Raw genomic sequence first — 138,730 nt, 5'->3', positions numbered from 1 at the left:
CACCAGCTGAGCCACCCAGTGCACGAGTGCCAGCTGGGCACTGCTGGTTGTGGGGCTGCAGGGCCAACATGCGGGGTGGTTGATTGGTGGAGAGGGCACTTTGCATCAAGCCCTAGCTAGATTTGTGGAAGCAGGTTTAGGTGGATCCAGGGGTGAGAGGGAATATGAGCTGGGCACATCGTGCCACCTCTGCCCGATGAGAGAGAAGTGGCTCACCTGAGGATGCTCCAGGCTGATAGCCTCGTCATCCTCTCAAGTGCTGCTGAGTGTGAGATGTCAGATGAGCACTTCTGGGTGTCTGGTGAGAGCTGATTATGCAGAGCCAGGCTAATATTAGCAGTCAGACAAGCTCTTTGGTCTGGAAAGGAATAGGCAAAAAGCAGACTGGAAAAACTAACCTGATCATAAATCACTCCCAAAGAAGCTGATGTCTCCAGTGATCCATCCACAAGAATAAACCCAGGGACACCCCCTGGACCATGATCAGCCAGGCTGGATCTGCAGGTTACAACAGCAAGGGCTGAATGTGTCAACGGGATGGGACAGACTGAGCCACTGGCTTATTTCTCTTCTTTGTCTCTGCACAGGGAAAATTTACTGCAGCTCAAATAACAACACGGCAATTAATTCTTCCTGCCTTCTCTATTTGGCAGTCACTGCAGCAGGGAACTGATAGCAACATTTCTGAAGGTTAGGAGCAGTGCTCAGGAGGTCACAAGCCTGGCAATCCATGAATCCTGAACAGAACTACACCATCACCTCTTCTGGATGTTATCATGTCTTGTTTTCTTTTTACTCATGAGAAACTTGTTCCTCTAACATGTGCTGCTAACTCCTCAAAGACTTTGAGATGTTCTGGGATCAGCACCAGCTGGCTGGTGGCTGGAGGGACCACAGAATCCTCCAACGGCTCCTACCTGCTTGGTGCTGAGGGTGTGAGTGCTGGAGCTACTCTGGTCTCACCACATTTTTTGGTCAGCTGGGGAAATCAGTACTGTTCACTGTCAGCAAATGGCGCCCCTGGGGAGATGCTCCTGGAGGACCTGAGACGAGCAAATCGCTTCAGAGATAACTGAAGCAGCTGTGACTGCTGCTCCAAGCCCATTGCAAGAGACAGCGGTGGGGACAGAAAGACAAAAAACCATCAGTTTTTTAAGTCAGTCAGCTGGTTAAATCAGAGGCCAATTCAGCAGCCAACAATTATTTGGACAGAAGAAGTCCAAAGAGATCTCCAGAGTTTGGGGAGACCCCAAACACTCTAATACAAAGGGCCCAGTCCCAGATGGAGAAAAGCCTTTGGTGGCAAAGGGATGTGAAGAAAACCCTTAATTATCCCTGGGAGGAGAGAGCTCATGTTTGCCAGCTGACTGTCACATTTCTCTTAGCTTGCACAGCCAACACCTCTCTTTTCTGTGGTTGTATGGCACTGTGGACCATGAAGTTGCAGCCCATGCCTGGTCTTCCAGCATGCTGCCACATCCAGGGAACCCAGAGGGAGCACAGGCAAGGTGTGCAACTGCGAATTCTTTTGCACTAGTGCCCATCTCTAAAGTGGCCCAGTCCTGCAATGTGGGCTGCGGTGGAACGGAGCCCAGTGGGATGGGGCAGCACGGAGTCTGGTTGCTGCTGGCCCAGTTCCCTTGTGCCTCCAGGAGGACTCAGGGAGGGAGGCGAACTGCTTGCAAATGGGGCACTGTCAGGTCAGACAATCTATTTTCTGTCCCCTCCCAGCAACTCTGGCATTATTAGAAGGTGCTGATGTCTCCAGATTGATAAACAGGAGCAGAGGAGCTGCAAGGGAAGGTCACTGGTAATCACACGCCAGACAGCCTGATTGCTTTTTCATATTGCCAAGTGAGGCATTCTGCCTGTGAAGTGTCACCCTCTGGGCTGAACTTTGCACACACAGGGACACCTCATCCCAGAGAGGGCACACGATATGTGGGGTCCAGGCCACTTTCTGACTTGCCTTCCCACAGCTCTCCCTGCCCTGGTGTGGGAGCGCCAGGCTGAAATGCAGCCACTCCACTCCAGCGCCTGTGTTGCCTAAACAAAATCAGCTTTTCTTTCCCACAGTCCCTGCGCAATCCCACAGCTTAGAGTGTCTTCACTTCTAATGCCATCACTTCTCATCCTGCACGCTCTTTCTCTCCTTACGTTCCTGTATCTGCCTGCCTGTTCCCACCCGCGCAGTGTGTTTCACACAGGGACTATAAGCCAGGGCTGCACCAAGGTCTGGCCTTTTTTAAGTGCGTTCTGGGAGACTGGACTTGCTGTAAGGACTTGAAGGCTCAGATTCAGCTGGCCGAGTTGCCCCTAGATCGCTTATTAGCTGCTCAAGGCTTCATTCCCCAGGACCACTCCGCAGAGGTGGAGAACAAGCCATTCAAGCAGCTTCCAGAAGTGGTTCGCAGGTCAGTTCCCTGATGAAGATACCAGCGTCATTAACAGTGCTCTGTCTCTGCCCTGGTAACCAGGCCTTTCTTGGGGCTCTCGCGGTGACCACCGATGCGAAGCCCTGATTGAGGGGACTGTGGGTATCTGGCTCCAAGGCTCAGCCTGCTTATGTCAGCTCCCTGCTGGAGCAGGACAAGATGCTGGAGGCAGTGGGACAGTCCCTGCACAGCACCCACCCCACCACAGATACAACATGTGGTGAGGTCACCGTAGCCCCACCAAGAGCCTTTCAAGGTCCTCTGTGCTGTCTCATGGCAGATCTCAGCTCTACACCCAGCTTCAGCCAAAACCCACCGATCTGCCGCCCGCAGCCCCAAGGAGCCTGGGCAAGCTCTGTGCTGCTGTACATGGGTACCACCAAGGTGCCAGGAGTGTCCTCAGCTCCGATGTCTTCATAGCACATGGGAAATGCTACAGGCATGGCTGATAACCCAGTTTTTATTTTTCTGGAACAATGGATGCATTTTAGATTTTACTGGGGGGGGGGGGGGGGGGGAATAATTAGCTTATTAAATGACTCCCAAACAAACTTTTACCTAGGTTTGTACAGTGTACACTAAACCATTCTTATAAACAGGCTTGTCAGCAAGGCAGCAAGTCATTAGAAAAGGGTAAAATTAAGCCATGAATGACAATATTCTTATAAGAAAATCTGTAATGCCTTCAAAGTGAAAGCAAACTAAAAAACCATCAAATCAGTAAAATCTGGGGAGAGGAAAACTAATGAACTATTCTTACAGAGGTTACCCATCCTTGAAAAATCCACAAACACACCAATTTCCTATTCTGTGCCACCTAAAAGGTACAAAAATGTTCTTGTTTCAGTAGCACCTTCCATCCCAGGCTCTGTAAGCACAACACAAGACTGTCCAATTGTGCAAGCAGTTACCTGCACCACAGTCATTCTTCTGTTTAGTTGTGTGTGGCATTAAGTACCTCTCTCTCGCACACATGGCATAAGCCAGAGATGTTTCACTGGATTTACCAGGTTAATTCTGAAGTCTGGTCACATAAAGCTGTGGCAGAGAAAAATAAACTCCAGACATCTTAATTCAAAGCCCAGAGATATAACCTTCATGGAAAGTACTTTGCACTGCTGAGAATAAATCTATATCTCTGCTCATGTATAAATATCCAAGAATAAATTATTTGATAATGTTTATCCTTGCAACATGTGTGAAAGTCTTATATCATTCATTAGATGTTTGGCTTTCAGGATCAGCAGATGAGCACTGGCTGCTGCTCTCTTGACTTGATAGAAATTCAGAGCAAAATAATTATTTTCCCCTCCTAGGACAGTAAAGGGCCATTGCCTAAAAGCCATGGCCAAGCTCAGCCCTGCTCCCGTGTGGCAGGATGCCCCCGTTTGCCCACCAGCCCTGTCCTGGAGGGGTGGCACCACCCCATCCACCACCATCGCATCTCCTGCCTGCTCTTCCCCAACACCTCTGCTCTGTTCACTGGATCTCCTGGGGCTCTTCCATCCGTCTCCAGAGCCTCTGACAGCTGGGTCCAACCCTCCTGCTTGGCTTCATCATAGTGCTCCGGCTGCAAACCTTGCCAGCATCCCAAGGACAGCCTCTCCCTCAGCAAGCCAGCGCAGCCTGGCAGACTGAAGGGCATGTGCCCAACCCCACATGCCACCAGTTCCATGACAGCTGCACTAGCAGGTCGGGCATTTTGCTGTCAAGCCTTAGCTCTCCACTTCCTTCCAGAAGCATTTTATTCATGATCTCCCTGTTGCAAACCCTGCTCCTTCACTGTGGTTTGGAAGGAGCTCTGACAGGTTGCTTCTCATGGAGAGATCATCTCATTGAATTTCCAGCCCATAAGGGTTTAGGTTTTATTAACACTGTTGGGAGTGGGATTTTTAATGCTAAATAAGTTTCAGCCTGAGCCAAGGAGGCCAAGTATCAAGGGAAGCATAGAGAAGGAATCATTGATGTTAAAGAGGGTTGTTTTTTTAAAAAAAAATGAAAAAAAAGAGCTGTGATTAATCTGCTTAATGCAAAGAGCATTTTCTGTGACATCGGTTTAATGAGTCAACACTTTTGCCACCGCGCTGCAAAGTCCCTCCACTCATTCAGCTCCTGGAGTCCATAGAATTTCTGCTTTCTATTCAGAACAAAAATTGTTGAACGCCAGGGGGAGGGAGAATAGCTGGAGAAGGGGATAAAAGCCCCCTAGGATGGCGTGCAAAGAGACTTGGCAAATCACCACCCTCACACCAGACTTGAGGTTTCGGAGCCCCATCCCCACCCACCTCCCAGCCACTGCCTACAGCAGGCTCTTCCCACCCCCTACCCCAAGACCCCCCATGCCAGCAGCCACCCTTGTCCCTGCAGTGTGGTCGGAGGGCTGGGAGGGCAGGACACGAGCCTCCATGGGACGGGGACACAGGCACTGCCTGCGGGGACAGCCAGGGCTGGCCGCGGGCAGACCCTGCCTCTGTGGCAGTGGCCAGGCTGTGGTAGCCACCCTGGCCACGGCCCCCCAGGCGGCACCAGCAGCGCTGGGGACGAGCGAGCGGGTGCTGAGCAGGGCGTTCCGGCGGGCTCCATGCGCTGTGCTCCACAGAGCCATCCCGCAGCCACACACTTCTGCAAGGCCTGACACGAACCCAGAGCAGATCGACAGAGGCTGGAAAGCAGATGGAGAGAAGGAAATTTGGATGCAATTTGAAGGCCCCAAAGTGTCTTGTTAGAAAAACACATGCCACAGGCAGCTGCTGAGCAGCAGAGCAGCCTGCAGCCAGCCACGAAGGCAAAGGTGGAAAGGGGAGGATGCGAGAGGAGGCAAAGCACCGCCACCACTCATGAGCAAGTCACGACCTGCTCCAGCCACCAGCAGGCTCGAAGGACAGCCAGGGCTCAGAGCAGTACCACGCACCTCACCTCAAGCTTGCTGGCTGGACCCGGCAGGGACACAGGCAGCAGCTTTTCCCAGCCCTTGCAGGCGTCCAGCCCACACGCTCCAAGCAAACCAAGCCAGGAAAGGCTGCGACCTCTGCCAGCCCCTGAAACAGGCTGCTTCGCCCCCGGCAGCAGCAGAGCACCCCTGGGGGTTTCCTTTAGCTCATCATGCCCCGTGGTCAGGCCTTGGAGCAGGCTGCCCAGGGAGGCGGTGTGATTGCCGTCCCTGCAGGTGTTTGAAAAAAACAGATGCGGTGCTTAGGGGCAGGGTTTAGTGATGGACTTGGCAGTGCCGGGTTCGCAGTCGGACTTGATGATCTGAAAAGCCTTTTCCAACCTAAATGATTCTATGAATCTGTGCTCTTGGCCAGAAACCCCCGTGCTGGCCAGCGCCAGGCCAGCGCCTGGTCCATGCTGCCTGCGGCATGGAGTGATGGGCACAGTGCTGTGCCCGCAGCGGGGCAGGGGTCTGGGCCACTGCACCGCCAGCTCCTGGGTAGCTTGGTGGGCTTCTTCTCACCTCCTCCATCACCCCCACCCCTGCCGCCCCTCTCCGCAGGGTCGGGGCGGCAGCCGGGCCCCTCTTAGCTTGGTTTCTACACCCCTCTGCTGGGCACGTCATTTATCGCTAAATAACGTGGCAGAGAATCGCAGCGGTGGGCAGGAGTGAGGGCTGGCAGGGAAGGAAAGAACACCCGACAGAAGACATGTTTTCAAAATGGAAATGTCCCTGAAAGAAAAGTAACCTCAGCAAAACTTCCCAGGATGGAAGGTCTCCACCGGCCCTACGGGCAGACGAAGTTGGGGTCCGCACCGACAGCCCCCAGCCCAGGTCTGCCTGGGGCCGGGACAGGATCAGATGGGAAATTTTCATCAGAATCACTGAAACAAAAATAAGCTGGAAATCCTTGCCCTGCTCCTCTAGATACCTGCATGTAAGAGCTGGATAGCAGGCATATAGAAAAAAAATCATCACTCGTCTTTATATTCTTGTAAGGCAGCACAGGCTGGGGATTCAGGCTTGAATACACCCCAGATGGGAGGGGGTTCAGCCCAAGTTCAGCCCAAGGTGTCCTGGCATCCTGTGGCACCTGTGCGGTGGTTTAACCCCGGTCGGTAGATCAGCCCCCCACGGCCACTCCTCGTGAAGAAAAAGCCACGTGCAAGCCAAGCCCGGCAAGGCGTTCATTCTGCACTGCCCGTCGCGGGGCGGTGCTCAGCCACCCCCGGGACAGCCGGGCTCCATCCTGTGTAACGGGGACCTGGGGGACCAACAGCGTCACTCCGAGTGTCACCCCAGTTTATGCGCTGTGTGATGCCACATGGTTGGGGTGTCCCTGGGGTCAGTGGGGGTCAGCTGTCCCGGCCGTGCCCCCTCCCAGCTCCTGGTGCCCCCAGCCTGCTGGCTGTGGGGTGGGCGAGGAGCAGCAAAGCCCTTGGCCCTGTGCGAGCTCTGCTCAGCCCTGAGGAAAACGCCCCCCTGCTATCAGCGCTGTTCTCAGCACAATTCCAAATCACAGCCCATCCCGGCTGCCACGAAGAAAATTAACTCTACCCCAGCCAAAACCAGCACAACATGTTATAAACCAGCAGTGTGCCAGCTGTATCTAGGCTCCCCATACAGACAGATCAAGTGGTTTTACATAAATATACATAGGATGAGCTGAAATATTCAGTCTCCAAATTGAATAATACAATAAATTTGGGTTCAACATGTAATTAGTGCTTTGTCTGGGCACAGAATGGATGGCATTCTTCCTGTGTCCTTCCTCAGGGGCACACAGAACCTCCACCTGGAACGGAGCAAGAACTTTTGCTGAAGTCTATGACCATGTGGGAGATGCAATCACCCACATAACATCAGCCACTGGTACTGGAGAGAAGAAAAAAATGCTTTCACAGCCCAAGGGTATCCATTTCTCCCTGTATGTGTAAGTTGTAGCTGTATAAACACTCATTCAGACCCACTCTGGGTGCCCCTGCTCAGATGGAGGGTCCATGGGGGAATGAAACCCATTTACAGAAGAGAGAACAACAGACTGAAAGCCATGAAAGCCCACATGCATCTACACTTGGCTGCTGTCCTAACAAGGTGCTTCAAAGACTGTGCCTATAGGGGACCTGCAGCATATATAAGGGCATTCACTCACATATTGCAAAAAAAAGCAGTAGGAAAAAGTCACATCCTAGCAACTCATGCACAGAACCAGCCATGGTCAGCTCAGCAGCTCTCTACGTGTGTGTCAGGAGGTCTCAGTCCAGTCCAAAGCCCAGACTGATGCTCATGAGTCATTGGCTGGGCTGACCTAGTGTGGTGGCTCCAAAGGAGCTGCTAAGGCAGATAACGAGCTGCTTGAGCAACAGCTCTGGGCAGCTGTTAATATCTCCCATGCCTCGGCTCCCTTGGAGACACTTTTTATTTTGTACTGTGACTCGATGATGACAGCTTTTGGAGCTATTATGTTTTAACAGGTTGGTGCAGCTGGAGGACTAAAAATCCATACAAAAACATCCATTTCAAGCACGCTGATTTGCAGTGACCTGTCTCTGAGACAGCACTGCTTTGTCAGTTTGCTTTCTTCCCGCCATCCCATGGAAGAGACCTTTATACCCTCCAATGCTGCCTGACCCTGAACTTTGGGGAGGAGGACCCATGTGTGAGAAGAAGGGACCCTTGCAGGCACAGCCTGCTGCACAGCCAGGGGGGGGACCTCATGCCCTCTGGTCTCCCTAAGCCTCCCTTCCTCACAAACAAATGAAGGTGCAGGTACGTCCGCAGAGAAATACCCAGTGATCATAATACCTGAATACACCTGTCAAAGACCTGAACTGAATTGCCCATGTTTCGCGTGTGAATCCCGACTTGCTCTCCAGGGTCAGTGTCTATGGGATTCACAGCAAGGAGCCACAGGGAAACATGAGGAAGCCAGCCAGCCTGCCAGCCTGCCCATCCACTCTGCCTCCTGAGCAGCACCCATGTTCTGAACCGGGTTCTCCATCAGAGATGTGACAAGGATGAGGTGATGGGAGAGGGAAGTGTAACACTTGACAGCAGCATGCCGAGACACCAGTCTTGGCAACAAACAGCTGGTGCGTGACAAATTCATGATATGCATATTTTATACTGTTTTCATGAAACGCTCACATACGGCCATACCCACTGCTGGCAAGACTGGAGAAAGAGCATGAATTTCACACCAAGGGCTCCTCTAACAACAGATTATAAGAAATAATCACTAGACAAATATTAGTCCTCAACAAGACAGACAAATTACGAGTGATACTTTTTATTGGACTAGCAATAAAAGAAGCATAAAAGGTGACCAGAGCTCTGTTTCATATCTCACAGATTATGATTAATCACAGACCTCAAACCTTTGTACCAAGAGATTAGAGCCTTTTGCCCTTAGGAGGAAAAAAGATTAATTGTAGTTTCTTCTTATGACCCTCCTCTCACCTTCCACTGTGGAAGTGGCATGAAAAGGTTGTAAAGCTTATCTTTCTGCATTTCTCTCTTTGTCTTAAGGGCCCAGGAAAAACCACCAACAGTTTGAACTACAGAGCTGCGGTTTCCAGTTCTGCAGTGTGGGTTGATTTGATGGATCAGGCCACAAAACTAATGCATTGGAGACATTTATCCGGGCCTCCCAGGGGTCAAGAACACACGTTCCTCTGTGCGTGAGAAAGGCTATTGATTCAGAGGCTGAACCTGCTGCTGTGCATGCTCGGGTACGTCAGGAATATGACTGTTAAGTCAAGGGCGTGAAAATAATTGGACACAACAGAGAGAGGTCAGGGAAATGGCCTGGGCCCACTGATCCAGAAGGATGAAGAAGATAATTGGATCTTATCTGCATCTCCTTTGAGCAACATCCACCAGCCTGCCTGGACTGCGTAAGAGGTGAGGCTCATCTCTGTTCACTGTGTCACTGCTTTACAGCCACTTCTTTCTGTTCAGGGTTACCAACAGACCATAAGAGAAGGCACAAGAGAGCACAGGGCTGAGGCCATTCTAATTAGAGCCAAGGCTGGTCCATAAATGGCCTTGGAATAGGAGGAGGTTTTGTCATTCTCCTACTGGGCACCAGGCTGGTCCTAACACAGCCATCAAGCTCCCCAAGGTGGGAGAAGGCTAGAGGAAGAAGAAACGATGGTGAAAGCCAGATAACTGATTACGTGGGACAAACAGTGAACAAAGGGCAGGGGTGTGAGAATCAAGGATTCAGAAATGGCTTGAGGGGGCACTGGAGCGGGACACGGAGCATGGCACCCAGTGAGGTGGCACCTAGAACGCCCTTTATTCCTCCTCAAGTATAGGAACAGAAAAGCAAAACAAGTCTGCAACATCCTAACATGAATCCTCCCTCCCTTCTTCCATGTGGCCTCAGCAAATCTCTCTCTTTTGCCACCTGCCAAGAGCTTTGAGATGTCCTCCCAGAGAGAACCATCATGTAATGGGGGCCCTTGGAAGCCTGACATACCAGCCAGCAGCAGTGTATCAGTATCGCATGGAACATGGGACTTCACATCCTATGTGGTCACATCCTCTGTATGCTTACCAAAAGTATATGGGGCACAGGCAATGATACTCCTCTGGAGTAACAGGCACCGGACACGTGGAGGTACCCGCACCGCTCCTTTGTCACTGCATGTGCTTAGCACGTGTATGATGGAGGGCCACCCTGCATGTGTGCTTTACTGGTCCAGAACTGGGGAGGCACCCAGTGCCTCAGGCCCAGGCAGCTCTGCTCACCTCGTCAGCAGGATGTGTTGCTTGTGGTAACGAGCTAGGCCAAGGGGAGACGGAATCAGGCAGCTGTCTCTTCCTTCCCTCCCTAGACACTCCCCTACCTAGCAAATGCATTCCTAGTGCCACTTGTCCCTTTCACGGTCTCTCACTCTTCTGCACTTCTCCATTGATTACTTGGGTTTTTTCCAATCAATGTTGCTTTTAGAGTGGGTTTGTCTGACTGTCTCACTACAGGAGGACTGTCTCACTCCTGTGCTTCTGTTTCCTACTGCTCAACATTCCAGCACTCGGGATGGGCAGGTCCCAAGCTCTGTCCTTTGCACACATAAAATGAGGCCAGAAAGTGCCGGGACTGTCTGTGCTCACTCATGTTCCATATGGCCCTGCACTGAACAGAATGGTTTTCATCCATTTCTAGGGCATTGTGTGGGGATGTTCTCCCCAGAAAAGACAGTGATATAAACACCAGCTGAAGGCTTAGAGGATGCATGGACAGTGCTTTTGTCATGAAGAATTTATTTTTCCCTCTTGGAAGGGGGAAAGAAATTTCTTATACTAAGAGGCAGAGACATTGAAATGGCCATCATCACCTATGAGACAGCAGCTTTTATGGGCTGTGAGGAAAGTGCAGATCTTTCAGGAAAGGCAGTTATTTAAGGCTCTGATCCTGAGGAGCATCCATTTGTAGGGACACCCCTAAAAGCAGGCTTAGCTTTCCTTCTTATCCTGGTACTTCAGTGCAGGCTTACACGTTATCTTCAACCAAGCACAGGATGTTTTAGCAAGAACTATCTAATTGTGTCGTTCCCAGTGAGTCTTAGCACACAGCTCTCCTACTTCATAGGTGCCAGCACAGACAATTTCAGATGAATGCTCATATCCAAGGTTTTTAAAAGTTGAGACAGCGAATCATTATCCTCTTAGGAGCAGGAGTGGAAAATAACAGAACATAGCTGTAGTGGGGAAAGGACGTTTATGATCAGATATTATAACCTGCAGCTATCTCAAAGAAGACACAAATGACTGAAACTAATGGATTTTTTTATATTCTGAGTTTTTAGTAGGAGCAGCCATCCTTCAGTCCTGTACATAGAGCGCTCCATGCAGTGGTATTGCTGTCCATGGGAGAGGCTCAGAGATACTATTACATTTTAGCAATCAATAGCTGTGATGCTTTTCCCACTTCCCTGTTTCAGAACTTGTGCTTCAGAACTTTTCTCTAAACAAAACAGCTGAAAGACCATGAGTGTGAGATACATCCCAGCTCTTCCAGGAGAGCTTTTATTTCAGTAGGCTTAGGGTAAGGTACAGCATGTCTTGTGCTGTTCCCTTCTTGGCTGGGCTATTCAGGGCTAAAAAAAAGCCTTTTGAATTGTGTACACAGAGCTGACAAATGCTACGGCCTGGCTAATGGTTAAATTTACCCACAAGTCAAAGTATCTCTTGGTGATATTTTATAGCAGGCCCATAAATTAGTAACTTATCTGCATAAGACTTTCTAAAGCAGACCAAAACCAATGAACTCGTGAAACCTGCCAAGCGCTGTCCACTATAGCGGAAGAGGTCATTCATTGCCTGTTGTATTGGACAAACCAAGTTTTTATTAAGGGGGAGGGAGAAAAAGAAAAGAAAAAAAAAATAGAAGAGACTCTCGAGTGAAAGTCAAGAGATTTCCCCCCACTTCTTTAACCCAAACTTGGCATTTGCTTTATTACAGATTAACACAGGTAACATCCTGGAAACCGAAAGCAATCGTGGTGTCTTTGGGGGGCTGCATTACTGACTAACCCAGATGCCCACAGTACTGAAGCATTAGGCAAACATGAGCTGCTTCTCATGCAGCTGGGAGAAATCCAGTAGTAAATGCAGCCTTTCCACCTTAAAAAAATTGTGTAGTGTACGTTAAAAAGATATAAAATAGTGTATATGTAAAATAGTGTTATCTGTAAAAATGTTACATGTTATTATAACATAATCTACACTTACAGTTTCTATCAAATAAACAAATCCTAGTATACGCCATGAGATAGCATTACAATGCACAGCCCAGCAGACTGAGACAGTGGTTTCAGTACTGCAAAAGAAATTAACTAATGCTGAAGGCGAGCCCGGACACAGAAGTTGTAACCTCGGGCGAGTACTGGGGACCACGATTAGGGTCCCACGTAGCCGTGTCTACACAGCAACTGCACCAACAAGAGGCCCCCGGGCTGCCCCCGCCTGAGGGGCCCCCCGAGGGCCCCGGACCTTCGGGCGGGCCACCCTCCCCGGCACCAGCCCCGGCTGAAGCGGGCCCGCTCGGAGACGACTGCCGGGCCGCAGCAGCGGGAGGCACCGGCCTGCGACCTCCTCCGCTGCGCTGGGAGGTGCAGCCCCCCGCCCCCTGCCCCCTGCCCCCCCGCAGTGCAGCCGCCACCGCGCAGGCCCACAACGGCGCGGCCGCAGCCTCAGCCCCACCCGGCGCCAGGCGCATGCGCACCGCTGCCCCCTCGCCGCCGGCGCGCGGCGGCGTGATGACGTCCACGCTGCGTCCCGCTTCCATCCGGGCCTGCGCCGTAACGTCCGCCCCGGCCCCGCCCCTCCTATAAAAGCGGCGGCGGGCGGCGGGCGCCATTGTGCTGCGGAGCAGGCCGCGGCTGTGGTGCGTACGGGCCTGCAGCGCTGGTCCCCGCGCCCCTCTCGCCGCCTCTCGCGCTCTCTCTCTCCCCCTCCCTCCCCTCCTTTCTTTTTCTCTCTCTCTCTCTCTCTCTCTCTCTTCTTCTCCTCCCTCTCCTCCCTCTCCTCCTCCTCCTCCTCCTCCTCTCCCTCCCCTTCCCCCCGCCGCGGACATGCCGCGCGTCTACATCGGCCGCCTGAGCTACCACGTCCGGGAGAAGGACATCCAGCGCTTCTTCAGCGGCTATGGCCGCCTGCTCGAGGTTGACCTCAAAAACGGGTGAGCTGCGCCCCGCGGCCCCAGGGCCGGCCCCGCCCGGCCCACACACACACACGCACGCACGCACCCCGCCGTCCCCTCCGGCCCGGCCGGGCCCTCCCCGCCGCCCCCATGTCGCGGCCGTTCCCGCCCGCGCTGCCGCGTGGCGCCCGGCGCAAGATGGCGGCGGCGCGGGGGGAGCGGGGGCGCTGCGGCGGGGCCGGCCCCATTGTCCTGCCGCGGGCGGGCGGCTCACCGGGCCGTTCTCCCATCTCCTAGTTACGGCTTCGTGGAGTTCGAGGACTCCCGCGACGCCGACGATGCCGTTTACGAGCTGAACGGCAAGGATCTGTGCGGGGAGCGCGTGATCGTGGAGCACGCCCGCGGCCCCCGCCGCGACAGGGACGGGTACAGCTACAGCAGCCGCAGTGAGTACGGGCCCGTCTTCCTGCGTGGTTCAGAGGCCGCTTCGGGCGGGGGGGCGCGGGGGGCGGCTCGGCCGTTGGCGGGGGGGGTGCCTGGTGCAGCGCCGGAGCCCGCTGGCTGCGCGCCCGGCCCCGCGCTGCACGCAGGTACCCCCGGCGGCGAGCGGGCGAGTGGCGTGAGGCAGCGGTGGCCGCAGCGCTGTGGCCGGTGGCGAGGGTCTGTGGTGTGTTGGGAGCGGCCTCTGCCCAGTGCAGGGCTCCGGCATTCTCGGGAGCGTTTAGCTGATACGGTGATGTTGCATCACTGACGTTAATGAATACCGTTGCATAATTGGGGTGGAAGCAATCAGCTGTGAACTTTCATGTGAATGTTTCAGTTGAATAAATATATATATGGAAGGGGTGGGGGGAGGTTTTCGAGCAGGAATCTGTTGTGCTAAGTGGGGGATATTGTAAATATGTTCAGCTAACTTGTATAGCTCCTTGAGCTGAGCCGTATAAGAACCTAGCTGGCCTAGTACTGTAAGTAAAAGTACTAAGGTCCATCTTTTGGTAGTCTGTAGAAGCTTGGTGTTGGGGGGGTGGGTATCTTGTCTTTTTAAAAAGAATCAAATGTATGTTGTTTAAAATTGTTGCATGTTCAATTCAAACTTTTTAACAAGTCCTTGATGTTTCAATTTAAAAGTGACCAGTGGGGCTGAGGCTGTGTCCACTGAGGCTAAGATGACTGCCTTTCCTGATTGGCCATGGCTTTTCCATACATTGTGTGACCCTTGCCCTATGACCCTTTGGCTGACCTTACCGGAAGCCATGACGACAGCAGCCTTTTGCCATTAGACGCAGGGTGATGGTGAGGATTCCAAGGGTTAGACAAAACTGGTTAAACTGAACTAGGTGACTGTTACCTTGCGTGTTTTGTGGCCAAACCACCACCAAAAACCTCATACTGTGATGTAAGTACTTAGTGTAACTAGTAAACGTTTTTGTAAAATGTAGAAATGCATGTAATCAGTTAAGTTTTATATTTTACAATGTTCTGTAAAATAAAACTTAGCAAGGTGAATCTAATAAGGAGCAGTCACTCTCTAACAGATCTTAGGAGCGCAGACTTGTAGGATTTTAGTCTGTTTGATTTGCCATTAATATAGATTATGGCAAAATTGCAAAGTTTATTGGAGGCTTAGAGAAATAAAGTCCTACTCCAGTAAATATAACTGTTTAACTAACTTTTTCAGAACATTTTATTTTTCCTCATGCTAGGAGACGACCTAACTTTATTTCTTTGTACAATAAAGGTGGGGGTGGTGGCGGATATAGCAGTCGGAGACAATCTGGAAGAGATAAATACGGACCGCCTGTTCGTACAGAGTACAGACTGATTGTTGAAAACCTTTCCAGTCGCTGTAGTTGGCAGGATTTGAAAGTACGTATTAACGTTCTATCATGGAGCCTGTTGTGACTAGCAGGAAGCAATAACTTCCTTTAATATCAATGTTCATTTTGATTTAGGTAGAAGTAATTGAGAAGTATTTGTGCATGAATGTCTACGTGCAATTAATGCTTCTTTCATTTGCTCAGACTTGTCTTAAGTTAACATAGAGTATAAGCATGTGGAATGGTTAAGTAATTTTTCATCTACTCCCTGAAGGATTTCATGAGGCAAGCTGGTGAGGTAACCTATGCAGATGCTCACAAAGAGCGTACAAATGAAGGAGTGATTGAGTTCCGATCTTACTCGGACATGAAGCGTGCCCTGGACAAACTGGATGGCACAGAGATAAATGGAAGGAAGATCAGACTGGTTGAAGACAAGCCACGGTCAAGCCACAGGCGATCTTACTCTGGCAGCAGGTCAAGGTAATGTTCTGGGACGAGCCAGTCTCTGCATCAAGACTACATACACTAAGAATGGGTCTAGGTTAGCTCTGTCTGCACTAGTTACCTTTGGCTGGTATTTTGGGGATAGGAAGATGTCTTAGAATGTAGAAGGTATTACTTTAGGTAATACAGCAAAGCCAGTTTGGAGAGTTTTTCGTCTGTGAAACATCAGATGTCATTCGTTGACAGTATATCGACTGGGTGGATGAATAGTACGTCTTGGTGTGGCCATACCTGTTTTTGAGAAGTTCTTTAGCAGCTTTCCTCTGTTAGGTAGGATAGCAGGGCATGCCAGACGAAGAATAAGGGGCAAATTGCATTTTAAATGTTTGTAGGTCGCGATCTAGAAGACGATCTAGAAGCAGAAGTCGTAGAAGTAGGAGCAGCCGCAGCAGATCCCGTAGTGTCTCCAAAAGCCGTTCACGGTAAGTGATACGTTGCTTTCTGTTGGTACAGGAATTTCTACTTGCTGATTGATAGGTATTATACAGCTGCTGTAAGTACACTTCAGTTCATGCAGAATAAACTCTTGTCTCTTTTTGAAAGATCTAAATCCAGGTCACGAAGCAAAGACCGTTCACGTTCCAGATCTAAAAGCAGGAAGTCTAGATCAAAGAGCAAATCGAAACCCAAGTCTGACAGGGGTTCACGCTCTCACAGCAGATCCAAGGAGAAGTCTGAGAAGTCTCGGTCCAGATCCAGGTCCAGGTCTCGATCTCCCAAAGAAAATGGTAAAGGAGATGCTAAGTCTAAGTCCAGGTCAAGGAGTAGGTCTCGTTCCAATTCTCCGCAGCAGCAGCAATCTGCCAAGGCTCGTTCAGAGTCGCCACCCAAAAGAGCTGCTTCGAGGTCCCGCTCCAGATCTCGTTCAAAATCTCGTTCACGATCAAGATCTAGTTCAAGAGATTAAGACTAGAACTCTCCTCTTACATTGCACACTATTACGGAACATTTTCCTACTTGTCAGGCCATTAGTGTTACGTTAGTACTTCAGAAGTTGGTTTTTTCTCTTGCAGGAGTGAATGGCCTAAGAACTAAGTAATGAGGCATAAAGGTTTCATTTGTATCCCAAATTTGAAAATACAAGATCGGATGGTGGTACAAAGCAGGAAAAGTCCCCCTTTTGTAGAAGTTCAGCTAAAAGTTTGATTTTATAGCATTTCTGCAGGAGTAACTTAACTACTCTTAAGTGCAAAGTGGTTTTTATATTAAAAATAAACTGAATATAAACAGGCTTAAATCTGGGCTTTTTTGAAAGTATCACTTTTTCCTATTTTTTTCATGGTTTTCGAACTATGGGTATCATTAGCTTAATAGGTTACAGCTTGCTACCAAAGGCAGGATTGCCTTGCTGGGCAGATCAGATAATTCTCTGGTTTATCTTAATTTGTGGAAGCAGGCTGCAAACTGTATAAACTGGTAACAATACTACAAAGATGTTAGACCAGCAATAAACTCAATTTGGAGCATTTGTATTGTATCTTAACTTGCCAAAAGAACATTCCCCCCCCCCCCGTACTGTGACTGTATTAAAGGTAATAAAGGTACTCCGGAACCTGTATCATACAGTATTGCTGAAAAATCCTAAGTTTCAAACTTGAAAGAACGAAAGCGCTTTTTTTTTTTTTTTTCTTCTCTCGAATATCAAGTGTCACTGTTGTCAGACACTTAATGTGTCTCTTGGATGTGGTCCAAGTCACTAGTATGTTGTATGGTTTGTCAGCCTCTGAATACCTATTGGTTATGAAAACTAAGTGAATAAAACTGTCTTCCCTCCCTTTTGACTCATTTATGTTAACATTTTGCTTCAGACTAGGAGAACTATAATACTGTTGTGTGTAAGTCTGAACTTTATTGGAAATGTAATCTCTTTGAGCTAGAGTTCTAGTCTTAACAAAGGCTTTGCTAAACCACAGTTGCCAATTCACTTAAATTGTGGAATAGGACTCATCCCAAAAATTCCCCTTTATAGCTAAATTGATTTTTTTTGTAACATGCAATAGCAAACATTAGAACTGCCTTGTACTCTTTATACAATGTGTAGTTTGACTTGTATAAAATTAAATTGGTGACTCAAACTCTTGTGTTTATTGCAGTGTAATGGGATTCTTTTTCTGCCTCATGCTGGGGAAATCACAATTTATCCTACTTGCCTCTTTTGCTGGAGTAACTTACTTGTTTTAGTAAGAGACTTGGGAGTTCTTGAAATGCCCTTGGGTTTGTGGTTGAGACCAGCTAGTGAACCAAGCACTGTTTCTCCCAATACATTGTCCTTTCTTCAAGCGTGACTGGATGTGAAAGCAACACCGCTGACCAACCAGTCAAAAATTTTACACATCTGCTCAGATGAATTGGATCTGGCACAAGGAGCACATCAAGCGCATGTTCAAATGCGACTTGATACCAGCTTTTCTTTCATGGAATTACTTTGATCTACACAGTTTTCTTGAAGAGTAACACTCAGTTTCCATTTCCTGATCACATCTAGAAAGTTTGAGCTTTTGCCTGTTGCACAGGAGTAGCCACACTAGTACGAGAAGGGATCCCAGGATGAGTGAAGTTAGTTTTGCCCAATAAACTCAAGTTCTTAGTGGAACCTGAACAGAAGTGATTACATGGCTTGTCTTGCCATCAGATCGGGCTGCTGTTGCTTTTATGTTGTGTACCTCTGCATGCCTTTTCTATCCCAGGGGTGGAAAAGCAGCTGTATTTGAGCTGCCAAGTCAAGTTTCCCCACAATTGTTCATAAAGCCGTGGAGTCTTAGAAATATTTCTGGCATGACTAAATCCACACTTGTGCAGAGTGCATTTAGTGCTAGAGTTTTATTCTCTGCACCTGGAATGGGGTGACTCCTGTGTTTCATTTGTTGTAAGGGGTTTTTGTTGTTTTAATTGAGGCATTTCAGTTAAGGTCTATCTTAGCATAATGATTAGAAAAAATAGTTGCTGTGGTTCTGATCACTGCAGGTAGTACCTTCTCCACATTGGATTTTTAAGTGGGGGGTTAGTACTGGGGACTTCCTACAGAAGCCAGACTGCACAAGAACAGCTTAATGCAGGTTTACAGCCCTAAGCTACGCTTGTGGAAATACTTGCCTCCCTTAAACTTGACACAAGCATTATCCCCTCTTGATTTTTATTTCTGCCGACCATGGAGTAGGTCAGACTTACTTCATGGAAAATTGCTCTCTGATTAGCCTCCGGGGGTCTTCAGTATAATACAGGTCACACTTAAAACAGGAATAGAGCTCGGTAGATGAGAAGGTATATATGCATATTTCCAATAGCTCTGTGTCTTTCCAGTAATAAGATGTTGGCCATTAGTTTTTTGCATATGCTCGTAGCTGTTAGTTTGTTTCTAAAACTGATTTCTAGTGCCAGCATGAGAACGTCTTGGGCTTATAGTAGCCGATCGCACCCCAGTCTTGGTTAGCGATGCATAACAGTGGCTTTTTACCAACTATATTCTTAGCTTTCTGAAGTGAGGTGGTTATGACAGTGGTTATGTTTGAAGTCGTCTTTATTCATGAGGTACTGGGAGGGCTTAGATGGGGTTTAACCAACATGGGGTAACTCCGATATTTAAAGGGAACTCCCTTAGACACTGAAGATTTCTTTTACCGGAGCCACCTTCGATGTCTCCCTTGGCTGCTATGCGAACGAGAAAGGCCCCTTTACTGTGAAAATGAAGGAGGAATTCCTTGGCATAACTTGTATCCTTCTGGATTAGTTTCCTCTGGAAAGCTAGTAGAATTTCAGCAGTGCCAGATACAGAGCCAGTGCAGTTAAGTGCAAGGCTTGTGATAACTAAAGAATCCACCAACAAACCCCAAACACTGTAATCCCTTTACCTCTGTCAGCACCATTTTTTGTAGGAGTGGAAGACTCAATCTGGTATGTATTTGTGACCACAAGTATTTGAGATCTCTTGTAGGTGTTACAAAAGTGTGATTTGGGTAAGTGTCTTGAATCTCATGGAAGAGTAAAAGGCTGTGGAAGACTTGCAAGCTTGCTGCATTTTGCAGACGTAGCATGTGCTTTGCTTTGGCCTGCAGTTATAGCAATAGTTGACAAAAGCAATTTGGCATTGCTCATCTTGGTTTTTAAACTAACTGGAGCCATCTTTTCAGAGATGTGCTTTAGTATTGGGCATCCAAACTCTCCTGGGTTTTTTTCTGCGCTTGGTATAACCAATATAAATTTGTTCTTAAAAAGACAGAAGAGAAACATGCCTTCTCACCAAATGTGGAGTGCAGGACTGACTTAAAATGTTTGTGTCCTGTAGTGAATTGTGAAGGAGAAATCAACACTACTGTTTAAAAAAAAAAAAAGTGAAACTTAGACTGCGACTGCATTTGGAGTCTGTTGCTAGCCTTTTCCTGTATTTAGGAAAGCATCCCTCCCTGTATTTTGGTGTTGGATGTAAATGCAAGTTCCATCCTTAAATCAGTGATTTATGTGATGTAAAATACCTGCTTTAAAGTCAGATGATGAAAATAGCGCTTCCCTTTAGTGTGTCTCACTTAAACAAGGGCAGACGGTAGGAACGTGTTTCTGCTTTGTGTAGGTCGTGGGTGGGAGTGCGCCTCGTGATGCCACGTGTGTGGCCTTGGAAGCGATCACAGTCTTTGCACCGTTTCCCTTGGACAGCAGTGATGCCAGCTATTGCACACAAATGGGAAATTCTGGTATTAAATCAAACTCATGCCTGCTCAGAGTTTCTGGGTGCCCCATCAGTTGTGTGCTTTGAGCTTAATCTCCGTTGTGTGCTTTGAGCTTAATCTCCTTGGTGGCCCACGTCAGGAGGTCACGGAAGAGGATTCTTTTGCCCAGTTCAAAAAAGGATTTTTTTCCATGCTTTGGCTTCCAGCTCAGTGCTTTGATGGAGAAGGGAACAAATCCCTAATGCACGTGGTCTGGTGAGGAAGCAAGCTGCAAAATGTGATTACTCCTGATCTGGGTAGGTGACTGACTCATCCTGAAGCATGAAATGTGGTCGTGCTTTAGGTTTTGGTGACTACAGTGAGCATCTTGGCTGGCAAGGAAGGTAATTTGGTTGTCCCCAGAGCCAGCAAAGGGGGCGGATGAATAGAGATGCTTAATTCCTCTTAAATGCCAAGGCCCAGCAAGGCTCACCTTAGCCTTTGCATCCACAACACGTGATTTTCAGAAGCTGGTAACTACTGTTCGAGTCCATGCAACTGATCCTGCTTCAGTGAGTACCTGTCCACCACAAGTAAGAATGCAGCATGCTTTATTGGGCATACGGGCTTGTTCCGTGCAAAGCATTCAGAAATCATTGCTTAAAAAAGAGCAGGAAATGGACTAAGAATGAGAGGATTTAAAATGTGCTGTCACAAACCATACCCTTTGAAATGGCCATTTGTATTGCATTGCTAAGAGAAAACGGGTACGGTATGTTGGCTTGCTGTAAGGAAGAGCACAGCTTTTGTGTTTAATGCACATGGAAATAAGTATCTCGCCTAGCAATATTGCCGTGCTTAGAGTGAAACTGAGTGACTAGAATAGGTGACACTCCTTTTTCCTGCTCTAACATTTCTACCTCTAAATTTTGCAATTTTAAAGTCCGTTTACAACTGGGAAATGACTGTGTCCCAAATGAGACTGTAACCATCTTTGCACGGGCAACAGGAGGGGCATTTAAAACATGATTGTTGGATTTATTATTCACAGATGGAATAACCTGAACTGTTTCCAGCTCCTACTTCAATCTAGTTCAGGTTGGTGTTGTAACAGCCACATGGCACCCACAGAGCAAATACGTAAGTCAAAGAGCAAAAGCTGGCAAAGTAGGAGTTGGGCTCAGGAGCCTGGAAATCCTGAAAATTTAGCTGAGCTGATGTTCGGGATGTCCTTGAGAGATGATGCAAAATGCTGTGATCACTTGAAAGATGCACAGTTCAGATGTTGCTCAGGAGGTGAAGTTCCTGCCACACAATGAGCAGATCTTGGCTGTGTTTCCTGCATGTGTTGTAATGGCTATTTCATGAGAATGGGAATGCATTACTTCAAAAGGGGAGAAGCAAAACTAATACAACTACTGCTTTGCGTAGTGGCAGCTATTAATGGTTCAAGAATTTTAACTATCTGTTCTTGGGATCATAATGGTATCTGTCAGCATTGTGGTCAGCCCTTTCCCCCCATCTTTTGTTTTGTGGTTAGGTGGAAAAAAATCAAAAAGCAGAATGTGGGCTCTTGACTCTCAAAGCTTCTTCACACATTATTATTTTGCTAAATGTGTATGTAAATGTCAGAGGGGAAGTTTCAGTTGTCTCATAATCCAATAAAAAATTGAAATAAACAAACTACTCTGAAGTGGCTCATAAACTTCTCCCCTTTTAGCTACATCTGTCACTAAAATGTGAGCTAGCTGGATGAATGCGGGTGCGCTCCTGGATGAGCAGCAATGGCTCACAGCAGCTGGTATGATCCATGCCACTGACAACGTACTGGCAATAGGAAGATGTCTACAGCTAACGCGTGCTTTGGGGTGTGCTTCACAACAGTTCATACCAATACTCATGTTTTGGGCAAGATTCTGGGGGATTCTCTGACTCAAAGCCTACATCCTCTTGTTCACAGAAAGTGGCTTCTGCAGGGCGGTCTCATTTAGAATGTCTCAAATACTCATTTTTTAATATCAGTATTTTTACTCATTTTAAAAGCAAAAGCTTAAGTTTTGCTCCAAAGTTTTGCCTTTCAGCAATAACTGAATACAGTGATTTCAGTCCCAAATACTGATAATGGTGGAGGAAAAGCTTGGTGGTTGACGCTGGGGTTGGAGGTGGCTGGAAGGTGCAGCCTGTGCTGTCATGTGGATGGAGTTGTGGGGGGAATGACTTGGGCAAAGTCATCAGTGGTGTCTGCAGCTCCTGGAACAGGGTTCTCCTGTAAATATGAGTAAGGAAAGTTGGTGCCATTAAGTCAGCAGGTGTTTTGAACAGGTCACACCTGACCTTGGAGTAATCACAATGTACAGTTGCACCCGGTTGATCTGCTAGCCAAAGAGCAGTGTTTCTCCCCGAAATGGGTAAAGAGCAACAAGCTTCCCCTGCGCAGCGTGTGTATTCCTTGTTCTGCTCCGTGCTGACTGTCTGCATCCTTGCTCAGCACCAACACAAGAGGAAAATGATACGGCAGATGGTCTCTCCTAAGCACGGTAGCGCAACAGTGATGCTGTACAGTTAACCTAGGGGTAGCGATGGAGTGCAACAGCTGCCCTGGGGTGGCATCTCCTGTTCTGCTGGGCTCTCTGGTACAGGCGTGTCACTAGGTGTGGAGTAAGTACCGACAGTAACTGGGGAAACAGGAGAAAATGTTCTGAAAGAGCCCCTCCACTTACCCCGTCTGGGTCTGTTTGCTGACAAAAACTGTTGCTCTGCGAGCTGAAAGTACAGTCCACCATTTGTCATAATTTCGGTGTCATCTAAGTACATCTGATAGCCCAGAGGAGATGTGTTTTGTAGTTCTCTGTATGCGAAGGCCCCCTAGAGCGTGTGAAACTGAGGCACAGAATGGCAGTGACTTGCCCAGTGGCAATAAAAGTCGTGGATGTCAGTTTGTACTTCAGGCTTGCTCCTATTGTTTCATGTTCCATAAGGTGTTTGTCAGGGTTTTGGGTCGGATGGGCATGGGATGTAACTGGGGGGGAGGACGGGAGTGGTGGGCATGGCCACCCGCAGGCGCTGCCTTCCTGTGAACTGCAGTGCATGGGGATGGGTCCTGGCTGAACCCATCCCAGAGCATCTCTGGGAGATGCTGCAGCCTGCACTGGTTGGGTCCAGTGGCATTAATGGCATAGTGGAGTCTGAGAAGCCACATCTGAATAAATAAAATAATAAACCCATTAGTAAAAGCTAAGTTTAAATAAACAAAAGCTCACAGAACCACAGAGTATCCTCAAGTTGGAGGGACCCCATCAGGATGGTGGAGCTCCCTGCTCCTCGCGGGGCTGCCTGGAACTTGGCTGGTGACTAAGGGGGTATCTGCGGACAGGGGGCACGGCCAGCCCTCGGGCTGCTGGGGCACGCTGCCCACCTGCCCAGACCCTGGAGCTCTTCCCATGGGGCTGCTCACCAGCCCCTTGTCCCACCGTTCATACATGAAGGAAGGTGCTTTACAAGGGGTGGCGGAGGTGGGAGCTGAGGCACTGGGGCGTATTGCGGAGCTGGAGGGCTCCTGAGGGAGCCGGGGGTGCCGCCTCTGCTCGGCCCGAAGCAGCCGTGTCCTGGGAATCCATCACTCTGAATTCCCGATTTTTATGGCACAGCCAGGAGCAGGGAGCAATGGGAGAAGGCGAATGCCGAGCTGCTTTTCGAGTGCCTTGAGTTTCACTCTGCTCCCGGTCTGAACCTCCCACTACAGCACTAAAGGACTGATAAGGGAAGATGTTCCGTACTGTGTCCCCGAGGGCTGAGGCGAGACGGGGGCGAAGGCAGCGGCACCGAAGGACGCACCCGTCCCCTGCACCCCCATTTTCAGGATCGCTTCATTGGAGTCTGACTTCATCTGTACTGCGTGATCGGTTGTGGGGTGCAGACCCAAGCTGATCGCAGCTGTCAGACACTGACCCCAGAAACAAAGTGCTGGCCCCTGTGCTCCATCGGGCGAGTGGGGGGCTGCAGGGGCCACTGCCTCCCCCCACTCCCCCTCGTGTGGCTCTTGGCACCCCTCCGTGCGTGGATGGTCCTCGTGCTCCCCTGCTCCCACCCGCGGGCCCGGGGCAGCTGCCAGAGCCCCCCACCGTGGGCAGCCGGAGCCGAGGGACAGCGACCCGCGTTTTGAGCAGGGCCATGGGGAAGCGCCGCGCGGGGCGCCCCCCCCCCAGACCGCGCCGCAGCACCCTGTGTCCCCCCGGGCCGCTGGGGGCTTCGTGCGGACGCCCCCCGGTTGCTGTCCGAGGCTGCGGTGCGGGCGCTGGGGGGGCTGTCAGCCCGGGGGTCCCGGGGGCCGCGTGCCGCAGCCCGGTTGCTGGCTGGGGAGGCACACACGGCACAGGCCAATGTCAGTGACTGGAGGCAGCTGCTGGCGGCCAGTCCCTCGCCCCACGAGGGGCAGGGGGGGCACGCAGCGGCACGTCGCCCCCCGCCCCGCGCAGGGTGGGGATCCGCGGCAGCCCCTCGGGGCGGGGGGAAACGGGGGGCGCCCGGCCTGGCCGGAGCTGGGCGGGGGGGGGGGGGGGGGGGGGATGCTCGGCGTTGCCATGGCGACCCCCCGCCGGCCCCATCCCCGAACCCCTGCGGCGGAGCGAGCGCGGGCGCTGCGGCGCGGCGGCACACGCGGGTTGCCATGGCGACGGCGCTCATTAAGCGCCTGCGAGTCAGCCTCCCAATTACCGCCCCTCCCGCCGCCCCGGCCCCCCCCGCTCCGCGCCCCTCCCGCCGCCCGCGCCCCCCCCCCCCCGGCCGGCGCGGCCCCGCTCGCAGCCCCGCTGGCAGCCCGGGCCGGGCCGTGCGGGCGCGGCGGCCCAGCCGTAGGGCGGCTCCGCGCAGCGCACGCCGGGCCGGGCAGCCCCCGCCGCGGCTGGCAGCGAGCGCCCGGGCCGGGCCGCGGCCGCCGGGCCCCGCCGTGGAGGTAAGGAGCGCGCCGGCCGCTGCCTGCCCCGGGCCCCCCCGCGGGCCGGGCCCCGGGCCGAGCGCGGCTGGGGGCCGCGTCACGCTCCGCGCCGCCCCCCGCAGCCGGGGCGGCCCCGGGCCTGCCGGGGGGGATCGCTCCGCCACGGCCGCCGCTCGTCAGAGGCCCCGGTGGTGGCGGGGCCGGGGGCGGCGGGGAGGGACGGGCCGGGGGCTGCCTGCCTCGTGCCCCCGGGGGGGCTGCGGAGCCGCCGCGGGTCGTTCTGCGGCTGTAACGTCCATGTGCAGGGAGGTATTTTTTTTCTCGAGGCACTACGCCCAACAGCAGGGATGTGTGAGCAAAAAATAATAATAAAAAATAAATAAAAAAAGAGTACGTGCATGTGCATGTGCTTATCTTAACAAAATTAAAAAAAAAAAAAAGTACGTGCAGGTGCTTATCTTAACAGAAAAAAAAAAAAAAGTATGTGCAAGTTCTGGTCTTGCTAAAAAAAATTTAAAAGAAAAAAGTACATGCAGGTGCTTGTCTTACCAAAAAATTAAAATAAGTCTGTGTGGGTGCTTGCCCGCTTTGGACAAGTTCTGTGCTGGTGGGCGGTGGGTCTCACTGGGCAGACTGGTCCCAGCTGGGCGCATGTGGTGCCAGGCGCTGCCCGGGGTGGCCCAGCGGTGTGGGACGGCTCTGCTCTGGCTCTCCCGAGGGATCCTCTCCGGGAGACACGAGGTGGGAAGCCCCTCGCAGGGGGGGCGCTTGGCCGTCTTCAGGCACCGCAGGAGCACAGGCTATCCTGGAGCCCAAAGGTGACACCGCTGTGGCCCTCGAAAGGGCCCTGCAGCACCGGGGGCATCAGCCCAGCCGAGGGGGGCACCCAGCAAACAGTCCAGGCTATGGGGTGGGGGCTTTGGACCTGCTGGGACACGTTCTGGGTTTGTTTCTTTAGGAGTTGTAAAAGACTGCACGTCTTGAAACATTTCGGGATCGTGTATCAATCCTCTTTGGATGTTTCCGCCTGCTTGTAAGTGTCGCTTGCAGAAAACCACCCTGTGTTGAGCCCTGACGCTGGCAGGGTGGGATGCTGCAGCCCAGCTGGTGCTGCCGCCGGGAGCGGCTTATGGCAGCAGAGTGGAAGGTGGGACGTGGGTGCCCCCTTTGTGCCCCTCCAGTGTTGGCTGAGGGTCTGCGCCCAGTCGGAGCTGCCCAAGCTCCCTTCCAGCCTCAGCACTGAGCATGGATGGTGTCACCTTGAGCCCACTGGGGTGGCATGTGAGGTTGCTGGTGGCTGCTCCTTCTCTCCCCCTGTGGCTCTGAGCAGATCCACAGGCCCAAGAGCTAGTCCCAGTGGCAGTGACGCCCCTGGGAACAGCAGGTGATGCCCAGCCCAAGTGTCACCACTTTGTTAGCTGTGCCTGAACCTGAAGCTGAAGGTACCTTGCCACTGTCTTGCCCTTCTTCCTCTGATTTCTTACTTTCACAGAATCTATTAGCTATTTTGAAATGTACAACACGAACGGCATCTTCCTGCATGGAAGGATGCTTCATCCTGCTTTGAGGTGTTAGTAAATACCATGGTCTGTTCCAAACCTTACCCCATGCTGCAGCAGAATTAGGAGGACTCTGTGGCCCCTGGCTCCAGGGGAGGCGTCGCCTCCTGGGTTTGGAGCAGCAGTCAGATTTGGAAGGGAAGAAGCCGGTGTGTTTGCCTTTCTCTGCTGAGCCGCTTGCCTGTGCAAAGGGTGTTACTGACTGTGCTTCTTTGTATATGGAGCAAACACTTTCTGCAGTGCCGTTGGTCTCTTAAACGCCTGCCCTGGGCAATGTCAGAAGATGGGAAGATCCAAGGGAGCAGCTCCCAGCCCACCATGTCTCTGCAGTGCTCTGGTGTACCACTCGTGGTTTTAGCATGATCCCAGCTGGTGCATTTTCTTAAAGGCTCGATGTTGCCACAGGAGGTAATTAATAATCCATACCTCACCCATTGGTAAGGATGGGGAAGCTCTTTGTTGTGGCTGAGGAAATTCCTGAAAAAGTAATTCGCAGATTCACGGGCTGATTGAGGTTGGAGGCACCTCTGGAAGTCACCTTGTCTAGCCCCCCGGGCCATCGGGGCCACCCAGAGCTGGCTGCCCAGGACTGTGTCCAGGTGGCTTTTGAGTATCTCCACAGATGGAGGCTCTACCACCTTCCTGGGCAGCCTGTGACAGTGCTTGGCCACCCTCACAGGGTTCAGAGGGACCCTCCTGTGTCTCAGTTTGTGCCCATGGCCTCTGGTCCTGTCCCCTCTGCCCCCTCCCTCCAGGTGTTTGTACACATCAGTGAGATCCCCCGGCGCCTGCCCTGCTCCAGGCTGAGCAGCCCCAGCTCTCAGCCTTTCCTCACAGCAGAGATGCTCCCATCCCCTCCTCATCTTCACAGCACTTTGCTGGGCTCTCTCCGGCCTGTCCCTGTCTTCCTTGTACTGGGGAGCCCAGTGCTCCAGCAGCGGCCTCCTGGGTGCAGAGCGGAGGGGAAGGGTCCCCCCCTCCACCTGCTGTGATGCTTCTCCTGGTGCAGCCCGGACACCGCTCGCCACCTTCGCTGCAAGGGCACGTTCCTGGCTCGTGGGCAGCCCGGTGTCCCCCAGGCCCCCGGGTCCTCTGTCGGCTTTAGCTTCCCAGCTGGGGACCCCCCAGCACATACCAGTGCAGATTTCAGGAATATTTAAAAAACTCGGAAGCCGCAATAAACATGTTAATATATTTTGAAATATGGTAATTTTAAGGCAATTTTGTGATGAAAAGAAACACTTATTTTGACCAGACTGTGCTTTATGAAGTGCTGACGGGGCTGTACAGTGTCTCTGTGCTGGGAGCTGCTTTTCTCTGAGCTCCTCTGTGGCCTGTTGCGTGCAGTGTATCCCTCCTCTTTCCAAACGGAGGGGCGGCCCCTGGCTGTGCTGTGGCTTTGTGAGAGGGTGGGTGTGAGGCTGTGGCGGAGTCAGAGACTCTGGTGTATAGCAGCCGCAGAAACGCTTGCTTTGCAAGCCCCTGTGTCACCAGTCCGGAGCGCTGCTATGCCAGCACCCAGCGTTGCTGGTTTGATGAACTAGAAACTCTGAGCAGCAGGACCAGTGAATCTGGTGGCCCTAAAACGCGTGTTTGGTGGCCAGTTTCCCCTGTGTGTGTGCACAGATCAGCTGTCCCCAGGCGCACTCTGGTGCTCAGGAGGTTCAGCCCATGTTTCATGCTGACGCCCTCCCCTGCAAGGTGGGGTGCAATGTGGAGACCCTCTTCTCTGTGCAGGTGCTAGGTTTCCCAGACTTGAAGGTTTTACTCTGACAGAGACCACCGTTACAGGGACGTCTAATCTTGCTGTCAGAGCTGGTTGAAATAGGCTGGCGAAGTCTGACTGCAGACAGATGGCTGTATGCACGTACATACTTGTACATGGAGAACGTGGTTGCAAGAACCACTTTACCAGAGCAAAGCAGGCCAGGAAAGAGAGCGCTTCTGTGTGGAAGTTGTCTTGAAAAATTCCTCCTTCCAGCCAGCGTGCTGTGGCAGTCTCTGGAGAGACCACAGGTCAGCGTGTATGCATGGCCAGGCTTCCCTAGGGTGGCTTTTCTTCTTCCTGGCTTCTCCAGAGTGGGAGCCCGAGGTCCTTGGCCGCCCCTCGGCAGAAGGCAGCGGAGAGCAGTGGGTGTGCAGGCTGAAGAGCAGGCTTGTTGGGGCGTGGGGCTGACCTACACTCTACAGAGTCACGCTCAGTACCAGGAAAAATGGAGAACTTGGGGCCTCGCTGATAAGTTCAAAATAGCTTTCGCGTCTACAATTGCTTGCTATTTTAAAATCTGGATGGTGGGATTTTTGAAAGCTGCGAAGTGTTGGCCTAATTATGGTCCTGTCGGCGCAGGTGGAGATTCTTCAGATGTCACTGGGGCATGTGTAGGCCAAAAGCTTTTTAAGATCCCACTAAATGAAAAATTGAGAAAATAAGTAAACCTTCTCTTTATCGTCTGGAGCAGTCACCAGAAAGGGAATGTGTTAGGTAGTTTTGCTAATCGTTGTGCTAATTTGTAGGGAACGTGCTTTCCAAGCTGGGAGGTTTTCAAGACCAGACTGGATAAATCCCTGAGCAACCTGGTCTGATCCCATAGCTGACCCTGCTGTGGGCAGGAGGTTGGACTAGAGACCTCCTGAGGCTCTTCCCAGGCTGAGTTATCCTGCCGTCCTTAACGGGCCATACCGTGGCTTGTAGGGGGCCCCTTGAAGTGTTCTCTGGGGTGGTGGGACCTGCCCAGGCTCTGGCTCCATGCACTGAAACAACCAGGCCTGTCTCAGCTGCAGGCATCTTCTCCCTGACATCTGTCAGAGGTTCTGCTCTTGGGCACCAGGGTTGTCCAAAGTGACGTGTGCCAGTGCCTTTTCCCTGCTGTGGCAGTGGTGCTAGGGCAGGTCATAGCTGTGGCTGTGCTGCCTTACAGAGATGCTTGTCCTTTTCTCCCCTTTTCCTCATATGCTGCTTCTGACCTGAGATGCCTCACAGCAGGTTGGGCTTCCAGGTTTTTTTCTGCCAGCGTTTTGAAAACTGTGAACTGCAAACAATGTCTCCAAACCTGATTCTCACTCCTCCAGGTTGGGGATTGAGCTCTGCAGCTCAGGTGTCGTGTCATGCCCACACCCACCCCAGCATCGAGGCTCCGGGGCAGTGCTCTGGGGCTTGGTACTGCTTCTGCAGGGGTTATCTCAGAAATTCCAAGTTAAAAGTTTGCATGTGCTATGGTTGATGTGAGCAGTGTTGGTAGTAAATTGTTGTCTAACACCATGGAAGCCCTTGACAAGAGGTGGGAGAGCCCTGGGAATCCCTAGGATTCAGCTGTGGCAATGATGTGCTTACAAGTTCACGCCAGCGGTGTTCTTGCTGCTCGTGTGTGGCCTTGGAATAGCTTTGGGCCTGTCAGCCCCCACATATCTTAAAATGAGAGAAATGTGGCTTGAGATGTCTGTAAGCATAAGGGTTTGTGGTGTCTAGGACCTCAAAGCCTTTGTTCCCTGTGGGATGGAGCAGGACACGTGCTGGGGGAATTGTTTGCAGAACCTGTGCTCCACACGTGCTGGAAGGGCAGGAGCTGGGGCAAGGTGTTAGGGAAAGGTTTCTGCCAACAAGAAAGAGGTGCTCTGGCCAGAGGTGCTGCAGGAAGCTTGGGCATGGCTGCTGAGGGGCAGAGAGGAGCAGGAGTGACGGTTTGTTGTAGGGCAGGGCTGTGGGCTGGATGGGCTCCTCTGCCTCCCTCAAGCTCCTTGGAGGGCTCTTTACCCTCTGAGCTGGGCTGCTCAGCAGCAGTGGGGGGGACGGACGTGCCCTTTGCTGCCGTGAGGCCTTTCCCAGGAGTCCTAAATCTCAGTTATTTAGTTCTTCCAGTTTAAGGAATAGCACCACAGTCTATAATCCAAATGAATTCTGTTCCCCCTGACCTCACAAGGCACAGGAGAACCAGTCTCAACAGCATTTGCAGGCAAGCCCTACAAGGATTTGGAGAGTGACACGTGATAATTACTGCTGATTATTTCCTGTGCAATTATTGTTCACATTATGGACTGCTCTACAGAGATGAGTTTGAGCATCACCCAGCTTGGGCACTGGATCTAGTTATTTCTTTTCCTTTCTAGGCATTTCCAGTCCCAAGTTCTCTTTAAATAAATAATTAAAAAAAAAGCCAACAGCTCACACAGAACAAGGAGTTGTCCTTGGAACGTTTGACCCATGTGATGAATCAAGAATAAATAACAGATTTAAGTACCTAAGGACGCAAAGAAGTTCCTAGTGGATATTGGGAAGCACCAAGACAGGTTGGCTGCCATATTCATTTTGACTTTCAGTTGGAGTCCGGTGTCAAGCTGAGTTACCCAGTTCCTTTGGTTCTCCTGAGACTTAACAGTCCTTTTCTGGTGCTGCACCTGGAGGGCCTTAAAGATCCGTATCATCTGCCAGCTGAACATCAGGTATTTCTGATCACAAACCTGGCAGGACTGTGAGAGAGAAGTAGTAGTAGATCTTCCCCCTGACGTGAGCACACCGTCCCACTCTTTACCCTCTGGTTGTAACGCCTTTCTCTTAATGCCTCAGGTTTTAAAATTTCAGACTGCCCTTTGTTGCCAAATTCTTATTTAACTGTGCTTCACAGAAATGGTCATCCTGTTTTCCACGTGGCTGTCTTCTCTTTCAAATCCAGGTTGCATTGAAAGCAACCAAGACACAAGCACAGTCCCCTGCTTAGCCCCATAGCTGCCCTGCCTCTGTCTTGACAGAAAGTGCTTTGGAGAGGGTTTGGGAAACAGGGCAGGTCCAAAATTCTTCCCCACCGCGCTGTCCTCAGGCTCCAGTGGTCTCTGGGACACTGCCCACCGGTTTCAGTAGGCGTGGAGACATCTGCCTACCCTGACTGCATCCAGGGATACTGCTGGTTTTCCACTTAGCCCTGTGTACCCATTGCACCTTTCACTGGGGCAGGAGCAGCACCAAGAGTCCTCCCTCACCAGGGCACCCTGGGCACCACAAGGCAATGCTGTCCTTCCCTCCAGTTTGCAGGCAGACCCTGGTCTGGGGACATCCTGGTGTAGGCACCATCCTGCCTGCTGGGGCACAGGAGGGGCCAGCTGCTGCCACAGGAACAGGGAGGTGAGGGGGGCAGCTGGCAGGGCCACCGTGGCCCGCTCCAGCTGGGAGCTCAGGTCACTCAGGCAAGGTCTGAGACCGAGTCAGGATGCTAGCAGCAGGTCAGGTCCTGGCATAGGCAGGCTGAGAGTGGGCTGACATGGGTGGACGTCCCGGGAGTCTGGTGAGATCCAGTATTGCCCTCAGGGCCCTAACACCTTGCCTGCTTCTTGAAATTGATGGCTAAATGGGTTGAATGTCACCAGTCCTGTGAGAAACTCAGCTGCATGCAATTGATGTCATGTTCTGTGCCCACCTGCCCCCTTGGTTAACTCCTGTCACTTGTGAAATTCTCTCTTACAGCCAGTTCGAAGATCAAGTGTGGCAGCCCAGCAGGAGAACTGGAAGGGGAACTTCAGGGACCTCCGTCTTCTCCAGGATAGAATTTGCCAACCCTGAGTCACAGCCTGCATCAGAGTGGTGTAGACCGCAGTGGGAGCTGGGAGCAGCCATAGCTTGTGGTGGACCTGCTGTGCTCGTACCTTCTTATGGTGGTGCCAGGTAAGAAAAAACCCTCAGTGTTTGCAGGCTTTGAGATGGGATCTCGCAACAGGGGTTTTACTAGGTCATGTTGGTGCCACTCAGTGGATAAGGAATTGGCTGGGTGGTCGCGCTCAAAGAGTTGTGGACAATGGCTCAACGTTCAAGTGGAGACCAGTGACAATGGCATTCCTCAGGGGTCCATACTGGGATCGGTGCTGTTCAACATCTTTGTTGGTGAAGTGGACAATGGGATTGAGTGTGCCCTCAGCAAGTTTTCCAAGTGGTGTGGTTGGCATGCTGCAGGGAAGGGATGCCATCCAGAGGGACCTTGACAGGCTTGAGAGGTGAAACTCATGAAGTTCAACAAGGCCAAGCATAAGGTCCTGCACCTGGGTCAGGGCAGTCCCTAGTATCTGGGCACAGAATGGACTGAGAGCAGCCCTGAGGAGAAGGACTTACACGTGTTTGTTGATGAGAAGCTTTACCTGACCTGGCAATGTGCACTCACAGCCCAGAAAGCCAACCGTACCCTGGGCTGCGTCAAAAGAAGCGTGGCCAGAAGGTCGAGGGAGGTGATGTTCCTCCTTTACTCCACTCACAAGACCCCACCTGCTGTACTGTGTTCAGCTCCGGAGCCCCAACATAAAAAGGATGTGGACCTGTTGGAGTCCAGAGGAGGCCGTGAAGATGATCAGAGGTCTGGAGCAGCTCTGCTATGAAGACAGGCTGAGAGAGTTGGGGCTGTTCAACCTGGAGAAGAGAAGGCTCCAGGGAGACCTTATAGCACCTTCCAGTGCCTAAAGAGGCTTATAAGAAAGATGGGGACAGACTTTAGTAGGGCCTGTAGCGATAGGACAAGGGGGGATGGTTTTAAACTGAAAGAGGGTAGGTTGAGGTTAGATATTGGGAAGAAATTCTTCACTGTGAGGGCGGCGAGGCGCTGGCACAGGCTGCCGAGAGCAGCTGTGGGTGCCCCATCCCTGGCAGCGTCCAAGGCCAGGCTGGACGGGGCTTGGAGCAACCTGGTCTAGTGGATGGTGTCCCTGTCCATGGCAGGGAGTGGGAACTAGATGGTCTTTAAGGGCCCTTCCAACTCAGACCGTTTTATGAAATGGAGGGACCATCCTCCACAGTGTCTTTCTCGCTTCTTTGTTGTGTTTGTACTTGTACCAAACTTGATTTCTTTCTTGCTGTCTTCCAGTGTCTCGCTCTGTGCCCAGGCAAGGTGATGGACAGCAGAGCAGAGATGGAAGTTGTGAGAAGCACGAAGGGGAATGTTGCTGGGGAGGTCAGCGTCCACGTGGTCACCACTGAGAGCACTGTGCAGAGCACCCACCTGCCAACGACTGCCTTCATCATACCAGGTATGTGGAACTGTCCTCTGTAACTGTGCCTCCCCAGCCTTCTCCCCCTACACTGATACCTCACACTCCTTGCGTATCTGTGCTCCTCCCAAATCCTTGGGAGGCAAAGCTGTGCTGCTGTTGCAATCTTAGAAGTTCTCTGTGACTATCCCACATCACTTGGACAATTTGTGGCTGATTAAAACCTCTTGAGTTTTAAACCAAAGCCCTGATGTCTGGGGCCCTGTGTCAGTGCAGCACAGTGTGCTGGGTGCCTGCGCGCAGGGCATGTGGCCTCCTGGGTTGCTGCGTTGTCGTAGAGTCGTAGAATGTCTCAAGTTGGACGGAACTGATAAGGATCATTGAGCCCAACTCCCTGCTCCTCACAGGGCTGCCTAAACCTAAACCATGTGACTTTCATGAGGTGTGTGAGCAAAGCATGGATGTGTTAGCTGAGGTCAGGGATGTTCTTGCAAAGCAAATCTCCCAGTTTTTGCACTCCCAGTGCCTTGGATCCCAGTGCAGAGAGGCCCTGGACTGCACAGTGAGTTCCTGTGAAATTAAACTGAACTGGGAGATGCAGTCCAGGAGCTTGCCAGCATGCTCCTGCCACATCAGAGCATCCTGCTCGTGGGAACAGTCTGAGATTAGGCTGAAGTAGGAACCCTTGAATGTGGATAGTGTTGGGGCCACCCCCCAGCACAAGCCATTGCTGGCTGCAGATCTTGTTGGGTCACACTGCCTGCTTTGTGGGTGCTTTAGCCCACAGCACAGAGCCCTTGGCAGGGAGACTGTGTCCTCTCTGTCATTTTGTGCTGCCTTTGAGCCTTGTTTGCATCAGTTAAGTGTTCTGTGTGTGCCTCTGGTTGTTTCCTTTCTTCCCTTCTCAAGCAAATGCCACTACCATCAACCTTCCCACGAGCACCTTAGAAATTCAGCGATTCCCCCGGGAACCACAGAGAAGCACAGGGGCTGAGAGGCCAGAGAGGGGAGCAGGGAGTGAGCCCATCACAGCTACTGTCATTCCCCAGATCAGCGGGGTGCAGACCTGCAGCACAGTCCGTGTGCTGGAGTGGAAAGATGGGGTGGCTACTTTGCCTGGGAGTAACCTGCGGGTAAGTGTAGCCCTGGGACACCATTTCTGCCCCCCCGCCACTCCCTGCAGCTGCTTGCCCTTGTAAGTGGCAGTCCTCCAGCCTGTGGCAGGCAGGGACCACCAGGATGACATGGCCCTGGCAGTCCCTGCACCCCAACTGGAGGGTCCCTCAGCTGCTCTGGCTCTGCAAAGCTCTTCTTGTGCCCCATCCCTATGCCCCTTCCATCTTATGAGCTTAGCAGACAGAGCATACACATGGTGCCTGAGGGGCTGCAGCAGGTCTGCCATGCACAGGGAGGCAGAGGGATGCTACGTGTGTGGGGTGTCTTTCCTTTCCAAACTGTGCCATGGAATTGGCTCTCACCAAATGCCTGCACTCACCCTGGAAACAGTGGTCTTGCACTCATCAGACGGCAGGTGCCTTTAGGTGTACCCCTCAGTACATGAAGTGGCTTGCACAAAATGCACCAGTTTCTCAGCTGCTGCTCAGCCTCAGGGCACCACATCCCCCAGCCATGTCCCTGCCCCTCATCTCACCCAAGCGCAGGCAGTGTGCTTGCCCTGGCAGGCTCAGTGGCCAGCGCAGGGCAGTGCAGGCAGCTGCAGCAGGGCAGGTGCACTCCGCTGCTGTGCTCACCTCCGTCACCAGAAGAGCTGTCCTCTTGTTGGACAGGCTAATGACTGCAAGCGTCCCTTGTTCTCAAAGCTCACGTGCACCCGCTAGCTATCAAGTTACATTTCTGTCCTCCTTGTTAACTGTTTTTCCTTGTTTTTTGGTTCAATGACATAGTTTCGAATAAACGAGTACGGGACACTGAAGGTAGTGAGTGCTGATAAGATGCCTCCAGTAGACGCTATAAAGGAGGGTCACACAGAGAAGGACGGGGACTCAGAGGTGGCACCCACCAGCAGGGACAATCCTACTGTGGCTCAGGGTAAGGGCACCATGGTAGCACTTCTGGGGTGGGTACCCTCATCCAGCAGGCGCTGTCTGGCGTAGGCCCTAAGCAAGGCAAATATCTCCTGCTTCCTGCTCTCCTTCCCTCACTGCACCTTGTGCCTCACTGCTTCTCTTCTCTGTGACTCAGATGTGCCAGAGCAGATCAAGCTGCCGACAGCAGAAACCATGTGCCACTGTGATACCTGTGGCCGGAGACATGTGTCAGATGGAGCCCGGGAAGGCCGTGGCTTCTGCAGTGAGCACTGTCACCAGCAGTTCAAAGAAAGGTAAAGGGAGCAGAGTCTGCTCTGTGCAGAGCAATATCCATCCGTCTGCCCTCCCTCCCCTGGTCCATATGCTCCAGCAAGGGCTACAGGCACATCTGTCTGCAGCAGGTGCTGAGCACCCCACTTGTTTCCTTCTTTCCTGTAGGCAGAGTGCCCTGGCTGCAGTGGCGGGGGGATGAAGGCTTGTCCCAGGGGTCAGCAGGAAGCACAGGGGCCAGATTTTCTCCTGCCCAATTTGTGGCCTCATAAACATGTATCCGCTGGAGCAGGGCTGCAGCAGGAGGTTGCTGCAGTGGGTGCTTTCGGGCTGAGCAGCAGTGGGAGGCATGGATCATGACAGCATTTCTAGCCCTTCTGCTTACTGATGTATGACTCCTGGGTCTCATTTTCCAGCATCTCTGTGTGACTATGATGCAGCTTAGAGCCCTGCTATGAAACTGGATCCCATTTGATCCATCCCTGGATTCAGGTTTCTGACACCCAAGCGTGTGAGGGTGATTCTGGTCTGTAGCATGGTTCTGACCTCTTGCCAACTTGTGTGCTAAGAGGAGCGCACACATTAGTCAGGAGGGATGGGAGCATGTGTGAGTAAGAAATGGGGTGACAGTGATTCTCCAGGAGCCGCTGCACTGGCTGATACCCCAGCCATTGCCACATACCGTGCCACAGTGGTTTATTCTTCCTTCCTCTGTGCAGGTCCGTCATTGTGGAAAACTCTGCCAGCAGCACCAATGCTGCTGAAATCCTCAAACCAGTGAAGAAACGAAAGAGGAAGGACTACCAGAGCCCTTCGGAGGAAGAATATGAATCTGAGCAAATGGTAGGAAGAGGGCAGGGAGGGCACGTGTGGGCATGTGCTGGTGTCAAGGGTGGGCCGTGGGTTGCCCCTGTATGCACTGAGATTGTGCACAGTTCTCATCTGTACTTTTCTGTGCTATGTCAGCTATATGTCAAAGGTGTAACCTCTTGGCTGTTAATGCCCAAAAGACTTGAATGTGTAGAGCATCAGGGCTTCTAGACACTTGGCTAGCTGTTTGGCATGCCGAGCGCCTGGGGCTGGGCATGCCAGACACGTCCTCATCGGGCTGTAGGTATTGAGCGCTCTCAACTGCTCTTTTGAGTCTGGGCCGCCAAAGTCAAGTGTCGAAGTAAGAGAGTGTCTGTCTGTGGCGTGTGTCCTGGGCAAGGGAGGGTGACACTGACAAGGCAAGGAAGCTCTGCTTGCCAGCCCTGGCTGTAGCAGATACATGGCAGGTGCAATTGCTACCACTGGGCACCAAAATCCCGCTCAGGCTGCTGTCGTCAGATCCTCTTGGGTGCCCATTTCTGGGCCAAGCATCAGTCAAATTGTAGATGGTGTGGAGGCACAGTGTGGCCCTTGGCAGTAGTGTGATGGTATAAAACTCAGCATAAACCTCTGTGCAGACCTCCAACACGATGGATTTCTGTTTTGTCTGCTCATGTCTAGGAGGAGAAGCAGGAAGAGAGGAAAAGCTCGACGGGAGACTCTGCCATCAGCAATCCGGAGGCTGATACGTGGAATGGGAGCCAGCACGGTATGGAGGGCTGGGTGGGTGGTGGGGTGAGCACTCCTGCCTCAGCTGTGGGGTCCCACTGTGGGGCTGGGCCAGAGGTTTGGTGCTCCAGCAGAGTGCAGCGCACTGGTACATGTTCCTTAAGGCTTGTAAGCTCCTCTGCTTGCTTGATCCTGCTCTCTCTGTCTCTTTCCATTTCTCTCCTTTCCTCTCTTTCTTTCCGTGGGAAAGGTGCACCATTACAGATATGGCTGTGTCTTCTTCAGGTACTGGGCTGTACTGTACAGTGCTCTCCAGTCCCTCCCCTTGTGAGCTGAATTTATTACTCGTGGATACCATGTGTACTCAGAGATGCACAATCCTGAGCAATAGTGTGACTCAGTGCCACGTATGGCTTTGCCTTGCCTTTGGACAGTCTTATGGGGAACTTCCCTCGCTTGTTTGGGAGCTCGCAAGTTCTGGAGCTGCTCCTGTAGGTCTGGTGCTGTTGAAGCTGGGTGATTTGGGGTTGTCTCACCTCATGGGGATCTATTCCTGGACTGTAGCAGAGGAGGTCTTAAACGCAGAGCTGTTGACACAAAGGGAAGGGAGACAAGCTGAAAGATGCAGTGTTTGCTTGTTTGGGTTTTTTCCTGCAGCGCGATGGGGGAGAGGGGGAAGGAAAACTTGGGAAAATACTGAAAATAAAGATTTATGGGAAACCTTTCGTTTTTGAGTAGTGAAAGGTCATGCTCAAAGTAATTTCAAAATTCAGCTGGTCCAGCTTCATACTCCTCTCCATAACCAAGTGTAGGGACAGTAGCAGGGGCCAGGTGTCATTAAGCCCTGATGTTACAGAGTTAACCACTATTTAGAAGGAATCTCGTACTCTCTTACCAGGTCCTTTTCTCTACAGTCTGAGCTTTGAACATGTAACCTTCCCTGCTGCATACACGGAAGCAGTGCTGAGCCTTGTTATGTCAGCATTTTATTTTCTCTTATTTTAGAAGTACATCAACAAACAAAATGCACACCTGGATGCTTTGGTGCAGCAGAGTCGGTGTATGCTCTGGCTGCAGGCGTATTTGTCATTCTCTAGAAGTGCAGAGCTTGTACTTACAGATTCCCCAAACATGCCCACTGCTTTTTCCTATGTCCTAAAGAATAATAAAGGTGTTTGGCACTCTTAAGTATTAGTGAAGCATCTAGGTTAGTAACCTTGCTTACTGAAGCTCAGCTTTCGTGTCTTCTGCAAGTTCCTATTTTTTCCACCTCCCCTTCCTGTAAGCTCAAGAGAGGAAGGAGCTGGGCTGTTTTTGCCCTGCGTTGCTGGTCTGCCCTGCTCAAGGCTGTCTGCCCTGTCTGCCCTGTGCCTGTGAATTACTCAGCACCATAATAGGCACAGCACTCCCAGAGTCCCTTCAGGCGATATGAAGCAGGGAGAGAAAGTGGATGGAGAGCAAGAGACTTGGTTTGTGTCTTGTGTGCCTTGGGCGAGGCCTTTGTGGCCTTCCCAAAAGGGTCAGAGGCATGGAGAATCATCTCCCTGCCTGTGAAGAGACGATGCGGTCTTCTTTTCATGGATACCTTAAGGGCAAACGCATCTCTAGGGCATCAGGGTGGCGCTGGTGTGCCAAGGGGGGCTCAGGTGGTTGTCTCAGCAGAGGATAGCAGAGCTGGTGCCTCTGGAGCAGCAGTGGGAGGTGAGCCCACTGCTGGTTTGACTGGCCGGGAGCCCCTTGCATCTGGGAGTGATTCCCAGACCTCTGGATGGATCCTGCTGGTTGTCCCAAATCCATCAGTGCTGTGGCCGTTTTGGATGTACTGACTGGAGGAGGACTGGTTGTAGAGGTGTCCTGATGCTTTGCACAGGATGGCTTGTCCCTCAAGCTCCTTAGGTGCCTTACTAGAGTATCATGCAGCAACAGAGGACATTTGGGTCATGGGGACCTCTGTGAGAGGGGGGCCTCTTGGCTCTGACCCTCCTCAGCCAGCCAGCCAGGTCTGCTGGAGAAGGGGTCCTGGTAGGACGGTGCTGAGCTTTGGAGGGATGCAGGACTGTGTGCGAGAGCGGGACGTGGCCCCAGCGGGACCCATGCGCTCGCCTGCCCTCCGCTGCCCTGAGGCAGGCAGGCAGGGACAGAGGCTGGAGTGGACCCTCAGCAGCGCGTCTTGTGTGTGCGTTTGTGCTGCGCTCAGGTGCCAGTGAGGAGAAGAAAGAAGGCTGGTCTTGGGCGTCCTACTTGGAGGAGCAGAAAGCTGTCGCTGCCCCTTTAGATCTCTTCCAGGATGTGAGTTGGGATTTTCCTGTCTTTTTCCCTCTTTCATCTTCTCTTTTCTTTCCCTTTTTTTCCCACCCCTCCTCCTTCTCCTCTCTTCCTTGCTTCCCTATTTTGCGCGACTCTGAGCGATAAGCAATCTCGCATCTTCACCTGGAGGTGACCCGTCAGCCTCCAGTTTTGATTTGCCCCGAGTCCCACTCCCCAGCAGGGTGCTGTCCCCCATCCCAAGCAGCCCACGCTGGCCTAGGACATCCCTGTGGCCCTGGCAGGGTGGCGCAGCCTTTCCAGCCCTTCCTGGAAGGCAGGTGTGGGCTCTCCTGAGGCCACGTTGCTGCACCGCACTCCTGCGCTCAGGCACCTGCTCGCCAGGGTGCAAGAGGAGCCAGGCCCGTGCCCCACGTGCTGCGGCCACTAGCGCAGGGACACCCTGCCCTGCCAGCAGCAGGGGATGCAAACCCACAAGGAGCTGGAAGAATGCCTTTTTCTATGGGAAAGAATTAGAATTTGAACCAGAACGTAACCTGTGGCCCACAGTCTCCTGTTCCCAGCAGCTCCCATTGCCTGATGGTTGCTCCTTGGGATGGTTCTAGACCCAATTATCTGTGTCGTTTTTTACACTGTAGTTTAATTTTTGTTTCCAGTACCAAGTAGCTTCCCAGCACAAGAATGGCTTTAAAGTGGGGATGAAGCTGGAGGGGATCGATCCGCAGCACCCGTCTATGTACTTTATCCTGACGGTGGCTGAGGTAAGGTGCCTCCGGCGTCCGTGTTCCTCGGTCCCCTCATTGCGCCCGCGCGTGGGAGGCTCTGTGGTGGGGGCTGCTGCTGGCCGGTCTGTGGAGGAGACCGGCTTTGGTCCCTCGCCTGCATGTCGCTGCATGTGATGCTCCCACACCTTGGTCAAGTGAACAGGGAGTTCCTCCCAGCTCACAGGGCAGGAGACAGTGTTGTGGAGCAGTGGTTCTGCCCCAGCCAAGTTGGTCTGTCTGTCTCTCTGACACGGCAGGGCCACATGGGGGAAGAGACTGTGGTGATGGTAACAGCTTTTTGGAGCTGATGCCCCTCAGACAGGTCTGAGCCCTGGCGATAGCGGGTGCGGAGGCATCCCATTGCTCTTCCTTGTGTCCATGGAGGCCCTGTCTGTGGGGCTCCCCACTTAGCCTTGTGGCAGCTGAACCAGTCCTGCCTTGCAGCGCTCCCCAGGCAGCCAGGGAAATCAGCTGTACAACAGTGGCTGCTGTTCTTGCTGCTGGAGAGATGTCACCAAAACAGCACGGCATTTAGCCAGAATCCTTGCACCATTTCCCCGGGTGCAGAAAAGGGAATCCTTGCGCTTGCTGGACCCAGCAAGGTGCCCCACCATGGCATGTCACACACCAGCCTGAACCTCCCTTCTTAGGGCTGGCTTGGTGGCCTCACACTTACCTTGTTCTGTGCTGTACACCTTTTGGGGCTGGCATGTGCCCCCTGATGTGGGCACTGGCCAATGAGTGACTTGGCTTCCCTAAGTGATATGCTGAGGTTGTGTGCGGGATGGGAGGTGTCCCCTTGGCCAGGGACAGCAGGAGGGTTTCATGCTCCTTTCCTTTTCCTGCCCTTCCTGCTGGCAGGTGTGCGGTTACCGGATGCGCCTCCACTTTGATGGCTACTCTGAGTGCCACGATTTTTGGCTGAATGCTGACTCCCCTGACATCCACCCTGCCGGCTGGTTTGAGGAGACTGGGCACAAACTCCAGCCCCCAAAAGGTAAGGAGTTAGCAAGTTGCTGGGTCCTGTTGAAGCGGAGACCCAAAACGTAGAGCTGGAGGTGGGGACAGGGTGGCTCCATGGAGCCCTCAAAGGGATGCTGCTGTACTGGGGGGGGTTCCACAGGACAACCTTTCGGGCACCCATTGTGCTAAAGATCTCTGCTTGCTCCCATTTTGGGGCAGAGCCCTGCCACCTGGATGTCCCAGTGCCAGGCTGCAGCCAGCAGCTGTGTCCCAGGGCACAACCTCCTGGCTGCTCTCTGTGAACTCACTGCTCTCATTTCTCTTCCTGAGGGGTTGTAGGTTATAAGGAAGAAGAATTCAGCTGGACAAACTACCTGAAGATAACAAAGGCTCAGGCAGCTCCTAAGCACCTCTTCGTGGTTCGAAATACTGTGAGTAGCTAGCAGCCTTTCCTTCCTGCCAGAGCCTGCAGGTTCAGGTGTGGCTTCTTGCCCTCCAGCTGAGCGGAATGCCTCCACCATTGCTGGGCAAAATTTTCTCTGTCCACCCCTGTCACGGTCCGCTCAGTGGACTCGTGATGGTTCATTTACTATGATCTCGAAGCGCAAAAATCAAGGCGACCACGTTGAGGGGTTATGCTTCAATCAATTTTATTGTTTGCCCGTAAAGCAGCGTGCGACAGGGAGAAAGACAGAAAGTGAAGAAAAGGTAAAGTGAAAAGGAAAGAGGATTATAGCGACCACCACGGGTCCAAGGCGTCCCTATGGTCCTCGGTCCAGGCAGCGTCCTGCCGGCCCTTCCGGTCGTCGTGATCCTTGGTGGGGAAGATCTCCTAAAATTCAGTTGCTAAAGAGTCCTCTTTTATGCTGAGCAATACACGTTGCTCCTCCTCTGGCCCGTGGATTGCTGTCAGTCTCCGCCCTCTCGAGCCAGGTTATCACGCATGTTATGGTTCATTGTAATGACGACAGTTGTTATACGACCTTATTGTAGTCGTTCCTTCCAGTCCCAGGTGGCAGGGAGCGGCACAGCACTCCTCGTACCGTGCAGTTCTCCTTCCCAGGGTCTCTGGGTCTCGGTGTCCATGAGGAGCACATTCCACCTCCAGGTCTCTGTTAGCAGTGTTGAGACAATATCGTTCTCTTTAGACCGACTCTTACAACCCCATGCTTCTCAAGTTTGCAGTGCAGAGGGCCAGGAGAGCATACTGCTGGCACTGCTTAATGAGATGAGGCATGCTTTGCTGCTGAGGATCTGTAGCTTGGACACCAGTTTGGTGTGCCCAAAATTGGCATTGGCCTGAGTCACTCTTTCATTCAGGTTGGTCTCATGGACAGTTAAATATGTTGCAAAAGTACTGGTGAGAAGTAACCACTACTCTCAACAATTACTTTGCCAAACCCCCTCGGTTAATATTTCATAAGTGTAACTCTTTTGTTTCTGTTTTGTGTCTTCGTTGTTTCTGTCTCTGCCTTTATTTTTCATATGGCAGCTTGGGTAAGGAAAGTGGGAATGTGGAGTGCAAAATGTTGATGGTTTCTTTGTCAGCTGCTGAGGAAACTCAAGCCTATTGATAAATCAGCCTCTCCCAAGTTATTTATTGTGCCTAAACTCTTCTGTTCATTGCTGCAACAATCCCACTAGCATGTGTGATGCAGCATTTTGCACAGATTTCTGAATTCCAGAGATAAAGGTGAGGTAGGATGAATGATGACCCCATCCATCCCAGCTCCTCCTGCTAAGCCTAGGGCATTGGTTGCTGCTAGCACACATGGAGAGCATGACCGCAGACAAGTGTTTTGTGACAAAATACAAATCACTGGAAGTTTGAGGCTGTTTTTCTCTTAGAGGTTATTGCTTATAGAAGATCCTGAGGTTCTGAAGATGTCTTTTCCTCTTTGTTTGTTTGGCCAAACTGAGTTACCCTCTGCCTTTTTTCTTGCACGCAGAGCAGGGCACTGCCCTTCTGGAATCCTTAGTGGTCCTGGGCCTGCTGGAGGCCAGGCACAGTCTGGTTTTGGGAGGGTTTGGGCAGATGCCTCCTTGCAGCAGGCAAGGGAAGTAGTGAGGAGGGCACTGGGACTGTGGCTCTGAAAGAAACCTGCTCCTCTTTCCTCACAGCATGAGGCTTCCCCAGGCTTTGAGGTGGGCATGAAGCTCGAAGCTGTGGACCGCATGAACCCTTCCCTGATCTGTGTTGCCACAGTGACTGATGTGGTGGACAATCGCTTTTTGGTGCACTTCGACAACTGGGATGATACTTATGACTACTGGTAAGTGCACAGAGGCTCCTGGGGTGCCAGCACTGGGGAGACACCCTGCCGCTGCTTCAGCAAGAGTTGACGGGGTGCTCAGGAGAGCACAGGGCAATCCTAGCATGCTGCTGCAGACAGGCCACCAGTGGTTCCCCTGTGCTGGGAGACAAACCTTTGTCTGTTCCGTGACATGTCTTGGGATGTTGCCATGGCTCTGTAGTTAACGTGAGGCAAAGACAGGTGTGATGGCATATTGTAGGCTGCCCTGAAACCCACCCGGGAGATGGAGCCACCTGCAATGCAGAGGCCAAAGGTCTGATCTTTAAAGGAGCTCCTGTGTCTGTAGGCAGGGGATTGTGACCAGGGCGGGGAGGTGTCCCAGCTGAGGCTGGCTGAGGCTGATTACCATGGCCAATTAGCATAGTCAGGGTCCTGAGAGCAGGTCCTTCCCTTTGTGGCTGGAGCCCTCTGACCTTCTCTGACCTGTCGCCCCGAGGAGCTGTGGGGCTGCATGGTTTCTGTCCCTGGCTGCTCCTCACTCACCCGCGTCTGCTGTGACCTACTGGGAGCCATGACCGTCAGGTTCCCGGATGCTCCGGTGTCATGGCTGCGGGCTCTGGAAGGCACAGCCTGTCTCCCGGCAAAGGGTTGCTGTTCCCCGGGCACTTCTGCAGCAGGGCTTGCAGCCGGCGCGTGTTCATGTCGTGACCCTCCGAGCTGGAGGCCCCCTGCTCTAGCCGTTGCCTTGCCAGCGCCTGTGTTTCCCTGGGTCACTCGGGGACCAGGGTGCTGCAGACGACCTCGGCTTCTGCAGGGGCTTGTGCTGGTGGTGCAGACCTGGGGGGTGCTGCCCCGTGGCCTGCCCTGCGCCCCTGCAGCCTGCGCTGTCTGGCAGCGATACACCAGGCATCTCAGCCTTGTGTAAGGGTTTGGGTGTGTTTTCTAGGTGCGAACCCAGCAGTCCGTACATCCACCCAGTTGGATGGTGTCAGGAGCACGGCAAACCCCTCACACCTCCTCAAGGTGAGTCAGTGGCCCGGGAGCGCAGCCATCACTGGCGCGTCCCTGGGGGACAGGCTTCCCAGGGTGGCGTGGAGGAGCCTGGGGGTGCAAACCCCATGGCCCTGGCTGGCTGCGGGCCCAGGCAGTTTCCTTCAGCCAGGCCACAGTGGGGGAGGTGGCACACTCCTGCTGAGGCTCCTGGACACGTGTTCAGGTGCAGTGGTGGTTGTGTCAGACCAAGTGTTTCTGCTTTCTTGTACCCTGGGTTTCGTGATGCACGAGAAAACAATAGCACCTCTTGGTCCCTCTCACATTCCCGTGTGTCTGGCACAGGCTTGGTTCGTAGGACATTCTGGGGTACTTGCTGTCTTCCTGCAGGTGTGTCTCACCATCTGCATATTCCCCCTTCTAGATTATCCTGAGCCCGACAGCTTCACCTGGGAAAAGTACTTAAAGGAAACTGGAGCATCTGCTGTCCCGGCTTGGGCCTTTAAAGTGGTGAGTGCCACAGCATCAGCTCTGCTGTGCCTGGGCAGGAATTGGGGGTTTCTCCATTGTCAGGTCTTTGCTTTTATGAAAAGTCAAGTGGTGTGCATTCAGGTCATTCATGCTTCTGCCACAGGCCTGGGGCTCGGACCTACGCTCAAGTCTCAGAAGTCAGGGCTATCCTGAGCAAATAGTTCAAACCTGGGAAAAATGGGAAGTCTGACCATCCCCTCAGCTAGGCGGGAACTGGTGATGGGAAATTGTTCAGGCTTGCTTGATCGTTGTTGTCTCCAACTGCAGCAACAACAGCTGTGTCCAGCCACGCGTGGCTGCTATATAAATCCCCAAAATGCGTCTCTTGGAGACCTTCTTCCCTTGGGCACAGCTTTCCCATCTTGTTAAAACACAGCTCAGACCCGGGAGGCCTGTCCCCACTCTCTCCTGTTGCCAGTGTGAGCTGGGATGGCTCTTACCCGGACAGGCCAGGGCTGGGAGCTGGGCTTGAGGAGCGCACGCTGCTGGGAAAGCTGCCGAGGGGCGTGGGAGCCCGAAGCACAGTCCTGCTCCCCGCTGACCTGGGTTCTTCCTGGCCCCAGCGCCCACCCCACGGCTTTCTGGTCAACATGAAGCTGGAGGCAGTGGACAAGAGGACTCCTTCCTTCATCCGAGTGGCCAGTGTGGAGGATGTGGAAGATCACAGGATAAAGGTGGGCGCTGGAGCATCGGTGCTGAGCCTGTGTCCAGATGCTGTGCTGGCTTGCTCCTGCCCTTCCCAACTCACTGCCTGTTGCAGTGGCAAAGCGTGCGGAGCTCTGCGGAAGCACACCGCTCCGAGGGTGGCAGGTCGCAGTGGCTGGCTCCAGGGGTGGAGGGGGGCCTTGTGCTGCAGTTCAGCTCTACTTTGCTGCTTGCTTTCACCTTGGAGGGCTCCAGAGCTCCTCCAGGAGGTGCCCCGAGGTGTGAAGGGTGACCTCTCTACTTGTCTCCACAGATCCATTTTGATGGCTGGAGCCACGTCTATGATTTCTGGATTGATGTGGATCATCCGGACATCCACCCCATAGGCTGGTGCTCAAAAACTGGACACCCACTGCAGCCTCCTCTCAGTAAGTCCTGCGCCTGGGTCAGCCCCCCATACCAGCGTGCCAGGTCTCCGCTGTCACTGCCACCTGCCCGTGCACAGAAACAGGAGGGCAGGTGCTGGCTGAGGGTGGGCAGGGAGGAAGGGCCTTGCCACAGAGCTGTTATTTGGAAAAGTCCTCCCTGTTTGATGCAGGCAGGGAGCCCGGAGCCCTGGCTCTGTCTGGCACTGCAGCCGTGACAGTCTCTCTCTTTCCTCTCCTGGTCTAGGGCCAAAGGAACCAGCCTCCTCTGCCCATGGGGGCTGCCCAACCCTGGGCTGCAAGAGCATCCCTCACACCAAGAGCTCCAAGTACAGCTTTCACCACAGGTGAGCTCCCCGGCTCAGCTCCCTGGCTGGCCCTTCCTCTGCACCCACCGCCCCAGGCAGCAGCCAGCCCTTCCCTGCACCCACCCCACGCCTGGCTCTGTCCCCCGCTGAGGGGCAGCCCTGGCACTCCCCTGGCCCCACAGAAGCCTGGAGCCTGTGGCTAGTGTAACACCTGCCAGCTCCTACTTGGTGCCTGTCCTGTGGCACCCAGAGACCCTGGAGCGCCCTACGTGCCCATCTACCTGTGGGGACGTATGGGCTACATAGGGGACAGTGCCTCTAAAATGCTGTTCACTGATACCAGCTCTGAGGATGATGTTCCTCCAGCCCCTCATGGATGCTTTTCACTGTGAGGGTATGAGCTGGAAAGTTCCAAGAAGGAACAATGCCATCTCCACCAGCTCAGTCAGTCGCATGCGTGACCTTTTCCAGGGGAAACGAGGCACGGTGTAGTGCTGACCCCAGCACGGCAGGCTGGTGCCAAGAGAAACGAGTATGGTGGAGCATCCATGAGGATGGGGAAGGCAGATCTGGCTCCCAGGTCTACTGGCCACATTGGTGACACTTGCTTCCCCCTCACTGTGAGGCTAGTCGGGATGCCCATGGGGACAAGGAAGGGAAGATGGAGACTGTGAACCCCAGTGACCTGCTTGGTCGGCACTGTGGCGCACAGGGTGGCTGTGATGGCAGCGGGGAAGTGGGACAGGCGTTTGTAGCTAGAGGGACTGGGCATGCCCTGCCCATGCACGCAGCACACTCGCCCCAGGAATGTGTTCAGCACGCCTTTATTCTGCTTCCCATGGCCAGGGCTACGGCTTCCCATGCTCGGGGGCAGAGGGGTGGCCCTGCTGGCTCGACCTGCAGTGCTGCTCTGAGCTGGGTCCAACGCTTGCCTCCCCTCTGTTCTCTAGGAAGTGCCCCACGCCGGGTTGTGATGGGTCAGGACACGTGACGGGGAGATTCACGGCCCATTACTGCCTCTCAGGGTGCCCACTGGCAGAGAAGAACCAGGGCAGGCTTAAGGCGGACTTGTCTGACACCGAGGCCTCGACTCGCAAGAGGAACCTGATAGGCTTCCCTCAGCGAAAGAAGTCTCGGCACCACGGGAGGTAGGGGCGAGCCCGGTGAGCCCTGTGCAGCAGCGCACGGCCCCTGTGCCACGACCGCCGTCCCTGGGAGGGGTGGCCGAGCTGGAGAGGCTCCTTGGCTGCAGGGGAGCATGGTTGCTGGCAGCTGGCATTTGTCCTTCCAGCTCTGCTGGGCACCTCTCTTGGGTTTTCTTCCTATGTCTTGTGTCTTTAGCTGTCAGCCCCTTGGGTCAGGGTCCAGGAGGTAATCCTTGCTCCCACTGCCAAGGCATTGCTCTGTGCGGTGTGGAGGAGGGCCCTCGGGCCAGTTCCAACCCAGTTGGAAATCAGTCTTCCTGTCTTTTTAGAGGGCGACCCCCAAAGTACCGGAAGATCCAGCAGGAAGACTTCCAGAGTAAGTGCCATCCTCTGCCACGGTGTCATCACAAGGGCAAGGCTGCAGAAGCTGGGGTGGGGGTGGCTGGAGGCAGGTCCCCCTGGACCCACTCGGTCAGACCTCCCCCAGGGCAGCCCCGGTGAGGAGCTTGTGGCTGACTGCCGAAGCTGACCATCTGACAAGGAGCGCCCCTGCCTCTTACCAGAGCTCTGCTCCGTCCCCTGTCATGTCTCTTGGTTTATGTCTGTGAATCTTTGAGTGCTTTAGGGCAGGGAATTAGGATCCTCTCTCTGTGGCAGTGCAGTTTCCCTGGTGCTTTGTTCTCTTCAGACAGGGATGCGGTGCCTTCATCCTGTGGCTGCCCTACCCCAAAATTATCAGTGTGCTTGTGAAGTGCCAAATCGTTGCTGCAGTGCAGAAACTGATGCTGAACAGTTTGCTTGGCATTTAGTTCTGATAACTGACGTGAGACGATGACTGACGTTTATTCCAGCCACTGTCTGTTTTACCATGGGCTGTCCTACTGCCTTCCCCAGCGCTGGTGGTGAATGAAGAGGGATCTCTTCATGGGAGCCATCCTTGACTCCTTGGAGCACAGAGCAAGGGAAGAGCTTTGTTAAAAAAACTGAAATGAACTGAATGATATGGGATGGCATTCTGGTGTGAAATTTGACATGGAAGTCTAGTTCAGTATGGAAAATGAACGATTGAAGGTGGTGAGAATAAGGCAAAGCCAAGCTTGTCTCTAAACTTCTTCCCCCACCATCCCCTATCCCACCAAATGGAACACCTGGATACACTGATATCCTGTTAATCCAAGGGACAACTACTCGCTCTTTATACCCAGACCCATGAGACCATCTGCTGCCAGCCCTGGGCCCTCCCCTGAATGGGGCCCTCCCCGAGGCTTCTAGGATAGGATGGGGTGAGATGTTCTCGTCCTTATACCTTGTATCACATCTTCCATTTTTATTGCCAGCAATTTCTTCAGACAATATGCACCAGTCGCTCTTCATGTCTGCCCTGTCTGCCCACCCTGACCGCTCCCTGTCGCTCTGCTGGGAGCAGCACTGCAAACTCCTGCCAGGGGTGGCTGGCATCACAGCGACTACAGTGGCCAAGTGGACCATTGACGAGGTAAGATGGTTTTGAAGACTGCGTACTGGCTCCTAACCCGCTGGCATGGCTGGGAGCACTCTACCTGGCTGTGCAGCACCATGTATGTACACCAGGCACAGAAGTGCTTTGGCGGCCACTTCCTTGAGCTAGCTGGGCGGTCTGCTGGGCTTGCTTCTGGGGTACAGTGTGGGCAGCTGCCAGATGTGAGCCCTCATGGCAGTTTCTGGGAAGCACATGCAGAACTACCACATTCTCGCTTGGCTTGAACGTGACACTAGCCCGGGGCAGGCGAAGGCAAACAGCAGTCTCTTCATTTAGCAAGTTAACAGTTTTCCAAGGAAATCAGTTTCATCTTTGCCAAGTTAAAAACCTAAACCATAGACTGCAGGTAAGAGGCCGCTTCCCTGTTTCTCTGAAAAAGAAATCTGTACTTCAGATTCTTCGTAGTCGCCCTCATTCAGGTTCTTGGGCGTCTGCATGTAAGGCTTGGGTAGCTGGCACCCTGGCCCCGGCCCCGGCAGCCAGCCCTGCCTGATTTCCCCATCACCCTCCAGTGTGCCCCTTCCTTCCTGCCCCTGCCCCTCCGTGGGAATTGCCTTGCTGTGCTGGAGCTGGCTTGCCAGAGGCGAAGCTGCTGTAGCATTTGCTGCTCTGGGGCTGGAGGAGGCCGGTACCTGTGCCCTCATCCAGGGGTGATCCTTGGGCATGGGAGGGTGCTGCAGCTGCAGCCTTTGCCCTAACAGCCACTTTACGGGGCACAAAATGCTTCTGTGGAACTGAGGGTGTGGGCTTATGGGGGGTCTCCGGCCAGAAACATTGCCTCTGTTGTGACGTTTTTCTCCGTTTATTCCAAGGTCTTTAGCTTTGTTCAGACTCTGACGGGTTGCGAGGACCAAGCCAAGCTCTTCAAGGATGAGGTGAGAAGGGCTGGAGGATGAGTGCAGGTGGCCAAGGTGACAGATCTTTGCTACCAGGGCAGGGAGGAGTTGGCCAGTGGCCTTCCTGCAGCCATTTCCATCAACGCTGAGAGCATATCCAGCACCTGGCAGGGATCCCACCCCGCAGCCCTGGGAGCAGCAGCCCTGCTGCATCCCAGTGTGCAGCTGCCGGCCTGTGCAGATGTGGTGGCAGGAGGGGAGATGCTGACCCCAGGGAGCTCTGCTGCCAGATTCTCCCAGCGTAGGTGAGGGAGGGCCCCTCTGAGGAGGCTGGGATGGGGGAGCGGGAGGAGGATGGGGTCGCAGCCTTCACCATCACCTCCTGAGGGAAGCTGCTTACTCCTCACCCATTCATCCTTCCCTTCCTGCATCCTCTCATCAGCGCAACAGTTCGGTGACATTGCTGTCCGTCAGCCAGGCTCATTGTTTTTAGACCCCTCTGTGGACAGAGGCACAAGGGCGCTGCGGTACCCCTGGCGCAGGGCTGATCCTGAGCACGCTGGGTACGGCACGTGTCCCAGCCCACCAGTAAATGGCCCCTGTGCTTTAAGGGTGCTCAGGCACGCAAAACTGAGCTGGGAGCAGCCTCCACGCGTGCCAGGACGTGGAGCAGGGAACAGCCGGGCGTTTGCCCGGAGCAGGCTGTGTGCTGGCTGCGTGCTGTGCCTGTTGTGCTCCAGCACAGGAGCTGGGCAGGCTGCAGTGTGGGCTCCTGGGGCGGCCCCTGCTGTCTCCCCGTCTCTGCCCTGTTCTGGGCACATGAGCACCCAGCTCTGGCTTAGCCGGGGCAGTGCGGGAGTGCAGCGGGTGGCCCTGGCCCTACTCCTGGGGATCATCTGTGGCACCTGGCTGAGGGTGAGCATGACTGTGCACATCCCCAGGTCATGCCCATGCTGGCTGTCCCTAGGAGGTCACAGCCTGGGTTTGCGGTGAGTGCCTTTGTCCCTGCTCTCCTCTCCAGATGATCGATGGCGAGGCCTTCCTCTTGCTGACGCAGGCTGACATCGTCAAGATTATGAGTGTCAAGCTGGGGCCCGGCACTTAAGATCTACAATGCAATCCTCATGTTCAAGAATGCTGATGACACCTTGAAGTGACTTTTCTTGGCCTGATTGGGACCCTCCCTCAGCACTGGTGCTGCCAAACTGTCTGGTCAGGACAGAGATTCCCCCTGACTGGCCGCAGCTTGTCACGTCCTGCTCATGTCCTCTCGGGTGCCGCATCTCCGCTCTCCCACCAGTCCATCTCCCATCCTCTCCGCTCCACGCTGCCCTTCTCTTCCAGCACTGGGTGCAGGCTGACCCCAAGCCTCGGGGTAGCTGCAGGGATGGAGGGTGGACGTGGGGCTAGTCTGTCCTAGTGCAACAGCTGCCCCCCAAGTCCTGCTGTGACTGCACTGCTGTGGGGGGGTGTGTGCAGAGGGACGGGGGAGCAGCGCAGAGGGTCTAGCAGCTGGGGGCTGACACCACAATCAAGTCACCCAGATGAGGGAAGGGACTGACTGCCACATACATGCTTGCACCTGTTTAAAGGCTGGTCTTGGCTTTGCTCAACAGCTGAGAAAGATTTTATTTTTTCTTTTTTGCCCTCAGTGCGGTTGGGGGGGGGGGGGGGGGCTTCTGCTAACACTGTTTCCAAGTGATGCTCTCAAGGAGCTTCTCACTTTGCCTTTTTCTCTGCATTCTTTTGACTTTCCCTTTTAAGGTCAGGTGATGACTTTGCCCCTTCACTGCACTGGGAACCAGTGGCCCACATCTTGCCCCTTCTGGGGAGCAGTGTGTCCTGGCTGCTGTTCTGCCCACCACTGCTGTTTGTGCTTTATTCCTCTAATGCAGCAGCCTCAGGGCCCTGTGGGGCCAGGGCTGAGTCGGTGCAGAACAAGCTCCATTTCCACTTGCGCTTCAGGCTGCCTTGGCCAGCAAGTCTCTGGGAGAAAGGATGCTCAGTTAACTTGTTCCCCTTGCAGCAGTTAAAAAACCTGCAAAGGAGAGTCAGGCCCTCTTTGGTCTCTGTATTAGAAGCAAGGCCCCTTCTAGAGTGGAGACAGCTGCCAAGGGCAAGAAGCATCCATTCCTCCATAGCCAGATCCATGGCTCGCTTCTGAAGGTGTTCTTGAGTTGGCTGACTCCATCCTGCCAAGCCGCCTTCTCCCCCTTTTTTGCCCTTGTGAGGCCCCCAAATTTTGCTGTCTGAAGAGCAGGATATTCTACTGTCCCTGGACTCCTTACTGGCAGAGCTAAAAAATTCAGCAGTTAACTGGTTGGGGGGTTTTCTGTCCTTTTAGTAACACAGCACCTTTTCAGGAAGGGGGCGGATGCTTTGGGAATGCCCGTGTAACTGTCTCTTGTAACGGAGGAGATGCTGAGCAGGCTAGGACTCCAGAGCCAGGGAAGCCAACATGCCTGGGGGGTCCTGGCAGAGTCCCAGGCAGCTGCTGACAGTCCCCATGTCTCCTGGCAGCACCCATGTTGCTCTTGCTGTGGTCTGTCATCCTGTGCACACCTGCGGTGGGACTGTTGGAGCAGTGGTGAGTGGGCAGCGCGGTGCCAGAGCGTGGCCACCTGCCCCCAAGGGCTCTCCATAGCTTGCAGGTGATGTATCAGAGTCCCTGGTCCGCTTTCTTTCCCATTCCCAAGAATGACTTAGTGGTGGCAAAACAATTTTTTCCCCTTCCCCAAGTGCCGAAAGGGAGGGATGAAGGGATTTTAACAAGCGCACCAGCAATGTGTCTCGGAGCAGCGCTGCCTTGGGAGCCAGTGTCACACCTGGGTCAATCTGTTCTAGGCTTCCCATGGAAATGTAGCATTTTGACTCTTTGTTATTGAATATTTGGGGTCACATTTGACCTGCTCTTGAAACGTCTGCTGCTTGCTCTTCATGCGGGACTTGCAACTAGTCTGTGTATTTGTTTTGTCAATGCTTGGGTTTGATTTAGGCAGCTCTCCCTCTCCTTTCCATTTTTATGTTCTTCCATCTCTTCAAGCACTGCAGCATGGCTGGCCGTGGAGAGGGAGCGGGAAGGAACAGCTGTGTCCCTGGGTCCTGCAGTCACTCCCCCAGTCACCCCTGATCTGCAGTAAATGGTCCTGAAGTTGGTCTCTTCAGTTGATGGGGAGTCTTTCTGGACCACTGCGTGCTGGGGGAGGACAGGAGCCCTGGGACCTTCAGCTGTGAGGCCGTGCGAGCTGAGAGCTCTCCAGGTGTGATTGGGGTGGAACGGCTCCCTTGCACAGGGCATGGCTATTGAGCTCATAAGGAAACACCGTATGAAAGCGTGTGATTGTCACTGTCCCGTTCCCTCATGCTGTCATCCTGTGTGTTGGGGAAGGGACTAAGCACTGTCCCTGGGTGCTGGGGGAGGAGCTGCTACCCAGGCGTCAAGTCTGAGCCTAGTGTGAAGGATGGAGAGCCTTGTCTCTCACGGGGTCCTGGCGAGCAGAAGTGGTGGTGACTCGGGAGATGCCTGCTGAGGGGGAAGGGGTGCCGTGAGCCGAGCCCTGGCTGGCCTGCAGCACTGGCTACCGCCAACACCAGCAGCACGGGCTCTGCTGTTGGGTGCAGCCAAGCCGTGCTCTGCCTGGGCACCAGCAGACAGTCCGAGGGGTGTGCACGGGGCTGTGCCAGCCGTGGGCATCGGTGGGAAGCTGTGTCCGTGTGGTGCTGCCATGCCTGGGCTCTTTTGACCTCCCTTGGGAGGAGCAGGCAGGCTGGACAGGGCTGCCCAGGCGCTCACCCGTGGCTGCGGGGTCTGGCTGCGCAGCCGGAGCCCAGCTCTCCACTGGGTCTGAGCTCTGCGCAGGAAGCTGCTGTCGGGGACCCCAGCCCCGCCTGGGGAGGTGAGATGCCAGGGTCTCTCTCGCACACATTTGCCTGCTGTCTTGAGCATCAGTTCATCAGCCTCTCGGGCCAGCTCAGCCATGTGGGTACAAAGCTGCTGGATTCATCTGGTGAGAGAGCTACAGGGTCTGTAGGTGGTAAGGGCTATTTACTGTTAAAACTTACAACCTTCTTCTTCTTTCCTTTCAAACCGAACCGAACCCAAAGCATCGTGTGTGTACGTGTGGATGGGTGTTTGTGGCAGTACCACGATGCCATTTCCCCTACTGTTGATGTGTCGCTGTTTTAATGTGGTGGTCTCTGTGGCTGTGGGGGCAGCAGGCTCTGGTCCCAGGGTCTTGGGTGATGTGTCCTCTGTGAGCGCAAGTTGTCTCTGGTCCCAGCAGGGAAGCCAGGAGAAGGTTTGCTGCAGCCCTGGCCTTGGCAGGTCCTCCACCTCCACAGAGCACTGGTCAGGAGTCCCCGCTCAGGGAGCACCAAGGCAGAAGCACCAAAGGTTTTCATCCTTCCCTTGTTGCCCGGCCTTGCTCCTCCCAGGGGTGGCCGTTGCTGTGTCGCTGAGAAGCTGTAGAGGACAATGGGGCCGTCTGGCCCACCGGTTCCTCGCCAGGGTCTTTCGGAGAGGTGTGACTCCAGCCGAAATTTCTGAGTCGATGAAGAATTTTTCCAAGTCAAATGTTCTTTTCAGTGGAGGCCCCCAAGCCTGTGCTCCTGCCTCCCCTGCCGCTGCTGCTGCCGGCGGTGCTGGCAGGGCTCAGCTGGAGCCGTGGGAGACGTCCCGCTCCGTGCTCCAGCCTTGGGCACGGGGCAGCTCCTGGTCCGCAGGCGCCGCTGGGTGGTGGGAACAGCTGGAGCCCCTCGGGACAGTGTTTTCCCTCCCCAGGGAAAGGGGCAGCCCTGTGATGGCGTGAGGCCAAGGGCAGCGGCCCAAGGACGGCGGCCGTGTCCCCTTCGCCAGACGCAGCGGCCGGCCTCTGCGCCCCCCCCCCCCCCCCCCCCCGGCATCACCATTTGATCACAAGCACTTTTAGAAAAGAAAGAGACCCTCCAGTGAGGAGGGGGGACTCGGAGCAGCTGCTGCCTGCAGTGGTGAAGCTGGTGCAATGGGGCATGGGGGGGGGGGGGGGGCTGTAAGCGGGATGGTGCTTGGGGGCACCTGAACCTGGGGGAGGGGGGCTCTCGGCGGGGGGGAGGGGCTGAGGGCTGCAGCCTGGCCCCCTCCAGCAGCCCCTTCCCTCGCTGCCTGCGGCTCGCTCATCCCGGGAGGGAGGGGGGGCTATTTTGGAAGGAGCGTGATTATGATAACAAAAGCTTTTTTGCACTTTCATTCATTTTGCACTCGTTTTTAATTTCTTTTTTCCCCACGTTTTTGATATCCACACCTCCTCTTTGTGTTTTCATAACAAAAATACTTTTGTTGTAGCCAGTGAAGCTATTCTGGAGCTTTATGTCCTGAGTATACAGAGGTTTAAAGGTTCTATATATATAAATTTATATCTGTATAAAAGTAAATTTATATATATAGATCATGGTGTGATGTGTTTCGTCAGTGTTTTAAAATAATAAACGAATGTGAGCAATGGCAGTCCGTGGGGCTGGCAAGGGACTGGTTATTGGGGGATGCTGCCACAGGAGCCCCCCACTCTGCACTGACCGCCCCCCTCGTGCCCGCAGTGACCCCCGCAGCGCCCCCCCCCCGCACTGACCGCCCCCCCCCCCGCCCGCAGTGACCCCCGCAGCCCCCCCCCCCCGCACTGACCGCCCCCCCCCCGCCCGCAGTGACCCCCCCGCAGCCCCCCCCCCGCACTGACCGCCCCCCCCCCCCGCCCGCAGTGACCTCCGCAGCACACACACACAACCCCCCCCCCCCCCCACCGCTCCCCGGCCCGCGGAGCGGCGGTTCAATTACCCGTCTGTGCGGCGGCAGCGTGGGATCCCAGTGCTGCTTTACTGGTCCCAGTGCCGGGGCCGCCGGCCCGCCCGCCGCCCGCCGCAGGGGGGGCTGCGCCCAGCGCCGGGGGGGGCCGCGGCCACCAGCAGCCCCAGCAGCAGCAGGACCGCGGCCCCCAGCGCCAGGCGCGCCACGTTGCTGCGGGTGTAGTCCCGCTGGGGACAGGCAGGGACAGTCACTGGGGGCCCCCGGGAGCAGCCCCCCGGCCCCCCCGGGAGCTCCCAGGCCAAAGGAGTCCCATGGGGCAGCAGGGGGGGCCCGAGGGGGTGGCAGGGGCACACGGGGGCTGCCAGGGCAAGCAGGCACGTGTGGGTAAGGGGCACACTGGGGAGCCCCTGGGCTGGAGAGGGACAGGGGGAAGCTTGTAGGGAGCCTCAAGGGCTCCTGTCGGCTCTGCCTCCCGCATTCCTGCCCATGGGACCCCCCACCCACCGGCTCCAGCCTGTCACCCCACCCAGAGGCACCAAAGGCCGCGGGACAGGATCGCAGAGCCAGCACCACTGGGCTGCGGCCAGACCCACACCGGCCCTGGGGCTGGTGGGAGCGGGCGTAGGTGCCCCCTGCCCCACAACTGGTAGCCTCGGAACCCGGTGTCTATAGGGTCTATAGGTCATCTGAAGGGTCTCTGAGGAGCTGGCAAGGACCAAACACATCTGAAGGTGGCTGCAAGCCTCTGCCTGGACCCTATTACAGCCGCTGCCTTCTCCCACACCCTCTTTTCTGGTTCCCCCAGGAGGCAGCAGATGCCAGGAAGGGAGCAAAGCGTGGAGGGGGCAGGGGGTGGCTCACCTCTCACCACCAAGTCCAGCGGCTTGCTGGCTGCGGACCACTGGAAGGAAGCATCCCTGGTGAAACACTGGCAGCTGTAGCGGCCCCCATTGCCTTTATGCACGCTGGAGAGGTTGAAATGATCTCGTTCCTTTGAGAGCAGGCTGAGGGCTTCGATCTGGCCCTCCAGGTACAGGAAACAGCCAGCACTGGGGTGCACGATGGTGCAACGGAAAATCACATAAGTGCCTGTGGCCACCTCCTGCCCAGGCAGGACTGAGAGGATAGGTTTGGGTAGATGGAACTCTGTGGGGAGAGGAGAGGGCATGAGAAGGCATGCAGGGCTTTGACGTGGAGCCAGGAGCCCCCCGGGAATCTCCATCGCCCCACCACCTCGCTGAGGTGGAGGTGAAGATGGTCCCCACCTCTCCAAGCCAGGTAAGAGGGGACAGTCCCTGCCCATCATGTGGACGGGGGAGCCAAGCGGCTACCTGCATCCTGCTCTGCCCATGTGGCGTCTGACCCCACGCGAAGGGGGTAACAGCACACCCCTCACCTTGTACCATGATGTCCAGGGTTTCGCTGCGAGCCAGCACGGTGCCTCCACCCAGGCAGTGGCAGGTGTAGGCACCCGCGTCCTGGTGGGAGGCATTAAAGATGGGGAACTCGGCCCTGGTGCCATGCAGCTGCAGGGTACGGAGCTCACGGCCGTTCTTGTACAGCACGAAATTCCCACTGTCCTGCTGGCAACTGCAGCAGATGGTGGCGGAGCCTCCTGGTGGGATCACCCCAGGCGGCTTCAGGAAGACGGAGATTGTGGGGGAACCTGCACTTGGAGAGAGGTGCTGCCAGACGGACGGGGACCCCCAGTGCCCTGCAGCGAGCCTGCCACTGGCCCCAATCACTAGGGTGGGTTTTGTTCTGTGGGGCTGGGGAAGAGCCCTGGCAGATGGGTGGGGGACCCAAGATGTGTCCAACCTCCCCGTCTACTGCCTCCTGATACTCACGTGATGTAGCCTTGCTCTGTGCCACCAGCCAAGCACCTGCAAGAGAAACAGCTGTGTAACAGCTCTGTGGAGTCTCCAGACACCTCATGTCACCCTCTGGGAACCCACACAGCCTCTGGCACTCACCGAAGGCTAGCACCTGCGTCACGGGCAGCACCATGTCCCTTCCGGCTCAAGCAGGGCTTCCTCGGAGGAAGCTTTGGCTGGAGGCGCTGAGCAGCTGCGTGGTGTCTCGTGGGTCCTGATATGCCCTTGATGCCACAGGCCACCTTCTGTTGCACGGCTTGGGTTTCTGCAGACACAGTTGTGAGGCTAGGATGGTTGAACTGGAACCAGAATGTCCCAGTCACCTGCCCAGGGCTTGGACACCCGTGACAACCTGATCGTATGATCCTGTGGACCTTAGGAAAGAAGCTATGGGAACCTTTTTGTTTCCCTTTCTTAGCTCTGGTCACTTGATGGGGAAATAGTTTCCTGTCGGCCCTTGCCAAATAGGGTGATGTTTTGCAATCAAGGCGAGAAGAGACAGCGCAGGACTCTTTCTGAATCTTGGTGAGGAAGCTCCAACAAGTGACATCGTAAAATAGCTGGTTTAATAAGGCAGAAGAAAAAGGGGACTATAGAATAGCAAGTAAATTTTACATCCCTTCAGAGACAGGGCACCCCACTTTCCTGCAGCATTGATGGACCTGGGATAGATTTTGCCACAGCATGCTGTGCAAATCCCATCTCTCCGAGGTCCAGGAAGACCTCTGCACCATGTCAGGCTGCCTTGTCATGCCCAGAAACCCTGCATGGTGTCCCCCTGCTGCAGTGCAGACCAGGTCGGAGAGAAGGAAAGGACACTGTGTCCAGCCATAGGCTTCATCCAGGCTGTGGAGCAGGTTTGGTGGTTCTGGAGTAGAATAGGAAGGAAGCAACTTGGCTTCCCTTTTGTTCTCCTCAGGGGCCATTTTATCCCACCTGGCCTATATTGTCTATTGGAGGAGGGACAGCAATATCTCCCACAGGTCTGGATCCACTCCGTGGCACTGGCGCCCTTCCTCATCCATCCTGGCTCACCAGTCCTATGCTGGAGCAACGGCAAGGTCCTCACTCCAAATAACTGCTCTCTTCCACCTCACCTGGAGCCTGGGCTCCAGCCCCTCGGCTGCCAGCTAGTCTGGGCTGACCAGCAGTCCCTGTGGCAATAATGAGGGGTTAATTAAACAGTGGAAGCTGCTTGCACCTTTGGGCAATGTGGGAGGGAGGAGGGCAGGGTAAGGATGGGTTGTGGGACTGCAGCAGTGTGGGACAGGTGGCACCTTGCCCAGGGATCCCACGCTGCTGAAGGCTGTGGCGTCTGTAGCTCCCTGCCACCCTGCAAGCTGCGGGCAGGGACATCCTGCCGTCCGGCTGGGCACAGTCCCTGCTACAACTGTCCCCAGCAGGAACAACACTGCAGGGCTCAGGGCTGGGCAGGCAGTGTTTGTGTGGCTGTTGTCTAGGGGGAAAAGGCAAAGTGGCCACTGGGCTTCTCTAGGGCTCCCGGAGGTGGTCCCCCTAGACCCTCTCTACCCTTTTCTTTCTTCCCCCTTCAGCCCTTTTGGTCTCCCTTGGAGATTTCATGGGGTAGAAGTTTTACAGCAGAGTGCCCTGTGGCCTTCTCCTTTTCTGGGGGCACCTCTTCTGGCCCCATCTCCTGTCTAACCCCCCTTTGCCCCCCCAGGCTTGACCAATTCTTGGCATCTCCTTGGACAGCCCCCCTTTGGGCTCATTCATCTCAATGGCCTCCACTGTCCACACTGGACTAGGGGACACCAGGCTGCATCAGTGGCCCGTGGAGAGCAAGCTCCTGGCTCACCCTGCTGTCCTGACACCAGCCCAGGACAGAGCTGGTGGCATCGCCACCAGGCCAACCCCATGGGCATGCTGGAGTCCTGGGCCTTCCTCCACCAAGCCTTTTCTCACACCATTCGTCACCTCTGGGTGCAAGTCCAGGGTGTGGGACCATGGAAAGAGCTTTTCCCTTTCCACTGTTAGGGACTGCTGCATCCAGCAGCCTGAGGCAGAGGAGGCTGCCGCACCCCACGCCCCCAGGTCCAACCAGCTGTGGAGCTGACAGCTGTGGAGCTGACGTGTATTTCCAGAAGACAGAGGTGCATGCACACCTATACGCCAGCCACACAGATCGATAGGGGCACACAGAGCACTCTCACACAAACAGCACCAACAGCCTCATCCTGCTCCCTTCTGGCTGACCAGGACGTGCCCCTTACCGGACCCCTTGAGGTGAATTTGAGCTCAAGTATAAAAGGCTTTAATGAACAATGCATCGGGCCAAGTCTTGCCACCTTAATCGGTTCTACAAAGAGTCTGGAAAGATGCAGCACTGAAGAACCAATCCTGCAGGCATGGGTTCACCCCCCAGCTCTACTGGCCAGCATTGCATCAGGGCTGCTGCAGCTCTTATCAGCACAGGAAATTTCACTCCCTGACCACAGGAGTCAAAGTCTCTGGCATTCCTGCTCCCAGCCAGTTTAACCCCTTCTGCAGTCTGACACCCTCACCTTCCCTACGAGGTCACTGCTTGGATACAAGTCACTATTGCTGAGCAGTTACACCTTCACTGGCCCTGGTTCGTCTGTGCTCCATGTACCTGCAGATGAGCTTTTTATCATGTAATGTAACAACTGCCAGTTCTAGGGGCCATGGGACCCCAGTGGGACAGCTGGTTCCATCCTTCTGGTGCAGCAGCAGACCCGTGGCCCACTGTCACCGGGGCCAGCCAGTGGGTCCTGGCAATGCTGGGGGCCCCATCTCCATCCCTGCAGAAGAGGAACATCACAGCCCAGCACTGGCACGTATAGTATATGCTGTCCCCAGTCCCACCACAGCTCTGAGGCTCATGGGCATGAAGAGCCGAGTGTGACTCTGCATGGAGAGGGAGTGAAGCCACAAAACGCTGACCTGTAAACCACTGTGGTCAGGAGCAAGGTGGCAGGAGAAAGGTGAGAAGGCTTCCCTGAAGAGGTGCCCCACTGCATTCCCTGAAAGTCGTCCTACACTCACCCCAAGGCAGTGTGTCCTAGGTGTTCTTGCCCTGACACGTTCCAAGACCATATCCTTGCAGCCTTCGTCAGTGCAGTCAGTGTGATTTCCTGTGCCCTCCATACAAAGAGTCCACGTGGCCTAAATTGGTCTCACGTGATCTATACAGTGCAAATGATCTCCATGTGGTCCCCAAGATCCATTTGATACAGCCCCTTCATCCAGGACAGTTCAGATGATTCTCAAGGCCAGTTATAGGCAGGAGACCAGAAACTACCCGCCTGGGGTCCCTGTCCCTCCCAGCCTCGTCCTCGGTGCTGATGGCCCCACGTAACCTCCCCCCAGACAATCTGTGGACACTGGCTGGTGTGCTACCCTGCCCCAGCAGCCTGCACCCTGTAGTGAGATGGTGAGAGACAGAGAGATGGGTGGGTGGGTGTATGAAGAGGGTCTGTGAGGCCCCGGTCTGAGGTAGTTGCCCTCAATAAATGCATATCATGGTCCAACATCTTCCTGGATGCATGTCTGACTCCCATACGTTGCCCCCAGATACGTCTTGGTCCCTCCCCATCCTTGACACATGTACTGTCCTGTATTCCCCACCTGGACACACGTCCTGGTCCTGCCTTGTAAGGGCCCTTTTTGAGAATAGGCTTTGTTCATCGTCTGGGTGCCAGGTGGCAGAGTGATGATGCCTTAAAATGTAGTGAGGAAGCAATTAGCGCTAAATCTGCCTCTCTGAGCTCACCTGCAAATCAGTTCTGTGCACACCTGCCTGCAAGGAGGGGCTGCCCAAAGCCTCCCACAGCCCCAGTCCTGCTCTGGGAAGGGGAAGGCTCCTTGGAGGAGCACGGAGGGAGCCAACAGCTCCGTGGAGTGTTCTGGCTGTAAAGGTGCTTTGCTGCAGACAGGCTTGGCTCAGGGCAGAACTGGGGTGGGAAAGTGATTATAACCAGCACTTATGTATGTCATGAAGGGTCTCATCTGGGGTCCTTGTCTTCATACGCCACACTACCTCACGCAGAAACCCCTGTGGATGGCCATAGGTTCAGCTCTGCCCAGCTGAGTCCGCAGCACAGACCTTCACTGCCCCCATCCCTCAGCAGCCCCCTGTCCTGACCGCCCCTGGGCTCAGGGACTCTGCAGGGTCCTGTGTCCCTGGAGATGCTTTTCTCAGCGCCCTCCAGGTTCTCGTATCCTCCCATCCCCTCTGTCCCCACACAGTTCTTGTGACTGTGGGGTGTCTTCGGCTGCCTGTCCATGGGGACATGCCACATAGGGTCTGCCAGGTCCACCAGGGAGGGCCAGCCCTCTAAGAGGTGACCTGTTTGAAGGAGTTGGGTGGGCTCAAGGTCACCCCGAGTCTCCTCTTGGCCAGGGCCACTGGGCGTTGGAAGAGACCTGCTGAGCCTTCCCTCTCATCAGTCCCACCACAGCCCTCCAACCCACGGCCGTGCTGCCCCCTCCCCACAGCCACGCTCCAAAGCCCCCTGTCACCCCACAGACACGCCCCACGCTCTTCCCCACCCCGCTGCCCTGCCCCCACGTTCTCCCCGCTCCTCGGCCACCTCCGGTTCGCCCCGCCCTACAGCCACGCCCCAGGGCCCGCCCCTTCCCCGGCGCCGGGCGCTGTGTGCCGGGAAACGAAACTTCGGGGCGGGGGCGGGGCCAGGGCCGCCTGGCCAGCGGGGCGCGGCGGTGAGAGCGGTGCATCGTCCCCGCGGCGTCCCCATGGCCCGCACGCAGCCCAGTCCGTGAGTGGGGGGCGCTGGGGGGCCACTGGTGCTTCATGCAGGGGCGTGCGGGGTGGCCGGAGTGTTCCAGTGTGACTGGGGGTGTTGGTGTGACGCGGAGCTCCGGAGGTAGTGGGGAGACCTGAAGGGTCCCAGAGGGAGGTGGGGGCTACGGGGGCTCAGGGCTTGCTGGGGGATACGGGGAAGTTTGAGGGTTGCTGGAGGATCCCAGGAAGAGACGGGGGCTTTGGGGAGGTGGGGGGTCCTCGGAAGTGGTTGGCTCAGTGGGTCCTGGGAGGAGATAGGGTCCTTGACACCCTCCCACACCCCCCAAGGAGGGGGATGAGGGATCTCAGAAGGACATGGGGGTCCTGGTTACCCATGGAGGCTACCCCTCCTGCCCCACCCCCACCCCGCCACCCCCCGCCCCGTTTCTTTGCTTTGCAGGGAGGCTTTCTGCCAGCAGGCACCCACCTTCCTTGACTACCTGCACAGCATCCTGCAGAAGTACCCTGATGGGGGGCAGATCCTCAAGGTGAGACCCCCTGCCCCACTGGGCAGACCGCAGGGCCCCGCTGTGGGTGGTGGCCCTTGCCCAGCACCAGCTCCTGGGTCTTGCTGGGAAGGTGGGCTGGTGCCCTCCGGGCTGAGCACTGACCCCGACCCCAGGAGCTGGTGCAGAACGCGGACGATGCTGGCGCTAACGAGGTTGTGTTCGTGTCCGACGAGCGGGAGTTCAACATCGCTGGAGGAGGGCTGGCAGGCACCCAGGGTGAGAGGCACTGTGGGTGCCGCAAGAAACTGGACAAAGTGCAGGGGTGGCACTGGCACATACGGGGAGGGACTGGGGGATACTGGTGGTGAATTGAAGAGGGATCAGAGTGGACTGCAGGAACTGAATCCTGGTGTTCTGGGGGGGGGGGGGGGGGGGGGGGGGGCACTGAGGATACTGGGAGGGCTCAGTGGTACTTGGGGCACTTTTGTGGGACTGGAGCCGGGGGGGTGCTGAGATTGTGGGGACACTGAGTGAGGGTCACAATCCTCCATACATGTCCCAAGTCTCCCCTAACCTATGGTCCTGACCCCCCAGGCCCAGCCCTCCTGGCCTACAATGACGCCCTGATGTCCCCCCGGGACTGGGCAGGGCTCCTGCACCCGGGGGTGTCACACAAGCAGAAGGACCCCAGCACCGTCGGGCGCTTTGGCCTGGGCTTCACCTCCGTCTACCATCTCACTGGTGAGCAGCACTGGGGACCTTGACTGCAATTGAACTGGGGACATGGGTTGTACTGGAGGCACTGACCTACACGTGCCAGGGGCCACTGGGGGGCACCGAGGGGGTGCAAAGTGGAGGGCTGTGTCTGAAGTGAGGAAACCTGAAGCACTGGGAGGCTGTGTGGCAATGGAGGGCAGGGCTGCAGGGGCAAACTGAGGGAGGACTGATGAATTGGGATTAAGCTTGGGACCATGGGAGGCACTGTGGGGCTGAACTTGAAGATTCAAGTTCGGGTGATGGGTTGGGACGATCTGGGGAGGCAGTGGTGTCCATGTTGTCCCTGTGGCCTCATGGTTCCCCTGTCCCCAGACCTGCCAGGTGTGCTGAGCCATCCATCCTTGGGAGTACTGGACCCTGAATGCCAGGTGCTGCCAGGTGCCGGTGCCCGCTGGGACATCTCTGCAACCCAGGACCTTCCTGGCCTTTTCGAGCCCTTCTTGGCTGGGCTGGAAGCTGTGGGACAGCACCGTGGCTCTCCCCAAGGCACCCTCTTCCGCTTCCCCCTCCGCCGGCAACCCTCGAGAATCACTGCAGGCGTCTCTGATCCTCAGCGCCTCCGCAGCCTTCTCCAGACCTTCCTCACTGAGGCCCCTCTGGCCCTCCTTTTCCTCCGCCATGTCCGCCGGGTGGCTGTGCATCACGTGGCCCCTGATGGGGTCCAGACACTCATGGGGACCCTTGTGGCATCTCAGCAGCCTCTCCCTGTCCCAGGGCCATCAGGGGCTGAAGGGCTGAGTCTGACATGGTGCCTGGTGTCCCTGCATGGGGATGGGGTGGAGGATGACAGCAAGTGGCTGGTGGCCACAGGTCGGGCCACAGAGGGGCCGACCGTGGCACTGGGTGCAGGGCTGGGTTGCTACCCTGAGCTGAGCCTGGCGCACCCGCTCCATGGGTCCTGCCAGGGGCGGCTGTGCTGTTTCCTACCCCTGCCAGCCACAGATGAGATGGTCACAGGGCTGCCTGTCCATGCCAGCGCTCCATTTGCCCTCTCAGATGATCGCCGCCACCTCCGCTGGCCAGAGGAGGGTGAGGAGGGTGAGGATGATGCCCGCTGGAATGCTCTGCTGCTGCTTAATCTCCTGCCACGGATCTACAGCCACATGGCTACCGTGGCCATGTCTCTGTCTGACGCAGATGCCTACAGCATCTGGCCGGACCCCGAGAGCATGCCGAGCTGTGGCCGCATCCACAGCTTGGTGAGCCACATCTGCCGGGAGCTGGCAGCTGCCTGCAGCCTGGTGCCGGCCACGGAGGGGACCCCAGGGCAGCTGCGGGCCCCCGAGGCTGTGCTGCTGCCGGAGGTGGCGGGGGACGTGGCCGCACGGCAGGCAGTCCGAGCCTTGCTGGTGGCAGCTGGGGAGCCGGTGGCTGAGGTCCCAGCCCATGTCCGGAGGGTGCTGGCTCTGGGGATGGCAGAGGGCGTGCGGGAGGCCACGGCAGGCCACGTGCGGAAGGTGCTGCGGCACCGTGAGGCTGTAGACCTCCCAGCCACTGACCGGCTCTCCCTGCTGCGCTACGTGGCTGGGGATGGGCACCATGCCGAACTGCAGGGTCTCCCCCTCCTGCCTCGTGCTGATGGGACCTTCGTGGCCTTCGGAACTGCATCAGCCATCGTCTATGTGGACACATCCATCTGCCCCAGGTGAGTGTGCAGCCCCGTTCCCAGCAGGAGTGGGCAGGTGAGCCAGTTGCCCCATGCTCTTGAGCTGAAAGTGGGAGGCTGTGGTTGAACCTGGGCATGTGGGTGCTCCCCTGCCCACCTCTGCTCCCCTGGTAACACCGAGTGGGGGCTGAGCCCCATCCCCTCTCCCATCCCCGGCACCTCTGTTTGTCCCCACAGGCAGCTCCTGCCCGGCCTGGCTGGGTCCTTCCTGCCCTCGGATCTGGAGCCGGGCTTGGACAGCCTCCTGCGAGGCATTGCCAAGGCAGGTAAGACACAGGGGGTCCCTGGACCACCTTTGGGTCCCCTGATCTCCCTCTAAACCCCAGCACCCCTAGGCACCCCCTGGGGCTCCTCTGCAGCCCCAGTATCTCCCTGTACCACGCTGATACTCCCTGTGCAAGCCTGGGGTCCCTGATCGCTGTCTGAGGCCTCTCTCTGGGCTTCCCCCATCCACCCAACAGCACTCTGGAGCCCAAGTCCCACTGTCTCTCCTCCGGTTTGGGGTGTGTTGTCTGAGCCCAGGGCCACCTCTCCTATCCCATGTCTCCCTGTGTCTCCAGGGACTCCCCTGTCCTTGCTCTTCTTCCCACAACCCCCCATCCCCTCTGTGCTCCCTCAGATCCTGGGTCTCCCTGTGTTCCCCATCTGAGGACCTCTCTGCCCCCCAGTACTGGTACCCCTGACACCTCTTTCCCTCTCAGATCTCCTCCATCCCCACCAGTCTGGGCTTCCACTGTTCCTCCTATTAGGGTATCCAGTGGCCCTCCAGAGCCCAGGTCCTCCCATCCTCCCCGTTGCCCCATCACCTGCAGATCTCAGGTTCTTTCCCTGCCAGGTCCCAGGTCCCACGTACTCCTCACCCAGCCTCTGCCTCCTGTGCACAGGGCTCTTCTCCAACCTGGTTCTGCTGAACCCAGCCGTGACTGCCCAGACCCTGCGCTTGGCTCTGCCCCCGACCTGGACATCCCAGTCTTCAACCCCAGTGACCTGGTGCCCAGCCCAAGGCCCTCCCCAGCCCCCAGCCTCCTGGTTCCCAGCCCTGTGGCAATTCCTGGCTCACCACGTGGAAGACCTGGGCCCTCTGGAGGGGCTCCCTCTCGTCCCCCTGTCCCCACTGGATGCCCCCAGCATCTGCCTGGCTCCACTGATACCCCAGTCCAGTCTTATCTTTCAGGCAGGTGAGGACCAGCACCTGCCACCTGCTGTGGCCTCTGTGCTGGAGGTCCTGGGTTGCCCAGTGGTGCTGCCAGGTGTGTGGCAGCGCTCCCTGTCCCACTATGTCCTGCCTGCATCCCCACTTGGCGCCCTGCGGGCCCTGGGCAGGCAGGGGGCTGCAGCTGTGGCCTCCCGCCTGGCCTCGCTGCCTGCCTCAGACGTGGACTCCCTCCGGCTCTACCTGGCAGACCTCCCATCCCTAAGAAAGGAGGACAGTGCCACCCTGGCTGCTTTGCCCCTCTTTGTCCCACTGCCCTGCTTGGCTGCCCCACAGCCCACAGGGCTGGTGCCAGCCAGTGCCACCCCGGTGCTGGAGCCAGGGCTGGAGCTGCCCAGAGATGTGGTGCTGCCAGAGGCCATGTTGCAGTGCCGGGATGAAGCTGACCGGCAGCTCCTGGGGAGGCTGAAGAAGCCCCTTGTCAGTACAGCCTGCATGGCGCTGGAGGCCATCAGGGCTGTGGCCCGGGGTGCCTATGCAGGGCTGGTGGCCGAGAAACAGGCTCTGCTGCTTTGGGTGCTGCAGCACGGAGACGTACTCTTTGCACAGAGCCCCCCGCTCCAGCAGGCGTGCAGCAGGCTGGCCTTCCTGGAATCCCCCAAAGGCCCTGCACGTCCGCAAGACCTCTATGACCCCTGCAACAGCACCCTGCGGGCGCTGCTGGGCCCTGAGCACTTTCCTCCTGCTGCCTTCCGCAGCCCACCCGTGCTCCGTGCCCTGAGAGCCCTGGGCTTGCGGCAGGGTGAGGGGTGCCTGACGCCTTTTGACATCCTAGAGGCTGCAGCGAGCGTGAGTCAGCATGATGCAGCGGCTCTGGGCAGGGCTCAGGCACTGATCAAGGTCTGCAACTGCCCCAAGGCACTGGCTGGCTTCAGCGCTGAACATCTTGGGGAGCTCCAGGCCCTGCCATGGGTGCCTCGTTCTGAGTGCACCAGGAATCCTAAGCAGCCCTTCCTGCCCCCCAGGAAGCTGCGGTCCGCCCAGTACCAGCCCCTGGTTGGGCTGGCCATGCATCTGACAGATGCCTTTGTGCCAGAGGCAGAGCAGAAGCTGGGGCTGAGCCAGCCTCCCCCACCACAGAAAGTGTGGGAGCAGCTGAGAAAGCTGGTAGGGAGCAGGGATGTGGGTGAGGTAGTTCGTGCACTCCAGCCTGTCTATCGGCACATGCAGGAGAACCTGAAGACCTTTGGGGCTGCCCCAGATGATGCTGTGGTGTGGACTGGGGCTGGGTTTGCCCAGCCACGTGATGCCGTGCTGGGCTATCCTGAGGAGCTGGAGCAGGAACTGGGGAAGCTGGTGCCCTGCGTGCCCCCTGAGTTCCTGCCCTACAGCTGCCTCTTCAGGGCTTGGGGCGTGGAGGCGAGGGTGAGTGAGGAGAGGGCGGCTGCGGCCCTGCGCTGCCTGGGGCAGGACATAGACACTCGAAGCTCCAGAGCTGGCACCGCAGCAGAGTTGCAGGTGGCTGTAGCTGTCCTGGAGTGGCTTAAGAGCCGGGGGCACCGGGGTGAGGGCACCGTGCCGGTTCCTGTGAGGATCCTGGAGGGCTCAGGCTTTGCCCTCCGCCCAGCTGCCTCTACCGTGTACCTGGACATGGACCTGGAGCCAGAGGAGGATGTTCAGGAGGTGGTGCATGAGGCGGTGCCATCCAGCACAGCCATATTCCTTGGTGCGGAGCTGCTCAGTACGCGGGTGCTGGGGCCAGAGCCATTCACAGCCTGTGGTCCCTCTGAGCCCATCACCTTACGGCTCCGCAACATCCTCCAGGAGTATGGTGAGGAGAGCGACCTCTTCACAGAGATGGTCCAGAATGCCGAGGATGCTGGAGCTACTGTGTGCCGCTTCCTCCTGGACCTCCGATGCTGCAGAAAGGCCACCTCTGGGCTGCTAGACCCTGGCATGGCTGCCTGCCATGGCCCAGCCCTCTGGGCTTACAACAACGCCCTCTTCACGGAGGATGACCTCCGTAACATCACACGGGTCGGGGCTGCTACAAAGGAGGGCCAGGCAGGCCAGATTGGGCGCTTTGGCCTGGGCTTCAGCTCCGTCTACCGTGTCACTGATGTGCCAGCAGTGCTGAGCGGGGAGACACTACTCATCTTTGATCCCAACGGCACCCATCTGGGAAAGCACATGCCCATACCTGGCTGCCCTGGCATCCGCCTGGACTTCTCCAACCGACCACGCATCCTCCGTGCTTTTGCAGAGCAGTTCTGGCCCTACCACGGTATCTTTGGGTGCCGCCTGCCTGAGCCAGGACCCTTTCCAGGGAGCCTTTTCCGCCTGCCTTTCCGCACTGAAGAGGAAGCTGTAAAGTCACAGATTTGCTCAGAGGCCTTTGGTACAGAGCGCATCCAGTCCCTTGGCACCAGCTTCCTTGGCTCTAACCGGCTCCTGCTGCTCTTCCTCAAGGGAGTGAGGGAGATGTCCCTGGAGATGCTGCCACACACGGCCACCTCTGCGAGGGACACCATGCCTCTGGCCATGCTACAGCGAAAGCTGATCCGAGACCTGGGGGCCCCTGGGGGCCCCCCAAGCCGGGCAGCTATCGAGCAGTTCACAGCCTGCGAGGAGTCATTTAAGACCACGTGGCACTACCTAGTTTTGGTGTGTCAGGGTGATGGGGAGCTGCTGGAACTGTTTCATCAGAACAGGCAAGCAGGGCTCCACGCTCCGCCTCCCATGGCTGGCGTGGCCCTTCCCCTGGCCCTGACTGCAGATGATAAGTGGGTGCCGCGTCTAGATGCCGAGGAGGGGCGAGTCTTCTGCCACCTTCCCATGCCAGTCAACTCAGGGCTGCCAATCCACGTGCATGGGGCCTTCAGCATCCTCTCCAATCGCAAGGGGCTGTGGGACACGGCACACCAGGGCAAGTGGAACCGGGTGCTGCTCCGCAATGCTGTGCCAGCTGCCTGGCTCCAGGCACTGGACCAGCTCCGCATCATGCATGAGGCAGGTGAGCTGAAGAGCTATGAATACCATGTCTTCTGGCCGGACTCTAACACTGCCCGCTACCCCTACGTGGAGGCTGTGACTGGTTTCTACCAGGCTATGGCAGCCAGGGATGGTCCCAGGCTGTTTTCTGATGGCTGCTCTTGGTGCTCACTGCAGGATGCCCGGTTCCTGCACCAGGCTGTGGTCAGACACCCTAAGCTGGGTGCCGTTGCGAAGCGTGTCTTTGCCAATACCCTGCCCCGTCCCCTGTTAGCTGTGCACTTGCCAGAGCACGTGCACAGGGGCCTCGGGAAGGCAGTGGATGCTGGCACCTATGACTGGCCCCGCTTTTACTGTGAGCTTGTGCTTCCCAACTTGAAAGACCTCTCTGCTGTTGATCGGGAACCGCTGCTTCTCCATGCACTGGATATTTCCCATGATGATGTGGACAAAGTGCTGCAGAGAGTGCCCTGCATTCCTGCCACCCCTCATGGCCACCTGCAGCTCATCAATCACCTGGTGCATCCTGGAGGCCGCACTGCCACTTTGTATGACCCTAAGGACGGGCGCTTCCCCATGGGGGATGCCTTCCTTTCCCCGGGAATACTAAGCCAACTGGAGAGGTTGGGCATGGTTAAGGACAGGATGACTCTGCCAGAGCTGCTGGAGCGGGCAAAGACAGTGCAGCTTATTTGGACCAAGGACCATGCCCAGGCCTGCCAGAGGGCTGTATGCATCCTTCAGCTGCTTCAGGATGCAGTGGAGGAGAGGGTGGACAACACCACGCAGGCAGCTTTCCAGACTGTGCCCTTCCTCCCTGCTGTGCTGCCCACTGGTGACCATGCGCTGTTGCCAGCTGCCCAGCTCTACCATCACCTCCATGCCCTACTAGTGGGACTCATCCACCCTGTCTTGGCTTCCAAAATGCTGGGGGAAAACTTCAGCATCCCTAAGGAGGTCACATCCTTTTTGGGACTGGACCGGCAGCCACCAGCAGCTAGAGTCCTTGAGCAGCTGCAGGCACTGAGCCGCAGCTCCAACGCTCTCTCTTTGGAGACCCTGCAGGACAGCACCCACAGCTGCTACAGGTACCTGGACAAGCTGCTCCAGAGAGATCGCTCCAGCTGTGATGAAGTGATTTCTGCAGTGGCCAAAAGGGAGCCCTTCATCTTGGTGGGCTCCTGCTTTGTGCCCGTCATGGCTGTGGCTGAAAGGCTCTCATTTGAGGCTGCCCCATACCTTCACCAGCTCCCAGAGCAGTACCGGCGCTACAGCCAACTCTGGGAGCGTGTGGGGCTGCGCCACACGTTTGCCTGGGAGGATTATGCCCGAGTGCTCTGCACGCTGGCAGACATGTATGCTGGGGAGCCGCTGCCTGCCGCAGAGCTGGCTCTGGCCTTGCAGCTGGTGTCTTCTGGCTTGATGGCAGTTGACAAAGAGCTTGATGCCTACCAGACCCAGCAACTCTTTCTACCTGACCAGGAGGGCATCTTGCGTTCATGCGACAAGCTCTGCTTCAATGACACGCCATGGATGCCGGTGGACAGAGATGTCCTGCTGTGCCACGAACAGCTGTCCCGAGCCACAGCCCTGCGCTGTGGGGTGCCTACCACACGCCACCGGGCGCTGGAGAGGAACCGGCTGCTCACTGGAGACCTGAACTCCTGGGTGCAGCCATTTGGTGCCCATGAGGACTTGCCCACACGGCTGAAGAACATCTTGGGTGAGTACCCGGCATCTGCTCGTGATATAGTGACAGAGTTGCTCCAGAATGCAGATGATGCTGGTGCAGGGCTTGTGCACTTTGTGTGGGACCGCCGGCAGCACCCAGTGGATGCCACTTTCAGTGACAACTGGAACTTCCTGCAGGGCCCTGCCCTTTGCATCTACAATGACAGCCCCTTCCAGCAGCAGGACATCGAAGGCATTCAGCGTCTGGGGGTGGGTAGCAAGCAAGGCCGGCAGGATGTCACAGGCAAATATGGCCTTGGCTTCAACACTGTCTTCCACTTTACTGACTGCCCAGCCTTCCTTACTGGAGACAGTGCACTGTGTGTCTTTGATCCCCATCTCTACTATGTGCCTAATGCCACAATGGAGAGTCCTGGTGGGATGTTCGCTGTCAACCCTGAATTCAAGAAGACCTTTCCAGACATTTATGGCACCTTCCTACCCTCCCTTTTCAACCTGAACAAGGGTGTCATCTTCCGGCTGCCTCTTCGCACTGCAAGTGGGGCTGCCATCTCCAGGGTGTCTGGCATGGTCGTGCGGGACCAAGACCTCAGGGACATGGAGACAGTACTGGCTGAGGAAGGAGAGGACTTGGTGCTCTTCCTCCGGCACCTCCACACTGTGGTTTTCTCCGAGATCCCCCCAGATGGGGAACAGGCATTGGAGAGGCTGCGGGTTGCCACAGAACTGGGAAATGGTGATGCAGAGCTGAGACGGGGTTTTCAAGAGAGATTGAGCCAAACTGTTGATGGGAACAGCCCCACCTCTCTCTCCTATATCATGACAATCAAAACCAGCACGGCTAAGGCCAGCAGTGTGTGGAGGGTGATGTCCCAAATTGGGGTGCAGGAAGGGGCTGAGGAGTCTCCAGTGCCTGGGCGGCTGCCCTACGGGGCTGTGGCTGCCTGCCTGAAGCCATTGCACTTGGACAAAGTCATGGGCAAAGCTTTCTGCACCCTCCCGTTGCCGCTGACCACAGGGCTGCCTGTGCACATCAATGCCAACTTCGCTGTGGATGCGGCCAGGCGCAATCTCCGTCAGGACACAGGCAGCACAGAGGAAGCCTGGAATAGCTTCTTACTCCGGCGCTTGGTGCCTCCCCTGTACTGTGCCTTTCTCACCAGGCAGTGGGAAGCCCTGCAGCCTGAAGGGCTCCAGTTTAAGTCTCTGTCAGACTGCCAGAAGTGCCTGACCTCCCACTACCTCCACTTCTTCCCTGCTGGGACAGAGGTGCTACCCACCTTTCAAAACATGGTGAGGGAAGTCTATAGGCACCTCAGTCGTGCACGCCTACCCCTGATGCCTGTGTACCACCTGAAGCAACCTGACAGCACAGTGACAATGACCTGGGCATCTCCAGGTGGTGGGGATGTGCTAACAGAGCCATACTTCCTCAAGTCAAAGCCTGAGCCAGTTCTCCAGGAGGTGCTGCAGCACCTGAACATGAACCTGGTGCCAGCATTCATCCACCTGCGGCATATCTACAAGGAGTTCATTGAAGCCAATGTGGACGCCATTGCCTTTCAGCCAGACTCCCTCCGGCGCTTCCTCAAGGCCCTGGCACTCCCTGTGCCGTGCAGGTTGGCTGAGACACCCATAAGGACAGCAGAGAGCTGCTCCATCCTGCTAAGGCACTGCCTGGAGCCCACGAGCACGGACAAGGCAGAAGTGGAACTAGAACTGGAAGGCCTTCCCTTGCTGGCCACACAAGACGGCTGCCTGAACGCCCTCAGCACCCACCACCCAGTGTTCCACAGCACTTTTGCCCACCTCTTTCCCCGCCACTGCCACCTCTTCATTGACAGGTCGATCTCGGACTTGGTCCTGCCCTGCTTTGTGAAGATGCTGGGCCTCCTGGAGGCCACACCGCTCATCCAGGAGGCTCTGGCTCAGCTGAACTGGACCACAGAGGGGCAGATGTGGCTTAAGGAGCTGTGGAGCTTCTTCAGCGCTGTGGTCTACCCAGTCACAATGACCAAAGAAGAGATAAACACCAATATGGATTCATTCATGGATCACCTCCAGGATTTGGAAGTGCTGCCTGTTCAGGGGTGTGACAGAGACTTGAAGCAGCGACTGCCACTGTCCTCCCTCCCCAATGTTCTTTTTAATTGTGACACGGATGTGGCCAAGGTGCTGCACAAACTGGGCATCCCTGTGCTCCAGCTGTCCCTGCTGCCTTTTAACTTTGCCTTCTTCTGCCTGCAGGCAAGGACACTGCAGGCCACAGAGCCTAGGGCTGTGGTGGCCTGGTTGGCAGGCACCAGAGCTGACCTCCACTGGAAGAACTTAACTGAGTGGGATGTGACTGCTCTGCTGGGCTTTGTGCAGGGAAAACTGGATTTGTCGGCACAGCAGCAGCTCCAGCTCCTGCCTCTATTCAGGAAGCATGATGGGGAGTACGTCCCCGTGAAACCCTACCGCAAGGTGCTCTTGCTCAGCAGCCAGGTCCCACGTGCCCTGGCCCTGTACAGCCTGGACAAGGACACGTTGCTGCTTACAGCAGACAGGAACCACCAGCTGCTGGCCAAGGATTTGCAGTGGGAGCTCACAGATGACAAGCAGCTCTTTACGTCTGTAGTGCTGCCCCGGCTGTCCCAGCTCACAGCGCAACAACTTATGGAAGCTTTGCGCTTATTCTTTGACCTGCAACACCCCTATGACATTAAGTTCAAGGAAGCTGCTGTGAAAGCTTTTCAGACTGTGGCTTTTATACCCGACTCCCACGGTGTGCTGCGCCTGGCCTCCTACTTCTATGACAACACACCCTCCTTCCGCAATCTGCAGCTCCAATACCGCTTCGTGCCCGAGTCTTTCTTTGTGGACTTGGATTACAACCGTACAGCTGCCACAGCTTTCCTGCTTGAGGTGGGTGTGTGCACCACCCTCTCTGTGCAGGATTTTGTGGCACTGGCCAAAAAGATAGAGTATGAAGCCACTCAGGCAAGGTGCCATGCTGAAGACCTGCAGCTGCAACAGCATGAGATGCTCAACAACCTTAACACCCTGTTGGATGATCCCTCATCCATGGGTTTCCTGGAGCAAATTGCCTCCATCCGCTTCATGCCTCCACTGGACATTCCCCCAGATCTGGTGAACCTCCACCCCCCTTTTGCAGCCTGCACTAAGCCCGTGGCCCTGAAGGGCAGTGTTTACTACTGCCAAGAGGATGTAGCTCAGCTGCTGTGGACATCAGCCAGCATCCTGCCAAAGTCCTTCACACTCAAGCAGGATGACCTGAAGGCTATGGAAGTCCTTGTGGAGATACCTACTGCCCTGGTGGTGGCCAACCTGGAGAAGGTTTGCCGGGCAGCCTGCCAGACACCAGAGCAGGTGAACACACGGGCCAAAGTACTCCAGAAGGTGTACAACTTCTTGCAGACCCATCTGAAGGAGGTGGATGCAGAGCACCTCGCCTCACTGCCTGTGGTGCTGGCCAAGTCAGGGGACATGGCCATGCCATCGCAAGTGGTGAACTCGCTCCTGGATGAGGCTGACTTTTACCCCTACCTCCTCACACCTGACCCCTGCATTGCTCTCTATGTGGAACTCCTGCAACACCTTGGGGTGGTCCTGCTTCCCACACTGACTCACTACAGCTATGTCCTGACCCAAATCCACCAGGAGAGCCAAGCCAGTGGGATCCTCAATGCTATCCAGAAGAATACAGTCCTGCTGGCTACACGACGCTTCTTCCAACTGCTGCAGGAGGCACAGGAACTCCCTGATTTCTCCACTGTGGCTGAGCTGTACTTGCTGAGCACTGCTGACTGCCTTGAGTCATCCCACAGGCTGTACTTCAATGACTGCGTGTCCTCAAATACCTGTAGGGCCTTGGGGAGGGCCTTCGTGTTTATGGCTGAACTACCAGGGGTTAGGTGTAACGCCTGGTGGCTGCTGCAGATGCTACCGGAGCGCCTGCAGCCACGGTTGCTCTCGGAGGTGACCAAGCAGCAGCTGGAGGAGCGCAGACTGCGGCCGTGTCGCTACGGTTCTCACTGCGCTGGGCAGAAGCGTCTGCAGACCCTCCTGGTATCACCGTGCTTTAGGAGGGGGCTGGAGGCCCTCCTCCAGTGGCAGAGCCACAGGGCTGTGATGAGTGTGAAGGAGGATGGAGGCTTTTCCTTGGAGCAGCTGAAAGTGCAGTGCTGCGAGGACATCCGCACTGTTCTGGTCCACTGTGGTGCAAAGGTGGAGGGCAGCTCCCAGTCACGGGTCATCTACGTGTGCCAGGCTGGTGGTACCCAGCGGCTCCTCTACATCCGGCATGCCGAGTTGGTGCTGGGCCGGCAGCAGCTGAGGATCGTGGAGACGCTGGCGCAGGAGATCAATACCATCCTGGGTGGACAGCTGGAGGCACCTGCCTTGTCAGTGCTGCGTGAAATGCTGGTCTGCCAGAAGCCAGGGGAAGTGGCCACTGTTCTGGAGGAGAATGATGTGGCGCTGCCGGGTGCTGCACCAGAGCCAGAGAAGGTCGTGGAACCAGAGCTGGAGGAGGGGTTACAGGAGGAGGCTGTGGCAGAGGTGAATGGCAGTGTGCATCATGGCCTGGCAACCTCCTGGCAGCTGTGCGATGCCAAGCAGCCAAAGGTGCCGCAGGACCTCTACCTCCCCTGCTGGGGACAGGACCACCATGGCTCCCAGCTGGGCAGTGAGGTGGCCATGGCCCCAGTTCCACCCATCCCAGAGGCCCAGCGGTGGTTGCGGCAGGCCAAGAGCGACCTGCAGGCAGCCTACAATGACTTCAGGCGCGGCTGCCCCAACTGGGTCCTCTTCAAGGTGCACCAGACCCTGCAGAAGGCAGTGGTGGCTGCCATACTTTGCCATGGTGAGGCCTTTGAGGCCGGAATGGGGCTGGTGGGCCTGGCCCGATGGCTGGAGGTAGCGCAGCCGAAGCTGAAGGGCTTGGCAGAGGAGGTGAAGTGGCTGCACGGCTGTGGCGTGGATGGCAAGGCCACACAGTACCCCAGCTGCCACCGCTTCCCCACCACCCCTGAGGAGGCATTCCACAGCGTGGATGAGGAGGAGGTACTGAGGAGGGCGCAAGGTGTGCTGGAGAGGCTGCAGGACCACGTGGGCAGGATGTGAGGGTGTCCCCACAGAGGGGACACTGCCACCTGGGCCACGGAACTGATACCGGGGGAAGTTTAACAGTGTGCTTAACTGTAAATGTTGTAACTAACGTATCAGTGACATGGCCGAGCTGTACAATGCTGTATTATGTCATTTAGCTACTAGCAGAATGCTGCATTGTATAGTTTAGCTATTAAGTAGGTAAGAACTGGTCCAAGACCAAGACATAAACCAAGAGTGCTGAAACAGGGCCAGAAGAAAAGGTCATGAAAAGAATAAGAAAAGGAAGATGACGAAGAGGATCAAGAAAGGATGAAGATGTCCCAAAAGACCATCAGAGGACCCCCAATACATTAGGCCACAAGTGTAGTAACAGTGTAGATATGATAAGTAGTTCTTGGAACTGTAATGCATATGCTAATAGTTTCTCAGAAATGTCATTTACATGTATAGATCAGCCATATAAAGATAAACAGCGAATAAAGTCAGTATGCATGCTGGGTGGAAATTATCCCCTGTATATCCGGGGCCAAAAATAAACAATGCCTGCTTTCTGAAACTCCAAACTGATTATTAGAGAGTTTTGTCTCCGATTTTTTGGCATCAATCCCTCTGAACCTCTTTCAGTTCAGCTCTGTCTGGAGGTCCAAGGCTGCACCTAGCATTAAGATCCAAGCTAAGCATGAAGAGGCAGGGGCATAATGATTTTCTTTCTTTTGTTCTTGCTTGCTTTCCTAGTTATACATATCACTTTATTTCCTGCCCCCTCACCCTTCTTCCCCACCCCAACCTTTTCCTGGGCAGTGTTTCATGGCACCGACCAGCAACCAAGGAGTTCTCCCTGATCCCTGAGGGAAATGGACAGCTCAGAGCCTCGGCTTTTTTTCATATGTGAAGCTGAGACTGTTTTCTGCCTCAGTATAACTCTTCTTCATAATCTTTTGTAGAGGAATGAAGGCAGTGGGTTGATTAGCATCGATAATATGTAGCTGTGGCCTTCATGCAGAGGTGGTGAGTTGATTGACATGGACAATGTGCAGCTGTAGCTCGTTCCCACTAAATAGTTAAAGTAGCCCTAAGGATGGTGGGAGAGGTGGTTGGCTGGAGGAGCAGCAGTGTGGTCTGACCTCTGGAGGAAGGAGCAACAGCACTGATGGTAAAAGCCTTGTTGCAGCAATTTTTTTTTGTTGCTGTTAAAAGGTTTTTTTTCTCCTTTAATTACAGATAAAGATCTTGAAAGCACTGGTCAAAGCTCTGTGAGTTCCCCTGGAAATATCTCATTTGGATTGTAATTCCACATAAGAATTTACATGCATGTGATTTTTGATCCCTTTAATGAGGTCTACATGAATACTCAATCCTATTAATACACCTAACTGAACATCGCACTTAACAGAATGTCATGCAGGATGAAGTTGAACATTTAAGAGACATCTGAAGATTCCAAATTGTTGTCATCATAAACCACACTAACAATCAAAAAAAAATTTTTTTTACTAGCCAGATTTGGCACAAAACCATGATGACTGAAGTTCTTTTTGCCTCTGGGTTCTATTCCCCACTGATTTAAATAAGCAGAGAATAGTGGGGGGTGAACAAGACCATCAGCACTATGGAAGCTCATTCCATTGCACTGCTCTCCTTACCTCATGCTGGCATAGCTATACCACACCTATGCAACTGATCGTTAGACGCCAGTTCATACTTTTTATTTAAAAAAATCTGTCACTAGGAAATGCTTCCAAATGTAAACAGAACAAATGCACCCCCCTTCCCCACAGCAAAACATAACACATTTCCAGGAAGGGCGCACAACAGGAACCCCATGATGCTGCAGATGCTCCGCTGCAGGAAAAGAAGGTTCAGAGGCTGCCCCAGCTTCTAAGTCTCTGTTTCCAGAACAGCAGCTTTGGGTTCCACATTTTTATTCTTTGGTGTTATTCACATACTAAAGCCCAGCACACCAGGTTTTCAGTGCTGTTACTCTCTCCTGAGATTTTCTGTTGCTAAATAGATCTCCAGCTAGGGAACCTGCACTGGCGTCTTTGTGATAGTGTGAAGGGTCCTATTCAGAAGCACCTTGTAAATCTGACCCTAAATGTAATCCTGATCTGAGCTTCTGGACTTCTGTCATGTGCCTGGTGTTAATATCTTCAAAACTTTTAACTTCTCTCCTTGGTAGAAGCAAGTTGTTTTTCTCAAAAAGCAGAGTAAGAAGTAAGAGGAGACAAGGGGCTAACATATGCAAAACAGAACCGGCACTGCATAAGGTGCAATTTTATTCCTGTTCAGTTATGTTAGCCTTAATTGTGTGTAGCTCAAGCTTTACATCCTTTTGTTTTGTTGGAGTACCTGCCCTAGCACAGATGTGTCCCAGAAGTTGTCCTGATTTTCAGGGATTACTAATTTCTTGTTTGGACTTCCTTTTCCATACAGTTCTCTCTCCTTGCCTATGCTTTTGTTCTTGCATACTCGTATTTTGTCCCCAGAAATCGTTTGCCTGAAATAATGCTTTATAGATTCTAATACTCATCATAAGGTAAGGTTTGACAGCACCAGCTGTCCTCTATATGAGAGGAATATAGGTAAAAGGCAGGGAATGGCTTTGCACAGGAGCTCACCCCATTTCTCACCTCCATGAGCCTTGATTCTTTGTCTTTGGCTTGGCAGAAACTCCTCCATTAAGACAAAGATCAGACATCTCATTTAGACTAGGGAAAAAAAAAAAAAGATTGAAATTACATACAAGTTTGTTAACATTAGCTAAATTCAGTTACTTTCCTATCCTAATCAGGAGAATGCTAATGAGTAGCTACCAAAATCAGATTATCAGCAATTGCTCTCCCAGTTTTTTTCATTTCTAAAAACTGTGTGAGCACATAAGCCCCGGGAAGGTCCTCCTTAAAAAGTTACTGAATATCAGATTTTGTTAGTTACAACCACATTTGGATATTCTGAGTTACGTATCAACAATATGGTATGCGTATGTGTTTCAATACAGATGTGTATGTTGACTAATGGGTACCTTTATGCCCAAAGGACCTCTGATGGTGTCCTGATAATCTCTTTTTTGCAAGGTAAGTGTTGGACATTTCACTTGTTTTAACAAAAGCTCTCCTCCTCCCTGTGTTTATGCAATATTCATGTGTCTGAAGGAACAAGAAACACTGGAAATGCTGAAGAACTAAAACTGTTTAACAAAACAAAAGCTTGTCCACTTCCAATAAAAGTTATTTTGTTCTTTTCACTATGTTTTGTTTCTGCCTGCATGAATGTTAAATCCCAGTGAGATTGTTCCCTTCACTTGTTGTTTGTGTGGATGTTTTCCTGTGCTTGGATGTGACTTTGGTCTCATGTACTTTGATGTTGGTTACATACTTAGACATATGTACCCAACCTAGATGAAAGTTGTCCTGCACTGGCATTAAACACAACTCTGCATTCCTTTTGATTTCTCACAATCCCCCAGTCTGGAAGCAAATGTAATTTGGAAACCGAGGGAAGGTGTTTTTCTGTCTTCAGATAACCAAAGAGAAAGGTCAGACTCTGCTGGGTTAACTCAATTTTTATCCATCCATCCGTCTTCACATTTCTAGTACACCTAACTGGAAGACTCAAGAACCCCTATTTTACCTAGAAATAAAGTTTAACCCCTATTATACCTAGAAAAGGTAAGACTTCTGCTGGGCTCTCCCTCTTGTAAGTAAGTAAGGAGATGCCATGTTCTTCTCAGCTGACCATTGGAGGCTAAGCACTTTATTACTAGAATTATTTCTGTAGCATAGACTTTTTTAATATTTTATCTTAGTTTTCATCATTATTAGATCTTTTAGCATGTGTTGCTCTTTATTCCTTGTCTCAGGTCACAGAAATTCTTCTTTTGTGTCTCTTCAGGCAGAGCAGTCAGTCGCAGAGTTGACAGGGGCTCAGAATAAGCTGAGTGCTGAAATAGCTGAGCTACGTGTCGCAACAGGGAACATGAGCAGTATCAATGAAGCTCTTGCATTGGATAAAGTGCAACTGAACACACTTGTGCTGCAGGTGAGCAGAGTTGCCAAAGATCTTGCCAGGTGTTTGTCTCCAGCTGCTGCTGTTGCTTCTCAGACTTCTTGCCTTCAGACAGCATGACCGAGTGAATATGGAAATGTTCCTCCGTTTTCTGTCCAAGCCAAACCTCCTGCCGAGTAAATCTTACTGTATTTTATTTCCTCTGTGCTTCTGCGATTGTAGCTGGAGCAAGAGAACGAAGTTCTGTCAGGTAAAGTGGGCGAGATGGAGAGAGCAAAGATCTCTGACCAGGAGAAGCTGAACTTGTGTAAGAGAACAAATGAAGAGCTCTGCGCAGAGAAAGCCCACCTGGAGCAGCTGCTGAAGAAAGCAGAGGAGCAACACAGTATCACTGCAAGGATATTTCTGCTCAGAGCCTGTGCAGTGTTCTTGAGAAATAAATGTATTGAAAAAAACCCAAACAGACAAAGTCTTGTATACACTATAGAAACTGACAGGAACAGCCTAATGTGGGGGGCCTGTGTGGAGACAGACCAGGCATGCTGTGATGGAATGCTTTAGAAAAGGAAGAAATTTTACCTGCTCACCAGGTTCATCCTGCTTTTCCAGGCCTATGACTGACCCCATCCAGACAAGCCAGCACCAGTTTTGTCCCACCACTGCTTCTGCTGGGGAACCTGCAGTGAACACTGTGCTCTGAACTTTTATCTTACTTCGAGACTCATGCCTTGGACCAAGCCCCCTGCCACAGTTCACCTACTACAGCAGGTCCCCGACTTGGCTCCTGCTGAGGCCTCTTGCGGTACACTGGTCCTGTTACCTCAGGTCATTGCTTCTGGCCGATCTGGCTGTTGAATGCAACATCTGTCTCTCAGGAGACTGACGGTCCAGAGAGATCACAGCCAAGTTAAGGTTCAGAGACCGATCCAGCTTCCAGGTCTCTGCTTCCAGAACAGTAGCGTTGGGCTCCCTGACCACAGCTGCTAAGGAGTAAGAGAGCTCTTGGTGAAGGTCTGACAGCTCCTGGCTGGTCTTTGCACAGCACTCAATATAGTCCTGCTTGTATTTTCGTTCTTGTGCCAGCTGGGTCTGCAGAAGGGACACCTGAAAGAGGCAAAAGGCTGAGCTCAGACAAGCCCACGCTGTCAGAACTGTCTGTAGCTCCATGGTACCAGCTGCCAGGGAGACGCACACTCCAAATCCAGCCCTGACAAACACTTTGTCCTTGTGGAATGGGAAGTAACAGGTTCCCAGAGTCACCCTGAACTGAGCTTAAATTATCAACAATTCTGAGTTTCTCAGTTTCTCTTATATTAAAGTGAGAGGCTCCTACAGGATTTGAAAAAAAGAGTTGGGTTACTACAAGAGAGATTTGGGCTACTGACATCAGTTCAACATGCTTTTTCCTCAGTAGGAGGGCTACTGGTTACACAAGGTAGTAGAGAACTGTTGTTATGATCTAGTTTAAAAGCTTGACAGCTAGCATGTGAAAAGGGAGCAAACTCTCATTTTTCTTAACTTTAAAGCATTTCACAAATAAGCATAATTTGATGAACAAAGCCCAGGGGAAGATAAGCCTTAAAGGACTGCTGAGGCCTTGAAACTCCTTAGATTCTCTTTTCCCAACAACATGGACTTATGCCAGCTGGGCTTTTGATAGGAGAGACGGAGCTGCTCTCACCTCCTGTCAGGTTTGCAGTGCAGTGCCAGCCACAGCAGCTCTGGCATGTTGCCCTCTGCCTGCTCTGGAGTGGAGGAGATGCCCATGGAAAATAACGCAACAAAGGGACCTCACAGCAAACATCATGCACAGGCTAGGGAACACCATCACTGGAGAAAAGGACAGGTCTGACCTTCTCTCTGACATAATAAGGGCACCTTTGTGAAACTGGGCTTGGAAGTCTGAAAAACCCTCCCATGCTCTGGCAGGTAACCCAGAGTTACGAGTGGGAGAAGTAGCCATCTGCTGCTAAGAGCATCTCCCAGGAAGTGGGAGACCAAGTTCCAGTTCTGCTGTTGCCCAGACCCAGAGGAGTGCCCTGACTAGCCAGCTGGGGAATATTGTCTGAGAAGAGCACCTCCAGTTTCCTCCTGAACTGCTGAAGTAGGTCCACAGTGCAGGCAGACACAGCAGTCACAAAGGGAAGGAGGTTCAGTTAGTTAGCTGTCACAACAGAGCTTCGGACACTGAGGCTCCCTGGTGAAAACATCCTTAAGATATACCTTGAAAGCTTTAGCAGTATTCTCGCTTCACTTGCCAGAGCTAAGCATTGTGCACTTAACTCACATAAACATTATATGCATTTTGCCCCAAATGCCTGTGAAGATTCGCCTCCTCAAGCAGAGCAGGGTGTACCAAACCCATAAAGGTACATGGAAAAGAAGTCTGGCGATTGCTGCTAGTGCCAGTACTACTGTCAAAGGATGCAGTAGGCTTCAGTAGCTGGAGCCCATGTTCTTACACTGAAAAAACAAACGTCCATACAGTGCTTAGGTCTCTGACTTGGTCCAGTATTGGGATCGCGATCTGCACAGCATAGCAATATGAGACTAACAATTGCCTGAAGGCTGTAAGCTCTGGCACTGCCTCACATCCCTGTAGCACTGATACAATGCAAGCTCCACTTAACAGTCAATGGAAAATGGGAATGGTCAACAGGATAAGTAAAACTCAAGGGGAATGCCCTGAGAATCTTTTCTATTTTCAGGCGAGTTGCAGTCTTCTGAATTTCCTTAATCGCTCTTCCACCATGCCGCATCTTTAGGCAAGTCAGAGACTAGACCTAGGGGAATTATGTTGTTTGGCTATAACCAATGGATACGGCTGATTATTTCCACTGCCTGGTGTACTTGCTTCCTGACAGCCAAACAAAACTCAGGCTGTAGCATCATGCAAAGCTGCACCGATTGGTACAACCACAGCAGCTTTTGATGAGGTACTCCCTACTCCTCACCTGGTTCTGTAACTCAGCTAATCGACAACTGCAGCGAGCGTGAGACTCCTCCTGTGAAGAAAACACAAGGATTTTTTTTAGTCTACAGTCTGGTCAGGGCCATGGTCTACATTGAACTTCTGTTAGATCTATATTGGGGGGCTGCTGTCACTGGGATTTGCCATTGTTCCTCCATATGGCCAGAGCCTCCTCCCACCATGCGTTCTCACCTGTCTAGAAGCAGGCATCTTGTGCTGGTCAGACTCAGAAAATCCACATGCACCTGGCAGTGACCGACCACCATAATCTCTTTTCAGTCTCCTCCGTTCACGTTCCACCTGCACATTGGATAGGAGAAAGGGTCACAGCCATCAAAAGGACGTCTGGACATCATGGCAAGGAGATGTCTGCTCAGAGACCGTTAATTGCACCAGAGAATGTTGGGGGCAAAAAGCACTGCATGTAGACTATGGAAGAGAAAGAGCAAGAGGAAACAGTTCCTGACACGAGACAGTCAAATGTGTGTGTATAGGGACACTGGGGCAAGAAGGGTGGTACCAGAGTGAACATGCATTTGTGAAGGCAATGGGGTGCCAGAAGAAAGAGAAAATATAAAAGCACGTGTCCACAGGGGAAGGTGGGAGAGGGATGGAAAGAAGCGGAGGACTCCAAAGTGCAGTGTATGTTGTGTTACAGAGGACCATAACAGAGGTTTTGCAGAGACAGTGAAACCCTGTTTTACCTGCTCAAGAGTCCTTCTGAGCTCATCATTGAGTTGCTTCAGCTCAGTCTTCTCCTGTTCCAGCCTTGCAACTGTTTGCTGCAGACATTCCAGCCGCTGTGACAGGAGTCTCTTCTCTGAGAGCCATGATAGCTGCTCCCCTTCTGCAATAGCCTGTTGGGTATTCAGAGAGGACATGATGTGAGCTGGTACCACATAAAGGTTAGGAGGGCCAGAATCAACATCAGGGAGAGCAACTAGACACTAGACTCAAGAATGGATGGTACTAAAGTCCCTTCTTCTCCCGGTCCACAGGCCAAAACAGCACACACTTTTCCTAGGGGGTCTCCTCCAGATCACCTTGAGAAATGGAGTTTTTTTGTTCTGGACATGCTTCCTGCTAGTTTTGTTCAGTCCGCCCATTCAGGTTTTGGGAGAGACTGGAAACATTAAATTTCCTTTTCAGCCACTTAATGGTTTTACAAAGGTCTCAGTATTTCCAGCTCCCTCTCTCAGCCATTTCTTGTCCATCATGAAGACTTGCACATTTACATGGTCCTCTTACGGAAGCTATCCCTAGGGATGACCATCTTTGGTCATACTCTTTGGCCTTCACTGTACTTCTATCCTATCTAAAAGTTCTACTCTCTGTCCTCAGACAACCAAACCATATGCAAGATATCAGTCAAGCAGGTATTTCTGCAGTGACAAAATACTACGGGTTTGCTCTCTATTCCCTTTACCTGTTACATCATCGTTACAGAACTGCTCTTTGAAAAAAATCCCACGATCAGTCAAGCCCCTTGCATTGCTTTGAACCTAGTCAAGAGCCACCTACCCTCATGTGGGTTTCTTGATGAACTGCTCCTTGAAGCAATCTCTGACAGCATCTATAAATGTAGTCTTGATATCAGCAGCACTGTACCAATCTATATAGATGCAACTGCATTACCTGATCTAATGCTGTTGTATACCTGATCTATATGGATGCGGCTGAAATCTCCCCCTGTTGTTTTCATGTTTCCTGCCCTTGTCACTTCTCTGCTTCCCATCAACAGATCACAATACCTGTCGGCATCCTGATCAAGCTGGCAGTAATATTTCTTAAGTAATGTATAAATGTGTAATGCATAAATATAGTATTTTATTAGTAGCGGGTTTTATTACATTAATGTAGTGCCTAAAAGTACTGGCAGAGACCCAGGCAAGTCTGTAGCACAGGTTGTTGCAGCTGCTCCACTGGCAGTAGCCAGGTCAGACCACCTTCAGAAATCCACAGAGATTTGCCTTCATGCTTTCTGCACTGCAGCACGAGCACACCCAATGCACGATGAAGCCCTTAACCTGATCAGGCAATGGCACAAATTCCGTTCTTTTTAATGTACCAGAAAAACCTGTACCTTGGAAATTGACACCTCTGAAAGCATCCTCTAAGCGGCATCAGCGTAGCTGCTGTTCAGTCATCATTATAAAATTCTACCAAGTTTAGTACACTAGTCAAATGTCAAATCCTAACCACAACAGGTTGGCTAAGCCCACCTACGTAGGAGAGAGCCAATTACCCACTCCCAACTTTTGGACTTGATCTAACAGCAAGCTCTGCAGCTCTTTCAGTAGTTCTGGGCTTGCCAGCTCTAGCAGGTGAATGGTCTCTGGCCAGAGCTGTATAGGCAGGCAAGCCTGCTGGCTGCATTCATGGCTTCTTTGGCCAAGCAGGTCATGTTGTTACAGGACTATGTATTCCCCTGTCTTTATGGGAAACATCTTTAGAATCCTTTATAGATATTTTAGTTGACTGATGATCAATCACAGTGCCTACCTGAAGATGAAAGCGGTCCTTGTCCCTCTCTGAAACCATACTTTGCAGGATGGCTATTTCTTCCCTCAGAGTCCCATTGGCCATTTCACTCTTGGTAAGAGCAAGACTGAGTGCTTGTGCCTTCCCTTTCCATTCAATTTCTCTGCTTTCATTCTGCTTCAAAACAGCAATCACATGTTCCAGTTCTTCCCCCTTTGCTTTCCTCTCATCTTCCAGTTGTTGGGCTAGCTCCTTCTGCCTTTTCAAGAGATGGTCTCTCTCCTGGAGAACTTTCCTCTTTGCTGCTTCCTCTTCTTCCCACTTTTGGAGCTTCTGGATTTGTTTCTTTAGGGTCTCCCCTTCACCTTTCCATTGTAAAGCTGATGTCAACTGTTTCAGGACTTCACTCTGCCTCCTAAGCTCTTGCTCTCTCCCTGTCAGAGTCTCCTCTAAATACCTGACTCTGTCTCTCTGATACCTGGTCTCTTCACCCTTCTTTGTCAGGGTCTGCTGAACGTGCTGGAGATCTTCCCGAAGAGCTCTTATTTCCTCTTCTAACTCTTTTTGCTCACCTTGAGCCTTGGCCTCTCGATCCCTCTCAGGCAAGGCTTCCTCCAGAAGCTTCTCTTGCTCTCTGTGGTGCCTGACCTCTTCATTTGTTTCAGTTAGCCTAAGCTGGAGATTCTGCAAGACCTTCAGTTCTTCTTCTTGGTGATGAAGTTTTTGTGTAAGAGCTTCATTGTCTTCATCTCTCTTCCTCACCACTTCCTCAAGCAGATTCACTTGCTTCTGGCATGATGTTAGTGCTACCTTCATGCTTTCTTCACGAAGCTGGAACATGTTAATTTGCTCTGTCTGCCTGAGGAACTCTAAATGGTTCTTCTTCGCTATTTGGCTCATTTTGTCTAGATCCTGCTGTAAATTCTTGGCTTGCTTGCCTTCTAATTCCTTCTGCTCTTGAAGGTGCTGCACATGCTCTTGCAAAGACGCTATCTCTTGATCTCTAGTTTCTAGAGAAGATTCAGCACATTCTAGTTTTTGCAGTATGGCTTTAGTCTGCATCGCTGCCTCCTCCTTTTGCTGTTGAAGCTTAGAGATAGCCTCCTCCAGAACCTCTATCTTTTCTTCTCTTTCTTTCAGAGTCAGTTTTGTTGCTTGAAGATTTGCTTGCTCAGCTTCATGGTTTTCCTCCTCTTCCTTGCATGACTCACATTGATTTCTAAGGGATAAAATTTCTTGCTCTTGTTCCTTTAGTGCCACTTGAAGATGCTGCAAAATTTCCTTCTGCTGATTGGAGTCCTGTTCTTGTTTTTGGAAGGTCTCAATCACTTCCCTCTGAGATCCAATCACGAGATCCTTTTCTTCCAGTATTGCCTTAGTGTATTCTAAGTCTCTATGTAAGACATTCATCTGTTCTTCTGTTTTTTCCTCATAGCTCCTCATTTGTTGCTTTTGGATGTCTATGAGTCTGTCCTTTTCTTTTAAGGTTACTAAGGTCTGCTCCAGTTGGTCACGGACAATACTTAACTGCCTTTCCATGACTTCTTCAACTTCCTGAATTTGCTTTTGTTGTGAATCAAACTCTTGATCTTTTTTAGATAAAGAAAGTGTCATCTTTTCTACTTTACCATGAAGCTCTTGCAGGTGCCCATCTTGCTGTTCCTTGTACTGCTGCAAGTATCTTAACTGACCCCTTTGAGAATCACACTCACTCTCTCTGTCCTTGAGAATTGCTCTCAGGTGTTCAAGACTTGCATGCAGAGATTTCACCTCTTCTCTCTCCTTTTCTAGTTCTTGGATCTGCTGAGTCAGTGACATAAGCTCTATGTTTTTCTCCTTCAAGTTTCCTTTCATACGATCAAGATCCACAAGTAGATTTCTCACTTGTGATGCAGCATGTTGTTCTAGAACCATTATTTTCCCCTCCTGGAATTTGATCTCCTGGTCCCTCTCCTCCAGGTCTTTGCTCATCCTGCCAACAGCAGTCCTCTGCATGTCTCGCTGCTTCTCCAGCTCCGCTATCTGTTCCTGCTGGGATTTGATCTCCTGGTCTTTCTCTTCCAGGTCTTTGCTCATCCTGCCAACAGCAGTCCTCTGCATGTCCCGCTGCTTCTCCAGCTCCGCTATCTGTTCCTGCTGGGATTTGATCTCCTGGTCCCTCTCCTCCAGGTCTTTGCTCATCTTGCCAACAGCAGTCCTCTGCATGTCTCGCTGCTTCTCCAGCTCCGCTATCTGTTCCTGCTGGGATTTGATCTCCTGGTCCCTCTCCTCCAGGTCTTTGCTCATCCTGCCAACAGCAGTCCTCTGCATGTCCCGCTGCTTCTCCAGCTCCGCTATCTGTTCCTGCTGGGATTTGATCTCCTGGTCCCTCTCCTCCAGGTCTTTGCTCATCTTGCCAACAGCAGTCCTCTGCATATCCCGCTGCTTCTCCAGCTCCGCTATCTGTTCCTGCTGGGATTTGATCTCCTGGTCTCTCTCCTCCAGGTCTTTGCTCATCTTGCCAACAGCAGTCCTCTGCATGTCTCGCTGCTTCTCCAGCTCCGCTATCTGTTCCTGCTGGGATTTGATCTCCTGGTCCCTCTCCTCCAGGTCTTTGCTCATCCTGCCAACAGCAGTCCCCTGCATGTCCCGCTGCTTCTCCAGCTCCGCTATCTGTTCCTGCTGGGATCTGATCTCCTGGTCTTTCTCTTCCAGGTCTTTATTCATTTTGCTTAGAGCAATCCCTTGTTCTTCTTGCTGCTTCTCCAGTTCCTGTATGTGTTCTTGCTGGGATTCTGTCTCCTGTTTCTTCTCTGTTAGGTCCTTAATAGCCTGATTGAGAGTAGTTTTATGCATTTCTTTCTGCTTTTCCAGCGTTCTTATCTGTTCCTGGTACAACTTCATTTCTCCCTCCCTCTCTGACAGGATAGCAGTCATGAGAGTCAGATTCTCCTGCAAAGCGTCTCCCTCTGCTGCCACTTTCTGTAGCATCTGGATTTTCTCCCACTGTGTTTCCAATTCCTCATTTTTAATTTTTAAGATAGACAACGTAGTTTGGAGTTCTTGTTCAAGGGAGTGATTCATATCTGTTGCTGTATTTGCTCGTGTTTCAGAGGCTGTGACTGATTCCTGCAGAATTTTTATCTCCCACACCAGTTCTTCTTTAAGTGCTTGCAGTCTGTCCCGTTCATGCTGCAAAATAAGAGGAAAAAATTCAATAATTCCACCAATATGTGTTTGGTTTTCATACTAGATTTGAACTCCTGGTCCAGTGGCAGTCAAGGCCTGAAGTCTGAGCTTTTAGTAGAAAATTTGAGCTATTTAGTTGTTTTCCCTGTTCAATATAAATTTTCTACTGTCACTCAAAAAAGATTTGAGAACCGTACTGTATTTATCAAACTCCATCCATAACAGATTCCAGAGTCACTGTAAATGGAAAAGTGGAAAAATACTGATCATAGAATCATTTAGGTTGGAAAAGACCTTTAAGATCATCAAATCCAACTGACTTGCATGATTACCTCCCCGATTCTAGCACTGTGCCAGCTTGTGACAATTTTCAGTCTCCTCCTGACCCCACATGGACCTGCTGTATTTACCACACCCTTTGCCAAGGCATTCAACAAGTCTGCTCTGCTCTAACATCTCCTGTCATTTGCTTGCAGCATGGCTCTTACTACCTTCATCAGATGGGCTCTTGTTCATGTCTTGGAAAACAGTGAATGACCACTTTCCCCTTCCTCCCTGCCTCTCAGGCTGTTGTAGACATCTCCTGTGACACTCTTTAGGTTGTGTCTTTCCCAGCTTACTCAGCCAGTCCTGTCTTTTTGCTGTTCTCTGAACCTCTTCTAGCTCTAGTGTGTTCTTTTGAGGAGGAGCTGCCAGAGCTGCAGCCAGGATTTAAAAGTCCAGACTAAGCATGATTTACACAGTGGCATGATGATGTTCTCTCTTTTATGAAGAGAGGACACTTCATTTACCTTTTCTTTTTGTTTGGACCTCTACTGTGTAGAATTTTCATAGTACCATCCTCTAGAACCCCACTGTCTCCTCTTGAAGGAGTAATGGTGAAATCACAGTCTGTCATTCTGTTTTTGAAATGAGGACTAGTTTTTCTCTTGCAGACATACATATTTACCTGGATTGGCACTTTTCTCAAATTGCTCTGTTTTCTCCCCACTGTCTGCTCTCAGATGGGCAATTTTGAACAGCTTTCTATTATTAGCAAACTATCTTCTCACCCCTTTTTCCAGATCCAGATATTTAGAAATCTAAACATGAATTTGAACACAAATAATTGCCCAATTATTTGTGTGCCACATAAATAACGTTTGAAAATTATTTTAAAGCTTCAATGGCACAAATCTTCAGAATTGGGGAAAATAAACATCCTGAATCATAACTGAGTTTTATGACTACTGCATCTTTTCCTACTTATTCAGAAGAACGCAGTTGGAAAAGCTAAACAAAAAAACAACCACTGGTATAAACAATATCCTTCTGCTCTTGCAGTGGTCCGTGGTCTCTCCACATAGTCTGTGATATGCGTCATCTTGACGATCTCACCTTTCTTGACTGTTTTCTCCTACCCAAGGTGATGGATGACCCTGCTAATTCAGCTACATGGCCTGGCAGGAAAGCAAAAGTCTGGCAAACAAGGAATGATGAGTGGAAGGAAGGGGAAAGTGAGGGAAACTTGGTCAGCATTTGCATACTCTATCTTCTCAGATTTGGACTGAATCTGTACAATACCACCCATAATCAGTTCTCCACTGGAAACAGTTGCTCCTTAGAATTATAAAAGAAGGCCCAAAAACATGTAAGGAACGGCCCTTGATGGCATCTGCCAGCCTCACCAGGACATCCTTTCTCTGCCTCTCAGTGCTCTCGAGTTTCTTTTCCAAAGACACCACCTCTTGATGTAGAGTTGTAGCCTCCTCTTTTAAAGCAGCGGCCTCTTCCTGCAGGGCAGCTTGTAGAGAGTTCTTCTTGCATTCTGCCACTTGTGTCTCTGCAGCAGTAAAGGTGAAGGAAAAGGTGAAAAGCAAAGAAAAACTAATCTGATTTGCATCCTACAGAGAAAAAAATACTTTTCTTATCTGCCTGTCTGTGTTTTCAAGGCATTAAGTCCACAAGGACTTTCAAAGCAGACATAAATAAACTTTCAGGCAGAGAAAAAAAGAATGAAAGTGACAAGATTTAGAATAATATGAAAATGTGCTTGCTTTTCAGCCTGTTGAAAGGCCAGGGCTAAGGGCATGGCAGCACATCATCCACAGTGTTAGAAGCAGGTAGAACTGACATCGATGAAACAAGGACAGAGACAGTAGCTGAGAGTCAGGTCTAGTGTCCTAAAGGAAAAGTGAAGACTGACAATGACGCAGTTAATTGACCAGGAAGACAAAGAGACATTAGAGAAAAAACAGATGTCAGTGTTGTTCTTGAAGATGCACTTTAGTATTTGTCCATAAGAATGCTAGAGGAAGACATCGCGCACTGGCAGAAAAAGAAGGAAATGTTCAGTGATACTAGAACAACAGTAAGGCCAGAATAATTTAGCATCACACCAGTACCGAGATCTGAAGCCAAGAAGGACTACAGATAGACAGGGACTAAAACTAAACTAATAGACTAAACTAATAGACAGGAACTAAAGAGGAAAAGAACTGACTAGTGCGACAAGGAGGATGTGTCCAACGGCAGAATTGAAGTATATGAGCTGTTACCACATGTAACATATGTAATAAAAACTACAGATGTTCCAGAAAAAGTGGTGATCTAAGGCCTGGAAAAGTCTCCTGTAAAAAGTCTGAAAAACAATTAGCAGTTCCATCTTGGAGAGAGAACATGAAGAAATACTGCACAGGTAAAGGCATCATATCAGCAGGCAACAGTCTGTGGAGGAGGCAATAAGCAATGCCCACACTTCCACGTTCCTGCAGTCTGAGACAAGAAAAACAAGACAGTGAGATGAAAAAGCAATTCTGATGTGTAGAGTGGGAAAACATATGACAGAGAAAGGAGCAGGGATGCCTGTCCAGCTATGATAAAGAGAGGCCAAGAAGCCCTGGAGGCTCTGGGATGGCCTGGAGATTAGAGGAAGAGGTGGGTAGTTACATGTGAAAAACAGTTTATAGACAAACCCAATGTGAATGTGTCACCAAAGACGTAAGTAAGAAGTGGCTAGGGAAGCAGGAAACTGTTTGCTGTGGCTGTGAGCTCAGACCCCCAATCAGTATTGGCAAGAAAACAGGTAAGAAGGATGCAGAAACACTTAGTACCAGAGAACTAGGAAAAGCAGCTGAAGATGCAATAATATAGGACCTTAACGCTGAACTAATGCTCTGTGAATCTGCCGTGTAAGAGGAAAAGGAAGTCAATACAGACATGTTTTTTTGCAGATTGGTGCTTTTAAACAACATATGGAGAAGGATGCTGTGAGGCATCGAGCTACACCTACTTAGCAGTGACATGTGACTTGAAAGGCACCACCTCTGCACATTACAGCAGTAGCACAGCTGGGTGCACTGCCAGCCACTGGATCTTTCTCTATAAAAAGCTTTCTTTGGAAGTTCTACAGGTAAGTCTCATCTTGTTTTTCTCCTCTGCCCATCTCCAGGCACTGCACTTTTCCTCTGTGTGGTATCAGACATCCCCGCTGGTGGGACAGGATGGGGTCAGTGGATTGGAAAGGAGAAGCCATACCTTCCTGACTTTGAGCCATCTGTTTCTGCAGCTTTTGATTGTGGGTGCTGAAACGGTCCCTCCCAGCTTGCCACCTGCTCAGCTCCAGCTCTGAGTCTTGTATCTTCTTCCTCGCATCATTCTGGAAGAGGTAAGAAGAGAAGGATCACCTCACAGAGCCACTGCTGGCAGGAGACAAGAGGTACGAACACTAAGGCAGAAATAGCCAAGGTGGGAGGAGCAGCTGACAGTAATAGTAGATGTGATCATGATTCTCCTTTGTCCCCATGGCAGCAAGCCAACCTGGCCTAAATGAATTCACACCCATTCTGGCTTCAGCACTCTGCTTGTCAGTTCAGTTCAGCAAAGGGACAGGATTTCTGGGTGCACTAGACACACATTACCAGATCTTGTTGAGTCTGCATCAGGTGCTGACGCAGGTCTTGTAGGGCTGCTGCCACTCTGTCCACTGTGAGCTCTGCAGGGAGGTCCTTGGCCTGAGAAACAGTCAGGTCCCAGACTTGACCCTGTTCTGAAGAGAGAAGCCATTCTGTTTCAAGATTTAATTGAAGGGTCTCCAACAAACGCCTCCTCATATGTAGGAGAAGGTGGCAGTGTCTTTCACATTGTCCTAGAAGTTGTGTTAGTGAGATGCGTGTCACAGGCTAATGTTATTTTGAGGACCACTAATGTCAGTGCTGCCCCAGAGAAGAGCACACATGCCCTACGACCTGACATGACCTGGGCCCTATTTCATTTTGATGCCGGTCATTTCTCCACAAAGAAACATGGACCTGTCTCTCTGCAGGGATGTCAGGCTTCTAAGACTTCCCAAGGCTTGAGTCAGCCTAAACCAAAAGGACCGGATTACAAAGAACCACGCCTTCCTCCATCTGCTCTCCTGTATGTGCTCTACAGACTTGTTAACCCAGCCTCCCACACTCACCTGAACTCCAAGTGACTAAGTCTCTGCTGTCCCTGATCATGCGGTGGAGAGCCGAGTGCAGTTTGTCCAGCTGGGATCGGGCATCACAGTGGGCCCTGTTAGCCTGCTGATGCTCTGTGGCCAACGCCTTCGCTCTGTTCTCTGTGCTACAAAGCCTCAAACGCAGTTCAGACATCTCAGCCTCCAGCATGCGCAGAGAGTCCCTCAAGCACTGTTCATTTGCTCGGGACTCCTCCAGATCCTTCAGCAGCTGCTTCTCTCGAGCTGCCAAGCCAGCCTCCTTCTCCAGCACTACTTCTTGCAGTGACTCTATCTGTAACACAGATGCAGAGAGCCTCAGGGACAGTGCTGCTACTGAGGCAGCAGAGCTGGAAGTAGGGGGAGGAATGAAGGATAAACTACTACAAGAAAAAAACACACTGGAAACAGAAGGCACAAAGCCACGGATTCAAACTGCGCAAAATAAGCTAGAGACAGGTATCTGGGGGCTAAGAGGCCAAAGTTTCCTCACCCATAGGTGAATGGTTGAACTGTCAGGCTTTCATGCTTTCCAATCTCAGAAGCAAAGCTCTGTGCTTGTGTGTGTATATGAGAGGGTGAGAGTGGGCGGCTGGCAGCGTGAGGTAGCAGATCAAGCATCCCTGCATGGAGAATGGGGCTGCCAGGGATGCTTGGGGGTAAAAGTAAAGGGGAGACAATCAACAGCCTTTACAGGGCATCTCCAACATGCAGGTGAACTGGATGAGATGGAAGTGCCTTCCACAGACTGCAATAATCATTTCTATTTCACCAGACTGCTCAGTGCCTGGCAGAGGTAGAAACACCATCGGGGGACAACAATTACAACAGAGATACTGAGAAGCTCCAAAGGAGCCTTCTGTCTCTCCTCAGACAATTAATGCCATGAACCACGACAGAATACGGGGAACACAGGCAGATCATAGCTGATCCAGCCTTGACCTCAGTGTGCAAAGTCTCTGGGCAGAATACAGAAGGAATGCATGTTGTTGGGAGAGGAAACAAGTTGGGGCCTAAAAGCTGAAGGTGATTTTCTGTGTGTCCCTGGAGAAGAGCATGCTAGTGTATAGGTCACCTGGTTGTTGAGCTCTTGTATTTCTCTTCTGTGGTCCGAATGGAGCTGCTGGGCCTGGTGAACAGCTGAGAGAAGCCGAGACACCTCATTGTGCTGGGCAAAGCTGTTTTCTTCCAGGGTTCTGAGGCTCTTTTCCTTCTCTTCCAGAGACAAAGTCAGCCTGAAAGACAGAGCAAGCAACTCATTATTACACGGTATAACGTTTAATAAACTCTTAGTACTTCCACCACCCAGGGGAAAATTGCTTTATTTACTGAGATTTGTCTAAACAACTAGGCTGCTTGTTCAGCCCTAAGCCAGGTTGGCAGTCACACCCAAGCATTCGCCCACTGTGCTTTTTTCCACAGAAGAAAGGTGAATTACTGGCTAAATAACTTTTTTTTTTTTTTTTTGAGATGGGAATGTGAATATAAATGTAACAAAGTCTTGAAATGAAGACATGATGGAAAAGGAAAGGGTTTTTTTTTTTACTAATGAGACTCCAAGGGAGAGGTTTTGTCAATAATGAAGAGACATTTTCTTCCCCTAGCTTGTATGTCCTGGTAAGAACAGCAGCAACTGATGGCAAGGTGATCTCTGGGGAGTTTTGTAAGACTTGACAGCATCCATTTTACTTTCAGCTAGAGGAATGAAGGCCGATACCAGAAGTGGTAATGTAGGCTTGGAAGAAATACTCAGATCCTTACAGAAGATGGAGGATCCTGCACAGGGGAAGCAGGAGTGCACTGCCTTTTATTTCTCTTCTTCAATGAAGATACGCGTTGAAGACTGGCAGTGCTTTGACCAGGTGAAGTAGCCTACCTACCCTTTCTCTTCTTTCTTGTATTCCTTGGACAGTCAGCAACTTCTTTAACTGTTGAGGCTGGCAGGGACCCTGCTTTAGCCCCTCCAGAGACCTGTTGAGATTTTTTGAGGAAGGGGGAAACAGATGGCAGTAAGAAACATTCTTGTTTGTTGGGTGCTGCACAGGGGAATCTGACTTAGTTCAAAATCATCGTTTTAAGATGGCTTCTGCCAACCAAGGGTATCAGGATGGAACACTGATACAGATCCCAGATGTTTCAAATTTAGTGGACCCAAGGTGGAGCCGATGGATCTACCTAGCTCATTATATGGAGCTCATCCTGCCTCCCTTGGTGCGTTTCAGGTTTGAAACCCATGGAAGTTTCATTTAACAGTATCAACATGCCAACCTAACAAAAAACCACCTCCTTTTAAGGAAAGGACTACTCCAAAACCCATTGTCCTCAGAAAAACTGTAACTGAAAGATTAAAATAAAAGAAAATGAGACACAACATCAAGAGAATGAAACATATCTGCATGGACAGTTTAGAACTCTGCTTTTTAGGAAATACTGCCAAAGCCACTTGCATATGCAAAGATCAGGAAGAGGGAATCCACTAAACAGAATGAAGAGTCTCACAGGCTTTCATTTACCTGGCTTTTTCACTCTCTAGGACCTTCAATGAAGCCTGAAATTCTGTGTTGTGATGCTCCACTTCTTCCCATCGACTCCTTTCCCCCTCCAAGGACTGCAGACACGCTTGCAGCTCCTTGTTCTGATGTTCTACCTCTTCCCATTGACTCTTCTTCTCCTCTAAGATCTTCTGGAGGTGCATAACCTCCAGTGCCTTCTGCCTTGACAGTTCCTGTGCCTCGCTCACCTCTTGCTGAGCTTTGCGGCCAGTCACTTGCTGGGACTCTTCAGAGGCTGCTAGCTGAGATGTCAACTCTTCCACCTCAAGTAAAACATAACAAAACAGTCAAAGACTACAACTTGTCACTGCCAGATATATCATATCCTGTGAGCAAAGGGAAAGAACAAGTTCAAATTTCACCCTATCATGAGAGTACCACATTCACAATCGATACAGCCGACTTCTTTAAAAATCTAAGTGGGTCACCATGTTCACCTGAAAATCCACCTTAACAAAGAAGGTTAGTAGTAACAGGCCAGCAGAAATCCATTCTGATTTCTGGCAAACAGGCAAAGAGGCAAAAGGCCCACCTGTCCAGGGCAGCAGCTGAGATTCAGCTGATCAGTACGTCTCCCTCAGACCAGCTGAGATGGAGACCACAGTGTGATGGCAGCCAGAGGGACTACCCATCAGCCTGCTGCTCTGCTATGGAAAGGCAAGAAAGGGAGAGACCCCCTGTTTGATGACTGGAGTAGCTATTGCTGTTTCAGTCACCTGTTTTTGTAGAGCATCCCTCTGCTGAAGTAGGACACCCATTTCCTCTCCGATGGTTTTGATTTCTTCCTTGTGCCTCTTCTCCGCTGCCTGGATCTTACTGTGAGTTTCCTGCAGCTCTGCTTGCAGCATTTCTGTCATGTTCTGTAAACACAAACGGAGAGCAAGATATTGGGACCTACCATCAGTTTTAAGCATTTCCCTCTTTCTGTCTCAAAATCACATTCATTCAGACACTTCTTTCTGCTTTTCTACCCAGCTCTGCTTCCAGTGTAACTCTTCCTTCCTGTTGCTGATCTCTGGAGCTTGCCAGGCTCTGTGCTTTCAGAGCCTGCAGTAGTCCCTGTCGCCTCAAGTCACAGGACAATGTTTTATGTCCTTGTTACTGCCCTTCACTTTGTTACTTGGCACTCTCAGCCTCTTTCAGCTTATGTCCAATTGTCAACAGCCTGTTCTTTCCATCTACCCTACTAGTCAGACTTACCTGCCCATTCTCTTGCTGCTCTTTCACCTCCTGCCTGAGCTGCTCTAGCTGCTGGCAGGTGTCTCTTAGCTCTCTCTGCGTTTGGACTAGTGTCTCTAATAAAGCTTTCTTCTCACGCTCCTCTTCTAGCAGGACCTGCACAGAAGCAAAGAGAAGATGAGTTTAAACTTCCCATACAAAATTTGTGTGGCAAGACTCAAAGACTGATGGGCTCATACATTCTCAAAGCACTACGCTGCTGGTCTCTTGGTCACTATCTTTCCCCTTGGAGACACAGCTTCCTAAGTGAGACTGGCAGTATAAACTGCCAATCCATGGCCCATGGTCCATCCACAGTCCATCTGGGATTGAATCTCCAACAAACTCTCAGTCATCTAACAGGGAAATATGTGGCATTTCTCAAATGTCTCACCTTACTGGTGAGGGCACCCCTCACTTTCTGCTGTGTCCTGCTGGTCTTTCAATAGCGACTTTTTCACACAGTTAGCAGTAGAGAAAATGCAAGGCTGCTGGAGTGCTGAAACTAGCAGCTCCTTCATAAAACCAATCCATTCTAAGTGGGGTTTGGTGAAATATTCACTTCCGTATTAAGGTATTCAGTAGACTTTGGTAAAGTACTGACCTTACAGGGACACACTGTCATCTCTGAGTACTGCCCTGTCACTTCAATACCTGCAGACACAGTTGGGGATACTGCTGTCCTTAGGCAGTCTTCACAAAGAGGAATTTGGGTAGGACACAAGGAGGACTCTCAGTGTATGACAGGGTTGCTTTGGCATAGAAGATCTGGGCACAAAATAGCTTACCAAGAAGTGACTTAAAACACAGCCCAGAAGACACCCTGTTTTACTGCTCAGCAATATTTCAGAAGTCTTTTACATTTTTTTTTTCTGTCAACAATCCTGCCATGTCCCCCTGTTCCCCCCAAACAAAAATTCCATCCTCATGGTGATTCGTTCCAACAAACTCACTTGGGTCTTAAATGTAGTTAAAAGCTATAAGCAATCAGTACACATCAAAAGAGGACCGTTAAGAGAACTGTGAAGACACTCTGAGGTAAGTCTTAAAAAAAAAAAAAAAAACAACAAAAAACGAACACAATAGCAGCATGAAAATCTCAACTGAAAGGTGACGTTTCTGCCTGGCTTCCTACGAAAGATCTCATTCCTAGTCCCAAAGATAGCCTTGCACACCTTTCACCTCACCAAATTCAGTGTAGAGAACATGCAGGACTGCTCCACACAGCCTGATATCCAGCCACCTCCCACAGCTCTAGCTTTGCAAAAAACCGCACGAATTTTCCTTTCACGGTCCTTACCTGTTGCTTGGCATCTTCAACTCTGATTAGTTCCTCTTCTTGTTGAGCTTGCATGGTAGCAACTCTCTCCTTCATATCAAACAGCTTCTTCTCGTGCTCCCCTTCTCTCTCTGCCTTCTCTTTTTCCCATTGCTCCCGCATCTCCTGCAGCTCTGAATTGCGCCCTTCCCGCTCCCTTGCCTGGTGAGGGGAGAAGAGATTTCAAGACAAAGTCCCAGCCAAACTCCTCAAAAAAAAAAAGTGAAGCTTCATCCCTCCCACAAACCTCCACCTGAACAGTGCACAGTAGTGACTTTGTGCCCCCCATAAATCATCCTACCGAGGAACTTAAAAGGAGGGTCAGCAGGTGGAAGAAAAGGTGGTGTCACCTTCCCCTCCTCTGATGGCTGCCTGCTTCCTAGCACCTCACGCCTCAGGATTTCTTTCTATTTTCAAAGCTCAGCCCCCTTCAAACCAATAGAAAGGTGAAGATGGACTGCACGATGAGAAACAGGCCAGTACCCTGATGCCCTACTCACAAGGGAAGCCAACAACTGAAGTACCAGGAACAAGGGGCCTGTTCCATATGCCTCAAGCCCAAAGATAATACTTCTGTCAACTGCAAAAAGACAGAAAGAAAGGAACAAAGTTCTTGTGACTGCAGCTGGCAGCAAACGTTAGGAGTCTACTTCATGGTAGACAGGAGTCTGGGAAGAGCCTACCCCTTTGCTGCCATGCTTTGGCTGGGGACCACCCAACCTTCTGTTGAACTCGTCTTATGCCCACAGTGACTTTGTGGCTGCATTTATTGTCCCAGCATAGTCTTGTGGGTCTTCAGGTGCCTTCAAGTATAAGCCACTGCAACATGTGGCCTATGACAGATGACTGCTGCCATTTCACATGCTCAGGCTATTATTCTTCTAAAGCTAGCCCACAAAGCTTGCTTGAAGAATTCAGAAGCATATTGTTTCCTACCAGGTCTTGCAGAAGCTTGTTTATTTCCACTCCATGATCAGTTTCCTGAAGTTTCAGGGTATTGTTATACTGCTGTTCTGTTTGCATGAGCTGTTGCTTCATGTTTTCCCGTTCCTGCTTCATGAGAGCTCTCTCAGCTTCCAGCTCATGTTCAAGGCACTTCACTTCCCCTACAAACATGACAAATGGCAAGATTCAGTCTACACAAACAATGGTTCTGACTTTACTGAGCTTAAGCCATTTGAATTTCAGTGTAGGAGGGATCTGCCTCCAGTTCCTTCACTCCTCAGAAGCACTGCAGACAGAACTATTTTTATACCATCTTCTCTAGGCAGGGGATCACCAGAAACAAAGCACATGAGGCTCTCACCTTGTATTACCTCCTTGGCCTGTGTAACTGCATGAAGTTGGATTTCAAGCTGACTCTTGGTGATCTCCAGCTGAGATAAGCGCTGCTGAGCCTCAAACAGGCTAGATTCCAGGGTCTCCTTTAGTGACCTGCAAGTTGTGAATACAAAGAGAAATTAGTTTCTTTCCAGTAAGAAGGCATTCGAGAGCCTTACCTCTGAGTACAGAAAATGGGTTGCATGGAAACTTGTATACAAAAAATACATTTCTACCATTTAAAATAGTGATGCAGGCCTCTCTGAGGGAATGTCCAGGCTTTCCTTATGACCTATCGCAACACAGAACACCCAGCCGAATTTGATCTCAATGACCAAATCTTAAATTGCTGTCGTCTGATCTATGACACATGAGTAGCCGTGCCCATGAAGTCTGTGTCAGCAAGCAAAAACCCAGCCTATCTCAGCTGCACTTTCTAGTTGCTCTTCAGGGGGAAAGAGTAAGAGTATGTCCCTGGCTGACTCATGACTTTTTAACGCTGTTCATAGTGTAGGTATAGGCAGGTAATTTTCCAGACTCCCTATATTTAGAAGGGACTGAAGAAATATATCAGATAGTGTAGTAAAATCTTATGCTTGTAGCAGCATGAGTAAGAAATCAGAACTAGATTTTATTGAACAAAAACTATCAGAAAGGAGAGACATCTATGCTTCAGTTTAAATTGTTGGAAGTTCAAGAGAAAAACTCACTACCTTTAAGTTACTAAGTAATTTGGGCTACTGCCACTTGTCACTCTTTAAAAGGGAAGTTGTAGTACCACAGATGCAAACTGTTACATGCACAGACTTCAGCCAACTGCTGCATATGGCACACAAGATTTTGGAACGAGGAGCTGCAGCTACCTCCCTAAGCTAACACAGCACCAGCTGAGCCAGGCTCCTACAATACATGGCACTGCCTCACTAGTACAGGGACGCAGTCAGGATAACACCCTTCAGGGTAAAGGGGCACCTGAGTGGTGCAACAATAAAACCCGCAAAGAAGGATTTCACTACTCTGATGGACGATGGAAGATATATCTTCAAGAACAAGCACATATTTCTGATTATGCCAATCTCTGGCAGTCTGAAGTAAATATGCTCCATTTTAAGGATAAATAAAGTCAATCTCTAAAACAGAACAGAAATGATAAGAGTATAAAACTGTGACAGCAAAAAAAAAGGCTCTTGACAACAACATCTGGCAAGAATAGTTGCCGATTTTTCGTTATCTGTTGCCAAAGGTTCTTCATAACCAATTTATCTTACTAAAAAAATAATGTATCCCTTCTCAAAAAAAAAAAAAAGGAGCTGAACATTTAGTAACAGCCCAATAACTAACCAAACATAATTCAGCTGGATCAAATAAGAGATGCTAGAGCTCAGGTGAAGCAGCAGCTCTGAAAAAACACACTAAGCTGAAGTGGTGTTTATCAGCCTTGCTAACAACATACTCTGGAGTGATGAAGTGTAAAAGTCAAGCAGTGTGACAAACAACCTCTAAAACATCATTCATACAGTTATGCAAGTTCAGGAGTCTTCCAAAAAACTCCTAAGAGGAGGAAAAACTTTTTTTTTTTTGGTGGGGAAAAGCAGAACTTGTCCCATTTGAGCACACCTGATACAGCAGAAGCACTGAATCTTATTCCTTCCCCGTGTAACTTCTCTGTGACATCTGTCTCCAAACAGCATGCGGTAAGGAGTACAGGACCCAGACATCAATGATGGGCAACAATCCTCAAAGACTGGCAAGAATTCCAAAGAGGTTTCCCTGCTGCTGGTCTAACCAACTCTAGGTCCTGCACCATACTTAACAAGAGTTAGCTTAAAAACAGAAGGCCCTCAACATTTTCAGCATGAGCCACTAGCTTCACCTTAAATGGCAGTGTCCTACTCACAATGTCTGTATGCAACAGCCTTGAATTCTGAAGATCCCATGTCAAACTACTCAATAAGGAAAAGGTCTATGTTCAAATGCACAGAACAAGAAACCAACACCAGAAAGAAACTTCAGGTATCAATAAATGTCTGCATGGTTTAATTATTACTCAGTTCGGAGCCAAGCTGACTTGCTGACTTTACACAGTAATGTACAAGGGGGCATAAACATACTCCCAAGGCTCAGGAGAGCTTTGCTAGCTTTAGCTGTCAGAAAAATAACATTAAAATCACGGTATACTTCCCCCCTTCCCTTCAGGATTCTTCCATTTTCTGTCCATGAAAGCTGAAAACATCTGAAAAGCACACAAGATGCAATCCTTGTGTAATGATTACTACCTTTATAATTACAAACATTAAATAATCTAGACCACTAGTCCCGCCTAGGGTCTCCTCCCTGCCTTTACCTGGCCTCTGCCAGCTGCTCTGAAAGGCCATGTCTGTCCCGCTCCATGGCTGCCAGTCGCACCTCTAGGGCAGCCTTCTCATGCACCAGCAATTCCTTCTCTTTGGTCACCTTGGCCAGTGCGTGCCCTTGGCGAGAGGACTCCTGGCGCAACTGCTCCAGACCACTGCTAGCTGACTCTTGCTGGTGGTAAACCTGGAAGCAGGACAAAATGCAGTTAGAGTCCTTTCTCCGGAGTTCTGTGCAGAGCCAGCCAGTGCTACTTCCAAATGAGCTGGAGGAGAAGAAGCTCCTCTACTGTGGGCTGTAAGTTTAAGAACATCTGCTGTGTACCGCACTAATACCCTGGGCTGTCAAAAGGCACTGGCACTGTTAACTTGAGAGTGATATGTAAGGCCATACTGAGTTGTCTGGAACCAGACAGTTCCTTCACAAAAAAAAACAAGTACCCCAGACACTACGGTTTCATGCAAAAATACTGTGTCTTCCAGAACTGCCTTGCAAAGTAAAACTGTACCAGAATCTACTCCAGTGTTGGAAATTTTCAGGTAAGGTTGAGCAAAAGCAACTTTTCTGCTCAGTGAAGAAAATGAAAATACACATGGCTTCTCCTTCTAGGAAAAAAAATGATCAAAATATCACCTGCTTCAGTGAGTAAAGTAGTTGGATGAAACAAGGTGATGCATGGCAGTGTCACTTAGCGATTTATGAAAGTCTGGCTGAGGGGCCAGAGAGATGGTAGACGGTTTGTACAGTAGTTCATGTCCGCAATACTGTTTACTTGTCTTATTAGAAGTTCTCTAATATACCTCTCTGGTATTCAAGCTTGAGGATTAACAGTGACTTTTTCCACTATTTTCTTCAGTATAACACCTTTGCTGTGTATTTGCCAAACATGCCGCGTACTCCTAAACTAAGACTATCTAACAGAGAACAGACCATCAGAAACAAACAATTCTCTCAGTGTTATTCCATAATACCCAATATTATATATTATGAAACTGACAGTTAAATGGTGACAAACTCCCTAGTCTCCTTCAGTGACATGACTCTCCCAAGCTCTTTTTTTAGGGTACTGAAATAAGTTAGTCCAGAGTGAAGTCTTGTGTGATCACCTATTTCTCATCTTCTTCCTCAAAGCCTAAAGAGGCTCTAACAGTTCATAGAATCATAAAATCATTTAGGTTGGAAAAGACCTGTAAGATCATCAAGTCCAACTGTAAACCTAACACGGCCCATTCCACCACTAAACCATGTCCCCAAGTGCTATGTCTACATGCCTTAAATAACTCCAGGGATGGTGACTCAACCACCTCCCTCGGCAGCCTGTTCCAGTGTTTGACCACGCTTTCAGTGAAGAAGTATTTCCAAATATCCAATCTAAACCTCCACTGGCACAACTTGAGGCCATTTCCTTTTGTCCCATCACTTGTTATTTGGGAAAAGAGACCAACCCCCACCTTACTACACCCTCCTTTCAGTTAGTTGTAGGGAGCGATAAGGTCTCTCCTGAACCTCCTTTTCTCCAGGCTAAACACCTCCAGCTCGCCCAGCCACCCCCCATCAGCCTTGTGCCTCAGACCCTTCCCCAGCCCCGCTGCCCATCCCTGTACACGCTCCAGCCCCTCCATGTCCCTCCTGGAGCAAGGGGCCCAATCCTGCACACAGGGTTCCAGATGCGGCCGCACCAGTGTGAGCACAGGGGGACGGTCACTACCCTAGCCCTGCTGGCCACCCTGTTTCAGATAAAGCCAGGATGCTGTTGGCTCCTTGGCCACCTGGGCACACCGCTGGCTCACACTGAGCTGGCTGTCAACCAGCACCCTCAGGACCTTCTCCTCCAGGAAGTTTTCAAGCCACAAAGTTGTATGTACATCTTAAAATACAACTTCAACAATTTCAGGATGTCATCCCCATTCTTAGCAACATGAGACAGCAAACATTGACTTGCAGCTTTGTCCTGCTCAGACAAATGGAGTTTTGAAAGCTGCAGACTTCACAACAAAAAGCATAAATAGAAACATGCAGCCCTGTTTTTTGCCTTAGAAAAAGCTATAGCTTGTTTCTTCTGCCACATTTTGAGAGCAGTAGCCCCACTCAGATTCATGGACAACACAATCATCTCTTTGCAACTTATCAAAAGCCAAAAAACAGGCCAACACAGACAGGTGGATTAGAAGAATCTGTGGAAGCAGAGAACAAATGCAGAGAATTGCAGAAAAGCTTTGCAAGCCATCAACATGTTTCCAAAAAGAAGTAAACAAAGCCTTCTGACCTGCAGTGCTCCCAAGGGTCGCCTTGACAAAAACACTGCAGAATCTAACAGATCCAGCTTCACTGAGCCAAGCAGCCAAATGCTCACCCAAAAGCACCAGGTTTTTGGTCTCACCTGACTGAGTTTCTCTTGGGTTTCTTCCTTCTCCTCTGCCAGTATTGTCAGCTGTACCTGCAGCCCCTCCTGTTGCTCCTCTGCTTTCTTCAGCAGCTGCTCCAGGCGGGCTTTCTCTGCGCAGAGCTCTTCATTTGTTCTCTTACACAAGTTCAGCTTCTCCTGGTCAGAGATCTTTGCTCTCTCCATCTCGCCCACTTTACCTGACAGAACTTCGTTCTCTTGCTCCAGCTACAATCACAGAAGCACAGAGGAAATAAAATACAGTAAGATTTACTCGGCAGGAGGTTTGGCTTGGACAGAAAACGGAGGAACATTTCCATATTCACTCGGTCATGCTGTCTGAAGGCAAGAAGTCTGAGAAGCAACAGCAGCAGCTGGAGACAAACACCTGGCAAGATCTTTGGCAACTCTGCTCACCTGCAGCACAAGTGTGTTCAGTTGCACTTTATCCAATGCAAGAGCTTCATTGATACTGCTCATGTTCCCTGTTGCGACACGTAGCTCAGCTATTTCAGCACTCAGCTTATTCTGAGCCCCTGTCAACTCTGCGACTGACTGCTCTGCCTGAAGAGACAGACGAACAACATGACAACAAAGGCAGGACAATCTCTGAACTCAGGCAGCAGCTCCACATCACCCATGTGCCTCTGACATGCTCCCAGTTCAGCACTCTCAGTAAGCACACAGGGACTAACTATCCCAGAGCCTGTGTGGTCTGATTACAATTTTTCAAGAAAGAGAACAACATTGTCCCTTTCTTCTACTGACAGAAACAGCATCTGTGGTGGTCTTCCTATCACAGCTGCCTCTCCCACAAGTGCTGCCCAGGAATAAGGTGACCATACCTTCTCCAGTGCCATGGTAAGCTCATGTTTCTCTTGCTTCAGCAGATCCCTCTGAAGGTGCAATTCCTCCAGTGTCTCTCTCGCAACTACCAACTCATTCTGTAATAAGGAATATTTCTCTTCAAGGACAGCCAAGTCCTTCATTCTATAAGAATGGGAAAAGACAAACAAATGTTAACGTAAAAACATTCTCATTTCCAAAACCTAGAGTACATACTATGTTCCAGATATGGCAGTTTGAACGATTTCTACCACTTTCTATTTACACCTAAAGAACACTGGCATTTCCTGACTAGAGATGCTTCACTCTCTCATTGATGTAGGTGAAACATTTGTCATGGAGGAAGTAAAACAAGCTTCCAGGAATCACAAAACACCTCCAGAAAGTTCAGGTACACTCAACTTAGCAGCTTTCTCCCTGTTAGTTTTCTCTCTCCTTTTTGATACACCGGATATAAGTCTTTCCAAAGTTCTTCTTCGGGTAAGACAGACTCTTTCAGACCAGATTAATACTCCCACAATTACTCCTGCCTTCAGCAGTGAAATGATGAAAGAGCCTGCATTCTATCTGGGGAGGAGACGTATGACTTTCCAATCCAACAGTCATAGGATCACAGGATGATTCAGGCTGGCAGGGACCACAGGAGCCCTGTAGCCCAATCTTCAGCTCAAAGCAGCTGGGGTCAGCTATGGGAGCAGTCCAAGTTGCTCAAGGCTCTATCCAGTTGGGTCTTCCAAATTTTCAGGGATGGAATCTGCACAACGTCTCTGAGGAATCTGTTCTGCTGCATGACTGCCTTCATTGTTCAATTCTCTGTTCTGCTTAAATCTAGTCTGAACCTCTCCTGTTTCAGTTTATGCCTGTCATCAACTATTCTGGTCAGGTTTGGCATGACTTTTTTAGAGTCATAAAGGAAGTACAAGGAGGCAGCTATGCTGCATGTCAGGAGGTAGCCAGACCTGCCCACATGCTCCCTTCACCCTTCCATGCTACAAATGGCAAGCATGCAAAATTCCTCTTATATAGTGGGCCTCCCGAAGTCCAGCAATGCCCACCCTTGCCCAGAAAAAGCTTTAACGCTCACAGGAGCTCCTGGTCACTACGTGCTCTCTCCATCATCTGTTGCTGCTCTGCCATTTCCCCCTGGGCTGAATCTTCCTTCAACTGCAGTTCGGTGTTACTTTGTCGCAGACGCGAGGCTTCTCGCTCTGTCACTTCAAGCTGTTGCTGTAGGTCTTCCCTGGTCTTCTCGAGGTTTGCACAGTCACTGCAGAGACAAGGCTCAGTTACAAGAATGAAGAGGCTTGAACATAGATCCCATTTTCATCATTCCAAGATGGAGTTGTGGGGAATACAGTGACAAAGAACTTGCACCTCCCTTCACAAGGTAATTGAAGAGGGGAAGAGAAAGTAAGGCATGGTTTTGCCTTCATTCAGTGAGAAGCAGTGGCTAGGAAAGACCACCCAAAGAACAGAATGCAGAGTAGCAGCATGTCGAATTGCTCTGAATCTCCAAGAAAGCCTTAGGGTTCACAGCAGAGCATGAAAAGCAGTGACAGCAGGATGCTTAAGTGCCAAACACGTGGTAGGGAAGGTGAGTTCTTTGCCCATAACACCTCTGAACTCCCTAAACTGGAAGCAGATTGCCTCTAGAATGAAGGAGAAGAAGGAAACACTCACCTTCTGAGTGCTTCTACTAGAGAGTGGAGGTGCTGCTGGTGGCTGCTGGACATCTTGCATTCCTCCTCCAGCTGCTCAACCCTTTGCTGCAGCTTCCTGCACTTCTCTTCCCACTGTCTGTGCTGGTGCAGCAAGAAATTGATAGAATCCTGTCTGGCAGAAAGCTCTTCTTTTAGGGCCTGCAAGGAACGGGCAGGGAAAGAGCACAAACAAGCAATAAGGAGCAGGGAAGATGGCTCCACATAGCAGGGAGAAGACGCAGGCAGAGAGACATCTCACCTGAAGGCAAAAGCTGTGATGAGGGGGTGGAGATCAAGAAGAGAAAAGCAGTAGAACACGGAGCTGGTGAGACTGGCAAGGCAATATAGTATGAAGAATGGGAAGGCTAGAAAGAAACTAGCCAAACTGGCTAAGTAAATAGAAGGGTTTCAAGCTAAGTGAAGCATTAGCAGCTGAGCCTGTGGCCAGCAGTGAAGACAAGCAGAAATTCTCACCTGTGTTGCCCCTTGCCTCCTTGCCAGTGCTTCCTGAACCAATACAAAGGCATGCTCTGCATCAACGGACCTCAGAGAAGAGAGGATGTTGCTATACTCTGCATGTTGGGAACTCTCGGTGCAGATAATGTTGACTGTACTGTCACTGTCATCTAACACCACCTGAAAGCCCACATCAAGCTGTTACTCTTTACTCATTCTACTTTACTCATTTCTTCTTTCTCCCCCACTTCACCCTAGAGTCACTAAAAACTCAATTCTCTCATTTCTTCAGTCAACAAAGAAGTCTTGTCCCTGTGACCACAAGTACTCCAGGGATTTCTGAGTACCATTACTATAAACCAAGAAGCAGCAAGTGTGAAGCAGCTAGAGGCTGCCTGAACACTCGGTTTCTTCAAGATCTCAGGAATGATTTTGGTCTCCTTCAGCTTCTTAGAGCACCAAATCAATGCTCAAAATAGCAATAAAAGGAAACATTAATGCTGCCCAGGGAAGAAGGAAGCTGAGGAATACTGGGAAACAGCAATGAAAAAGCTAATGTTTGTAATTACTCTGAGCAGCAGCACAAGAGGATAAAAATGACTACATAAGGGGAAAGAACTAACTCTGTGAGAGGCTGTGTAAAAGACCTGATGATTAAACGTTCCTCCATAGAGCAGAATTTAGGACTAAGTTAAAGTTACCCCTAAACAGATCAGTTGCAATTCTGGGGAGATAATGGTCAGTGAAGGTAGAGTGGAGCAGAGTTGGCAAGTGCATTGATTGAGTCAGTGGCCTTTTATTAAAAATCTGAAGAGCAACAGAGTCATTACTCAAGGAGGGTGGGGGAAGCATTCAAGGAACACTGGAGTACACGTGTCAAGCAGCCAACCTGGAAAGTATAGTCCAAGACAGGCCTCAGCAGGACAGTGAAGGCAAAGGTACTAAAATTTCTAGTGACTCACCTGAAGTCTCACAGGACAGCCAACTTGGAAGTTGTAACAGGTTTTATGTCAGAAAAGTGGTATAAAAATTAAACAGCCAGTAGCAGTTAACACAGATAGTAAAGAACATATATATCTATTCCCTGCGCTAGTCCATTGCCTTCCTCAAATACTGTGAAATCAAATTTACAGGGATGTGGTCTCAACTCTGTACTCACCTCAGTTATATCTTTTATCACCTTTTGGAGGGAAAGATTCTCCTCTTTGGCACTTTTAGTCAATGAAGCTTCATATTCTCTCTCTAACTGACTTGCTTCCTGAGAACAGAGTAAGGAAAGGGTGGTCAGGGAAGAGCTGCTCCCCTCTGCAGCATTCACATCCCCAGCAGTATTGTCACACTGATAAGCCTCAGCCCTAGTGATTCTACTGTATTCCTTCCCAGATCTACTCAATTTCTTCTTTGCTAAAACTGAGGAAGACCAACAGCTCATTTTTATAGACTGCTACAAAGCTGTCAATTCCAAGGAACTTTGATCCCCAGAGGCTTAAAGTCACAGGCAGAATAGCATTGATGCAATCTGCCTGAGGAAGACAACTGAACTGTCAGCAGCTCCCTGCCACTGTCTGCACCTGAACTGATCACACATGTGCCAAACACACAAGGAGTATTTTGGCAATATGCCTAATGTTCCCATACAATTTGCATCTTTACTGCTTCTTCTCCTGAGGAAGCCACATCCCTTTGTGCTAAGGCTGGAGAGCAAACACTGGGCTACCTCCCAGATAAAGGTAAAACATACTAGAATCTCCAAAGTGTCGTTAAGCATTTTCACGGCCTTCTCCTTCTCCTCGTTTTGCTTCTGAGACTGTACAAGCAGGGCTGAGAGCTCCATCACCCTGAGAAGACAAGGTCCACGTGCCATTCCAAAAGCATTGCACACCATCACCTGTTAAAGAGCTAAGCAGCTCCCAGAGGCATAGCAGAGAAAGTTCAACCCAGAAAATACAGCAAAGGCTGCGTTCATGCCTACAGATTAATATGCTTGATGCTGCAAATCGGCACTTCTTGCCCCAAAGGCCTTCTGCACTCAGTCTGCCCAGGAACTGTCAGTACAAAGGTGCTCCAGTGCTTATGCTTGCTGTGGGCAAATTCCTCACAACACCTTTAGCACAACCCCTTTAGCAAAAGGGCTCTACAAGACAGAAGTCTCCTCACACTGGTCTCAATTTCTCACCAAGAATTAGTTAAAACAAAAACATTGTAACATGCAATCTCTTTTCCAGTCTTGTCTTACTCAGAAGAGCTTCCATCAGTCAGACATTTTTTTCTGTCCTTTCTGTTGAAGGCAATAGTTTGACCAGGGACAGAAATAATAGGGCTATGCAGAATGGGTGTGTTTAAATGTGAACACAGCCCACCTATGGATCCAGGAAGCAGCCACAAAAGATAATGTGTGTAATAGCAAAGTTTAAAGCACCTTTACCTGTCTTGAAGCTCCTTCTTCTCCATGTCCTCCTTGACCTGTAAGCACATCACTTCTCCAGTCTTCTGGTTAATTTCCTGTCCTGCTTGCTGCTGTGCCTGATCCTTCAGGACAGGTCTACCCAGAGTGATGGACTCCCAGAGCTGTATGCTGGAGTTTAGACGGGAGCAGTTTACAAGGACAGATCCAGAAAGCCTCATCTGCTCTGCCTTCAGCTCCGACAAATCTCTGAAAAAGAATCAAGGAAGATACAACGTTCACACCACCATCTTTATCAGCTGATTCACTTCTGAGGCATGTAATAGCACAATAGTGAAAGCTGGCTGGAAAGATGACATCTTCATTGAGGACAAATCGTTCATCTGATGCTTTGGGATCAGGACACATCTTGACAGTTGAGCAGTGAGTCTACTGGACAGCTGAGGAATGAGTCTGTTCCTCATCAGAGATAAGAAGAAATGTATGACACAGCCAGAAAGCTTCAGGGACCTCTAATTACTCTTATCAATTGTTGTTCCTCCTCTATCTTATTAACGTACTCTAATTATCATTAACAGGTGTAAGGAATTTTACCAGGGTCCTCAGCTTTTATACCTAGGAGATCAGCCTTAAGCGACCTATTATTATCAACACTTCAACTGCTAAGAGGCCCATGACAGTATCTACATAATAAACATTTCAGGAAGGTGGTGTAAGAATAATCCTAAAATGCTGTAACAAAAAAGCACAAATAACACAAGAATGCAATAGTAGATCAGGCATACTCTACACATTAAGGAAGGCTTATAATCAAGTAAGGTAAATAGCTGACAGTAACCCAGAGTTTGAAATCACATGCTGGCATCAGAAGAATGTACCATTACTATTTTTGTTCATGTAGAAGGCAATCATGAGAAAGGAACCTCCCAGAGCCCAAGAATAAGAAAACACTGATAAAAAGAGGTATCAAACCAAGCAAAATAAATTGGATAAATGCAGTAACAGAGAAGAGAAGCTATTATTTCCCTCAACAATATTGGTACAGGATTAAGCAGATACAAACTGACCAGAATAAATATAAACTGGAAATGAGAAAGAAAAAAAAATATGTATTTACGAATGATCTTCCCATCAGAAGCAGTGGGAAAAGAAACTCAATGAGATTTCATCATTCTGTAAAAGAGACTGCTCTACATGCTGCATGCACAGCTTTGGTGAGTCCCTTCCAATGTGTCCATATATGCCTGTGTCTGTGTTAATATGCTCAGTCATCACCATAGCAAAGTCATCTCTTCAGGGCCTTTGCATTCCTTATAGTTCAAGCCCCTCAGTTTTATCTCAAAACCAGCATAAAACAAATTGATTCCAAAAATAGCCTAAAGCATGCTTAACGGCATTAGTTCAGACTACCACAGGAGAAACCGTATCTTTAGCCACAACTGATGTAACACTGAGACTTAAAAAGCAGGTGTGAAAGCAAGCTACATTTTTTTGCCAAGAGATCTAGCCTTAACTTCTACTCACCTGTCAGTGGCAGTCTTCATTTCCAGAAAATGACGGCGGAAGGTTACCACCTGACGCCACAGGCCAATGAGACGGTTATGTTCACCCCTTAAGTAGTTTTCATAAAGCTAAATGTGCAAAGTCAAAAAGAAATGCCAATTCAGCCTTCACTGTCACTATACAGTGACACTATGCTTTCAGATAGCAGAGAGTACAACCACCACCAGGTCTCCTTTAATAACAGTTCTGAGAGGGGCATCAAGGACTTAAGAGGCATCTTCAGCAGACCAGCCACCTGACTTCAAAGAAGGGAACATCCACACTCCTCCTGCAGGAGTGGGTATCTGCAAATGATGATGATTCATCACCTCACTTTGCAGAGGTTCTAACAGTCTTGGTGGAAGAAGACAAAAACAAGCCCCTCCAAGACCAGTGTCAGATTTGCTTACCACAGGCAAGGTAAGGGAGGCCTGTCCTGTTCGTCCATCAGCTACTCTGAATCTGAAAACACACAGATCTCTCTGGTCTCCTGGACTGTTCTAGATGGACATTTAAGAGCTACTAAAAGATGAGCAGTACACAGCAACAGCAAGCATTTGCCTTTAGGACTGAGCACAGCAGGTGGGCACCTTCCACCACCACAATCTGCTGGCACTCCTCCATCTCACACCCCTGCCTTCTGCTCTCAACACCAATACATCCTCAACAGACCCACAACTTTCACACAGCAAGTTCTCTACACCAGAAATAAAATGCATTCTCATTCCACTCTGGCATCACATCCGACATTCCCATAGCCTTGTCCTTACCTCACGGTCATTGCGCCATTCACTCTCCTTCAATTCCAGCTCCTCCCGGGCCCTCATCCAATCTGCCGTCAGTTTTCCAACATCTTCTCTGAGGGCTGAATTCACCTCATTTGCTTTGTTGAGGTGCTCCCGCAGGAGAGTGTTCACTTCTGCCAGATTCTCACACCTTGGAAAGGGAGAAACAGCAATGAGGTTGACTGAACAACTGCTATCCTGAAGCAGCATCCCCACAATTTTCCAACTCCCTCAACACTGACTTTGTTGTCAAACTGAGAGGCAGTAAAAGTGCTTTCTAGGATTAACTAAGATCTCTCTGTGATGGTGCACTCATTTGCTTCTCCTTGCTTTAAACCTTCAATTTCCATCAATTTCCATCTATGCTTTTGGTTTCCCCTCCCTCTTCAAATTTCATGATGCCCACAGTTAACCTCTTACATCCCCTTTGTGCTGTCTGATCACTGGATGCATCACCTTTTTCTAGCATTGCCCTGAGTCACTCACCTACTATTCTAACCCTAGAATAATTTAGGCTGCAAAGGGACCTGTGGAGGTCACCCAGAATAATCCCCCTTCTCAAAACAGAGCCATTCAGCACACAGCACTGTTGCTGCACCACAGAAAACGGACTGTGGACCCTTCTCCTTTCAAAGTGGCTTGCCCAACCGCTTCCCTTGGGGAGCCTAGGTAGCACTGACAGCTTTTCTCTCAGTTCCATAAGCATCAGGATACCAAGTTCGAGGGAATGCTTCTTCCTTGTACCTTTGCTGCTCCTCTTCCACCTGAAGCAGTGCTTTCTCCAGGCTGTGGTCTTCTGTGGCTTCCCACTTGCCTGGAAGGCATCCCTTAAGAAGAAATGAAATGTTTAGTCAGATTCCTGTGTTCACTGCTGTTAGCATCCATCACTTTCACCTCCACTTGTTGGGTATCTCAAGAGCTCGTGGCTTCTTCCAGGCATAACAGTGTCGTGACTATGAAGAGGAATGGAGGGGAAGGATGTTACTCAACACGAGTAGCTCTCAGTCTCCCACTGTCACACTTTCACAGCTAAGTATCCTCGGTTCGCAACTGTGAGGGCTAACTTTGACTTGAAGCCTGGGAATGCTCTCCTACTCTCTTACCCTTTGTTTCCTAGGTTTACTTTAGCTGTGAAGCAGAAAGAAAAGCAGAGAGCCAGCTCTGGATGCTGAATGCCAACATTCTTGCCTTCCAAAATGCTATGTTTGAACCAATTCTTTTTCAGAGACAGCCATATAATGTAACAGGCAGTACAGCCCTCTCCCAAGCATAGGACAAAATGTTACTCCAGCAATAAAGCACTCTTCTGCAAATCTAAGATCCTTCTTGATAGGGTTTTCTGAAGCGGCATTTCCATGACTACTGCTCTAAGAACAGCAAATGGATAAAACACTGCGAGGCAAACTTACAGCGCTTCTTTAAACCCTCAGGGTGCAGAATCTTCTCCTCTGTCACTGCTTTGGGGAGCTTTTTTTTTTGTCTGTGTTTACAAATTCTACGTACACTATCTTCAGTTAGCAACCTGCACACTCACCCCTCCTGCTTCCACTTGCTGTTCCAACTCTCGACACAAAGTCCGGTACTGCAGCACCTAGATGGTCACAGACAAGGAAGATGAGCAAATGCAGCTTGTAACAGACTCCGCTCCTCCTGCATTAGCTCTTCTCTTAAGTCTTTACAGCCTGCACACAGTACGTTTCACAGCGCTGCCAACACAGTCAACAAGTTGTTACGATACAGGGAAGCTTCACTTTGCCTAATATTAAAGAAACGGAGACAGGGTTTCTTTTACCGGTAGTCCTATCTGCTCAGCCTAAGACAGTGATGGCAAGCAGAATGATGAGACAGACTCAAAGACAGCCATGCCTGGCCTATGGCCACCACGTACCCCAAATCAGTATTGCCAGTGGGCTAAAAGCCCAGCGGGTTAAAAGCCCAGAGGGTCCCTGAAATCAGAGGAACGAGTTTTCCAAATTGCTTTTCAGAGTTAGTTCTGAGGCAGCCCCCGCTGCAGAACGCGGGTTTGCGCTCAGCAGCGGAGCGCAGGGGGCTGCCCGCAGCAGCACCGAGGCCGGCCCGCCGCCCGCCGGCCCTGCCCGCGCCGCCCCCCCGGGGCCCGCGCTGCCGGCCGCCTGGGCAGCTTCACTCGGGGGGGAAGGCCCGTGCCAGCGGCGGGGCCAGGCGGCTGCCTGGGCCTCCCCCGAGCTCCGGGCTCGGCCCCGTCCCAGCCGGGCGCGGGCTCCGCCGCGGGGTGCCCCCTCAGCGCGGCCGGCCCCGGGCAGCTGCCCCACCGGGCTGCTCACCTTCGCCTGCAGCTTCCGCACCAGCACCGCCTGCCGGTGCTGCGCCTCCCGCGAGCTCTGCAGCTGCCGCCGCAGGGAGGCCTCGCTCCCCGCCGCCTCCCCCGCTCCCGCCGCCATGACGGACTCGGCAGCCGCGCCCGCGCCCGCGCCCGCCACGCTTCGCCCCGCCCCGCCGGGGGCCGCTCCGCTGCCTGCCCTGGCGCACCGCGCTCAGGCGGGCCCGGGCCGCGGGTGCGCCTGCCCGCCGGGCGCCTGCGTGCCGTGAGCCCTGGGCCGTGCAGGCGCGCCGGGCCAGCCGGGGGCGGCGGTCTCCCATTGCCGCGGGGGTTCTGCTGGGCAGGAAGGGAAACTCCTGAATGGTCTGCGGTTCTGCACGGTGCTCGGTACCCGCAGAGCCTCCTCCCGCCCGGGGAGACGCACCGGTGCCGACGGAAATTTCTCTGAGGAGGACAGGGGTACTTCTCGGCTTCTCCAGAGAAGCCAGCCCAGCAAATGGCAGCAAAAGCAGCCACAGCTGCCGCAGCCCTCACAGTGCTTCGTGTGCAGGCATTTTCTTGCACACGGCTGGAAGTGTGGCAGCAGGGCAGTGGTGCAAGACAGCGGTGCAGCTGCCAGATCATCACTGTGAGGTGTGACTTTCTACAGGCCCAGTCTGTGTCTTGTTTTCCTCTCTTGACTACTAAGACTGCCTAGGTAATCCTCTCCGGTACTGTGGAAGCCTAAATGTAACTGAGATGGATTCAGCTCCATGTATTGTAACATAGCTGAAGCATCATTAGAAATCTAGGCAAAACCAAAAATATGCAGAACTGAGGGTAACATCTTGTGAAGCAGTGATTGCAAAAAAGGGTTTAGGGAATGAGTTCTAAAAACCTGTTTTATAGGAAGCAGCTGAAGTAGCTCCAGCTTATTGATCAGAATATGAAGAGAGCGGTTAATTTAAAGCTATACATTCCTTTCAAATGAGACAAAGATAGAAAGGAAATCAAATATCTGAAATATAATTTAATTTATTATATTTAAAAATTATAATTATAAAATAATATAACAAATTCAGTCTAAATACACAGCAGCGTTGGTGGGTGTCCCAGTGTTTTTTATTTTCTTGAACTAAAATGCTGCTCTGTAAGAGCCCAGAGCCTCTGCTTGTGTCTAAGCACTGAGGACTTGGTCTCCAAAGGGACTCATTGTCAGTCACAGCAAGCAGCTGGATGGCTCCAAAGGTGTGTGCTGTCTCGCACCTCTCCGGGCCTGCTGTGCCTCGGGTGTGGGCCGTGGGGGGGACACCTTGGAGCTCTCTGAGGCTCTTGCGCCCTTGGATCTATCCTGGAAGCAAAGAGTTCTCCAGCCTTGCTAGCAAAATGCTGCAGCCTCAGCTGGGCTGTCATCGTGGGGCTTGATTCCCAGCAGCCTGGCTTTGCTCTTGCCTGTAGTGTTTCAGGTGAACTTCTTGCATAAATGAGCTTCTTTCTCGTACCAGATCTTCACTGTTTTGAGACTACTCAGATCCAAAGACAACTCCCTTTCCACTGATTCCAAGTGACATCCAAAAATGTTGTTTCCTTTTCGGGCTGTGCCTGGCTTTCTGGACCTACCACATAGGCATCATGGCAGCAGACAGGTTCTTTTTAGTACTAGTGTTCTTGAGACAGGACATGCAGTGGATAGTATCCCAGTGCTCTTCTCCAGGCTTGTCCCATCCGTAGCTGACTACTGTTCAGAGGCATAGCCAAGTCTCTTGGTAACCGATGACACAATTCTTTCTTTGGACTTCCAATATTTTATGTATCATCATGACATTGTAGTACAGCCTTTTATTATTATACCACACTTTCCCATGTTAGTAGGAACTTTATGATGTTTGGTTTGCTCTGGCCCAAGACAAGAGCAATTTTTAATTATAGCATCTTGGAATTTTCTGTCATTCTTTCCTTTCAAAAAGCACAGAGCTGTTAAGTTCCTTCCTAAAATTATTCATGCTTTTAAAAATCAGTCCCCAAAAAGGTATGATGCAGAGGTCTAAGTTCTCACAGAAATAGAATGTTAATTAGTTTCAATTAGCAAAAGCAATGTGACAGAAAATGGCTTAATATATGGAGTTAACTCAATCCTGTAAGTACTTTCTGGAAATCAGTTCACCTGGGAAAGGACAATGAAATAAATTCCTGATAGATCACTAAAATAAAGATTTCCACGTGAAGCTCAAACTTCAAGTTTGCAGCAGTGAACAGATTCTGACTTTTGGCATCACGTATTCAGTGGAGCCTCCTTGGAGCCACGTTGGGGTGACCAACTGTAGATGGTATATTTTAGAGTGCACCCTGGGAGTTCTGGGCTCAGTGGGAAAGCCTGGCATTTTCTGCTCAGCTCAGCCCTTGCCCTTATTCCACAGCATCCTCTGACAGATCAAGCAGGTGATCTGAGCTTTCCGTGAGAAGGACCCCGCTGCTGCCTTGCTGCAGCACTGGGTGGGACTTCAGCTGAGCAGTAGTGCTGCATCCAAATGGCAAACATCTACAGGTAGCAATATGATCACAAGGTGTGTGCTTCAGGGAGCACATCAGGTGTTGCCGTGTGCCTGTGCCCAAGCATTAAAGAAAAGTATAGACAGCATCTGGTATGCTGGAAGGGGCCTATGCACTGTGGCTCCAGGGTCTACTTGTACATGGAACATGCAAATACGTTGACCTGGATAGGACCTTCTATCCTCAGGGAAAGGCAACTTTTCAACACTGTGAAATGTTCCTTCAGGCCCCCAGAGTGATCCCATCCTCTAGCCCACTCTGGATTGTCCAGAGGAGTCACTGAAATTGTCTGTTTGAGAAGGTGGCACAGCTCATACAGGCATAATCTTAGGATCTGGAGAGCAGGAGGCAATGCATTTCCAAGGAGCAGGGACAAGGGTAGCCTTCCATTTTCAAATCCTTACATACACTGTGTGAGGAGCTGCCTTCACAGAAGGGACCAGAAAGGACAAGTGGGCTGTATGAACCAAGCCACTCGAGTGGTACACACAAACTTAGCTGGTGGTGAGAAGTAACAGGCCTCGAACACCTCTTCCACTGTGTCCTATAGCTGATCTAAAGCCTGTACCAGAGTGAGGGTTTCCATCTACATAGTGAAGATACCAGTTGCGTTTGAGCTTAGCCAGCTGGAATGACTCCACAGTAGTGTAGGGCCGTAAGACACCTGAGGCTATGGGTCTTATTCAAGGCCAATGTTTCACTCTGGGGGCCACTGTACTATGTTCCAAGCACCTAGATGGAGAGCTGCTCCAGAGAGCCTCCTTTAAAGACAAATAACAGTTTGCACACCTTGCTTTGCTTGGTTTTGCTCTTTTTTTTCTTTTTTCTCTAGGCCACCCAGCCCATTAAGATATATTAACCTCAGACATGTAAATATCATTTGAACATATGATTGATTGTTAATCTGATTTACTAAGAGACAAGGCCCATTAACCACATTGTCTTACTTCCTGCTTTTTCATGTCCATCTCCTAAATCATTTGTAAATCTGTTTGCAAATCTCAGCCAAGTTTCATAGAGCAACAGAGCTCTTAAAGATAATTAAATTCTTACAAGTGTTGTGAAAACTGGAGCTGGATAGATTAACATTGGGAACTCAATATTTAGCTGCTTCTGTGGCCTACTGGCAAGCTAATCAATACCCCATAGCGCAGAACCAGACACAGCACACCACCTCCTGCCCAGCAGGAAGGTGGGCAATATGAGAAGGATAAAAGGATGGCATGGTGGGGAGGGCCATGGAGACAGCGTGGAGTGACGGCTGGGGGGTGGTTTCATCAGAAGTAAGTCAGCAAAAAGCTGGTTTATTTTGATAGGGAATATTGAAACTACAACTGACATCAGAGGAAGGGCCATTAGGTCAGAATCAGGAGAGTGGGTTTTTGGATCTACTTGATTTGTGACATCTGTGAAATCAGTAAATTCTTCTATCCTTCAGTTCCTCCATCAGAACAAGGTAAAGCATTCAGAGCTCCTCATGCAGAAAGGGCTGCAGGTTATTTATGAAAGTAGTTTGGTAGTCAGGGTGGGAAATGCTACAGCACGCACAAATTGAGCTAAAAAGTTTTGTATCTTTTCCTTTTCTTCTTGCCCTCAGAAATGAGGGAGGAGGACTGGGCTTATTGTCAGTGCAAGATGAGAGAAGGGTCCCATTAATCCCTGTTCAATCCAACCCAGTGCCTCATTTCCCAAAGGCTCATTTTGAACAACAGTTCATTTTTTGCAGCTTATGAAAGACAATGTTTGCTCCACACTCTCTTTTTACGGCTGAAAGCTGCAGGATAGCCTTGACATGTAAGTAACAGGGGTTTCTAACTACCAGCCTTCTTGTGGCTGTGCAGTAGGTGGCTCTTGAAAATTTTGCATCTAATTTTAAAACAAAGGCTGTCGTTGAACAGTCTCTGGAGGAAAGACAGGGGTTTCAGGGTGCCCCCAGCTCCCCAGGTGGCTCTGGCCAGGGGAGGCTGGCTGCCTGCAGGGTGCACTGCTGCCCTGCGCTGTGCCACCCCCGCCCCCCCCGCAGGGCATCCCCACCGCCAGAAGCTTCTTCTCCAACTGGGCTTACATGGATTTTTTAAAGCATAGCAATAAATACGCCAAAATACACTGACTGTGGGCACGGCCATGTTGTGTTTGTGAAAAATTAAACTTCATCCTTGTTAAGCGCCTGCGTTACCAGCTCAGCCCTTCAGTCACTGGAGGACAAAGTGAAGCCACTGTTACAGTTCTCTGGAAAAAGAGCTAAATGAATTACACTTAGCTGTTTTAATGTGTCCAGTGGACTGTATGACAGGTCTCAGTTGTTGATCTTGCAGCTTGTCCCGTTTAAACATGAAGTTCATCGAAGGCTAAGGTAGAGGTCGTATTGCCACTTGAAAAGGCATCTTCTGGAGTTTTGAGCCTGTGGAGCTGTTTCACATGAGGCAGAGTATGACTCATGCTAATGAAAAGGGTAAAGAAGATTTTTTTAAAGAAATATATCGCAGTTAAATTAGTTTAGACAGCATGACATCAGAGAGTAATTAAATAGGTTTGTTGGAATTCCGTTTCCAATTCCTGAGTTCAGGTTTGTAAAAGATTTCTGAGCACCTGCAGGTCTCTGTGTGTGAAATATTTTCACTGGAAAGGATTCAAAACTTTAAAAAAACCTTTTAACACAGAGGCAGCATTACGCCATTCTTCCTTCTTGGAAAAAAAACCCCTTGGATTTAAACAGGACTCCTTCAAGTTTTCAGTCAGTTTTACAGAAGAAAACGAGGTGGTAAACTTTCTCTTTTCAAGAACAAGTTCTTTACAGCTGCTAACTGAAGTCAGGGGAGATCATATCTGAGTACATGAGCATTTCCACTATGGGACTGGATACAAGTACTGAACAACGAGATTTGCAATGTTTTAATCTCAAACAAAAAACAATTTTTCTGACTTTCGTTTTTAATTTCTTTCATGTTTTCTTCTGCCAAACTGGAGGAACCTTTTCTGATTTTTTCTTTAGTGGCATTCAGAGGAAGACCAGAGGATGAAAATCCTGCATTTTCTCACTTTACTGCTTTGGCATTTGACTTGGCTGTCTCTGGATCTAGTTCCTGGAGCGCTGAGTAATTCTGAAGCAGGCCAGAGTAATCCAGGATCTAAACTAGGTTTTTTAAAAGCAGAAGGAAAAGAGAGGAATCCCTCAGCACGGGCAGGTACACTGAGGACTGCAAGCCATGGATATAGTACTGGGACCTCAAAGGCTAGGACTAAAAGCAGTGCTGGTCAGGCTGGAGCTCTGCTGCCCAAGAACGATGAATCAAAGAAGGTTCTCTCAAGAACAGCAGCCACGGAGGGCAAGGTAGGACATCTCCCCAGCAGACCTTCTGGAGTAAGGACAGTGACTCCAAAGGTTCAAAATCTTAGCAGCAAGGTGGCTTTGAAAAAAACTGGCACAAGCAGTACTGACACTGATTCTTTCAAAACCAAAAAGACTAAAGAGCCTGTAACCCCGAGGGAAACTAAGGAAACTTTCAGACATCCCCCTATAACGCCACATGAATACATGCTCTCTTTGTACAGGACTCTCTCAGATGCAGAAAGAAAAGGTGTTAATGGAAGTGTAAAACTGGAGGCTGGGCTTGCCAATACAATAACCAGCTTTATAGACAAAGGACAAGGTAAGAAAGCAGCTCGTGTGTGTGGGTGTGGGTGTGTGGGTGTGGGTGTGTGTGGACAGAGAGAGATGTCTGAGTGTCTTTATACATGTAGAGAGTATGAGAAAATAATAATACTTTGTTAAAGTCAAATAGCTCTTTTTAATGTAAATTAAATCATATGACACTGCTGCAGATTTTGTCCTCCTGCCTTATCTTGGAAAATTCATTTACAGGCAGAACAAGATGGTTGTGTGGCAGCCAAACAAAACATTTAGGAAATATTTTAGATGCATATTGTTGAAAATCAATCAGTCTTTGCATGCTTAGGTATTTAAAAACCTTTTAAATGTCTTATTTTCTTTCTGTAACTAGCTCCTGGAAACTGCTAACATTAGCTTTTATTGTACAGTGTATCTAAAAAACACATGATATGCTAAGAACAGGGCTATTCCATGAAAAAAACCACAAGTTTCAGTATCAAAGGGTCAGCCTGGTTTGTTCAGGGTAGAATCATGAGGAACTACACTGTGGACCCAGGAGTCATCATACCATAGGGTGGGTGTATCTGTACTAGCTCAAAGCTCATGCTTTCGGGTACTTCCAACCTTCTGTCCACACAGAAGCCCACAGCTAAGCACAGACTAACAAGAGCAGTAACTTCTGGGACTCCAGAACTTGCAGCTCAACATCCTGGTTCCAAAGTTTTTTGAAAATTTGGAATAGAGTCTGCTTTCATACAAGAAGTAACCAGGCTTCCAAAGAATGATGTTCACCTTACCACTCCGGTTGGAGAGCCCCATGTTGCTGCCAGTGACGTTACTAACAGTTTTGTCATGTACTTAAGGAAGCAACACGTGTGACAGCTGATAAAGTAATCGTGATGGAAGACTCAGCCAGGACTGGATTTGTTTGCCATTTAATTCTGAATAGCTTGGCTTCTGGGAAGAGATGATATGCTGCTCACAAGTGCTGCATTCAGGTTCTCAGCTTACCACTGGCAGGCATTGTTAATGTGATGTCACTAAAATGTTGGCTCAACCATATTCCTTGTTAGTGCTGCTCATGAGCTTAACCAAGAAAATGTAACGTCAGGTTAAAGGGAGGTATGTTTTTCTGCCCAATTTGAAAAAGTTGTGAATCATGTGGAGTTAAGTTAATAAGGCAATTATCCTTGTGTCTGGCAGTTCCTGGGGGATGTTGGTTTTAAAGGACTAATTCACTATTGTATTGTCTAAGGGTAAATTTGCTCATGTTTGGAACCAGCATGAGGCCTGGGCACCACTGAAGCTCTGTTTCAATGATTTAACTACAATATAAGTGGTGAATAGGCCCTGTGAGTGCTCAGCACTGAAAAAGAACTATTTTTCAATTGGTTAATTGTGACTTTGAAGTTAGAAAATGCCCGCCAGCCAAAGAAATGAGATTTCTACAAGGCAAACTCAGAAACTCTTTTCCCTGTTGAGTCACTGAGTTTTTCTGGGTCCCTGCACAGAGCTGATCCCTTTGACAAAAATTGCTCTTTCTGTTTGGTGGGTTAATTAAGGAATCTTCTAGGCTTATGAGAAAACTTCAGGAAAACCATTAAGAACTGAATAACTGATACTAATCTGTGCTTGATATACATTTAAAAATGTGTGTGCTTTTTTTAGATGAGAGAGCGGCAACTATAAGAAAACAGAAATATATTTTTGACATCAGTGCATTAGAAAAAGATGGTTTGCTGGGAGCAGAGCTTCGAATATTGAGGAAAAAACCTTCTGATACGTGGAAGTCTCATTCTTCTGGAAAAACTTCCCAAGTGAAATTATTTAGTTGCTCTACAAACAGACAAGCAGCAACACTCCTGGACTCTCGTACTGTCAGTATCACAGATACACCAAAGTGGGAAGTGTTTGACATCTGGAAACTTTTCAGGAACTTTAAAAACTTGGTTAACTTGTGTTTTGAACTGGAAACTTTTGACAGGGGGAGAGCTGTTGATCTCAGGAGTGTGGGATTTAATAGAACAGGAAGACAGGTCAATGAAAAGGCTCTCTTCTTGGTATTTGGGAGGACAAAAAAAAGAGACTTATTCTTCAATGAAATCAAAGCTAGGTCTGGCCAAGATGACAAAACTGTTTATGAGTACTTATTCAATCAGAGGCGGAAGAGAAGAGCTCCTCTAGCAACACGGCAAGGGAAGAGGCCCACTAAGAATCTGAAGGCGAGGTGTAGCAGAAAAGCCCTCCATGTGAATTTTAAGGATATGGGCTGGGATGACTGGATAATAGCCCCTCTAGAGTATGAAGCATATCACTGCGAAGGGCTTTGTGAATTCCCCCTACGATCCCATCTGGAGCCCACCAATCACGCAGTTATCCAAACATTAATGAACTCAATGGACCCAGAATCGACACCCCCAACTTGCTGTGTCCCAACCAGGCTGAGTCCTATTAGCATTCTTTTCATTGACTCTGCAAACAACGTGGTCTACAAGCAGTATGAGGACATGGTGGTGGAGTCATGTGGTTGTAGGTAGCAGAACAGTTGCTCACGTGAATATGTTATGAAAGGCAATATGACATATTGAACATAACCTGTCCTCAAACAAGGTTAACTATATTTCTTACCTCCAGGGTAAGTGTGTTTACAAGGATGTAGCAATAAATCCAGAGCTCCTATAGGTATCTCCACCATGGTCATATTTCAGTATAGCATTTGGGTGCTGTCATGCAGCCTGATATAAGGCCTTGTGCTGGCGACATGAGACTGCCTGTAACTGAGGTCCATGATAGACAAGATTATACCTCCACACCTCTAGATTGTCTTCTTTTAGCCTCACGGCAGTGGGTAAAGGTGCTGTCGGTGAGCTGTGGATATGACCTGTTTGATCCTTCGAACAATGTTCTTAAGACTGAATTTATGTCTGAGTCCCCTGTGCTTTGACCATTAAGAAATGTAAGGAAAGAATCCTGATGTCTGGAAGAGAACATTGCGTTCTGCTGTGTTCCCATCTTGGTGTAAATAGTTACACTGATATGATTTCTTTCTGATTAGCTCTTGAAACTATGCATATATAAAAAAGGAGTCATTAAATATAATATGTTGATTTAGTTTTAAGTTTTATGTGGAGATAGGTGATACAGGAGGTATTTGCTTCCATGTATGTTTTCCTCCAAGCTACATATCTTTCTTAAGTATCCACCTTTCCATTATTATGTAGCAAGATATATTACTCTGTATAAGGTCCAAGTTGTTCTCAAATGCTCATAGTAAAAGTGTTCAGTTATGGCATAAGATGTAATAAATTATTGACACAGTTCTACATTGTGTCTAGTTGTCCAACTCTGCATAATTATAATGCTATTAGAAATTGTTTTTAATGTTTTTGTCTAATAAATACAAGCGAAAGGGACTTTTCAGTGCAGCAGAATGCCAGTGGTATGCAAAACACGTCCATGTATTTTGCTTGCCTCTAACTCTACTGCCACAGAGAGAAACTGGAAAGACTGGAAGAAAGATCTGAAAGTATGGCATGGTTTGATCTGGTGGGGAATGACACTATCACTTGATGTATCTAGGGCAAGAATGAGTTATGCAGATGACTGCAAAAGAGCTCTGGTATCCTTTCATTCCACCCTCCAAGGGCTGTGTGTTTGCATATCCCCTTCATCTGTTCCAGACATGGATCATAAATTTATTGTAGGATTATTCTGTGTATATTTCCACCTACAAAACTAGGTACCAGATGTTCAACTGTAGACGAATCAGAAAGGCCATAAGAACCACCAGAAATTGAAGTAGTTTATCAGTAGTATAAAATATTAATATTAAGGTTTGATATTGTTTCCTCACAGTTTAAACCATCAAGTCCCATGTTTTCCTGGATCTGAACTCTCCTCTGCACAGCATCACTGGTGTGGGTAGTGGCAAGGAGCTGAATATGGTCCCTGAGGTCCTCCTGGTCAGTACCCCAGACTGGATGTGCTCTAGCTCACAATAGTGGCAAACCATCCTAAATTCATGGTCAACAGCCATAGATAAACAGTGACAAAAGCTCTTCCCTTCCTCCTGCACTCTTTAGGTGGCTGACCCTTTAACCAGCTTAAATACCTGGTTAAGCAGCTTTGCTGCCAGACACTTGGGGATCCCCTGTGCAGGCAGAGTTGTCATGTACCACAACCTACAGCATGGTGGTACAGAAAAAGCACTGCAGGGAGCTTTTGTATGTGTCATCTCTTTGCAATAGCTTAGCACCATGATGTCTCCCTGCAGGAACTGGTATTGCTTGGTGCATGTGGTAACACAAAATGAGGTGGGTCAGAATGCTGTACTTGACAGGAGGGCAAATCACTAACTAGTGTGTGGAGTGACAAGTACTTGAAGCTGCTTCTTAACATGTGCATGACAAATTCTGGCATCTTATGGATCTATTTTGTGGGTCAGGGCTGTCCCCAGAGCTCCTCTGTCTCCCTTCTGGACTCTCAGTGTGTGCACTTCCCAGGTCCTGCTCTTCCTCGTCCTAATGGAGTCTTAGGCCAAGACCAACGGGTTACTGTCCCCTGCACTAACTGCTTATCACCAGCCAGTCTCATACGACTTTCAAAACAAGGAATTTTTAATTCTAAGCTTTAATACAAGCTTATTTAGATATGATTTACCAATGCTACAGTAGGAGAGAAAACATTCTCCTGCCAATTTCACAGCCAAGACGGCATCTCAGGCTTTTTTTTGCCCATTCCGTTAAAAGAGTTCTTTTCTTGCTCCTGGCTGTTTTCTAGGTAACGGGCTTGCAGCTTTTAAGGATCCTTCTCTAGCACCAACCACAGCTACCTTCTGGAGAGGGTGGCTAGATGACCATGACAAAGGGTTGTCTGCTTTCCTCCTTGCATGAAAGCGTGCCATGCATATGCCTGTTTGCACGTTCCCAGCAAAGTCTCTGTTCTCATGTATGACAGACACAGCTGTGCCATGCCATTTATTAACCACACGGGTACAGCCCTCAATGGCTCAGTGTGATCAGTTTAAAATAGAAAATACTGCCTATTTAAATTCACTTGAAGCAAATCTAAGTTATTTTAACAGACGAGTTAACTCCTGGGATTATAAATGCCTGCAAGGGCAGTTTGCTTCAGTTCCAGCTGGATTCATGAGATGCTGCAACAGCTTTGGAGGAAGGTAACACTGGTGTTATTACATGCAATGCATGATAGTTTGGAAATCTGAGGAGGAAAATTGCTATACACTTCACACTGGAGAGCTGTTGATCAGCCTGAGGATCCTGGTGAGGCTGGTCACAATAAAAAGTTTTAAAAACACCTAAATTGAGTATATATCAGCATCTAAATGGAAAAAAATAGCTAAGATGTTACAATTACCGCAAAGCAAACAGTATGAACTGAGAAAAAGTAAAAGAAATACTGACAAACTAGAGTGTTAAAAAACACCCTTTAGTAATGGTTCAAAAACCAAAATTCTGCTAGGTAGTAGTTATACCTTGAAGGAAAAAGAAAAAAAACAACCACTTGTAGACCTTTATTATCAGTTTAAACAAATTTGAAACTACAGACACTAAAATGCTAGAATTATAACAGATTATTACCACATCAAAATTGCCAGATGCTGGGTTTGGTCCAGCTCAAAGTGATAGGTTTATAGTGGTGAGCATAGTAGATGGCAGGATTAGGGTTTTTTTCACTTTTAACTCTCAAATTGAATACACTTTTTTTAATAACACTGGTTATAAAACAGTGCTGCGATGTCTACAGTATCCTTTTGCATTTATGTTACTGAAAGTGGTAACTCTGGGAATTCCAGTTCAATGCTGTTTGATCCTGGAGTGCTCTACTGACTTTCACCATGGTGTAAATGCATACCAGCCTATAGGTGCTTTTTGGTGCATTGTTTGAGCCACTGGGATCATCTGATACAGACTTCTGTCTCTGTAATTAATACAAGATATTTCCTGAATGCTTATGTTCACTTAAATCTACAGTGTTGAAGGGAGCAATCTCTTTCCCTGCTCTTCTCAAAACAGTTTCTGTTATTTTTAATTCACCTAAAATTTTCATAGCAACAAAAAGATACTGCCACAGTGAGCTGCCATTTTTTTTCTGAATGCCTCATATCCATTCAATTTCTACTCACAAACCACTGCAAATCTTGTCAAGACTCTACATGGAAATCTGCAGTTTCAGTTATCTCACATGAGAACAGAAACACTTACTGAAACTTCCCAAGATATGTGAATGTTTGCCATTACAAACATTCATTTTCACTGATAAGCACAAAAGCACAACTCAGGTGGACTTCACTCAACTCTCATTCCTATCGGAAAACAGGGGTTTAGGGATAGGGCACAGTCTGGGGCTTACACACAGCGAAGAAACTGGGAAGAAACAGAGGACCTTGAAACTGCAGAAGTTTGGCACTACTTTCTCTAGCCTGGTCATTATATAATGTGCAAAGATAGACACCCTAAATTATTGTTACGGCTTTATTCCCATGGGTGCATTGGTGTTAGCAACTGGATGGTAGAAACGCACAGAAACCTGAGCTGTAAAGCAATACAGGTTAAAAGTTCAGCTTTCCACCTTTATGATGGCAGGTTTCACTCTCTCACTGAGAATGCCTCATTTGTATTTACTTTTTAGGGTCATTATCTGTCCCATGAGAGTCTTTGTGAAGGTCCAAATTTCAAATAAACAGTACACTATAAGACAGGTATGTGTGGATAATTTTTGTTGTATTTGGCTAAAATATGGGTACTAAGCTCAATAGGTAAACATAAAAGTATGCCATTTAAAACAATGCATTCCCATTAGTGTTTGAATATGTGCCTAAACTCCATGTACACTTTTACATGGTTATGTCATTTCCTGTGTAAAATGTGCTTGTTTATACAGCAGCCGTATGAAAGATGCAGTAACCCACTATGTGGGCTATTTGAAGCTTTCTTTAAGAAACATAAAAAACCCTTGACCCTTGTATAATAAAAGGTGTTAAAAGATACTGCTTTTATAACATCTTAGCCAAGACTAATAAGAATGTACAAAGCAAACAATTTTTTTTTACTCCATAGTCCTGGTCAATCATGTGTTATTTTATGAATTTACTGTTGCTGTTGGATAGTAAAATGAAATTTAAAAATAAAATTGCATGAGGTTTCATTGCTTCTCAACAAATTTAATAAACAAGGAAATCTTAACATTTTTTGAGAAACAGTAAGTACAGTGCAGTAAATACACTTTGCTGAGTGCTCAAATAGCCCATTTATTCTGTCAGTCCAGGTTCACTGATGTCCCTATTTTGCTGTTGTTGTTTGGTGGGGTTTTTTTTCAGAACTAGTTTCAACTTTCTGCAATGATCTGGCTAGCTGAAGTAATGCAAATGGATTCAGTTTTCCCTGATGTCATTTTGAAGGGCACAGCTGTCAAGAAAAAATGACTCGGTTCATAATAATAGTGATTAATTGGCTGACCCTCAGCTAGGGGACAGAAAATGCTCTTTTCACTGATTTTTCTCTTAAGAGCTTCCTTGCTATTGTATTTTGTGCCAGGCTTTGCCATCCAGGAATCCTGGCTGAGCAGACTCTGCCCATTGTACTGCCAGAGAAATGCTATTAAAATGAGGGTACTGCTTCTGCACATGCAGTTACTGTCTGCCTGTTTTTTAAAAGTAGCCATTTATCATGGCATAAAGTCAGAAAGAAGCCTTTTATTGATAAAACCAGACACATTTCATTTTGCTTATGCAAATGGCTTCAAAACATTAATCTTTCCCCAGCAATGTTGAAAGAGAAATACAACTCGAGTCCTCCACGGGCTTAGAGAAGGGGCTGTATATCTTCACGGGAGCTCTCTTTTCTGCAAAGGTGCAGTAAGACTCATAAACTTTAGATGGCAAAGTCGTCATTAACTCATAGGGTTAGTGATCAGATTACAGGAACCCAGCTAGAGGATAAAAGGCTAATGGCAGCATGGGGAGAAGCACATGCCACAGGAGGAGGTGCTCTAAAGAAACACTCAAGAGAATGTGGCTTGGGAGAAAGGACTGGGGGAGCAGCGGTTTTCGGGTGGAGCCAGATAGGCAGTCCCAGAGCAGTGGAAGACAGCAGGGGCTGAGGACTGGGTGAAAGATTGAATAATAAGATGGACTGAATGCAGGAGCAACTGTGGAGTGAATATACACCCAAATGGACCAAGAGATGGGTTGGGTGGCAGTGCTGCTGGTGCAAATGGACGTGTGTACATGCCTACAAGGAAAAAACCCTTTTTCTGAGCGCTTGGTATGAGTAATTCTTCTTTCCCTGTACTTGCCTGTCCTTTTCATGCTAGTGGTTTTCAGGGCTTTACTCAGACCTCTGGCCCAGAAGCTGCTGAAGGCTTAGTAGCATTGAACGGCCAGAAACAGTGGTAGCTTTAGCACAATACTGACTGTGGCCATGTGTGCTGCTGCGGAAAGTCCAAAGCAGAGCTGAGAAAACGAGTCTGGATAATAAGACACTTTCATTTACAAGATTTTCAGATGGATCACAAATTTCACTTCTGGGCCACAGACAGACAAACAGTCTGTCTTCTCCAAGCTGTTGTGAAGCCTGAGGTTAAAATCATGCAGTTCTGGACAGCTACTCTGAGTGCTTTTTGCAACAGCCCTTGGCTCCAGCAAGCTAATTCAGAGTATTAAAGTGGCTTCCCAGACCATCAGAGGGAAAATCCAGGCCCGGGGAGAACATTCTGAAGCATCTGTGTGCTGAGCGTGGAGCTGAGGAGCAACACCAGGCACAGTGCCCCAGAAGAGCTCCTCTCTGGGGACAGGTACCTGCAGATTAGGTCCCTGTGTCCTTTTGGGATTCAGTGGCAGGCATGTGAGGGTTTTACTGTCTAGGGGAAAAAAAACAACAGTGGAGAGGCTCCTGTTAAACATAATAGTCACTGGTTTTGATTTTTTACTTGCCCAGGGTGTGAAGGGCTTGGGCCCAGGTCCTTCTCCCTGCTGCACTTCTACCTGGCTGGAGACACCAGAACTCTTCATGTCTCCAACTGCGCAGCTACCTTTGGACCGTTCCTTGATAGTTACCTTCCTGCCCGTGCCCTACAATATGAAGCCAAACAGCTTGCAAAGGAGGGCTGAAACAGACATCTCCACAGCACACCTTGCAGGGAGTGTGCCCTTTGGAGAACAGGTGATCCAACTTAGATTTCTGATATAAATCACAGAGAGTAAGGACTTGTCTAAATGCTTCCACATTCAACTGATTCCTTTTACTGCTGGGTCCTTAGATAAACAGCTGTATTACAGACAGCCTGATATTTTAGGTACGTTCTGAGAACAGCTGCTGGATGAGTCCTACAGGCAAGAAATACCAACTGTGAGGAGGGAGAGAGGAGAGAAAGAAAGGACTTGAGCAATTGGCAGCATCATCACTGATATTCAGGCTCTGGGCATGCATCCAAACAGCTACTCTCACACATGAATGTGTTTGCAAGAAGGTGTCACTGACACCAGTGATGATACATGTCACAGTATTTTTACAGTTCTTTGAGTTATAGCCTGGTGCCCAGGCTCAGTCAAGGCTGAGATGTTTGAACACCTGGTGTCTACAGTCCACGGATCTTCACTTCATAGCATCTACACTGAAATTTAAACCCACTTAGTAAGGGTCAGCGATAGAAGAAAAATCTCAGATCTACGCAGAAATATTACAGAAATGGGACAAGTTTATTGATAACTTCATTTTTTTTCCTATGGAATAATGTTGCATGAACAATACTTGCTCAATAAGTTCCAGAAAATATAAGCTGGAATCCTTCTGAGGCATACAGACTTTAAAAACAGATGGATTCTTTGGAGTTCTAAGAAAAATGTCTTGCTATTTACCTCAAAATATAAACACAGTGGAGCTATCTGTCTCCTAAAACATTATAATGTTTTTGGTAAAAGAAAAAGCCTTAAGAAATAATTCATTTCTTGCAACAGTAATGAAATATTCCCCATGCCAGTAAGATAAGAAAGTGATGAGGAGCATGTGCTGGCATTGTCAGAGTTCTGAACATTTAACCTGCACCAATAAGCGTACTGATTTTTAATAAATTTTGGAATTCTGGGGAAATTCCAGAGGTTTGGGAGACTCGGGAGAAAAGGAGTTTAATTCAGTACTATAAAGGGTCACTGTGCTGACCTGGCAATTATAAGCAAATTATGGGACTGTTGATACTGGCTGAATCTTATAATGTGATTGAAGGATGGTAGTTTAATTCATAGGCGATAAGAGCAGGAAGAACAATTAAGATCATTTAGCCTGATGAGCCCTGCTTACCCTACGTACAAAATTTTACCTGGGTCCCTGAAATGTCAGATCAGTTTTTACAGCAATCAAGGCAGCAAATGCAACTTTAGGAATGATTGGGAGAGAAGTAGAGAACAAATGAGAAAACATATGTAGGCACTCCAGAGATTTACAAAACTCTTGAACACTACGTGATACCATAGAGCTAGAGAAGGGCGAGAAGAACAACTGAAAGTATGAAACAGCTTCTGTGAGAGGAGTAACTAGACTGGAGCCCTTCAGCGAGAGGTGACTGGGGCAAGAAGTAAAAGTGATGAGGGCTAAGAATGTGAACTGGGAGTAATTTTTCTCCCAAACAAGAACCATAATTGTGCCAAATGAAACTGGCTCAGGACAGGTTTGAAACAAGCAGAAAGATACTGATTCCTACAGTGCAGCCCAGCAGCAGAACTCCTGACCACAGCCTGTTTTGGGTGCTGAAAGTCTACGTAAGTTTAAAAAAACTGAGTAAGTTCAGGGAAGAAAAATCCATGAAAAGCTGCTGAACATGAATGAGCCCATGGGACTTTCTGAGCCACTGGTAGCTGGAAGCTGACCAGTTGTACCAGAAGAACCTTGCTTCTGGTTCTTCTGGTAAAGAAAGAAGAAAGAACATTTTCCCTGTCCTTATTTTCCTTTTAGGGATCTGCTGTTGCCTATAGGAGATGGGCTAGATGGATCCATGGTCTTACTTGGCAAAACCATTCTTATTTTCTGTATGAAGCCCACAACTTGCTGTGAACTGGTACAGTGGGACCTCCTGACTTAATCTGTTGAGTAGGACTTAACAAGCCTTTGGCCCCTGTCCTGTTAGAGAAGCATGGATTTCTAATGTGGTCTCTCTTTCCCCACTAATTTTTCTTAAAAAGGAAGCCTATTTTTAAAGTTCCTTGGAATTAAATGACACTATGTAATAGCTGGGTATTATATATTTGGAAAGAGAAATCTAGGATTGATTTAAAGACCAAAAGTTTTAAAAAGCTCACCACATTTAGCTCTAAGCTAATTCCGCGAATATTAGCACTTCATTTTTTAATAAGCGGCTATTTCTACCTACTGTCCAGTTTCCACTTTGAATCAGTGAATTGGCTTCTTTGTCTGCTATGTGAAAAAACTTACTCCCATGGGCATTGTTCTACCTATGCAGACTGTGGTGAATTTTTTTCTTTTATTTTCTATGAAAGAAGTAGATCAACTTGATTATTCTTTTGCCTTGCACTTCCGTAGCAGATTTTTTTCTTCTTGTATTTTTTTTCTTTAGACTCTAACTTCTCCAAATACTTTTTTGTAGTGTGAATACCAGAACTCATTTAATGTTGTAGGAACAGTCTCATCAATGCCACAGAGACATTACTAACTCTGTACTTTTACTGGATTTTGACTTTCGTTATATGGTCCAGGGTTCAGCTTTACCTCTCAGCTACAGCATCACATTAAGAGTTCAAACTCAGCCTTCTATTATGACCAATGCTGCTTTTCCACTTTCTAATCACTGCTTTCTAATGAAAAACTTTCCATTTTATAAGTTCTTGCCTCATATTTGAAAATCCTTGTTTACAGCTGAGTTAAAAAGCAGCTTAGTTCCAGTAAAAAATTCCTGCTTGAGATAATTTATATAATTCCTGTTACTCATTATGAAGTAAAAGCTACTTTGTCTTTTAGGGTGAGGCTTTGAGACAAGTAAAGGTTCAACCTTATGAGCCCTGTCAGTGCTAGACTTAGGAGCAATGACCTGTGTCCCAGGCTGGTGGGCTCACCACCTTCCTGTGTCTCCAGGAGTGAGCTTTTCAAGAAGTAACAGAAGAAAGATGCTGACAACAGTCTGTACTTCATGAATGTTGAAGTGCTGGGCCTCAAGAGCTGGGCAGAGGACTGACAGACCCTCACATATTCACTAAATCCCTTTCATTCAGGACATTCTCCAGACATGCTGAGGATGTGAAGATCAAGATGTGCTCTCTCTGGCATGGATTTAAAGGTTACTTGAAAGCTGCTCTGGAGCAGATGCCTGATTCGTACAGATTCATACAGACTGTTGCTCAGTCCCTGAAGGATCCTTCAGAGCAGCAGGAGCCTTTTGCTGCCGCAGGAGAGGGCCACTATTCTGCCCTATTCACAGCATGTGGCCAACTCCCGTGGCTCTTGTTGGGAGCCACGTGAAGGAAGTGAAGAGCGAATGACTGCTGGTGGCGTGAGGGATGATGGGGATATTTCTTAGCGAAAATTGCTCAGTCTGTGGTAAGAGGACTGACAGCATGCTTCTGATAGATTATCCTGGATAGCCAAACCTTGCCCATATTATATGGTTTTCATCACAAACATAAATGTACTTGGTATAAAACAGAAGGTCAGGAAGGTTTAAGACATGGTATATGAGAAAACATTTTCCAGATTTCAGCTTCCTCCAAGGTAATATGCAAGTGTAATTAAAACAGAACCTGGAAATATAGAGTACAGTACCCTATTGAAAGTGTGTTGTATGAGCTGAACTCCCTTCATTGATAGTTTTCCAAAACACACAGCTGCAATAATCTTTATCCAGGAGAAGGGAATAAATTAAGTCTGAACACCTCTGTATATAGTACAGTACAGTGTATAGCACTGCACCCCATATAACCTCTTAGCGGTAATGGAAAGCTGAAGGAGGCGCAAGTGGAAAACCTCTCTGACCAGCAAACACTTTCTTTTTCAGAAAGCATACAGATGGGAAGAAAAGCTCATGAAGCAGAGGTGGCTTAAGTACTGGGATGTCTTGTTTCTGAAGCGGTCTGCTCAAGTCGTTGAGACTCAGCAATGGCAGGGTGCCAAAGCACACTCCAAGTTTGACAGGTGGGGAGGAAAACGTCCTGGGCTTGCCGCAGCAAACAGTGAGTACTGATGGCAAGCTAAAGGGAACAAACAAGAGTTTATCATATTTAGCAGTAGCAGCAGCCACTAGGATATAGAAGCTTGAAAAAAGTAATCGAGTCCTCTTTCTACTTCCCCTGAACAGTTCAGTCATGGAGTTCAGGTTTTGCTTGCTAGGCTTCACCAAACTCAGGGAGGTGCAGCACTGAGGAGCCTGTTCTGCTTCATGTCTGCTTTTCCTCCTGCAGCACTGGTACAGGAGAGGGGCAACTCCTTCCTGGAGACCAGAGCAAGGACCACTCTGCACCCCTAGCCAAGGAATTCCAGATCAGGGAATTATTCTCCATACTTGCCAAACCTTTCAGGGTCTTGTAAGGATTGTGCTTTTTTTGAAAAATTATCTTATTTTCATATTTTTAAATAGCATTTTTCCTGGGAAACAATGGTAGCAAATATATGCACGCTGACACCCCAAACTGAGTATTTGGTCTTACACAAAGGACTAAGCATTTTTAAGTTGCTAAAAATATAATTAGCTTCCATTACAAGTTCTTTTTCAGGTTGTAATGTCATCCTAAGGATGGACTTGGTCTCCACATGTCAATTGGTGCTTCTTATTTCTGAGGGAACTATAACAAGCTACTTCAAAAAAATCCAACCAAACCATCAAAATGGTTTAATTCTCTTTTATTATGAGGAAATATGTGTATAACCATTAACAGGGTGAAAAAAAAGTAATATGCTAAAGGTTGTACAAGAAAAAATTTGCAGAGCTGTGATAGGAAAGCTCATCTCCAGAACAACCAGCCAAGAGTTTCTCCACATCTCTGCAATGCTTCTCACAGCAAATAGCCTGAGGCTGATTTATTCAAGTATTAGCCAAACTCTGCTCTTACCTAATACCTTTAGGAACTTGACATCAAAGGGAGAAGAATGGAGCTCACACTGAGCATCTTTATGTTAAGTATGAGAAGACTTTCACTGTGAAAGACTGGAAAGAGCTTTAAATGGAAATTAGGAATCCTCTTACTGAAATTTTTAGGTGCAGGTCGGAGAAACATACTCTAAGTACATTTAGTACTGGAAGTGGAAGATGGTCTACATAATCTTTTCAGCCCTATACCTCCAGGATTTGCAAATGTCTGTAATTAATTATGCCAACTAAAGATGTAACAACCCAGAATCAAAGTCTCAGTTAAACTCAAACTGAACCCAAAGCAGGCTCCGACACAGTGTCTATTCTCGCACAGCTTCAGGAAAGTGTTTGTCATTCTCCGTATCTGGGCTAGAATGACCCCAAAAGGACTTGGGAAAGCATCCTGGGCCAGCCTGGATTCTGTTGTGAAATGCCAGCACAGGAGCTCATCAAGAGCAGTTCAAGTACCCTTGTCTCTCAAAATGGGCACCTGGGGAAAAGGTTTTTCCCTGTGCTTGCTTGTTTGGGGACAGGGCTTCAGGGTGATTTTTACTACCTCTCCCCTTATCCCTTTCTATTACCTGCAGCAAAGCAATCACTGCTGTCACAAAGACTACTGCTGACAGCAGCTGTAGTCAGGATGGCAGTTTGAAGCAACTTGACAATATGGCCAATACCAAAGAGCTGGCTGCTGCCAGACCAGTCAATTTGCTCTCCCCCATCCTGTCCCCAGATACACATTCCTGGCATTCCTCTGGTCCCAAGGATAGCTGGTTCAGGTAGCTAAGCTCACAGAAAATTAATCCTACTAAATGCAACAAAATGACAATTTTCTGTTGGTCTCGCTCCTTCAACCAGCTCATTGGCTCAGCATTTATTACATGAATGCCAGTGCTACCACAGCCAGGTGCTAGACTTCTCCTTTCAGCAATTAGTAATTTTATCTGCTTAGTTGTACAGTCAAACTGTATTCTTACTTCACCCATCAGCCCCATCAAACCAGATATGCAGGAGCAAAGGGAGGCCTCTTCCACCATCCTGACCTGCACCCATTTGTATGGATGCAGCATGCAGGACTGCGCAGCATGCAGGACTGCACAGCTTGGCCCCAGTCACCAGAAGAAACCATTCCTGCTCTCACCAGGTGTTTCCTCCACCATACATCCTAAAGAGGGCTTTGTTGGTAGATCGTAGCAAGTCATCTCTCCACCTAGCTATCGCTTGCTTTCTGCACCCTGCTTCTCTGCATTAGCACACACTAGTCCCATATCCCTTCTTGGTCACACTTAAAAAATGGTAAACCACCTATTTGGAGGATTCTGCAATTCCTCACTCTCTCCCTTCTATGCCTCCCCAAACTCTGAGTCGGTGCTTATTGCTGTCTCCATGCACTAGTACCTGATTAGTGTTCTCATTCTCCACGCACACACACATCCAGACCTGTCACTGCTGTTCTCCAGCAACTTTTTAGCACATTCAGGGAAGGAAGTTTATCTGTCTTTGTTTTCCATTTGCCCTTCACTTAAACTCCTCTAGACTACTTCCTCTCAGCCCATGATTTGTGGCCCCCTTACCTCCTCCCTCTAACAGCTGCTCCCTCCAGCCACTTGGAACAGCATACTCAAAGCCAGCTGCCAGGCCTGCAAGTAAGAGAGAAGACAGGATTGAGACCAGAGCAGGAGGCCTATTACCTATAATCTTATTAATTATTATAATAATGTGAAACTTACTCTATAACTCATTATATAAATTAAATATAATCATGTCCTTTCTGATTTGTTTGCTGTTCAGTCACTTGGTTGCCAGCACACCCAAGGCCACCATTAATGTTGCCCAGCATGTTTTAGCTCATGAAAGCAAGTTTCTCTGCCACTGTCAGTGGCCTTGGATGAAAGAACACCAGCAGTTAGATAGGAACTTTGCTGCCCTGTCTCCAGGATTCTTGTTGTTGCTGGTTAAATGCTCCTCAGGAGTAGTTCCAAACAGAAAATTTATTATGACTGAGATAACACCCACGCAGCTGTAGAGCTGCCCACTAAGCAGAGCTGAACAGTAGGAACTTGAGGACACCAAGGACCGTATACATAAAGGGGAATAAATTGCCAGTGCTCTGAAAGAGGAAATCTGCTTAGAGTTGAAACTGAAATCCAGATACACCTCCAACTCTCCTGCCTCCACGTCCCCTTTGGAGGCAGTCTGATGTGCTGTTCTGTGCCTATGAGGTAGCTGTGCTCAGCTACACTAACATCAAAAAGTCTTAGTGCTACATGGAGAATGACATAACAGTGATTGGCAGAGGAATCTTAGGTAAGAGAGTGATTTTCTCCAGCTGAAATGCGTCAAAATGTTCCTGTGCATCATTAGGTAAGATAACACAAACCCAGGTGAGTGTCAGGAACTGGCATACTCAGCATATTTATCAGACACAAGCTGAGTTACAAAGAATGCACTATGGTGGACAGAATGCTGCACGCGACTGTGAGACTCCTCTGCTACTGACAGAAGTCTCTTCCCTGCACAACTATACACTGTAGGGGTTCTTGAGTTTCATCACTTTTAATGACTCTAACTCATTAATGGCAAACAGGAGACTTCAGAACAGTGTAATCATGCCTTCTCACAAAAAATTTCTGTTAACAATGGTACTTAATATTGCTTTGAGTCTAATACACGGAAAAGAGCTAAGCAAATAGAAAGAAGCACAGCTAGCTAAAGTTTCCTCCCTAGAATTAGCTGCAAGTGTAAGAACGAAATTAAATGCAGCATAGCCCTGAAAGAGACCTGCAGCTGCCTGTGTTGTCTGACATCTAGCCCTGTGTCAGAACAACCTGTTCACTAAACACGTCAGATACAGTGAAAACCTATTTCAGCAGATAGCTGCAGTTAAGTCAGAACATCTCAGAAAAGACTGACTGCAGGCACAGGTATCTGGGATGCCTGTGGAAAGGGAAGTCCAAGCAGGTGATTCCATTGGCCCCTTGAGGCCTGACATTTAAGAACGTATGAAAGATTTCTAAGGACTACTGTGGAGTTGCAGGGCCATTAAAACAGCTGCTACTGCCCTCTTGAGAAGCTGACATCCCAGTAAATGTGGTGGGAAAGAGGGGAGTAGAATATTATAGTTCCCCAAGCCCTTTAAGCCAGTACTGCTGCTGAAAAGAGCAGCCTTGCTCTCTTCCCCAGCTGCTTTTCCTCACATCTGCACCAGCCTCCCATGTACCAGGACTAACATTTGTGAGGTGATGTGGATGTGATCCAGGTTAAGAGTAGCCTGGCAAAACAAGCCAGCTCATTTGAACTTGTCAGGCTGCTGCTTGCGTTCACCCTGCTGTAATAAGTAACTAAGGGTAATTTGCTGATCAAAGGGGTTTTTAACAAAAGGAATGATCTTGCTGCAACAGATCTGAGAATGTTTTGTCTGGTGAGAAAAGTTAACTCTTAACCATGAGGGTGTGAGATGTACCTTCTCAAGGCCAATGTTAAACCATAATCTCATGTTACTATGACAACCTTTGTCTTTGTCTAGACTTTAGTGTAAAAATAGATTAGTTTTGTAATACACAGCTTCTTGCTACGGGACTGAGAGCATAACTGTTTGCTTAAACCGGCCTTGAAGTTGAGAATAAAAGGGCTGTGTTACTTGTCGGAATTTGTGAGCCTGGATGGAGCTGCGACTCCCTGGCCGCCCAGCGCACTGTTTTTGCTTTCCTGCCTTAATAAATACTTAGTGAATTTATTTCGGACTCTAGTTATTTCAATTTCAACTATAACACTGCGGCCTCTGGAAGGCTGGTGCCAGCAGTGGCACGGAGCAGGCAATACGCACCAGGGACAGGTGAGATCGCTCGTGGCAGCAAGTGGCGGGCTCCAAGGCTCGTGGGGATGCTGTCGTGAGGGGCTCTGCCATGTGCTCCTGGCACCGTGAAGCCCCTGTGCTGGCACCTGCACAGGTTCACACAGAAGCTGCCTCCTGCATGGGGCAGCCAGCAGGGCCAGATCAACCTCAGCCTGAGGAAACCTGCTGCTTTTGCGCTGCT

General features: G+C 50.4%; 6 protein-coding genes and 1 long non-coding RNA gene across 14 annotated transcripts in view; 4 read left to right on the top strand and 3 right to left on the bottom strand.

Moving 5' to 3' along the window:
- The window catches only part of LOC129785178 (uncharacterized), a 3,820-nt gene extending 2,367 nt beyond the window's left edge, over positions 1–1,453 (bottom strand). The window contains exon 1 of the long non-coding RNA XR_008748815.1: positions 399–1,453. This is a non-coding gene — a long non-coding RNA (uncharacterized LOC129785178). The remainder of the gene's footprint in view (positions 1–398) is intronic.
- An 11,262-nt stretch (positions 1,454–12,715) lies between these two features.
- Positions 12,716–17,414, top strand: SRSF6 (serine and arginine rich splicing factor 6). The gene is made up of 6 exons (XM_055814257.1): positions 12,716–13,054; positions 13,313–13,461; positions 14,754–14,881; positions 15,107–15,315; positions 15,672–15,761; positions 15,883–17,414. The coding sequence occupies exons 1-6, from the start codon at positions 12,948–12,950 to the stop codon at positions 16,244–16,246; spliced, it is 1,047 nt and encodes a 348-aa protein (XP_055670232.1). The 5' UTR covers positions 12,716–12,947; the 3' UTR covers positions 16,247–17,414.
- A 13,170-nt stretch (positions 17,415–30,584) lies between these two features.
- LOC101924241 (lethal(3)malignant brain tumor-like protein 1) lies at positions 30,585–51,555 on the top strand. Its single transcript, XM_027783305.2, is given in 24 exon segments — positions 30,585–30,755; positions 31,924–32,121; positions 33,305–33,467; positions 34,338–34,561; positions 35,333–35,477; positions 35,631–35,769; positions 36,466–36,589; positions 37,238–37,325; positions 39,483–39,574; positions 40,207–40,311; positions 41,176–41,311; positions 41,617–41,708; positions 43,399–43,550; positions 44,479–44,555; positions 44,947–45,032; positions 45,617–45,727; positions 46,012–46,126; positions 46,371–46,470; positions 47,382–47,579; positions 47,906–47,952; positions 48,914–49,071; positions 49,908–49,970; positions 50,953–51,021; positions 51,023–51,555. Coding segments are annotated over 22 exon segments (2,523 nt in total). The 5' UTR covers positions 30,585–30,755; positions 31,924–32,121; positions 33,305–33,331; the 3' UTR covers positions 51,089–51,555.
- A 3,595-nt stretch (positions 51,556–55,150) lies between these two features.
- Positions 55,151–58,031, bottom strand: LOC101914727 (immunoglobulin superfamily member 1-like). 3 transcript variants are annotated; one of them, XM_055814724.1, is made up of 6 exons: positions 57,934–58,031; positions 57,681–57,846; positions 57,555–57,605; positions 57,104–57,373; positions 55,738–56,853; positions 55,151–55,280 (listed from the first exon to the last, which is right to left on the bottom strand). In XM_055814724.1, exons 2-5 carry the CDS (start codon positions 57,712–57,714, stop codon positions 56,390–56,392), a joined length of 819 nt encoding a protein of 272 aa, XP_055670699.1. In that variant the 5' UTR covers positions 57,715–57,846; positions 57,934–58,031; the 3' UTR covers positions 55,151–55,280; positions 55,738–56,389. The 3 variants fall into 3 exon arrangements, with proteins under 3 accessions (XP_055670699.1, XP_055670698.1, XP_055670700.1); XM_055814723.1 differs by lacking the exon at positions 57,934–58,031 and having other exon boundaries at positions 57,681–57,927; XM_055814725.1 differs by lacking the exon at positions 57,934–58,031 and having other exon boundaries at positions 57,555–57,590; positions 57,681–57,927.
- A 4,226-nt stretch (positions 58,032–62,257) lies between these two features.
- Positions 62,258–76,774, top strand: LOC101914548 (sacsin-like). Its single transcript, XM_055813497.1, has 7 exons — positions 62,258–62,338; positions 62,765–62,852; positions 62,987–63,089; positions 63,408–63,554; positions 63,903–65,235; positions 65,434–65,522; positions 66,141–76,774. The coding sequence occupies exons 1-7, from the start codon at positions 62,316–62,318 to the stop codon at positions 76,217–76,219; spliced, it is 11,862 nt and encodes a 3,953-aa protein (XP_055669472.1). The 5' UTR covers positions 62,258–62,315; the 3' UTR covers positions 76,220–76,774.
- A 1,123-nt stretch (positions 76,775–77,897) lies between these two features.
- Positions 77,898–114,794, bottom strand: CEP250 (centrosomal protein 250). Of its 6 annotated transcripts, none has more exons than XM_055813499.1 (33): positions 114,471–114,793; positions 113,702–113,758; positions 112,912–112,994; positions 112,153–112,318; positions 111,365–111,471; positions 109,862–110,089; positions 109,178–109,274; positions 108,596–108,694; positions 107,455–107,616; positions 106,961–107,139; positions 106,365–106,547; positions 105,280–105,424; positions 104,852–104,998; positions 104,432–104,662; positions 102,044–102,237; positions 99,686–99,813; positions 99,316–99,485; positions 98,362–98,541; positions 97,044–97,178; positions 96,560–96,703; positions 95,805–96,106; positions 94,367–94,526; positions 93,274–93,586; positions 92,732–92,859; positions 92,349–92,469; positions 90,500–90,654; positions 85,686–88,835; positions 83,888–84,040; positions 83,376–83,483; positions 83,167–83,217; positions 80,792–81,316; positions 79,867–80,572; positions 77,898–78,915 (listed from the first exon to the last, which is right to left on the bottom strand). In XM_055813499.1, the coding sequence occupies exons 1-31, from the start codon at positions 114,585–114,587 to the stop codon at positions 81,029–81,031; spliced, it is 7,881 nt and encodes a 2,626-aa protein (XP_055669474.1). In that variant the 5' UTR covers positions 114,588–114,793; the 3' UTR covers positions 77,898–78,915; positions 79,867–80,572; positions 80,792–81,028. The 6 variants fall into 6 exon arrangements, with proteins under 6 accessions (XP_055669474.1, XP_055669475.1, XP_055669478.1 ...); XM_055813500.1 differs by having other exon boundaries at positions 79,867–80,434; XM_055813503.1 differs by having other exon boundaries at positions 79,867–81,316; positions 90,557–90,654; positions 114,471–114,794.
- Positions 114,795–119,445: 4,651 nt separating this feature from the next.
- Positions 119,446–124,017, top strand: GDF5 (growth differentiation factor 5). Its single transcript, XM_005229290.3, has 2 exons — positions 119,446–120,645; positions 122,274–124,017. Exons 1-2 carry the CDS (start codon positions 120,012–120,014, stop codon positions 123,140–123,142), a joined length of 1,503 nt encoding a protein of 500 aa, XP_005229347.1. The 5' UTR covers positions 119,446–120,011; the 3' UTR covers positions 123,143–124,017.
- The last annotated feature ends 14,713 nt before the right edge of the window (positions 124,018–138,730 follow it).

The sequence above is a fragment of the Falco peregrinus genome, chromosome 9 (assembly GCF_023634155.1).
Source record: "Falco peregrinus isolate bFalPer1 chromosome 9, bFalPer1.pri, whole genome shotgun sequence".
Taxonomy (NCBI): domain Eukaryota; kingdom Metazoa; phylum Chordata; class Aves; order Falconiformes; family Falconidae; genus Falco; species Falco peregrinus.
The sequence above is the reverse complement of the archived record's forward strand: the minus strand, read 5'-3'. Positions and strand labels throughout refer to the sequence as shown.

Excerpts from the sequence above, each read along its gene's own strand:
- SRSF6 (XM_055814257.1), top strand. The coding sequence starts at position 12,948 with ATGCCGCGCGTCTACATCGGCCGCCTGAGCTACCACGTCCGGGAGAAG. Across the intron at positions 13,055-13,312 it reads GAGGTTGACCTCAAAAACGG|TTACGGCTTCGTGGAGTTCG; the intron begins GTGAGCTGCGCC and ends CCCATCTCCTAG. Across the intron at positions 13,462-14,753 it reads GTACAGCTACAGCAGCCGCA|GTGGGGGTGGTGGCGGATAT; the intron begins GTGAGTACGGGC and ends TGTACAATAAAG.
- LOC101914727 (XM_055814724.1), bottom strand. The coding sequence starts at position 57,714 with ATGGTGCTGCCCGTGACGCAGGTGCTAGCCTTCG. Across the intron at positions 57,606-57,680 it reads GACGCAGGTGCTAGCCTTCG|CTGTTTCTCTTGCAGGTGCT; the intron begins GTGAGTGCCAGA and ends GCTGTTACACAG. Across the intron at positions 56,854-57,103 it reads CCTGGACATCATGGTACAAG|AGTTCCATCTACCCAAACCT; the intron begins GTGAGGGGTGTG and ends CTCTCCCCACAG.
- LOC101914548 (XM_055813497.1), top strand. The coding sequence starts at position 62,316 with ATGGCCCGCACGCAGCCCAGTCC. Across the intron at positions 62,339-62,764 it reads GCCCGCACGCAGCCCAGTCC|GGAGGCTTTCTGCCAGCAGG; the intron begins GTGAGTGGGGGG and ends TTTGCTTTGCAG. Across the intron at positions 65,236-65,433 it reads GACACATCCATCTGCCCCAG|GCAGCTCCTGCCCGGCCTGG; the intron begins GTGAGTGTGCAG and ends TTGTCCCCACAG.
- CEP250 (XM_055813498.1), bottom strand. The coding sequence starts at position 114,587 with ATGGCGGCGGGAGCGGGGGAGGCGGCGGGGAGCGAGGCCTCCCTGCGG. Across the intron at positions 107,140-107,454 it reads GGAGGCAAGGGGCAACACAG|GCCCTAAAAGAAGAGCTTTC; the intron begins GTGAGAATTTCT and ends CGTTCCTTGCAG. Across the intron at positions 96,704-97,043 it reads AGCAGCAAGAGAATGGGCAG|AACATGACAGAAATGCTGCA; the intron begins GTAAGTCTGACT and ends TTGTGTTTACAG.
- GDF5 (XM_005229290.3), top strand. The coding sequence starts at position 120,012 with ATGAAAATCCTGCATTTTCTCACTTTACTGCTTTGGCATTTGACTTGG. Across the intron at positions 120,646-122,273 it reads CTTTATAGACAAAGGACAAG|ATGAGAGAGCGGCAACTATA; the intron begins GTAAGAAAGCAG and ends TGCTTTTTTTAG.